The 142,636-nt window shown below is 46.5% G+C and overlaps 8 protein-coding genes and 1 pseudogene across 9 annotated transcripts in view; 4 read left to right on the top strand and 5 right to left on the bottom strand.

The window, feature by feature from the left end:
- Positions 1-12,548, bottom strand: part of LOC136933283 (short transient receptor potential channel 4-like) — a 24,503-nt pseudogene extending 11,955 nt beyond the window's left edge.
- A 19,572-nt stretch (positions 12,549-32,120) lies between these two features.
- Positions 32,121-33,262, top strand: LOC136933246 (snaclec rhodocytin subunit alpha-like). Its single transcript, XM_067228563.1, has 3 exons — positions 32,121-32,190; positions 32,387-32,743; positions 32,943-33,262. The coding sequence occupies exons 1-3, from the start codon at positions 32,121-32,123 to the stop codon at positions 32,948-32,950; spliced, it is 435 nt and encodes a 144-aa protein (XP_067084664.1). The 3' UTR covers positions 32,951-33,262.
- A 7,958-nt stretch (positions 33,263-41,220) lies between these two features.
- LOC136933245 (uncharacterized) lies at positions 41,221-43,236 on the bottom strand. Its single transcript, XM_067228561.1, has 2 exons — positions 42,556-43,236; positions 41,221-42,372 (listed from the first exon to the last, which is right to left on the bottom strand). Exons 1-2 carry the CDS (start codon positions 43,234-43,236, stop codon positions 41,221-41,223), a joined length of 1,833 nt encoding a protein of 610 aa, XP_067084662.1.
- Positions 43,237-50,064: 6,828 nt separating this feature from the next.
- Positions 50,065-53,265, bottom strand: ufm1 (ubiquitin-fold modifier 1). 2 transcript variants are annotated; one of them, XM_067229035.1, is made up of 6 exons: positions 53,202-53,265; positions 53,043-53,099; positions 52,565-52,622; positions 51,966-52,005; positions 51,148-51,180; positions 50,065-50,837 (listed from the first exon to the last, which is right to left on the bottom strand). In XM_067229035.1, coding segments are annotated over exons 1-6 (276 nt in total). In that variant the 5' UTR covers positions 53,204-53,265; the 3' UTR covers positions 50,065-50,751. The 2 variants fall into 2 exon arrangements, with proteins under 2 accessions (XP_067085136.1, XP_067085135.1); XM_067229034.1 differs by lacking the exon at positions 53,202-53,265 and having other exon boundaries at positions 53,043-53,116.
- Positions 53,266-53,898: 633 nt separating this feature from the next.
- LOC136933650 (nicotinamide N-methyltransferase-like) lies at positions 53,899-57,259 on the bottom strand. The gene is made up of 4 exons (XM_067229125.1): positions 57,184-57,259; positions 55,436-55,625; positions 55,048-55,255; positions 53,899-54,743 (listed from the first exon to the last, which is right to left on the bottom strand). Exons 2-4 carry the CDS (start codon positions 55,605-55,607, stop codon positions 54,317-54,319), a joined length of 807 nt encoding a protein of 268 aa, XP_067085226.1. The 5' UTR covers positions 55,608-55,625; positions 57,184-57,259; the 3' UTR covers positions 53,899-54,316.
- Positions 57,260-62,264: 5,005 nt separating this feature from the next.
- Positions 62,265-118,885, top strand: frem2a (FRAS1 related extracellular matrix 2a). The gene is made up of 23 exons (XM_067229057.1): positions 62,265-67,281; positions 71,791-71,880; positions 79,858-80,004; positions 96,077-96,307; positions 99,856-99,981; positions 100,340-100,591; positions 105,249-105,398; positions 105,711-105,920; positions 106,185-106,382; positions 106,500-106,664; positions 106,811-106,993; positions 107,322-107,611; positions 109,231-109,534; positions 109,813-109,944; positions 111,241-111,572; positions 114,427-114,619; positions 115,289-115,414; positions 115,628-115,755; positions 116,501-116,635; positions 116,735-116,861; positions 117,481-117,668; positions 117,940-118,086; positions 118,346-118,885. Exons 1-23 carry the CDS (start codon positions 62,265-62,267, stop codon positions 118,883-118,885), a joined length of 9,411 nt encoding a protein of 3,136 aa, XP_067085158.1.
- Positions 82,410-88,924, bottom strand: LOC136933605 (uncharacterized). The gene is made up of 12 exons (XM_067229069.1): positions 88,847-88,924; positions 87,925-87,960; positions 86,977-87,078; positions 85,843-85,967; positions 85,158-85,559; positions 84,990-85,075; positions 84,509-84,633; positions 84,316-84,375; positions 83,874-84,112; positions 83,609-83,756; positions 83,308-83,417; positions 82,410-82,992 (listed from the first exon to the last, which is right to left on the bottom strand). Exons 3-12 carry the CDS (start codon positions 87,014-87,016, stop codon positions 82,681-82,683), a joined length of 1,647 nt encoding a protein of 548 aa, XP_067085170.1. The 5' UTR covers positions 87,017-87,078; positions 87,925-87,960; positions 88,847-88,924; the 3' UTR covers positions 82,410-82,680.
- Positions 118,886-121,086: 2,201 nt separating the features above from the next.
- trim47 (tripartite motif containing 47) lies at positions 121,087-125,396 on the top strand. The gene is made up of 8 exons (XM_067229133.1): positions 121,087-121,272; positions 121,619-121,833; positions 122,833-122,878; positions 123,179-123,274; positions 123,911-124,135; positions 124,228-124,250; positions 124,366-124,481; positions 124,648-125,396. Exons 1-8 carry the CDS (start codon positions 121,090-121,092, stop codon positions 125,175-125,177), a joined length of 1,434 nt encoding a protein of 477 aa, XP_067085234.1. The 5' UTR covers positions 121,087-121,089; the 3' UTR covers positions 125,178-125,396.
- Positions 125,397-139,982: 14,586 nt separating this feature from the next.
- The window catches only part of tcf7 (transcription factor 7), an 8,958-nt gene continuing 6,304 nt past the window's right edge, over positions 139,983-142,636 (top strand). The window contains 3 exon segments of the mRNA XM_067229040.1: positions 139,983-140,287; positions 140,421-140,493; positions 141,519-141,628. Of these exon segments, the coding sequence (XP_067085141.1) occupies positions 140,105-140,287; positions 140,421-140,493; positions 141,519-141,628 (366 nt within the window). The 5' untranslated portion in view covers positions 139,983-140,104.

Below are 142,636 nucleotides of genomic sequence, written 5' to 3'. Positions count from 1 at the left end.
TTATACACCTGGGGTTATACACCTGGGGTTATACACCTGGGGTTATACACCTGGGGTTATACACCTGGGTTATACACCTGGGGTTATACACCTGGGGTTATACACCTGTGGTTATACACCTGGGGTTATACACCTGGGGTTATACACCTGGGTTATACACCAGGGTTATACACCAGGGGTTATACACCTGGGTTATATACACCAGGGGTTATACACCGGGTTATACACCTGGGGGTTATACACCTGGGGGTTATACACCTGGGGGTTATACACCTGGGGTTATACACCTGGGTTTATACACCTGGGGTTATACACCTGGGTTATACACCTGGGGTTATACACCTGGGGTTATACACCTGGGTTATACACCTGGGGTTATACACCTGGGGTTATACACCTGGGGTTAATACACCTGGGGTTATACACACCTGGGGTTATACACCAGGGTTTATACACCTGGGGTTATACACCAGGGGTTATACACCAGGGTTATACACCTGGGTTATACACCTGGGGTTATACACCTGGGGTTATACACCTGGGTTATACACCTGGGGTTATACACCTGGGGTTATACACCTGGGGTTATACACCTGGGGTTATACACCTGGGGTTATACACCAGGGGTTATACACCTGGGGTTATACACCTGGGGTTATACACCTGGGGTTATACACCAGGGTTATACACCTGGGGTTATACACCAGGGTTATACACCTGGGGTTATACACCTGGGTTATACACCTGGGGTTATACACCTGGGGTTATACACCTGGGTAATACACCTGGGGTTATACACCTGGGGTTAGTACACCTGGGGTTATACACCAGGGTTATACACCTGGGGTTATACACCTGGGGTTATACACCTGGGGTTATACACCTGGTTATACACCTGGGGTTATACACCAGGGGTTATACACCAGGGTTATACACCAGGGGTTATACACCTGGGTTATACACCTGGGGGTTATACACCAGGGGTTATACACCTGGGGTTATACACCTGGGGTTATACACCTGGGGTTATACACCTGGGGTTATACACCTGGGTTATACACCTGGGGTTATACACCAGGGGTTATACACCAGGGTTATACACCAGGGGTTAATAACCCTGTGTGCTGTGTTTAGTCTGGTACTCACAGCAATGTGCTGGTAGGAGTTGTTCATCATGGCTATCAACATGTTCAGGCAGCACCACCAGAGAGATGATGTTGTAGGTTCCGAACATGGTCGCACCCACAAACTCTGTGAACTGGTGGTCCGCGTTGACGTTGGTCACGTAGAGACTGATCAGTCCGAAGATGGACCAGAACAGAGACTGGAGGGTCTCAAACAACCTGCGGGAGATGTTGTTTGTCAATATTTCTCAGCAGATAAAACCATAATAATTCAGAGTACACACAACGCACGCACACAAACAAACACACACACACAGACACACTCACACGTACGTACGGTAGAGAAGGCATTGTTCTGCTTTTTCGCAGCGGATGCCTTTGCAGTGTTTGGGTTCGTCTTCGGCGTTGGTTTCGTAGTAAAAAGTAGAGCTGGTTGAGACCGTTGGCAAAGAGCCAGCAGGACCTGAGCCGAACAAGAAGCACAACACACCTGCTCACCTGGTCTGTGGATGTGTGTCGTAAGGCTTTGTGTATCGTGTGTACGTGTGTGTCTCAGACAGTAGATTACAAGAAAATCATAAGGATGTTCAGCAGCATGTGTGTGTGTGACTGTGTATCGTGTGCTGTGTGTGTGTGAGTGTGTACCAGACAGTAGATGAAGAGGAACTTGAGGATGTCCAAGCAGCATGCGCCCCCAGGGAGATCTGCAGGGGTCCCAGGTGAGAGTTGGCCGTGAACAGGGAGATGAGCCGCAGGGAGCTGAAGATGTTGGCGATGGCAAACACGGCCTCCGCCACCAGGGTGGGATGCCACATCTCCCAACTGCACCTGGGCTTCGTGTCGCTGTACTGGGGGAGGGATGGGGAGAGGTGGGGGAGGGATGAGAGAGAGGGTGGGGGGGGAGGGGAAGAATAAGAGAGGCAGATAGAGAGAGAGGGGGGGGGGGGGGAGAAGGTAAAGAAGTGGGAGATGTGGGAAAGGAAAGAGAGACAGAAAGAGCGAAAAGGAAACCAGAGGCAGACCTAACAACATTGGAGGCTTGGTAGCTGTCGTGTCGGGGTTTTCCAGAAGCTAAGATGGTTGAGCTGTGTGAGGTTGGTTCGTCGGTGTGTGGTTTGGTGGCTTGGTTTGCTTACCTTGGTGTAAGCAATGATCTTGAGGGAGATGGTTGCCAGGGTAGAGAGAGTTCATGACAAAGTCCATGAGGTTCCACCAGTCGTGGATGTAGTCCTGAAACCCCTCCATCCCACATCTGCTTGATCTCAGTCCAGATGAAGCCTGAACACACACACCACACACATACACACATACACACACATCAATACAGAATCCTGTATTCAACTCTTCCAGCGTCTGTTCTTCATCTTCAAGAAACACACATACACACACATACAGAATTCTGTATTCAACTCTTCCAGCGTCTGTTCTTCATCTTCACGAAACACACACACATACACACACTGCTGCGACATCCTCTTCATCTACCGCCTGTCACACACACACACACACACACCCCTCACCCAGCACCCAGGGCAGGATCATCCACTCCACTGCGGTGGGGGTGGGGCCCTGTCTCTCCGGTTCGGTTTTGACGATGTGCTGGGAGGCGAGGAGGAGGAGGAAGAGGAAGGTGAGGTAGGAGGCCGTGTGGCAGATGAACTTGATGAAGGGCTTGCGGACTGAACAGGCCCGAGCGGCTCTTGGGCACCAGGAGGTAGCAGAGGGAGAAGACGGGGGAACAGGAGGCCGATGAACACGCAGGTGAGGAACTTGCCCCACCAGTGGGCGCCTCCGCCAGCCGGGGGAACTCGTCGTACCAGCGGGAGGCCAGCAGCTGCTGACAGTTCGGCTGAGCGACAAAACTGGAGGAAGAGAGAGGAGGGGGGGAGAGGGGAGATAAAGAGGGGAAGATAATTAGAGTGGAGAAGCGAAGCAGAAGGGAGGGGAGCCGGGGGGGTTGACGGACACAGAGAGAGAGAGAGAGAGAGAGAGAGAGAGAGAGGAGAAGGAGAGAGAGAGAGAGAGAGAGAGGCAGAGAGAGAGAGAGAGAGAGAGAGAGACGACGTCTGAAAATGACAATCCGAGATCACAGTTTCGCATTCTTTCAAATATCCACCATATGAAGCTGATGACACTTCAGGCTTTGGACCATACCATTGGCTGAATAACACTTGGATCGTACCATTCGACCCTGGAGGCCATTTGAGAGCTTCATTTAACCATCCAGAAGAGGGGTCCCGGGCGGTTAAATCAATTTGATATCGTTACACATTATGGGGGGTGGAAGGAGGATTGAACTTGATGGGATTAGACTGGATCCAGCTGCAGATGATTCAGAGGCATCATGTGGAAAGCATCAAGTGTTCTCATCTCACTGCCAGTCTGGTACCTAGGGCACGTGGTTGTTGCGGTCGTAGATCAATAAAAACACTCTATTTGATGCTGACCAGACTGGACTAAGAAGCTCTGAGTACTTGTGTGTTCGGGTGGGGGGAGGAGAAAAGGCGAGTTTTTTCGTTATAGCTGAAAGACACGCGTTGCTTTTCCTTTCGTCGACACTCTCCGACGGAGTTTGTTTCGCAGCCAAACCTGGCGACCCTGCAGACAGACCTGGCAACCCTGTCGTCACAGAGCAACGCTTTAGAGAGGGGACGCAACACCAGGCGCCGGCACCGGGCAGTTACCATGGGAACCTGGCGGACGAGGGGATCACTGCGGATGGCAGCAGAGGGCAAACACCGACCCGCGTAGAACCTCCCGGGTTCTATTTGCGCACCTGACGACACGCGCTCCCGATATAGAACCCAGGCGGGCGTTTGTTAGACCCGCACGAGACGACTCCGCATAACGCGCTCCCCCGTCGGGAGTCAGGTGGCTGAGTGGTTAGGGAATCGGACTACTAATCAGAAGGTTGCCGGTTCGATTCCCGGATGTGCAAAATGACATTGTGTCCTTGGGCAAGGCACTTCACCCTACTTGCCTCGGGGGGAATGTCCCTGTACTTACTGTAAGTCGCTCTGGATAAGAGCGTCTGCTAAATGACTAAATGTAAATGTAAAACACATACAAGCGAACGGAGGCCGTCGTCAATCGAAAAAGAGCCACGCGCAAACGACAACAGCCCCTTTAAAGTATGACTGTCTCAGGAAGCGCATCAGCTGGGCCTCGACTCCTCCTGGATCTAAGCGGCGAGCGCTTTGTACGTTTGGCTCCGCCGACCCGGCCAGTCTTGAAACTTGCACACGCTGTAAACACACATGCATTAGAGAGAGAGACACACACACACAGTACAGTCTCTTATCTCAGTAAGGGCATAGCAGGCACACAAACAAACACAGACATCACACACACACATATATGTGTTTATACCACATTCCGGGGACCCTTGGTGGGGCACACACACACACACACACACAGGTTAGCAGAGATGGTCATTGTTTCAGATCAAGTGGGCTGTTAAATTAGTCCCCACTCTATAGGCAACCAGTGGGCGGGGATTGTGAAGGGTCAGCAGCCTCACAGGTGAATCGGTGGAACATCCGTGGAGCCCGTCGCTCATCCACAGCATTTATATTCCAGCCCTGTTTCTCAAGTATTTATCTGGTGGCTGTCTTCTTTGTTTTTTTCCCCTATCTCCCGCTGAAACCTCCGCATGAGACGGGAGCTGATACCATCAGCGACCAGAGAGAGAGAGAGAGGTAGAGAGAGAGACAAACGCTTTAAAATGACAATCCGAGACGAGAGCCGATACCATCAGCGACCAACAAACACAGCCAGAGCAGAAAAATCGCTCTGCCCCTTTTTTCAACAAAAACTATTGACCACTTTGTCCTTTTGGCGTCCCACGAGAGGGGCGACTCCACTCCCCCGCAACCCCCTCCAGCCTCCTCGCCCCCTCATCCACCCCCCCCCCTCCCCCACCCCCAACCCCCTTGAACACTTCCCGCTCCAAAGTTCCACCGGGAAGAACAAACAGGCGGTCTTCAGAACGCCTCGGCGTCTCTCCTGAGGGGGGAGGCTGGCTGGGGGGGGCCCTTCCTCCACTGCGGCAGAGCAGAGCAGAGCAGAGCGGCCCTGACAGGCTCACTCCCTCCCCGTACCCCCGCCTGCCCTCGCTCTCCCCCCGTGCCGCTAATCACAGTGCCTTTCACTGTGAAGTACACAGAGTTTCTCTCTTTGCAGGGGAGGAGAAAATGATGTGGATGGCAGAGAGAGAGAGAGAGAGAGAGAGAGAGAGAGAGAGAGAGACTTCTCTCACGCTGGCTGTATTGGAAAGTCAGACAGGTAGGCGAAGAGATAGACAGGCAGCTAGCCAGACACACACACACACACAGAGACAGACAGGCTAGTAGGGCCCTAGCAATAATTAGGAGTCTATATTATTCATCTCTCGATAGGGATGGCTGTGCGTGCTGCTTCCCTACCATGAGATAGTGCTTTTCAATCACAGGGACAGCAGGATCGATGGATGCTAACGACGGGCAGGCGGGGAAGGAACACATGCCTGTGGGATAATTCAATCCAGATAAAACCCCAGGGAAACAGCACTGGGAGAGAGACAGAGGGGAAGAGAGACAGAGAGAGAGAGAGAGAGAGAGAGAGAGAGAGAGAGTGAAAGGGACAGAGGGAGATGGGAGGAGGAGATGGAGGGAGGTACAAACACCTTCTAGTCTACCTCCGTGACCATCGCTCACCTGACTGTTCGTCAGCCTTACACCTCAGCAAGAAATCTGTCAGAGGCGACACAATCGCACACCCACACACGAACACACACATTCCCCTACGCACATGCGCCCAAAACCACACACACGCACACATGCACATAGACAAACACAAACAGCACGCAACACACACATTTAGTCATTTAGCAGACGCTCTTATCCAGACGCTGACTTACAGTAAGTACAGGGACATTCCCCCGAGGCAAGTAGGGTGAAGTGCCTTGCCCAAGGACACAGCGTCAGTTGGCATGACCGGGAATCGAACTGGCAACCTTCGGATTACTAGCCCGATTCCCTCACCGCTCAGCCACCTGACTCCCAACAAGGCGCCCACACGCCCCACACACACACCAGTCAGGGGCCTCGGAGCCCTACCTCCTTCTGGTGGTACTTGATGGCCAGTTTGAGGCGAGCCAAGTCGCTGGTGCTCTCGTCCTCCTCAGCAGGTTGGTGTCGTCGCGGAAGTTGAGGATCATCTCCAGCTCCCGGGAGCTCCTCGTCTGGTCCAGCAGGTCCTTGGCAAACTGCTTGCACTGCTGGGACAGCTCCTCGTACTCCGACTTGAACTCGTTCTCAACCTGGCCGAGGGGGAGGGGGGGGGGGGGGGGTCAGAGTGGGGATGTCCACCCTGTCACATGACACGACACTGAGGCGAGCGCTGGCTTGACCCCCCCCCCCCCCCCCCCGACGCCCTCTTCGACTTCAAATTCGGAGGGCCAATTTAAATTCAGAGCGACCTCTGAATGACCCCCTCTGACCTCTGACCTTGCTGAGCTCCTCCAGCTCCCAGCTGAGGCGGAAGGCGGTGAGGAAGGGGTCCTCGCTGGACAGGGCGATGAGCGAGGGGCTGGAGAGCGCCCGGTAGATGTTGAGGCGAGAGCGGGAGTGGCGGAGGCTGTCCACGTCTGAGTTGGACACACACTCCACGCAGTTACACCTCACCTGGAACACACACACACACCGGTCAGGAACACTCGATCCTTCACAACCCCTCTGGCACGGGGGGGGTCAACGGGTTCGTGGTCGTAAGATTTCGTCGCAAACAGCAACATGTCGTAATAACCACACCGCACAACACGATACTTGGGCAAGGAAATTAAGACAAAGCTATTTTTGGGTTCAAGGTATCAAGGTAGCTGCTATCAACTCAACTGCTAATGCTATTCTATATAAAGTCAACATATTGAGCTTCTAAAACTGAATGACCCTCCTGATTGGCCCTCCTGATTGACCCTCCAGAATGACCCTCCTGAATGACCCTCCTGATTGGCCCTCCAGAATGACCCTCCTTAATGACCCCCCAGAATGACCCTCCTGAATGACCCTCCTGAATGACCCTCCTGATTGACCCTCCAGAATGACCCTCCTGATTGACCCTCCAGAATGACCCTCCTGAACGACCCTCCTTAATGACCCTCCTGAATGACCCTCCTGAATGACCCTGCCTGAATGACCCTCCAGAATGACCCTCCTGAATGACCCTCCTGAATGACCCTCGTGGCGCTCACCTCGTGAGGTTGTGGCACGGACACGCCCTTCTGCACCAGCAGCTTGATGATCTCGTAGTTGTTGGTGTGGGCCGCCAGGATGATGGGCGTGATGTCCGGGGTGAAGTCGGAGAACTGCTTGTCCAATAGGAGGGGAGGAACCTGGAGGGAGGACCCTCACAGTCAGACACCTGTCTTCTACTGTTCATTGGCTGTTTTCGCTGTCACTCCAAGGTCTACGTTCCACTGGGATGTGTGTGTCCTGTGTAATCAGTTCAACTCAATCCTGTTCAATTAATTTCATTTCAGTTCTGTTCTATCTTTTCGATAGAAAATTAGATTTTTTGAAAGGGGGACTGATTCATCTGATAAAGCATTCACTGACCAAGGTCAATCGACACCATCTGCACCTCTGGCACAGAGGCAGGAAAGCAGTTTCTGATTGGCTCCCAGTAGGACCTGATTTTTGATTGGGTCCAGGGGGACCCCTGAACACTGAGCCGTCGAGCTGAGCTGCCTGGATGGGTTCATTAATTGAGAGGCCAGAGCAAACCAATCAAACAGAAGACAGATTTGACAGGCAGGGAGCATTCACCAATCATAACAGGCGGCGTGTCAAGATGTTTCTCCCTCTGTCACACTGACATACAAAGCCTGTCTCAATCACTGTGTTATCTTTAGTCATTCCAAGTCATTTCTTTTTCACAATTCCTTCTTCAGATACATCATCAACCCTTTCCATCTTCTCCTCCCTCCTCCCTCCTCCCTCCTCCCTCCTCCCTCTTCCTCCCCACTCCCCCCTCCTTTCTCCCTCCCCTTGACCACCCATTCAGTGGTCTGGTAAAAAAAAAATCTCTCTCTGCTCTCTCTACTTCTAATTAAAACTCCTCTTTATCTGATTATCTGAAGGGAAGGAGGAGCAAATGACACGGGGAAGGAGAGAAAAGGGCAGAGAAAGAGTGAGAGAAAAAGAGGAGGATGGAGAAGCGATTATCACCGCGCCATTAAAGGGCTGGCAGCGGAACCGAATGAGGGGTGTTCGTTGGGGGGGGGGGGGGGGGGGGGTGCGGGGGTAGGTAGACAGCTGCAACAGAGACTAAGAGCTTAGTTCGAAACTTATACCAGGAAAAAAACTATTCAAATGATTTTCTTTGTTTTCTGTGTCAACAGAAACATCTTGTGTACTGTGTATTATACACTGCGGTGTTGTGACATTGCATGGCAAACCACGTGACAACTGCCACCAGTCGCTACGACGCGACGATGAAAACACAGGCAAAAAGATAGTTGAGCGAGCTTGATTTGAATCCCCCAGTGTCAACTGGACCCACTGAATCACACTCTAGAGACCCTCGGGGGAGACTCAAATCAAAACGCAACCCGAACGATTTTCCATTCGGCTCGTTATAATCATAACACTTTCCACAGACGTTCCACCCACGGAGGCACACCGTCGCCGACCCCCCCCCCCCCCACCCCCCCCCCCCTACGTCTTATCTCGACTAGGGCGCGTGACTGCCTCCGCGTTCAGGTGCGTCCTCTAATCAGCCACATCCCGGCGTGCTTGTGGGAGGGATAGAGAGGAGGGGAGAGAGGGAGGGAGGGAGGGAGGGAGGGAGGGAGGGAGGGAGGGAGGGAGGGGAGGGGAGGGAGGGGAGGGAGGGAGGGAGGGAGGAGGGAGGGAGGGAGAGGGAGGGAGGGAGGGAGGGAGGGAGGGCACATCAAACGCCAGGGCCTCAAAGTGCCGTCGCTCTTGCACAGGCACGGATGCAGAGGAAGGCAGGATTGAAGACACGCGGCGTTGCCCGTGGAAAAAGCGGAGAAATGAAAATTGGGGCCCACTCGCCCATGTCATGTTTATTCATTGTGTTACTCATAGAGACAATGACACATAGTCACGCTCCGTACTTTGATTTTACACCGTACACTCCCTCTGCCTCTGCTGTGTCAGGGCCTGAATGTTGTTGTTTTTTGTAGAGTATAGAAGAAGAATTCAAAGCCACGCGGGGTGCTAGGTTCTGTATCTGTTCTGTAAAGACACGAGTTCAACAGGTTCCCTCTACGGTGGCGCTGTATCGTGTTCTCCAACCTTGCCGCTGAAGGTCTAGTCGATTTAGGATCCGAACGAAACTTAGCACATAACAGCTCCAGTAAATAGCTGTTTAAGGGATTAAACAGGTTAGTCCTCCCCAGGGTTTGGAGTAAAAAAAAAAAAAAACACTTTACATTTAGTCGACGCTCTTATCCAGAGCGACTTACAGTAAGTACAGGGACATTCTCCCTGAGGCAAGAAGGGTGAAGTGCCTTGCCCAAGGAAGGGACACAACGTAATTTGGTTGGCATAGCCGGGAATCGAACTAGCAACCTTCTGATTACCAGTCCGATTCCCTAACCACTCAGCCATCTAACTCCCATCTGACTTTGCAGATAGCCATCCTCGAATAGAACTCATCTGGTTTCATTCGCCTCTGGACTGACTAACGGGAGACGGGAAACCTCTCAAGACTTGTTTCTGCGAAACGACCCGGATGCAGCCTGCAGAAAACAAGACCGATCGACGCAATACCAGCAGGCCACCCTAAATGAATCTCTCAGCTAATACACCGCTCTCGGGGCCAAACGGTGAGCGATAGATGAGATGTGGTGTTTTCCCAGACGCGCTTTTACTTTAACAGACGAGCATTGGCTCTGAGAGACGAACGGGGCCACCATCTCCGTGATCTCTTTAGTGCCCCGGGACCCTGTGGCCTGGGGGGGGTCAACAAGGTGGATAGAAAATGTGGCTGTTGATAAATGCCTGCGTCTTTGAGGGGGCGCGGGAGAACTAGCGGAGAGAGCAGTCTAACCTGCGGAGTCTTCCTCGCGTCTAACCTGTTAAAAAACCCTATTTGCTCTTCTCTCTCCCCCCCCCCCTCACTTCTGTTTCTCTCTTCGCTCCCCACATCCCACCCCCCCCTGCACTCTCTCTATCTCTCTATACACAGTCAACATGTCTCTCCCTCCCTCTCTCTCTATACACAGTCAACATGTCTCTCTCTCCCTCTCTCTCTCCCTCTCTCTCTATACACAGTCCAACATGTCTCTCTCTCCCTCTCTCCCTATACACAGTCAACATGTCTCCCTCTCTTGCCCCGTCTCTCAAAGTGGGTTGGCCAGAAGAGGCCAGAGACGTAATCAGGACCGCACAAAAGCACGACTCTACTTATCATCCGAGGGGAAGAAAAAGGTTCCCAAATGAGTCACTGTTCCCTTTCTTCCTCTTAAACGAAAGGCTCTTTCTGAAGATCTCACAAAGTGCGAGGAGGCGCGCGTGACTGTCGCCGTGCGCGCGGCGCGTGCGTGCGGCAATAACGGTCGCACGTGTGCTCGCGTGCGTCTGCCCGTGTGTGCCCATGTGAGTGGCGTGCGTTCGCCTGCGTGTGTGTGCGCGACGTGTGCGCGTGTGCATCAGAGAGAGAGAAGAGAAAGACAGCAGCAACTGGAAACCAACACCTGTCCCCAGACAAGCAGACAGCCTGTCTTCCTCACCCTCCGGAGGGAATGAGCCAGCGCCTCATTTTGCATATCGTATGACTGGACTGCGTGAATTGGAAATTCATTAAACCCCTCAGAGGAACACAATCGGGCCGGAAGGTGGAACCCAACGTTGTGGTCTCGTACCAAACAAAGGGTTTCACCTGCCAGTGAATGGAAATCTGGTCTCAGATCTCGTGTGATACAAACAGTGCGGTGAGACTCAGCCGATCTCACGGGCTAATCCCTACAGGCGCCGCCTGCCAGGGTCATCCTGCAGACACTTGTTGCTGCGTCGCTTGGAGTAATGTCAGCTCGAAGCAGACCCTTGTGACTGCCTTCCAAAAAACTCAATTAGTCCGACCGGAAAGCAAGCTATTCTGCTGTGTTATGAGAATAACATAATCCTGTGATTGTGTTATTGTTGATCTTTTTGGTGAACTGCTGACGGCTCCTTGACCTAACCGCTGAAATTCTGTTGGATTTGATTATTATTATTTGCACGTTTCTTTGGATCAAAGTGTCTGCTAAATGAAGAAAACTGTCAATGTCAATTCTCAAATACAGGTGGCTGGTATTTCGTTTCAGGGGTGGCTCGTCACTGCTGACACGCCCACACGTGCCCCCGGACGGAGCCTTCTAGAAAAATCCCCGTCAGTGATCCAGCTCGTCTCGGGGACGCTCCGACACAGCGACGGCGGGGCCGACAACCCAAACCACCCTCTGACCCTCCACCCGTCTCCCCACGCCCCCCACGCCCCGGCGCCCCCCACGCCCCCCCACGCCCCCCACGCCCCCCACGCCCCGGCGCCCCCCACGCCCCCCACGCCCCGGCGCCCCGTACCTGCATCCCCCCGCTGGGCTTCTTGTGGTTGAGGAGCAGCTCCACGGCGCCCACCACCTCCTTGCGGATGGCGTGCAGCAGGGCGTCGCCCACATACACGTTAAAGCCGAGCAGCAGCTCGGATGATCTCCAGGTTCTCGTTCTCGATGGCGATCAGCAGGGCCGTGCGCCCCAGCGGGTCGATGCAGTTGATGTTGATCTTGAAGTAGATCTCAGCCTCCTGGGGAACAAGCCAGAGGACAAGCGGGGGGGGTGTTTTTTCGCTGCGTCGTCGTCAACCCCCCCCCCCCCCCCCCCCCCCCCCCCCGTACGCCCCACAACGCCGCCGCCGTCGCGGGCATTTGTCTGTTTTTCCATCCTTTCGTCCCATCTCCCTTCATGCATTGCAACCCCGGGCCGGCGGTGGTCTGAGAGTGCAGCGATTCCATTTAATCCCATTTCAGCCATCAACTCCACGATCATCTATCCACTCTGCCATCCGTCCATCGAGCCGTTCGTGTATCCATCCTGTGGCCCCCCCGATTTTCCGCAACCCGCCCACCCATCCATGCCCCTGTACCCCCAAGAGGGTTCTGGGAGCTACCCAGCACCAACGAATCCAGCTCATCCATCATCTCCATCCTCCACCGTCCACTCATCCTTTCAGTCCCGTCTAACCATCCACTCGTTCACCCCCATGCACCCGTGCCCCTTTACCTCCAGGGCCTGCTTGACGCTGGCGTAGTCCCCCTTCTCCACCCGCTCCCAGGTAGGTCTTCTCCAACCGGAGACAGCTCCGACTCTGACCGCACGATCCTCAGCCGGGATCCGGTCGCGGTACGAGGAGCTGTCGGTTCCGCCGGTAGTACAGCTGCGACATGGTTCCCTCTGCTTTCCTTCTGCTTCCTTCTGGTTACTGTTGCCGCCGCCGCCCTAGGCCATCTTACTCAGGCTGTGGGGAAGGTGGATACAGACAGGAAACAAGTACATGTAAAGAGGGGGTTTGAATAGGCTAAAAGGATCATAGCACGCATTAGGAGCAATTTACCTTGTCGGATAATTTGACGTAATCTGAGGACACAACCCACCCTTGTAACTCAATACCACGACTATGTGCTCGGATCCACTGGAGAATATCCGAATGCCAATTAAACTAACATGCATAATAGCACCCTATAGCCTACTGCGCAGCATTCATGTTTGCATGTTGAACAGTCCTCCTCCGGGACTATAGACTAACTTTAAAACCAGTTAAGTCATGGAATAGATCATAGATTGCACACATGAGAATGACAGATACCTGGGGCACACTAGGGAGAGCGAGATTTTGGAACCAACAACCCGGTTCCAGGGCTCAACCCCTTGCATGTAATCCTAAATGTAGGCTATAACCTGTAGGACTGCAGGAGGATTCGACTAGAAAAAAACTATTATTATCCTATTTAGGCTATATTTAGTTCAGAACAAGTGATGGGAAAAAAATGCTAACATTCTTGTTTTAAAGTAGGCTAATTATATGTTTTCTTTTAACCCGAATATGTAAACAATTCACAGAATCATGTAGGAAATGTATTACAAACCTTGTGATTGTGATTTGTCTGTTGGAAATTGGCAACATTGATTCTAAAGACGGTTGACTTTCCTTAAAATATCGTCGCGAGGAGAACTTAACAGATTCTCCAAAAGTAGGCTATTCCTAGAAGTAACGTATATGTCGACTAAAAACATTAAAAACACTGGGGGGAAAACTGCTATTTTTTCAAAATTTTACGGTTTAGTCTATATGTACAAATGGAAATCCAAAACGTGACTGTTCAAAAAGCAGCTCACATAATTTGATGTCAGTTAGTAAATACACCGAATACACTAACTGACTTTATCAGATGGAAACTCAATTATGAGCAGCTGTCTACGTCTTCATCATTTGGTAGAAGCAGAAGGCATTCCAAAAACTACGTATGACGGCAACTAAAAGGTTGACTCTTGAGCAGTGAAAATGCGGAGAGGTTGCAGCGGGAAAGGAACGCGTAGTAGCATATAGAGTGGTCAATAAAGATAAGTCCGTCTTTTCTTCGTCCAAGCTAGTCCACCTGTTGGGGAGATGAGAGGGAAGAGGAGCACCGAGTCATAAAGAATGAAGCACCACTCTCATGCGCTCTTGAGCGGTGCCTAGAAGCACTGCAAAGACGTCGTGCGCATTGAAATACGCGCACACAAAAACATAGGCTTCACCACACACGTTTGCAGGCTGAACAAGCAAAAGATAAGCTGTCATCCATTCGAAAAAGGACACAGTGAAGTTATTTGTGAGTCATTTACGATAATGTACAAGGCTACATGACTCGAAGGAAGTATTTTTATGTTTGTACTGGCCACTACTGCAAACCGGAATCAAATGAAAATTGATTAGCCTAAGCTGTCTTCCATAATTTAGAAACAATGTGTCTTAAATGTTGTGCTTGTGACATTGACAAGATGGACCTTGCACAGTGATTAATAACGATGTTGTTGTCAGATAATTACGCAATCAGCTCTAAATTGATTTACAAGGAACAGGTGCACTTCACCTCGAAATGTTTAATCATAAAGCTATTACATGAGATTCAAAGCGAAGTCATTAATCATAAACGCTAACAGTCTCTCTCTTCCACAGTCTCTCTCTCTCTCTCTTCCTGTCTGTCCATATCTTTATTTGTCAATTTCTCTTTCTTCATTTCGTTTTCTTTTCCCTGTCCAAAGCTCGCAGAGATGATGGAGTTAGAAAAGGCAGACGGGGGAGGGGGGTGACATTGCTGCAGAGGCGGGAGGGATGGATATTTCCGTCTCTTCCCTCCTCCTTTCTTACCTCTGCTGAGTAGCACTTGATGAAAATGCGCAGAAAAACTAATGGGGCTTTCTGACACAGACGCACGCGCACGCACACACGGACAGGTCCTTGTCTTGTAGCATCTATAATCTAAATTTGATGCAGTCGTGTTTGCCACCCACTCTATCTTAACAACCAACTGGTAGGCAAACAGACAGAAACACAAGGGCAGACACACACACACACACACAAGTACGACACACACACACTCACAGACACACACTCACACACACAGACACATGCACACACACACACACAGACACATGCACACACACACACAAACACACACTGTTCACACAGAATTCGCACAAACCATTTTCCATATCATTAAACATACAGATCCCTGCATTCCAGTGCTTATATTTGGTTTCAGATGTACTAAAGGTAATCTAATCTGGAACTGGTAACTTGCCAGTTATACCTCCCCAAGGAAATCAATAACACTGGTATTGCAATGTTAGTCACAGTCCTTGTAATGTATTCGTTACATGAGAGTTTAATCTCACTGACTACACGTGGGTGTGTGTGTGTGTGTGTGGGAGGGAGGGGAGGGGGGTGGGGGTGGAGGGGGGACTTGTGGAACGTTTATCTCCTGTCAAGGCCCTACCTCTGAGCTATACACATACCTTGTATGGCTTGACATCAACCAGTAATCCAAAAACTACAATATCTTTAACTGTATAAAGGTCTGCTCCTCTGGTCTGTATGACTGACATATTGGAAAATGGTGCCAGAAATACCCCAAGAAGGAAGGTTTTTCTGCCATACATGGGCTTTTAGGGGGAATGGCAATCAGCTGTTAAACTGCATACAGTGCCTTTGGGTTCTGAAGTGGAAGAGAATGTGGTTCCTTTAAATAAATACAGAACAACAAATAACAAATAAGTTGTACACAGTTAAAATAAACAGAGACATTCTGTGACACTTCTGCTATTCTTCCAAGTCCATTTTCGACCCCTAAATTCCAATTAGCAATAAACTTTATTTTTCATGAATTTTAATTGGTCAGTTGACTGGTCAGGTATTGATGCAGTAAATTGATCAGCAGCAATTTTATTTCTATTTGGCCCTTTGTGTTCCCTCTGTAATTAATTGAATTGCTTATTGCAAAAAAAATTCACTCACTTCACCCTGTCTGTTCAAAAGGAATAATCAAACTGATTTAATTCTGCAGCTGTTTCAGTCCTCACACACACAGAAGATACGAGACTCGACAAATCTCTGAATACTATACTGTTGACAGTTGCACTCTCTCCTCCCCTCATGCACACACACACACACACACACACACAATCTCACAGCCTCAGGTTAATCCAAGTCAGGCCCAATGCTCGACAGCCACATCCGTTTTTTCTCTGAAGAGACTACCTTCAGCCAGTACTCACCTCCCCAATTTCAGTCGCAGCTATATCTTTGGAAGCCCAGCACTTCAGCTCACCTTGCTTTCCCCCGGTCTCAAAGCGAGAGACATCTCACAGTCACCCCCCCCCCCCCCTCCCCAACCGTTCATGAGAAAGAGACTCAAATTCCTCCTCTCACACTCCCTCCACCAGCATCACAAACTCCAGTGTGCATTGCAGACCAATACGGAAAGCTGCAAATGCTCTACTGATTCAACATTCTGGATATCTGTGTTTCACCATCCCTTCACTTTTTTAACTTTCGTGTCTAGTCTCACTGAATTTATGTTCAGCCTATGATCTGCATCTCTCTGCTTAATCAACCGTCTCTGGAGGAAGGGATTCCTCACTGAACTGCCCCTCCCAATGTTTCCTCCATTTCCTGTCTCTGGGGGTTCCTGGGAGTTAAGACTCGTTTTCTGTGAGGATTTTGGTTTAGGTGCCGTTTTATAACCTCTAAAGCTCTGTAACATTTACTTATAAGAAGGGCTATGCAAGAAAGTGATTTGATTTGACATTACGTTTTGGAAGCATGCGTGTTGCACTTGTGGCATTGGCAAATTGGCCCTTGCACAGTGAGGAATGATTTTGTTGTTGACAGATGATAACTGTTTTAATACCCCTCTCTCTGACTATTGTCATCGGTGGGTGTTACGTTGTATTCTGCCCCCGCGGCTCCTGCTGTTCTTTAAGGTCAGTCTAAGTCGTTGGAAATGGCAGCCAATCTCCTACTGCGAGAGTTTGGGTAATTAGAATTGATCCCTCTCCATCCTCCTCTGTAAAACACAGAGAGGCAGAGAAGCAGACAGGCAGAGGCTGCTGCAGTGCCCGTCATCCAGTCAGATGTTTGACTTGCCGTGACAAATTCACGTTTGTCACAGAATCAAGATAGAAATGAATCCTTACCGTCATATTGTGTGAAACTGCAATAACATTGCAAAGAGCCTAGGGTTACCACTTGATTACCAGAGCTTGTTATGTTATTACCGGAATTCATTAATGAAACATTTATGTTTACAAAACTATTGTTTTCATGTATTTCAAGTTCTGTGAACCATAGAGATGTTTAGTAACCACGGCAATTGCAAAATGATTAGATCAAAACTCACTGGGCTTCACGTCACATCACCTGACTTCCGTGACCACCTCCAAAAAGATCTGCTTTTACCGAGTATGCCACAAAAAAGGTAGTAGTACAATAACGTGGGTGGGCGGTATTTCAGAAGAAGAAGAAAGAAGAAGAAGAAGAAGAAGAAGAAGAAGAAGAAGAAGAAGAAGAAGAAGAAGAAGAAGAAGAAGAAGAAGAAGAAGAAGGGATTTATTCGCCATGAAAGTTTGCACAGACAAGGAATTTGCTTTGGCAGGAAGGTGCATACAATAAACATATACCTAAAATTTAAATTAGTGGACTAACTATACTAAGGGTACATAAACTAGCAGTACTAAGTGGGATTAGAATAGAATTAAATATACAATAAAATATAAGTTGCCGTAAATTACAATATAAAAATATAAAAATACAAAAATACAAAAATACAAAAATACAAATATTACAAAAAATATTTCTGTTGAGAAATTAAATGAACCAATTCCACCCGGTTAGACATATCCATGTTTATTTCCTCGTACCGAATGACTCATCTTGATATGTCGTATCAGAGGATCACGATTGCAGGGAAACTTTGTTGTGCTTTTTAATAATGACACGCCGTAATGTTAGCTGGCAGCTATCTGGGAGATTAGTCATAAGTTAAAAATATCCAAAGGAATGTTCCTACACTGTTAATACAGACAAGATAGAACATACTAGCAACTACACATCAGTAAACACTTTAGTCCAGTGGTTCTCAACCCTGGTCCTCAAGTACCCCCTGTCCTGCACGTTTTAGATGTTTTCCCTGCTCCAACACACCTGATTCAAATGAATGGGTCGTTATCTAGCTCTACAGAAGCCTGCTAACGACCATTCATTTGAATCAGGTGTGTTGGAGCAGGAAAAACATCTCAAACGTGCAGGACAGGGGGTACTTGAGGACCAGGGTTGAGAACCACTTAGTCTGTCGACAGAGTCTCTGCTAAGACATTGCTTTGGCAAACTACAGACCTCAGAGTCTCCTTCAGTGATGTTTTCTTTCTCCCTGTGACATCAGTATGTTGTCCTGATCTCATCCCGCCTCCATGACACATCCCCAACAATGCAATCCCCCCCCCCCCCCCCCCCCCCCCCCCCCAGCTGGGCAGAATGTTGCCTGGAAACCCCAGACCTGTAAGCATCTCCTTCTTTTATATCATGATCTTGAAGGATAAATTCAAAACCGAGGTGAACACCGGTAGGAGAAATCTCCATCCTGGGTATTGGAGTCGTTGTGAAATGCCAATATGTAAAGAGTGTCAGGTACACATTAAGAGGTTCAAGGGAGAGGCGTTGAGATCAGTGTACAAATGTGCACAGAGAGGGTATGTGGGAGAGCAGGTGGAAGAAAAGAAAAGGGATGGAAATCAAAGAGCAAGGTTACAGGCAGGCTTCAGTCTCTGGGAGCTGTTAGAGCTGTCCTATCAGAAAAGAGAGAGAGAGAGAGAGAGAGAGAGAGAGAGAGAATTTGCCATGTTTGGTTGTTATAGTAATAGTTGTAATAGTATACCGATGTCCATAGTAATGATATGAATACTGTTTCTGTGGCTCCACCGTTGCTTTGGCAATATGAACATTTGTTCCTTAATGCTAATAAAGCCAATTGAATTGAATTGAGAGAGAGAGAGAGAGAGAGAGAGAGAGAGAGAGAGAGAGAGAGAGAGAGAGAGAGAGAGAGAGAGAGAGAGAGAGAGAGAGAGAGAACGAGTGAGTGAGAAGCTTATCGGGGAGGGGAAAAAAGGGGGGGAAAATAACTGTTGGGTCTGGCAACGCCTCTTGTTGCCAAGGCTACAGTTCCCTAGAAAGACAGCTTGGTGAGGGTGTGTGTGATGACAGACAGAGGTTCTGCTCAGTATAATAATGTGCTGGTGTCTGGCCTGCAGGGACGAGCTGGAGAACCAGGTGTTGCCCTAGATTGACCCCCTCCATCAGGGGGGACGGCCGGAATGATGTTGCCCAGCAGAGGAGCTCTTTTCCTGGGCATGCAGTCCCCGAACAATGCCCTGGAACCACTCCGACGTTCAAACAGATGTGACAATGTACGAAGGTGTTGACAGGTCGGGTGGATGTGTGCTGTGGATGTGTGTTGTGGATGTGTGTTGTGGATGTGTGCTGTGGGTGTGTGTTGTGGGTGTGTGTTGTGGGTGTGTGTTGTGGGTGTGTGTTGTGGATGTGTGTTGTGGATGTGTGTTTACGAGTGGAAATTACATTTGCCCCATAATTGTGTGGGTGTGGGTGAGGGGGTTGTGCTTATGTGTGCATCCACTCTAGTGGGGATGAGATCATTATGTCCTGGTCGTGTTTGATAGCTCATTAGGAAGTCTCTGAGGCACGGTTCAAGCAAAGGTCTCTACTTTCACTTTGAATGAGGCGTGCGCTCATTAAAGGGGCACTTAAAACACACAAAAACATCCATTTATTTATTTATTATTTGTTTCCCCCTGTGCCAGTGGATCCACTGTCATCCTCTTTCGCTTTAGGGTCCAATGCTGGTTCACACTGAAGTCTAGATGCTATCACACTAGTGCTTGTCTGTGTGATAGTGAGACTTCTCTGGTGTCCACTAAGAGGTGTCAACCAACTATGTGTTTGTGACAATCCAAGTGTCTCGATCAATCCCCTCCCCTCCTCGCTGAGATCTGAGCCTCAGGGTGGGATAACTCCGGCTGTGATTGTTATCGCTCCAGTCAGCCAGCAGGGTTCTGCATTTACACGCCCACCTCCGCCACAACAAGGACACACACACACACACACAGTGAGGATTCTGCCTGAAGGACCCCCCCCCCCCCTTACACCATGTCTGCCCCGCCTGATCTGACACACACTGGGAGGCCTGTAGTAATTATACCTATCGACCCCCCGGTGGAGGCCGAGGAACCTGGGTAGGGGGAGGGGGGGGCGATGGGAGAGGGGGTGGGAGGGAGACGGGGTGGGCATCATACTACACACAAGAGGAAACGTCCACAAAGCCGAGAGACACCACGCTCTCTTCTTCCTCCCCCCCCCCCAGCCCCCCCGCCCGCCCGCCCAAAAAAGGAGGGAATCCGATTGGATCATTCACATCTGATTAGATGTCCAGGCCTCTGGCTCGCGGTGACGTTCGACGGGTGGAGTTTGCACAGCCCCTCGCTGTGGGCTGCCATCAAGATGCCCGAGGAAACAAGCATCCTGCAAGGAGATTACCGTAGAGAGGTTTTTATTGATGAATTAAAGTGACATTCTGTGGCATCTTGGCCAACGATTTAGTGCCAACTCAATCAACCATTTATTACCAACTCCTACCAACAGGGGGAGGGGGAGGGGGGGGGGGGGGCAGGTGTATGTGTTCCAGGAGCTTCCCGTTGCAGCATGTGCAGATCCCAATCAGCCGGACACTCGTGTATTCTTTTGTCACAGATAAACAGGCTGAGCGGGGGAGAAAAGAGAAGCCAGGGGAAGACAGGATCACACAAAGTATGTCTGCAACAGTTGGGTTCATTTAACAAACAACATATTAGAAGGCCAATGACGAAAACAAACACAGTTAGAAACCAGAACGACAACACGGACCCCAGCGGAATGACACATTGCCATAGCTCCTAAAGGCCTGGCTGTAAACACACCCAGCATGCAAGTGCATGCGTCTCACTGCGAGCACTGCACTGTACGGTAATTGCCGAAACACAACAAAAGATTATTTCTTCTCTACCCAACTGCTCTGATCAAAATAAGTAAGCAGCAGAGCAAAGGAGCACTAATTCCTGCCTTGCCCAAGGAGGCAGCTGCAGTTGCCGGGTAATTAAATTCCGAGAGAGCAAAAAAACTAAGTAACATTTTGAAAATGCAATTATGCTAGGGAGGAGAACCTCGTTAGCATCTGTGAGAACATCATTGTGGTAAAAGCCTAGAACATAGTGGAAATCATAATGTTGTCACCCACAACCCTACTTTTTTGTTTGTATACCGTATACCCAGTATTCTCTCCATGTCATATAATAAACCAATAGAGATTTTCTTTAGCATATATTATTTACCAGCCCTTCTCGGTGAACCAATACAGAATGTGTAACTTTATTACATAAAGAATTTGAAACTTAGAAGTGTGTCCCTTTGTTCTGTATGTGTGTCGTTTTGTGAGTCCCCTTTAATCCTGTTTTACCAAGGAAGAACGAGATTCAGTGTGACTTCACTTAGCCTTAATAAATAAAGGTTAAATGAATAGTCTCACTCTGGTAGAAGCGTCGGTAATATTTAGAACTCACTCCTTAAAGCAAGTATCAGATTCAAGACCCTGGTATTGACCTTCCGAGCAGTGAACGGGACTGCACCCGTCTACATCAAGTCTCTCCTGCAGCCTTACACCCCCACCCGTCACCTACGGTCTTCTTCAGACAACCGCCTGGTGGTCCCACCGCTCAAGACCGCCCGGTCCCAACACAAGCTCTTCTCCTGTCTGGCCCCCCAGTGGTGGAATCAACTCCCCACCTCCATCAGAGATACTGACTGTCTCTCCACCTTCAAGAAAAGGCTCAAGACGCACTTGTTCCGGGAGTACAACGGTACTTAGGAATGGTTCGCTTGACCCGATGTTAGTTTCCTCAAGGATCACAATGACTCTTGCTTAGAGACTTGTTGCTCTTGTGGTTAGTGGTAACTGTTTTAAATTTTTGTACTCGCTGTGATATATTGTTTTATTACTGTTGCTTGCTTTTTTCCAAAGGTACACTTGCACTTATAGCGGTTCAGGTTGTTTAATTGTAACTTGTTTAACTACATGCTCTTATGGTTCTTCCCGTTGGCACTTACCTTGGTTGTTTTGGCTACTCGCGATCAGTGATCAGTGACCTATGCACTTTGTAAAGCTCTCTCTTGGAAGTCGCTTTGGATAAAAGCGTCTGCTAAATGAATAAATGTAAATGTAAATGTAAAGCTAGGAGTGCACAGTCCAGTGTGTCATTTTCTCTTACCCAATGTATTCATATTATATTTAGGCTATGGCTCTTAGTTCCGGCTATCACAGTTTCCGTGGGAACCAGTAATTGTTGTTCTTTCGTGTCCCTGCTCTGGTAAGCGGAAAAAGGTCACCTGACAACAAGAGCCAGTAACAGAGCATGTCACGGCAAGCCTGAAGGTCTTTCTTCGACGCATGTTCTAGGCTAAGCTCCTAGCCTCGATACAAGTGTTCTTCTCATGAGAAGGTCAATTCTGGTCGCGGTCTATCATCATCACAGGACGGCTTGAATGGAGGACAGACTGAGAGAGGCCTAATTGAAAATGAGGGCGCTGTTTACTGAGCGAATGCTTGGTCTTTCACGATGACAGAAAACACATGCTTTGCATTTATTTATGTGGTCATTTAAACCATGCCACGGGCACACAGTAAGAGCTCATTCTGCTGTGGTAACTCCAGTGGATGTAAGCATGAGTAGCAGTCACTCATGCAAAATGAATATTTGCCTAACCTAAATGACCTATCCTATATTTGTTTATTTGGAGTTGGACCGTGGACCGTGCAGTATTTTCATATTAGGGAAAACCTTTTAGGAGGACAACTGCAAAGTTTTCATTCCGCGGTAAATTATTTTGATGGAATTCATGTATTTGCTTGAAGGGGGTGCCGATTGGAGTGGGGAGGCGGGTCGGTCGTGTACAGGAAAAAGCTTGTGGGAAGATTGCCTAAGCTCCCATTACCTGCAGGTTAATGGGACTGCCCTTTGAGGTTCAGGGGGAGGAGAGCGATCGTGTGAGAGACGGCACTTGAGTGAGGTCGATGACGACTATTCTACATGAATCAAGGAGTGAGAAAAGAAAAGGGGCACAACTGCTGTCGGCTTTAACTTAGGTGAGGCTGAGAGAGAGAGCACGACACAAGACAAACACACCCCGGCTACCTGTCCTCAGAGAGAGACATGGGGACTGTCCTCAGAGAGACACATGGGGACTGTCCTCAGAGAGAGACACATGGGGACTGTCCTCAGAGAGAGACATGGGGACTGTCCTCAGAGAGACACATGGGGACTGTCCTCAGAGAGAGACACATGGGGACTGTCCTCAGAGAGAGACATGGGGACTGTCCTCAGAGAGAGACATGGGTACTGTCCTCAGAGAGAGACAGGGGGACTGTCCTCAGAGAGAGACATGGGAACTGTCCTCAGAGAGAGACATGGGTACTGTGACCCAGCTGAGGAGAGCAAACAGAGAGAGGGGGGAGAGAGAGGAGAGCAGAGAAGAAAGAGAGGGTGTCCTGCTGTGCCAGATGTCTGCCTCAATCGTGGCCTCGATCAGGGTTGGTTTTCTTCTCCCCTGCCAGAGACTGATGTCTGCCTTCTTTGTCTGCGTTGTGTTGTTCCTCCGTCACGTTAACCTGTGACGCTGGACCCAGTGGTACCTTTAGGCTTCTTTGATTAACCTTCATTTAAAGGGTCACTCCGGTCTTTCTTTTGTCATTTCTTACATGCAACCTAGGAATGACGCTAAAGTGTGTGTATCTTACGAGCTGAGGGCAATGTACAGTAAATGCAGTGATTGCGATGTGAGTCTGTCGGTAAAAGGTTCAAGCCGACCGAGTTAGCGACAAATCAGTGTGCATTGTGTGGGCCCTGAAGGCCTCGTCTCCTTGGGACCCACCACGTGTTCAAAAGGAAAAATGTTCAACATGTGTCAACGACGGAACGTTTTGTCTAGAGACACACCGATTGCTAAAGCAGGAATGGAGTAAAGAAATTGTTTTGAATTGTTTTGTTTTGTTTTTTGTGAGGCAAGCCCTTCTGCTTATCTCATCGATGGGTGAACAGGTAAAAGCAATTAGGAGACCACAGTGCAACATACAACCAACACAGTGAAGGAGAATCACTCCCAATCCCCATCGCTCCCATCACGTTTCTAACCTTGTTACACTCGAGTTTCCATTTCCTTTCACAGCACCAGCTATCCTTCCATTATTTGGGGGGCTTGTCTGCTCCACCGGGCCCACGCAGCCTTGGGCACGGCCCGCTGCTTTTACCCCGTGCTGCACCACAACGATGGGGTCTGCTTCTCAACAGAGCTGAGGGTTCACTCGGCCGCCTCATTGATCCATCTCTGACAGCTCTCAGGTCCGCAGCCGTCATCGTAACATGAATAGCTTGTCGGGGGGGGATGTGAAAGATGTATTTTAGACACAGGTTGTTGGTTTTGCGTTTCGGCAGTGTCAAATGCTCATACTACTGCTTGAAGAAGAAAAAATTGAATCCAAACCGGTGCTCGTTAAGGCTAGTATTTACAGATTTCAAAAGGAAAGAATCACAAAACCCGGAAATAAGTAACAGTTTGTAGAGAACGTGGCAACATACTTTTCGCCCCAGACGACCAACCCTCCTCTAGCCGTTTATATAATTATTTTTTAAGGCTCTTATCATCCACCAAGGAGTCAGGATTGCATGGGAGGAGATAGGAGATAGGAGATAGGAGATAGCAGTGGCTGCCAGTGGCTCCTCATCCAGAGGCTGTTACAGTGAAGATCCGGTCACCAGCCAAGGAGGTCACTGCCTCCACATAGTACCTTTACAGGAAGGCTGAACGGGTTGAGAAAGATGGAGGTATGAACATCCACAACTTCAGGCACTGGACACACAATAGGCTACATCACAGCCCAGTTGTGGGAAACTTGAAAGCCAATCAATCAATGCCATGCAAAGCTTCCAAAGTGGAATATGTTCCGATGAGTGTGTCTGTGTGAAGCTCTCAATGGGTTTCTGACGACCTAACAATTCCATCAGACTGATGATTAATCAACATGAATAATTAATCCAGATTACCATTAACGTTAGCTTGTTTTCTCTGGCCCTGGGCCAGCCAATTCCAAAGTTACAGTGATGTTACTTTGGCCATAATCTGCAGTGATTTAATTTCCAGTATGTCATTGTATTAATGAAACATTAATCTGATAATAAGTATATTACCATTTGTTGTTTTGCTCTGTTTATGACCGTGAAGTGTAGTGCTGGGTTTCCCAAATGAGTACCAATAACATTTTACCATCAAGCCAACTGCCACCTACAAGCATGTGGGACTCGAATTCTTTCCATTCAGAACAGGGCGCATCCATGGATAAATGGTTCTCCACCGGGTGCAAACGAGAGATATAGAGAAAGAGACATGTTTCCGCTCTGATGCTGCACCAACCAGTTAGTGGACTGCAAACATCATCAGGCGGAGCGCAGAAGCTGAAAGTGAGATGAAGAGATGGGGAGAGCAGGGAGAGCGTTGTTGGGAAGGAAACTGAACACAAGCAGAAGGCAAACGGCAGCAGAAGATCGCAAGGCACATGCTCTTTTCTCGAATATGTCATTAGCAATGTGTCATTAGAGGAGCAATGTTAATGACTAACTACGCAACCCGATCCCGGGGAAACCATCGCCTGTGGTCTGACAAAAATCTTCTTAGAGGAAGTGACGCTTTCCATCGCATTTGTCTCAATCCATCTGGCCACAGCATCTTTTAACACAAAACCTCAGACTCTCTCAAACGCACACAGGACCCGAGACCTCATCCTCTGCACTCCCAAACAGCCAGGAAATCGATGCAGTAAAAGATATTCCATTAAATTTACACAAGATCATTATCTACCCATTATGTGAGTGTTTGAGTGCATGAGTGATCATGTTTGTGTGTCTGAGTATGTGTGTGTGTGTTTGTGTGTGAGTGTTTGTGTCGGGTGGGGGGGAGGTGGTCCGCACAGTCCAAATGTCAGGGCAGTGTCATCAGTCAGTCTGATTTTTCTTGTTTTGTTCCACATGGTTCTATTCAATTTTCATTATGTTCCGCTCCATTGTATTAAACCAATATTACCCTGCCCTCCCTACAACCACCACCATACACACACACATACACATAATATTGCTACTTGTTAGCAATGGTGTATCATGGAACATTAGAGTATGATTTGACAGACATCTCAGACATCTAGTCATTAAATATAGGACATTCACACACACACACACACACTTGTCCTTGTTTTCATCACATTGTGAGCTCCCTCCTCCTCCTCCTCCCTCCTCCCTCCTCTTCCCTCCTCCCTCCTCCCTCCTCCTCCTCCGAAGAGCCTGGTTTTCCCTTCCTCAGAAGCCTGTCCTAAGACTCTGGTAGCCGTGTGTTGAAACGTCTGGTTGAAAAGTCTGGTTGAAACGTCTGGTTGAAACGTCTGGTTGAAACGTCTGGTTGAAACGTTGCTTGTGCTGGCTCGGCAGAAAGGAGAAAAAACCGCCTTGAGGATCGCCAGCTCTGGAGAGCGCAGCCAGCGTCCCCTGCCACCGACGAGGACGTAGACCCCTCAGTCTGACGGAGCAGGTGGGGTCGACACAGCGCAGATCAGACACAAGGCTGACGATGGTGTCAGGGACCGAACCAAATGCACTCCCCTTGAGACGGGCCGCTCCTCTGATGAAGAGTGACTCTGCACTTCCTTCTAGTGCCTCAGCCGAGGGTTTGTGCAGAAGCGGACAAGTCTGAATCATGCAGCAAAATGTCAGATAAGCACACAAAATAGAAATGGAAAATTCTGCCTGAAGCTACGCTCTGATTGAACTTCCTTGTGCCTAGTCAAACACTAAACAAAAGCATACCATTTTCAGTGATGACATGCCGAGAAAGTACATGAGGTAAAGTACCTGAGTCATTGCAGCTCTGTCCATAACTGCGGGATGAACAAAATATGCTGTTTTCCTGACGGAGCACATTTTTACAAAGGGCAAAGGTCAAAGTAAAGGTCAGGGGTTTTGCTTCTGCTCTTAATGAGAAAAAGTTGCAAATATTATTGATTTTACCACTTCTGTTTGGCTGATGAGATGCCTCACTTGTAGTTTTTCTGAAGGAGTCACATCTCCGCTGGGTAAACTAATGAATTCCATCGGTGACATTTAGACAATCCTTCCTTGCCATTATTCATGATTTGAGCCAGTCTATAAATTATGTTGAATACATTTGGAGAAACCTAGAGATTTTGATAGAGGGAGAATATTAAAAGACTGAATGTGAAGGTTAGAGCAATCTCTCAGGGGAGGATGCGTCTCTCCGTTTCAGCATACCGTAGCGTGGAGTTTTAAGATAACCTGAAAACAGCTGTTCCATCAATCCTGTGTGTCAGACTGATCGAAGGCTTGCCGACCTAGGCATAGACACATTTCACTTCTAATGTCTGCATTTGTTTTACTACAGTGGCGTAGAAATATCCCAGTCATGGAGGACCCATGGATGCCCCAGGGTCGTGATCACCTACCCAGGATCACCTACCCAGACCTGGGATGATAATTGGACAGGGGGCCCCAAAGTGGAGATGACATCTTGGGCAATGCATCATCAGGGATCTCACAGTCATTCAAAGCATCACTGAATCACTAAGATAAATGACCGACTGCCTGTCCATATAAGTGAGTGGTGCGGGCAAGGAGGCAGACTCGAAATTGCATTAACAGAAGTCATTATGAGATCAGATGGATGTTCAGGTCGAGCTGGAATGTTGCATCATCCCCGTATTGTCTACCATCTTCACAAGCTTAGACTGAAAACCAGCTGTTTCTGGTGTTTACACTTTTGTGTTTTATATTACCTTTCTTCCCCTTTCTCTGTTCCCCTCTTTCTCTCTCTTTCTAGTTCTCCCTCTCTCTCTCTCTCTCTCTCTCTCTCTCTCTCTCTCTCTCTCTCTCTCACACACACACATCACCCTGTTCTCCTGAAAGAACACTACCACATCCACAGACAACAATTTCCAGCTCCTTGTCATCATGGATACTGGGTGTGCAAATCAATTACATCATTGCTGGCGTCTCCTTTAACATATCTCACCTCACATCTAATCCATTTATCTTCAGTTTTAGCTAACTCTCTTTTTCCCCTCCCTCTGTACAACATTGTCTCTATGCAGTGATAACAATACCATCTACCTAACAAGTAGAAGAACAAATAGCATTACAATCCGATGCATAGGCAAAAAAGGTATTGCTGTTTCCACACAACGCATGCAACATAGTTTGGCTATGCAAATGCTTGTTCCCTTGTTGGTGTGTACAGTGGGCTGATAACCTGCTGAAAGTCTATCTTCGCATGAATAGCATTTGCATTAGGGGGACAAACCCCCATGTTTACTGTGGCTCAAGACCTCGCTAATTGCCACTGGGAAACAGTGGGGCATTACATCACTGCTCTTACTAACACTCCTACATCATCTGAGTATGTGTGGGTGAGAAGGTGTTAGAATGTAGACATGCGAGTCGGTAGGCAGATAGACATGCAGGCAGGCAGACAGACAGACAAAGAGACAGACAGGCGGACCAGTAAACATGCCGGGAGGAAGACAAGCAGGCTCTCTGGCAGACAGACAGGCAGGCTGACTGACATGGATGCAGTCAGACAGACAGGCAGGCAAGCAGGCAGTCAGGCAGGCAGCCGGACAGACATTGATTCAGGCAGATATGAAGGAAGCTAGACAGACATTGATGCAGACATACAGCTAGACAGACTGGCAGGCAGCAAGACAGACAGGCAGCTAGACAGACATGCAGGTAGGCAGGCAGACAGCTAGTGAGAAAGATACTATAGGTATTCACTGCAGATACCCAAATACACACTCTCTCTCTCTTTCTCTCTCTCTCTCTCTCTCTCTCTCTCTCTCTCTCTTCTCTCTTTAACTCTCTCACACATCGTGACTCACAGTCTAGGGGCTATACCTAAAATTAGGTTGCTGCTATTTCCACTGACAACAAAATCACCTTTTCTTGACATCTTTGCAGATTTCTATACCAGCAGGAGTGGTGAAGTAAAAAAAGAAAAACAATTCTACTTTCCTTGACAGACTTCGTATCTGTCATTTGTGGATGTATTTTTTTCACAGTAAAGTCACCTTTTGTTGCTGGAAATGTGTCCTAAAGCGGAACCTAATGTTTCATTGTAGGATTTTAGAAATTGATTATGAGGTGTTAATGCCTGTGGATGACAAAAAATGGCCACAAGCTAATGTAGCTGTTACTGCTACACTAAGCATTGTTTGTGCTTGAATGAGAGAGATAGAGAGACATAAACAGCATTTTTGCCTCAAAACAGGCTCCATGATGCAATAGTTTGAACTTGCATTCATTTAGTGCTTGCTTGTACTTTTTCATGCCTGTCAGGTGGCAAGTCGATAGCAAAATTAACATGAACATAAATTACCCTGTTAACAGCATCCCACAGAGATGCTCTTTACTCATGATGCAAATGACATAATCAGACATTCTGTAGAGGTATTAAACACTGTCCAGGGAGGTGGGGAGGAGACACTGACAGCAGGTCAGAGCTCACATCAGCAGCAGCCTCAGCATTCACTCATCCAACATCAGGTACGATTCATTCAAGATCGTTGGACACATGATTGTTCTTCTATTTTATAAATGAGATGTTTGTAGTGATTGAATTTCTGTTCTGACTCTGGACAGCAGATTAGAGAGTGAGTGAGTTGTATTTTGGCACCTGTCATTATTGCGACGGGTTCTCCCAAGAAAATAACACGTTTGGGAGAATAACTTCAGTGTTGTCGGGGCCAGAAGTTTCATGATCTCCTCTGATCTGAGCTTAGTTATGTAGATTGTTAACTCTGACAGCTACTTGTTACCTTATGTACTAGAAGTCACGCTGTCTTTGTAATACTGTAGTTGCTATTACTGACTCAACACAGTGTATTCTTTCATCTGATATTTTAATGGATTTTATATTTTACAGTGATGGACAAATCTGTGTTACTCATGTTGCTTGTCTTCTCAGGTATGTGCATGTGTGTGTGTATTTGTGTGTGTGTGTGTCTGCATCTCTGAGTGCCTGGGTCATTTTGTGCACTAGAGTTCAGTTATTTTGATTACCTTAATAAACCCCAGAAATTGTATGTAATTTTGTAACCAAGCCTAAATAAAAAATACAGGCATTCACAAGCATTTTACTTACTGTAGTTACAAGTAGCTGCAATGTGCTGGAAAAGATCAATCATGCACAGTTAAAAACACAAATATGTATTGAACAAGTCAGATCAAAGTGCAGGACGTTTGAGCTGTACAACAGTGATCTGTTTGATTGACAGTTGTGTTGTTGTGTGTTGTGTTTGTTCTCCATAGGGCTCAGCATCCTCCCCTCATGTCTCTCTTTCCATTATGAGTATGTGAATGAGAATAAGACCTGGGATGAAGCACAGAGTTACTGCAGAGAGAACTACACTGACCTGGCCACCTTGTATGACAATGCAACCAACCCTATAAAAGATCTTCCACAAGTCAGTGCGTGGATAGGGCTGTCAAACGGCCCTTGGATATGGTCCCTTGAAGGTCAAATGTTAAACCACAGTTACATTAACTTCGATCCAATGTCTGAAGCCAATTCAAATGCGGATGAAAATAACAACTGTGTGAAAATGCTAAATAACCATTGGAATACTATCTCATGTTCGGATAAAGTACCTTTCATCTGCTATGGTGAGCACATAACTATACAATATATTAACACTTTTTAGCTTTGTCATCCTCTTTAAAATAGCCTTAGACACAAAACAGATATACAAAGGCAGGTTTCGCTCCTTCCATTCGGTTATGTTAAAATGTAATCAATCACAGATGGTACACCCCCCCCCCCCAAAATAAAACATGTGCTCTCTTGTCTGAAGTTTTAATGATTTCAGTGTAAGTGTATTGCTTGTTTTTTGTGTTTTGGCCACTAGAGGTCCTCATGCCCTGCTTACTCAGCTCTGATTGTTGTTATTAGGTTCACCTGGGCCTCGTTCTGAATCAGAATCAGAATGGGATTCTGTTAGGTGTATTTAGGCAGTACCGGTCCTAGCACATCTGGCGCCCTAGGCGAAATATATCAACAGAACCATGCCCCCCCCCCCCCCCCCCCCCCCCCCCCCGGGAGCGCAAATCGTACTACCGCACCCCCCCCCCACCCCCCCACCCCGGGCCGCCCCCCCAAACGCGACACGGAGATATGACGTGGCGCGGTTGGCGCCCTCTGCTGGTTGTGCGGGAGGGTTAATAAATGGATGCACTTTGGAAAATGCCACCCCCCTCTTCATGCCTCCCTAGGCGGCTGCCTGTGTCGCCTGTAGGAAGGAGCGGCCCTGCATTTAGGGGACTCTGTCTCATGCCTACTTTGCTTGTAGTTTAGGTTTTTCTGATGCCGGTTGCCTATGCAAGTTCTGAGTTTTGTGTTGGTTGGAGTGCTACTTTTTGTTATTTTTACTTTTAAAACCTTCAGCCTCTCCAGTACCGTGTGAGTCTCCCTTTTGGGTTCTCCTCCAGTGGCTCAAGAACTGTGAGTGGAAGCCTCACGCTGGAAATCCAAGTTCGAGTTCCGGCGCTGACATTCAGTGTTACAGAAAGAACAATTTTGAGTTTTTAAGAGTTCTCTTTGGACTTCAAATTGATTATACGGTACCAGTCAAAAGTTTGGACACATTTTCCCATTGTGTCCAAACTTTTGACTGGTACTGTATTAAGGAACCTTCAAGGTGCAAACTACAAGCAGCTCAGCCGTAACACGTTCCCAAACCTTTCCCTCACGACCAGATGGAATCCTGCTGGGAGAAACACACTGACACACCAGACTGTGTCATATGTTTATCCTCTCAGCCACACAGTTTTAGTCAGGTGTCTTTCAATCACACTTACAGAGATGAATTCCTTTCCACAAGAATGTGTTCCAGTCAAGTCGTAACTCATTTCCATCTCTATATCTAAAAGAGAGATTTATTTCAGGCTAAAAGAGTCGATTCTTAATGTTTGTATTATTGATTGTATTTTAACAGACAGAAACGTTACCGGTAATTATATCTGCATCGGTGAGAATAAGACATGGGATGAATCTCGAAGCTACTGTCAGGCGAATCACACAGACCTGGCCAGTGTGAGAGACGAGACAGAGAACAGCGCAGTACGGGAGGCACTAAACTATGAGCCTTGTAAAATTGAATTCTGGATTGGCCTGAGTAGAGTGAAGTGGCAATGGTCTGACCAGAGTGTCTTTCACATCCAAAACTGGAAAGATAAAGAGCATGATGGAGGACACACAGAGAAGTGTGTGGAAATGTGCGTTGAAACTGGACAATGGGATGATGAATCATGTGACGAGACTCAACAGTTCATCTGCTATGATGGTAAGATGATGTAATTCAAACATATTCTTATTCATGACCTACGCTGTGTTTACATCAGCTCTTGCTGTTACATTTGTATGATGGTGTAAAACAGCTTGTAAATGTTGAGTCAGAAAAGAGAGGCAGATTTAGGCTGGGTAATCCTGGTATTGAGATTAATGAAGATATAATCATCTCTCCTCACCACCCGCTCCAGACGACCTGGTCTTGGTTCATGAGAACAAGACCTGGGTGGAAGCCCTGAACCACTGCAGACAGCAGGGGTGGGATCTGGTGTCCATCCACTCTGAGAGGATCCAGCACTGGGTGCAACGTCGGGCCAGAAAAGCCTCCACCCCCTATGTCTGGCTGGGCCTGAGGTACACCTGTGCACTGAAGGTCTGGTTCTGGGTGAGTGAACATGCCCTGTGCCACCAGAACTGGGCCCCGGGCCACGGGGGCAGCTGGGAGGAGTGTAAGAAGGCAGGTGCCATGCCGAGGGAGGGGCCACAGCAGTGGGAGGGCAAGAACCAGGCAGAGAAGCTCAACTTCATCTGCAACAAGAAACCTGATGGTGAGCTTGAAATGTGTGTTGTCTATGGAGTCACTTATACTGTATTAACCGTCTTTCAATGAGTGTCTCTCTCTCTCTCTCTCCCTCTCTCTCTCTCTCTCTCTCTCTCTCTCTCTCTATCTCTTTATGCTCGCTCACTTGCCCCCACCTCATCAGGTTGACATTGTAGGAGTGATTCCTCTCTTCTCTCTGTTTACAGATTACTAGGATTCAAACTACGTATGTCCAGTTCATCTTGTCATAATCACCTGCTTGAAACAAGAGACGGGAATGCAAACAGCTATTCTGTGTTTTTGCTATTTTTACCCTTTACAATTTCATAATTTGTCTCATTTACACTTAATTTCACATGTTAATGTTTTAGGGTTTTAGATTTGGGGATTTCATATGTCAGTGATTTAAGGTTATATTTAGGCACTTTGTTGTTTCTTTGTGAAGAAGTGAAAATTCAAAATTATAATATGCTGAATACGTTTTACACCTTTTTCAAATTCTGTCAATAAATATTCTGTGTGAAGTGATGGTTTGTGAAAGTGTCATTCTATTTTAGTTTACTGTGGGAATCAAGTATCCCTCATTTTAGGAAAAGATAAACAGACATCCAGTTTAACATTATGCTGTGTTAGCAGTTCACTGAGATAGAATGAACAGCCTTAGAAAAGATTAGTTTAAACCAGAAAGGATGCTTCAGCAACAACCGTTGTAGAGACTCAAACTGTCCAGCAGATGGAGATGGAGGTGTGACAGGGGGAATGTGTGATCACATCCCCAGACCAAGCTGCTTCCCCCTGGGATAATAACTGGACAGAGAGCCTCAGTGTGATAGCTCCTCCTCCTATTCTCTCTCTCTCTCTCTCTCTCTCTCTCTCTCTCTCTCTCTCTCTCTCTCTCTCTCTCTCTCTCTCTCTCTCTCTCTCTCTCCCTCTCTTTCTCTGTCTCTCTGTGTCACTCTCTCTCCCTGTCTCACACTCTCACTCTCCCTCACTATTCAGCAAGAATGTTCTTCCACCCATTCCCTTGATCAAGGAACATGTTTTAAAGGATCCAAGCACGCTCTCCACATAGTAGCTCAAGGTGTTTGGTGAAGGGCATTGTGGGAGATGGCGATGGGCCCTCTCCTGAGGTCAGGGAGGTCAGTTTGCTATGTAATACAATGCAAAGTAGTTGTTGGTGCCTTCAGGAAATTGTACAGTGGGCCTTTATATCACAATGTTACATATTGGTTATTTGTGTATGGAAGAAGGTGCACAGAAGTTGTAACGGATTTGAAGGCGACAACAGACTGTGCTCTTGGAGAGCCATCATAACCCCTGGGAGATGTTAAAATCTTTGAATAAATGACAGTTAATTTTGTGTTTAATTGAGGCTAAAATCGGTTGAAGTGGTTAGTGAAGATTGTTTAATAACATCGAGGCAGACATGTTACTGGCAGGGTTATGGACTTGTTTTGCCCTGATTGTTTGTTTCTTCATCTCTTCTGAGGTCATACTGTGTTCACCTGTGCCTTGCTTCCTGTCCCCTGCATGTGCATGTCAGTCATCATGTTTTTCAGTTTGTTTAGTGTTTCAAGTTCCAGGACTTATCTCAGTTAGTTGTTCTCTCAAAGCCGCCTCTGACGACAATCCTGTGTGTCTGGCCCACACCAAAGCCCTAGCCTCTAATTCTTGACAGTTACAAGGTTTATATTGTGCCAACTTTACCATTTTAACCATGCAGACTGAACATACACACACATGGCTGTCAGAATGACATCGGTTTAACCTACTTACACTGCCACTTATTTGCTTTTCACAATGAATGCCTTATGTTCTGGCTCCCCGCAATGTTTTGGGGCTATCTCGGTGTTCATGATCATTGACCTATGCACTTTTTGTAAAGCTCTTTCTTGTAAGTCGCTTTGGATAAAAGCGTCTGCCAAATGAATAAATGTAAAATGTAAATGTAATGTAAGTTTACATTAGTTTCATCAAGTTCTATCAAAAGGGACAAATTTGACACATCATTTACATTTAGCAGACGCTCTTATCCAGAGCGACTTACAGTAAGTACAGGGACATTCCCCTGAGGCAAGTAGGGTGAAGTGCCTTGCCCAAGGACACAACGTCAGTTGGCATGACTGAATCAGAATCAGAATCAGAATCAGAATCAGAATCAGAAAGGGATTTATTCGCCATGAAAGTTTGCACAGACAAGGAATTTGCTTTGGCAGGAAGGTGCATACAATAAACATATACCTAAAATTTAAATATGTGGACTAACTATACTAAGGGTACATAGACTAGCAGTACTAAGTGGAATAAATATAAGTTGCCGTAAATTACAATATAAAAATACAAATATTACAAAAAATACAAATGTACAAGATACCATGTTGTGGTGCAGTGCAAAAGCAGAGTGTTTTAAGCAATAAGTCATTTGAGTCAGTGTGGTCCCTTGGCCTTGTTGAAGAGGCCAACAGCAGAGGGGAAGAAACTGTTTTTGTGGCGTGAGGTATTGGTCCTGATAGACCGCAGCCTTCTGCCGGAGGGGAGTGACTGAAACAGGGAGTGTCCAGGGTGGGAGGAGTCGGCCACAATCTTCCTCGCTCGCCTCAGGGTCCTCGAGGTGTGCAGGTCCTCGAGGGTAGGCAGATTGCAGCCAATCACCTTCTCAGCAGTACGGATGATACGCTGCAGTCTGCTCTTGTCCTTGGCAGTGGCAGCAGCGTACCAGACGGTGATGGAGGAGGTGAGGATGGACTCAATGATGGCTGAGTAGAAGTGCACCATCATTGTCTTTGGCAGGTTGAACTTCTTCAGCTGCCGAAGGAAGTACATCCTCTGTTGTGCTTTCTTGATGAGGGAGCTGATGTTCAGTTCCCACTTGAGGTCCTGGGAGAGGATAGTGCCCAGGAAGCGGAAGGACTCCACAGTGTTGACTGGGGAGTCACACAGGGTGATGGGGGTGAGTGGGGCTGTGTTCCTCCTGAAGTCCACAACCATCTCCACTGTCTTAAGAGCATTGAGCTCTAAGTTGTTCTGGCTGCACCAGACTGGGAATCGAACTGGCAACCTTCGGATTACTAGCCCGACTCCCTCACCGCTCAACCAACTGACTAGATCATGATCTAGCCATTATAGTAACATAGATATGTAGATGGGCCTCTACATTTCATACATATGAAAATGTTAAGGTATTTGGGCTCATGTCAAACCATTCATAATAAGCGATGTTTCGCACAAACTCATGTTTTGCAGCCAGGCAGAGATCAAGCTTAACAGCGTGCATATGATTACTTGATGTTAAAGTGTAAATGCGAGAGGTGGGAGTGGGGTTCAGCTAAACGGGGCAAAAAAAGGCACTTTTTAACAAAGGTTTTTATCCCAGTGACACAAACGTGTAGTACAGATATCAAACAGAGAGCCAGACTGGGGAGGGACAGAAGGTAGGAAAGGACCATGTGAGCGCTGTGTCAGAGGAGACACAACAAGGCCCTGCGCATTCCTACACCTCTAACCTAGTACACACACACTCACACATATACACACACACACATATACACATACATACACACACACATACACACACATATACACACACACACACACATACACACACACACACACATATAGGACATACTATTTAAATAGTGTGCAAGTGTTTGTGTGTGTGCACATGTGTGCGTGTGTGTGTGTGTGCACATGTGTGCGTGTGTGTGTGCGTACACATTTATGTGTATCCTTTTATGGTAACTGCCCTCCACAGAGCCCACAGTGAAATATCCTCATGTCCCCATTGCCATCCTGGTCACAGCAATAATGCCTCAAAACAGGTTCCACCATACACATCATTCAAGAACTCTAATGCTTTGCATTCTCATGATTTGCATTTATTTATTTTTTCTTTTTCTTTTCATGCTTTGCTGATGGATAGTAGATAGAAAATAAACATGAACATACATTTACATTACATTTACATTTATTCATTTAGCAGACGCTTTTATCCAAAGCGACTTCCAAGAGAGAGCTTTACAAAGTGCATAGGTCACTGATCATAACAACAAGATAGCCAAAAAACATCGCGAGTAGCCAAAACATGAAGCACACATTGTGAACAACCAAAGTAAGTGCCAAAGGGAAGAACCATAAGAGCATGTAGTTAAACAAGTCACAACCAAACAACATGAACAGCTATAAGTGCAAGTGTACCTGTGGAAAAAAGCAAGCAACAGTAATAAAACAATATATCACAGCGAGAACCAAAAATTTAAATCAGTTACCATTAACCACAAGAGCAACTCTCTAAGCAAGAGTCATTGTGATCCTTGAGGAAACTTTCCACTGTGAACATCATCACACAGAGATGCTCTTTACCCATGATGCAAATTATGTTCTGGAAAGACCTTCTCTTTTGGGAGGACGAATCAGACATTGGGTGGAGGTATTAAACACTGTCCAGGGAGGTGGGGAGGAGACACTGACAGCAGGTCAGAGCTCACATCAGCAGCAGCCTCAGCATTCACTCACCCAACATCAGGTAAGATTCATTCAAGATCTTTGATATTATAGAAAAGATATTAGGTAAATAGTAATTGATATGACATTCAATGATGTTAATTGATAGTGATATAAGTTATTACAAACATGTAATAAGGAGGTGTGATGTAAGGGGTATGGATGTTGTAAAAGGGCAGTTGAAGTAGTTTTGTTACCAAAACAAGATCAATGTTAACATCCACTTACCCCTGGAATAGCCTGACCTCCCTCATACCAAGTTTAACTTGTACTGCTAAACAGAAGTGTAACTACATAGCTCCTATTTAATTGCATAATTCTTACCATTGATAATGCAAATTTGCTACACAGTACTTAATATAGCCTTGTACAATGTTACCATAAGCTATTCTTACTGACTTAAAACAATGTTATCTGTTATCTGATATTTTCATTTCTTCAAATCTACAGTGATGGAGAAATCTGTGTTACTCATGTTGCTTTTCTTATCAGGTACGTTCGCGCGTGTGTGTGTATTTTAACTGTGTGTGTGTGTGTGTGTGTGTGTATTTTAACTGTGTGTGTGTTTTGTTTATGTCTGTGAGAGCAGTCTGTGTGTCAGTATTCGCTCCAATGCATTCAAATGTTTTTTATATTAAATCGGACTTCAAACCAAAGGCTGAAACACAATAACAAATAAAATAATAAATTACCACAGAATGTTTTTGTCAGGTGGGAAGGATTTGCATTTATGTAAATCGCCTATTGGAACAGACAAGCATGCACAGTAAAATATCAAGCAGCTAAGATCAGAAATACATGTACAACAGTGATCTTTTTGATTGACAGTTGTGTTGTTGTGTTTGTTCTCCATAGGGCTCAGCATTCTCCCCTCATGTCTCTCTTTCCATTATGAGTATGTGAAGGAGAGTAAGAACTGGTATGAAGCACAGAGTTACTGCAGAGAGGAATACACTGACCTGGCCACCTTCTATGACAATGCATTCATACCTGAGCAAACTGGCAATGCATGGATTGGGTTGTATAATGGCCTTTGGACATGGTCTCTCAATGGTGAACTACTTCCTTGTCAGGGAGCGTCATATGGTTCTAACTACCCACCCTGGTCTGCTGGACAACCTGACAGATATTCTCACGAAAATAAGACATGTGTGAGACTGAATACTATGATTGGAACCTGGACAAATGCTTCATGTTCAGAAAAAAAATCTTTTGTCTGCTATGATGGTGAGTGGAGAAAAGTATCATGTTTTTTCTTCTTCCGTTTTATTTCAGTTTTAGTCAGTACACTAGTATGACAAATTGTTTCTCCTTCTACCTTCAATGATAAAGAAAATAAACTTACTGTATTTAACCAATGAAAATGTTCTAAGTTCCTGGATTTGACAGTGTAAAGACGTTTTGCAGGCTGCAAACACAACACAGATGTGGTTGGTTAAAAGTCCTTTCTGAAAACACATGCCTTTATATCCATTCATGTTCAGTTCACTGCTTATTTATTTGAGCTATATGTCTGTATTTTTGTCTATTCACACATTAGTCATTCAAGTGATCACATGGTCAGTCACACAGACAGACTGAGCAGGATGGAAATCTCTGTCCACAAAAGTCTATTTAAGTCCATTAATAACTAATATAATAATATCTACTTGTGTCATTCATCTTCATTTTTGGATATGGATTAAATCTTTTCATCTTCCACAGGCAGAAAAGATACCGATCGGTACATCCATGAGAAAAAGACATGGAAGGAATCTCAGAGCTACTGTCGGGCGAATCACACAGACCTGGCCAGTGTGAGAAATGCTAGAGAGAACAATGAGACAAGGAATCTGTGCTCAAATTGTGATGAAGTGTGGATTGGCCTCAGTATATTTAAGAGCTGGCAATGGTCTGACCAGAGTGTGTTTCACTTTAAAAAGTGGAGTAGCGGTGAGCCTAATGGAATAACGAACAGCACTGTACTAGAGACCGTGTGTGTGCAAAGGAAGCAAGATGGATTCTGGATCGATGCATCTTGTACAGATACTATACAATTTATCTGCTATGATGGTAAGATGATTACATTTAACCACATTCTCACTGATGACCAATTCTGTGTTAGCATCAGGTGTTACTCCTGCTTTTGCATGATGATGTAAAACAGCCTGTAAAGTTTGAGACAGAAAAGAGAGGCAGATTTAGGCTGGGTAATCCTGGTATTGAGATTAATGAAGATATAATCATCTCTCCTCACCTCCCCCTCCAGACGACCTGGTCCTGGTGCGTGAGAACAAGACCTGGGTGGAAGCCCTGAACCACTGCAGACAGCAGGGGTGGGATCTGGTGTCCATCCACTCTGAGAGGATCCAGCACTGGGTGCAACGTCGGGCCAGAAAAGCCTCCACCCCCTATGTCTGGCTGGGCCTGAGGTACACCTGTATACTGCAGGTCTGGTACTGGGTGAGTGAACAGGCCCTGTGCCACCAGAACTGGGCCCCGGGCCACGGGGGCAGCTGGGAGGAGTGTAAGAAGGCAGGTGCCATGCCGAGGGAGGGGCCACAGCAGTGGGAGGGCAAGAACCAGGCAGAGAAGCTCAACTTCATCTGCAACAAGAAACCTGATGGTGAGCTTGAAATGTGTGTTGTCTATGGAGTCACTTATACTGTATTAACCGTCTTTCAATGAGTCTCACCTTTCTGTCTCCAGAGTACTAGGATCCAGACTGTGTTCAGAGGTTCAACATCTTGTCGTCAGGATTGAAGGAATTCACTTTTTTCACCTTTTTTAATCTTTTGCTTTGTCCTATTTGACTTCTTAATACTTTATTCTTTTTTTATGCATTTAAATGTAACATGTTAATGTTTTAGGGTTTTTGATTTTAGGTTTTGTGTTAGTGATTGAAATGTTTTCTTCAAGCAATATGTTGATTCTTTGTAATGAACTTAATACTGAAATAAGTCAAATCTAAAGTCGAATCTTTTCTACACATCTCCCAAAATCTGTCAATAAACATTCTGCATAAAGTGATTGTCAAGGTGTCCCTCTATATTGGTTTACTGTAGGAATCCATCATCCCTGCGTTTAGAAAAAGATTGACAGCATCTCCACTTTAGCAGTGTCTTGTGTCAGCAGTCCCAGATAAAGAGAAAGGAAGGGACGAGAGAGAAAGATGGATTGTAAAGTATTCATTTAATTAGAAAATGCATAAAACATGATGTATTATTGATTATTTCATTGAAAAGTAAGACGTAATACAAGCTTAACATGATTAAAAGAAAGAATAGCAGTACAGTTGATAAAAAATCAAATTGTGAAAAAAAGAATGCTTACTCTTAACACATCTTATTCCCAGGATTTGAAGGAATTATGCAAGTCCTTTCATAAAAACACGTATAAATCATAACATTTGGAATCACAGAGGCTCAAAGATACAAATTAATGATGTGGCCACATACTGAGTAGTTTGACATTTCAGGTAAAGCATCAATTGTAATAGGAAATTGTAATTACTGGATTGTTACATATTAGTTATTAAAGTTATTATACAAGTTATTTATGTATTTTAATAACAAGTCATATTTTAAAAACTACTAATCAAATTTTATTTATAGACACACAGATGGTCTGGATTAACATTTTCAGTTCAATTAGTAATTTATTATCGGCCATTATAGTAGCAAAAATAGCAATGTACAGGCATAATCTCACACAAAAAGGTAATGAAATACAAAAGCTAAGAAAGTGTAAAGGTTATATTAGTTATTAAAACTTGTGTTGAATAGTTATAGATGTATTATTGTTGCTGCACAGCTGGTAGCTAAATTTGGTTACGTTGCACCTAAATCCAGATATTCCTTCTAAATACTAATTCTCTCTTTCAATGAAAGCGTCCGCTAATGATTGAAATGTAAAATTTCGGATATTGTTAAATATGACCAAACAAGCTGAAAACTATAGATTTTTTGAGGGGGGGTGAGCAAAGAGTTTGCTTTTAGCAGCTCTTTAAGAAAACTGATCGATGTCTGAATCCTCCTTGAATCCTTCAGTCACTGCATCTTTGATCTCCTTAAGCTCCTCTTGCTCTTCCTTGGATGGTGGAGGCAAAACAGCATTTAGATCATTTTCAATTTTCAGGAGCCTTGCTTTGGTTTTTAAATCGTACTGTTTTTTGTTTTTCAGGACAAGATCTCGAATACATTCTCCTGCCTCGTCACAAGATGCAGCCAGCGCCCGTCGTTCTACTTCAAACTGACTGTCCTTGGGATCCAAGGCCATGAGTCTACCCAGGCTGCCGACTCGATCCATCAAGTACTTGTTGGAGATCTCAGTGTAGGTTCCAGAGATCATGTTAACCAGGTTGGCAATGTTGGATGCTTGGAAAGCCTGTTTGTATAGCACATCTTGCAAAAACATTTTGGATGAATACTTCATGTTTTTGGGATATGGCTTTTTAGCGGTATCAACAAAGTCTTTTAGAGATGACTTCAGGGAAGTGTCAATGATGTTTGAGATCATCTGGAAGAACTGCACCATTTTACGCCACTTCTCCTGCATACTTCCCATGGCTTGGAGTCCAATGGCCAAAAGCTTGATTGTGGTCTCAAAGTCAATCTTCTTGACCTCACAGGATCTCAACTTGATCAGGGTCTCTGTTAGTTCTCTTTTCTTTTGTTCCATTTTGTCCAAAGATTTTTCATATTGCTGCCTGGCCTGATCAAGTTGAATTCTCATCTGCTCAATGCGAAAACGGGCATTTTGTGTTGCTGTTTCAGCTGCAGATGATGACTTGCTGCTTTGGGCTTTTGCCATCTGAGGAGGTTGGACTGGGAAAGAGGAAGTATTGGATTCTTTTTTCCCCATAGAATCAAATTGCTGTGCAGATTTCATAAGCTCTTTGATTCGCTGGACCAGTGCTTTGTTCTTGTTGTCATCATCATGCTTCCCCTCAGGGGTCATTTGCGTCAGGTCAGAGCAGATAGAAAGAGCTTGTTGACGATTTTTTTCAGCCAGGAGTTTTGCAGGACTTTTGTTCACATCTGAAAAGTTGACGTTTTCAACTTGCCCCTGTATCCAGTCACACTTAGACTTTCCAGTTGACCGGTCAACAATATTTGTCCACTGGATTTGATCTGCCTGAATGAAGCTGCTCAAAGACTGGACAGCAGGCAGAAGGAGGCATGACTTACTAAAAATGTCACTTGCCTTGTTTCTAGGGTGTCCTACTGCGGCTGGTCCCCCTTGTGGGTTTTCATTGTTTATGAGACTTGTAATTCCATCAGTAACGAAACCGAGAGGATTTGTCCACTTACTGATGCCGGCTCCAAGAATAGTATTCACAGAATTTGACAATCCTTCAACAAAGTTCATCCCAATTATCTCCCATCCTGAGGGCAATGAATCCATTGCCTTTTGGAACATTCGATTAGCCTCTTCTATCAGCTTACTCTGTTTCTTAAACTCTTCCTGAGCTCGCTTTTCATCCTCTTCAAACATTTTCTTTTTTTGTTTTTCTTCATCCAGAGTTCTTCGAACATCCTCCAAATGTTTGCCATAGCTCTGTTTGGCACTTGTGCAAGTCTCTAGAAGCTCAGAGATCAACTCAGTGACATCAGTGAACCTCTTTTCAGAGGATTTGGCCAATGTCACACACTCCTGTGATATGGTGGCAATGTTTTCCAATACATCAGGAAGAAGGTTTTCAATGAGGACATCATCTTCTTGAATAAGTATTTGCACTGCCCTCTTCATGTATGCAGGCACATTTCTAGTGTGCAAGCATATCTTGTCCATGTTCTTGTGGGCTTCATTGAATGCTCGCCAACCAGAATTGCACACTTGCATGAGGCAGGCACGGAATGAGTCTGGATATTTGATGAACTTGAAGCCCTGAACTGGTCCACCATCTTTGATAGAGAAGTCTTGGTTGGCAGAAATGAAGACAAGCTCTCCGAGAAAAGCAATTGACATTGGGGCAGGAGTCAAGTACTCCTCCCAGTTAGCATTAGCTTTAGTTAGCATAGCAGTGTCTTCCCTGCAGTCAGATGCTTTTACTAAGCTATTGGTAGCTTTGACAAGATCTTTGGATGACATTGTTCCTAAGGAAAGGGAAAGAAAAAATCTTACTTATCTGTCTAACTTCTTTGCTTCCTTTTAGCACAATGTTGTACAAGCTTACATGAAACTGTTGCCACATTTACATATTTTAACTGAATTGTATTTATTTTATTTAAGAAAACTACTTTCCTTAGTAGCCAAAAGGTGAATTGAGATTGTCTACTAAATGCATGCATGCTATGTTACATTGTCTAAACTGTACACACAAGCTTTACCAATAATACCCTATTCATATCTTACATCTATTGTTATTGTCAAACTTTATTACTACATTGACTTATATTGATTATTCTAAGTATTTTTTCCAAATGTATTTTCTTCATGTCCTCTGCTTAAACAAGGAAGAAAGCTGTCATGTCTATATTTGGCTATAATATAATATACAGCCTTTAAAGACTGTGTTTTGTAGTTTTCTTATGAGCTGTTTCATCTCTGTTTTATTTGTGTTCACTATTAAAAATGAGCTGATACGTGCGTATAAACTTAATAACATAGACAGAAGTTAGAAAGTGGAAGGCAGCTTTTTAAAAACAAATAAAATTAAGGTCATGATTTACATACATCCATCCATACAGGATGTGTGTAAGCCCAACTAAAAGTAAGTTGTTTCATGAATTGGAATATAATGATGTTAGTCCAACACATGTCGCACATCACTTAGTTTTGACATAAACAGGATATTTCATCCACTTGGATTTTACTCCAGAAAGAACCAAACTGTCATACAATAAATAAAAAGTAAATGTCTTGAATTTCTCGGCTATGACAAAATTAATCATTTCAAACTTCTGTTTCTTAATTCAAGGTAAGCGGGAAAATTAAAAGAATTAACATATTGAATATGTAAGAAAAAGGCTAAAAATGGCTAGATGACTTAAAAAGATGTTTGCTCTTTCCTTTCAATACTGTCATATAATCAGTTAGCTTCTAGTCAATAAGATAGAAGACAGTTTATGATCCCCAAAGAGACTTTGCACAGCAGCATTTAACTGAAGTAAGACTTAAAATATTGATACAAGTCTTATCATACTGCATGGTTAGATGAAAAGGTGTAATGCTAGTAAGTAGTAAAATCCACATACCCCTTAAAATGAATGTGTCTTACCTGATGGTGGTTCACAATCTCTTTGGCTTGCTCTTGAGGTTTTGAGGATCTCTCTCTTGATGAGGTGTGGTTTAAACAGTTCTGTGTCCCTTTCTTTTATGTGTGTGCCTGTAACACGTGACGTAATTATGCAATGATCGTTACTTCTTTAAAGCCTTTGCAACTATCAACTATTGGAAAATATTTGTGCACTATGTCAGCAAATTCACAGATTGTGATACAACCTACAACAGGAAAGTATAAAACTTTGTTTTGCCCTTGGCAGTAAGCCATACATCCCAAGACTTGGAGAGAGAGAGAGAGAGAGAGAGAGAGAGAGAGAGAGAGAGAGAGAGAGAGAGAGAGAAGCTTTCAGTCTGTATACGGTGAGTGTCTTTATACATACATTGTAAAATATCACTCTGTTAACAGGGTTCTCAAGTTTTATCAAAAGTTTTGTGTGAGATACAAAAGTTCCGGGGCGACGGGGTAGAAAGGCACTGTAATATGATGGAATTGTAAATGGGTATTAGTAACATTCGTATTAACATTAATGCAGTCAATTGAAACTCTATTTGTATGATTTTTACTTACAGAATGATGCTGTCAGACGAGGACTTTGTTAAAGGGGTCGTCCCACACCTTCAAAATGGATTGTACCATTTTAGTGCTGTGTGTGATACCTTACTCAATTTTGACAATTCAAATAAATCAACTTTCAAGGAAGGCATTCAGAAAGCTGTGACAAGTTTGAACGAATCAGAAACAGTTGCTAAATCCCATCTAGACAGAGTAGACGAGTACACTGAGGAGTTGACACTGAGGAAAGGAAAACTGGAGTCAGAACGTCAGTCCCTGCAGACAAATGTAGCTAATTTACAAACTCAGTGTAAAGCTATTGAGGAAAACATGTCTAATTACAAATACGCTCTTGAGAAAGCTAAGAATGAGAAAGAGTCTGCTGAGCGTCACCTGCAACACTGCAGGAACAAAGCAAGAGAAAGCCAAAAGATAAGAGATGCTGGGATTGGTCTGATGTTTATTCCTATCATTGGGACCATTATAGGTAAAATGTTTGAATCCTTCAACACAACCAGTGTGATACACATACTATTAAACGACTAATGATTACTAAAGAAAGGAGTTCAGGAATATCTTTGTCACATATTATATCACACAAACCCTAAAGAGATACAACATGTAATTGACTTTTTTGGTCTTGTTCATACATGCAAAACTGCCAATGCCAAAGCTTGACTAATGTCATTCTCTCTAACAGGAGCTACAATGGTGGGTGTTGGTCAGGTCGATATGGATCAAGCTAAATCGAGCGCCGAACAATCCCGAAAAAATGTTAACAATTTTGCTTCATTGGTGAAATCCAATGAGAATGAGTTAGCCCTCAAAAGGCAAAAAAAGTGGCAGAATAAAAGCATGATTGAACGTTATCAGGATAAAATTCAGAAAAACCTCATCAGTCTGAGAGAAGTCAAAATTAAACGACCCAAAGTTGCGGGTTTTCAGAGTAAGTTGAGAGCAGCAGTCCACTTTCTCAGTGTCCTGTCTGGCAGGGCTGATGTTGCTCTGACTGTAACCTCTCAGCGAGTTATTCTCCTGGAGTCACTGATTAATGTGATGACAGAAGTTGTGGGCCACTGTGTTCAAGCTGCAGGTGATGGAAAAATGAAATTACTGATGCAAGGGTCTGACATGTACTCTACCATTGAAAGTTTGAAAAATGTCCAAAAGAAATTTTCAAGCATCACTGGCAAGCAGAGTGCTCTGTCTGAACAGTTTTATTAACCTGTAGTGTATTTAACAACTAGAGTTGTTACAATAGTGCAGAATTATTGTTATGATAATGAGATTTTACAAAAAAGAGTGTGCTTCCCTTTGCATTGTAATTCACAGAATGCATCATAACTCAATTGTAAGTAAAACAATTACATTGTATTGTATTTGAAGATTGACTAATTCTGTTAAATAATAAATAAACATTTGGTATCTTATTTGTGTTCTTCATTTTATATTAATCTACCAGACAAATAGTACTACTCTATAATAACTACTGTACAACAATAACATTTCAGTTAGAACAGCACAAATACAAATATAATTTTCTCAACTATCTAAAGCAAAAGAGTGATGTATTGGTCATGAGAGCTGTATCTGACATCCTACTATTTGATAGCCAGTGCAAATAAAAAGCATAATAAATTCAGGAATAAATTCAGCATTTTTAAGGATAAAACAATTATTTAAAGTATGAGACTAATTTCGTTATGTTAATATGTTTTTCTAAAATCATTAAATAAGTTAGTCACATGTAACAGAAGCCATTAACTTTATGCTAAGTTTGACATCTTAACATTCTAAACATTAACCTTAATTGAACTGTACCGCTAACCCTTGAAACCATATAGGAGTCAGGTGGCTGAGCGGTGAGGGAATCGGGCTGGTAATCCAAAGGTTGCCAGTTCGATTCCCGGTCATGCCAACTGACGTTGTGTCCTTGGGCAAGGCACTTCACCCTTCTTGCCTCGGGGGAATGTCCCTGTACTTACTGTAAGTCGCTCTGGATAAGAGCGTCTGCTAAATGACTAAATGTAAATGTAATATATTACGTACTGTACACAATACACAGAATATTACTATAGGTATTGCTAGGCAGTTACATGGTAATTAATCAAAACTTAACGTAACGTGTTACCCCACATGACTACTGTTGATTGTAGTTATACATGATTACTGTTGAATCTGACTGAATCTAAATTACCAGGAATGTAGATGTAGATCTTTTTCTGCTTTTATAAAAGCTGTTCAGTGTACTATACATCATTGAACTTCTTGATTTAGGAGCAATATTAAGGCCAGCTCAAAGTTGACACAAACATTTAGGGCCCTCTTGATCTACATCTCCTGATATTTATCTCACTAACATCCGTCAATTTCTTTGAGATTTGTGCATAGGGGCATTGAGTCGTACCAGGGGCACACCAAAACACCCAATGCTGCTAAAAAAAGATCTTGAGTAAGGGATAATATCAGAATCAGAATCAGAATGGGATTTATTCGCCATGAAAGTTTGCACAGACAAGGAATTTGCTTTGGCAAGAAGGTGCATACAATAAACATATAGGGACCTCAAATTTAAATATGTGGACTATCTATACTAAGGGTACATAAACTAGCAGTACTAAGTGGGATTAGAATTGAATTAAATATACAATAAAATAAAATATAAATTGCCGTAAATTACAATATAAAAATACAAAAATACAAAAATACAAATATTACAAAAAATACAAATGTACAAGATACAATTTTGTAATGCAATGCAAAAAGCAGTGTGTTTTAAGCAGGAAGTCATTAGAGTCAGTGTGGTCCCTTGGTGTGTGTGTGTGTGACCAACCAGATGACTTTCACACCTTGCTAAGAGGTGAAGAACTGCCTGATGCAGAGCCACATCCCAGTACAAAACAAACTGTCAGCTCATCTTTCCGGGGGCCATTCTCTAAGGTCAGCTACAGTTCAGCAACGGACTAGTAGGCCTATATGGTCTATTTAAGCTTCTCTTCAAAGAAACACAATACAGTGCATAAGCATAGTGACACTAATTTGGGGCATTTGAATGTAATTGACTAGAACCCAGTCTTTGCTCCTAAGTAATCTGGGACAGTAATACTTATTGCAAAAGTATTGTAAGTATAATCCATTAAAAGAGAGTGCTTGGGTAATGCATAAGGGTCTCTCACTGTAGACAAGACAGTCAATGCATTTTAAGGATATGCAACCAAATACAAAATAGGATTCCTTTATTGTATATGGAGTTGTACAAAACTAACCAATTACTTTTAGACTGCTGTGAATTAAATAGTGTATAATAGTATAATAGTGATTCCCACATGGTTTACTGTTTATAAATGTGATTTATTGACTGCTGCCCTTTAACCTGTGCCATTGTGTAATTGTGCTGGTACGAATAATAAACAGAAACATAACTTATGTACCTAAGAACTCAATTGACAAACACAGACAACAATTTAGTTGTTGCCTTAGATCAAAAATAACTTGAACCTCCCTTTCTGAGTTTGAGAGATAGTAACAGTTTGTGAATAAAGAAAGGCGGTTTGACCATTAGCTACATTCAGCCATTCATCGCACTACACACTTTAATCATCGTATATCAAAAGTTGTGTTGTCAACTGTCAGGAAAATAAAACTTGCATTAACCAATTTATCAGTTATCAATCTTTTGCTGACCGCCTTGTTTGCAAACAATTTTCAACTGACAGATTGCTTAAACGACAGAATGCTGACAAACTGAATTGTTGATGTTTGCAACATTCAAGTAAATGCAGACAACTTTGACAGGTTCTGTTAATAAAGTGTAAACCTTTAAAATGTGTCACAGTGTCAGCAGTGTGATTACCATTGTTGTGAACTACATAAGCAACTTAGGAATGATAAAGGATGATTAACATGCTGACAAAGCATATTCTCTTGTTTTTTTTTTTTACTATTTGGATCAAAATGAGGCTCAGATCAGGACAGTTAGTACTTAAATATCTGTCTGAACAAAGCGCAAAGAAAGGTTTATGCTTGATGCATGACGGAGTCATGGTCTTTAAGAGAAAAACAAGGTTACTTCCCTCAGTCTATATGCCATTAAACTTAAAACAGTAGGCTACAAAATGTAATTAGCTAAAAACATCGCAGAACAGCCTGTTACAAAATATTTCAACCTGGAACCTTTTTTATTTTGTATATTATTGTTAATAAAAAGGTAAAGGGCTAGGGTTAGAACAAGAATGCAAGTCACACAGGTCATGAAGGTCATCTTCAAGCTTTTGCTTTGCATCAAAACTGTCAGCAAACAATGTGCAATGTCCCTGACCACAATAACCCCAGTGTGAAAGACTAAGTGTTTAAGCGGACTCGCCCTTTTCCATCTTACGGAAAGCACATAATTTGCCAAATTGCTAAAACAGAAAGAAAAAAAAGATTACTGATGATTTCAGCAAGACTAATAGGAAAATACAATCATATAACTAGCCATTAAATTGAATAGTGGAATGATTAACACAATTTGATAATACACCTTGTCACACAATCACCCAATGTGTGTCTCGAGACACTTTGATCCTTGAAAGGTAGGAACGAGGAGACAAAGGCAGGTGAAGTGCAGACTTATACTTGTAATCCGTAGGACATTTACAACATACATTAGTTGCCTAGAATAGCGATAGCATAGTACAAAGACAATTACACACAACTGTGCCTGGTCTGAATAGGGTTTATATACTGTGTGTAATTGATAATGAGGTGCAGGTGTGTGCAATAATGAGGTGTGAGTCGGTCCGTGTTCCTCCCGTCCTCAGTATTCTGGGGAACAAGACCGTCTGAGGGGTGCAAGAGGAGGATCCGTGACAATGTGGGTTTGTTTTGTTAAAAACTGTTATATTTTACTGTGCCTTTAATGCTGTTTTCTTTAATTCCATAAATATTTGTCTTTTGTTTTAGTATATTTGTTCTTGTCCACTTCTCACTTATTTGTTCTGTATGTTGTTGAATTTTGGAAGATTATACTAAATCTTACAAACAATAAACTAAAACAACTAAAACCACTGAGAAAGTTCATCACAATGCAGTGTTTACCATTTATTCATAATTTCTGATCCTCAAATCCAAAGTATTTGCAGACCAACAACAAGCAGACCATTTTCTAGTAAGAATCAATTCATAGTTTTTTTATCTGTCCTCAAATACATCTTGAAATGACAGCACATAAAACGCTCTCAGCAATGAGTAAAACTGTTTTGTTGAAAATAAAGAATGATATTAGGTCAGTTTCACAGACACAGATTAACCCAATCCTGGAACACAGACGGCTGTTTCAACTGTTCTGATGAAAACAAACAGCCTTCATCAAAGTTGAACAAAAGCTGATCTTTGTGCACTAAAGATACGCAGGCAACTAATGACTGTTACAGGTACAAAGCACAATATGTAAAAGTCCAATTGAATGTTTCACGGTTAGATTAATTTGTTTACAAATTTGTTCCAACTTAAATATGCAATAAAAAGAACTGTTAACTTGAAGTACTCCTGTCTTCCATGAGTCTGTCCAGGTACTTATTTGAAACTAAATCAATGTGTGTGTTTGTGTGTTTCCATAGTCGAGGACGGCCCTGTGATCTCCTGGTAAATACAGACACAGCTGAAAAGCTTACATGGGACGATGTCTCAAACACACACATGCACACACATACACACACATTTGTTTCCCAGGTAAACGTTGACATTGTTTTCTGGTTGGTGAGTCACTAGGATATTCAAGGGGAAAGGTAGAGTCCTCTTCCTCCAACTCTGTCTCTTGGAATGATGCGCAATTCAGAGCCATGCTTCAAGAAGACATTTCCTAAAATAAAAAAATTACAATTAAAACACATTTCAACACTAGATCACAAGATCTGAAGATGATCATTGTGCAATCTTGGTTCCTCTGTACAGTATAATAATGTCCTAGACATGAGAATCATGATTTAAACAAGATTGACATACAATCAAACAGACATTCACTGTGCTCAATCTCTCATTAAGAGAGTGAATATCGTCATGACGCCCTAGTGAACGGACACACCAGCCTGCTCACGTCGTGACCCCCACGTGAACGGACACACCAGCCTGCTTACGTCTCAGCCAAGGGGAACCCACAGGACAACACTCACCTGCCGTCTGTGCAGGATTGATCCCTATCCCATCTGCAAACCGACAGGAAACACAAAAACAGGAAGCATTAACACCAGCATTCATCATTTAGTCAATAAATCATGAAGAAGAAAATCATAGAAAATCCAGCACTCAGTTCAACCAAAGAACGTATATTATATTGTATAGTGCTTCTATACTCTTTGGTTCAACTTCAACCATGATCTGAGTGGCTATGACGCGGGTTAACAGATTATTTAGTAGAGAACCATATTGATAACACCTTACCATTCACTGGTATAAATGAGTATGTCCTAACATAACAGTATGTGACGTGTTACTATACATGTTGTGTGTAATTGCTGTGTAGATATTGTTATGGGTTGAAGCTGTAGGACAAGGTAGGAGAGGAAGATCTCCATAGGTTAGACTGTAATATCAGCCTTTGGTTTTGGCGACTCAGCCCTCAGCCACAACCTATTCGATTAAACTCTTAACATTTACATTTAGTCATTTAGCAGACGCTCTTATCCAGAGAGACTTACAGTAAGTACAGGGACATTCCCCCGAGGCAAGTAGGGTGAAGTGCCTTGCCCAAGGACACAACGTCATTTGGCACAGCCGGGAATCGAACCAGCGACCTTCGGATTACTAGCCCGATTCCCTAACCGCTCAGCCACCTGACTCCACCTGACCATGCCACTACACTGTGGTTCATAATATATTTTGTACCTGTATTGTTATAGAGTTATATTTACTCATTGTTAATGCACCACAAGTCCAAACACCCTCAGGTACAGACAGTGTGAGTTAAGACGTGACCACCATTTGGTCTCACCGTTTGTGATGATGGCACTGGTCGCAGCTGGCACTTTGAACTATGGTTAGAAAAAAACAGAGCCTCGATTTAAAATGTAGATCTCACGCTTTGTCCAAGCACAGGCGTAGCATACTTCATTCACTCACACATCAACACATATACTGACACACGCAAAACATTGAGGGGAAGAGGATTGAGGGCAACAGTCCTGTAGATTTTCACTCCAACCTTTATTTAATACACAAGTTAGATGGTTGATAAGCTGAATCAGTTTACAGTCCTTACAAGCTCTCCAGAAAAAAGGTTGGAGGGCCCTGCTCTAGAATAACCCTGTTCTTGAAGGACCATGTTCTAGAAGGACCCTGTTCTAGAAGGACCCTGTTCTAGAAGGACCATGTTCTAGAATGACCCTGTTCTAGAAGGACCATGTTCTAGAAGGACCCTGTTCTAGAATGACCCTGTTCTAGAAGGACCCTATTCTAGAATGACCCTGTTCTAGAAGGACCATGTTCTAGAAGGACCCTGTTCTAGAATGACCCTGTTCTAGAAGGACCATGTTCTAGAAGGACCCTGTTCTAGAATGACCCATTCCTGAGAGATATTTAAAGGTGTCTTACTTCCTCTGCTGCAAACTTCAACACTGCTGTGAACGGTGTGCTCTCTGGAACACTAAGTCTGAAATATAAATAAGACAGAACATATCAACATCTATGCAATTATTAAGACATTTCTCTTTCGGTCCTTCATTACAAGTCAATGCTGACTTTAAGCCAACTTCTTAAACATTTCCTGTTAATTCATTAAAAGAAAAAACTAGAAATATGAACATTACTTGTAAAAGTTGCTATATAGAGGCTGATGTCTTGAAACATTGTTTTGTTAACGTTGACTTATGTATTCGGCTGATGCATTCAAGACCGTGCTTCCAGCAAAACAGCTGGCACCTGTGTTGCATGGCTACTGTATAGCTAATATCGCGAATATTTGTGTAGCTGGCCACGCCTAAAGAGCTTGCTCTTTAACTGACTGTATTCTTGTTATAAGGAAAGCAAAATCCGAAAAGATTTATGTTTTTATCGCTTATCTGTCACTTACACTTTGTATGGTAGCCGGGGATCCGACGTCAACGTGATTTTAAACGTAACCTTAGACCTGGTGAAGAAAATCATACACACGGTTATTACATAACTGCTTTTCGCTAATGAATGTTACTATTTCAAACAAAAACATAAACCAAAAAAGGTAAAAACCCACATCTTTCATGTGAAATTTATTTGCTTAGCACACTGTTTACACGGACCCGGAAGTCAAAAGGAGCTTGCGAATGTACACGTCACTTGTTAGATTCGGCTTTTGCTTTTTTGGGGGGCGTATTTATTTTTTAGATATACACTTTTGTAATTATTGATATCAGTTAAAAATAAGAATACGATTAGACATTTTTATATTTAATGTGAGGCACGCAATAAATTCGTGTGACGTTACTGTAAATTACCTCATAATGCGCATCGTCCTTAACATCCGGATATTGCGACGTCCACAAATCTGTAGTCCACTACATTTTCAACAGTAATCCATCACGCCTGCGTAATTACATGAAGCTGTCAATGACTGACGAGCATCCGATTGATTGAGGAAACTACGAGGTGTATTCCTATACGTTTTTGTAATGATTTACCTCACCTAACCATCACACTGCAGTATTTTGTAAGTAATAAACTGTGCACCTTATTGCTTATGAAAGGTCCTTATGTAACCATTTTACACTTACAAATCACTAGGCTTTTAGCTGCATTGTTTACCTTGTTCAAAGCTCTTTGCAGCTCTTCCCCAAATACAAATTTGATTACAGTTCTGACACTGTGGTTTTTGTTGGCTGTCTTGATTCTTTGTTTTTATTTGAGAATGTGTCAAATATTCCGTAGACAAAACACAAAACAAATGACTGAGATGTGGACACTGAATGACCTTATGCCATGCAAAGACAAAAAGTATATGGAGCTGGAAAAAAATACACAGAAAATCATAGGCAAAAAATTATTTTACACTAATAGTAAAACGTTTAATACATTTGGATGACATGAAGGACATCAGTAATAGTGTGCCAGTCGACTGTAAAAAAACAAAACATCAACCTCACAATCATAAACGCATGTCCTAATATGTTGCTAATCAAAGAAGGTACTACTCCCTCACTGCAGTCATTTAACTAAAGGAATAAAAAAACGATTATGTCTTGACAGTAGTTCTCAAAAGGTACAAAGTTAACATATACATATAATTTCATTAAATAGAGAAATTGTCTTACAAGAGCCCCAGACTGTCAAGAAACTACAGTTTACAGTAGGTACAAATTGTATCATTGCCGTTCACACGTTCTTCCGGGCGATGAGGTGGAAGGAGGCCTCGTAGTCACACTTGTGGTTCTGGTTCCGGTCCTGCGCCGGCTGCAGGGTGAACTCCAGCACGGTGAGCCCCAGCTCTGACAGGGTCTCCTGGATGAACTCCTGGCTGAGACTCACGCACAGGAACTTCTGCTCCCCCACCGTGTAGAAGGTCTCATCCAGGTCCCCGATCAGCACCAGGACCCCGCGGGGCCCCATCAGGCCCACCATGGCCCTCAAAGAGCGCCGGTAGGAGTCCCGGTCCTTGCAGGCGGCCTCCAAGCACAGGGACGACACCACGCAATCAGCCGGCTCCACTGTCACCGGAGCAAACGGATTCTCCAGACAGATGTCACATTTCAGGACCTGTTTGACCCTCTGTCGAATGGTCTCCGACACGACAGCAGGCGTCCTGGGGGGGGAGGGTGGAGCGTGTGGTAAGCAGAGGAGACTTGAACAGTTTGAAGATTTGTAGAATAATGGATCGTACACTACAGCTATTGGAGAGACAGACTTGACTCATTAGGCTTTTTATGCTGCTACCACAATGTATATTGTCTTTGGTATTGTCTTTGCATTTGTACAGTAATCTGCTTCCGGGGTGAACCAAGGCATAAGTCGATTCTTTTCCAAGATGGTTTGAGTGATTGGTATGTTTGTTATCCTTTTCTGCAATGAGTTCTGTGAACACATCTGGCGAGAGGGATGCGCCCTACCGTTTCCCCTCCAGGTCGCAAACAAACTGGATGTGTGCGTTCCAGTCAAAACAGCCGTCCTTGGCTGTCAGCCACCTCTCAATCTCCTCCCGGTTGCTGTCCACGTAGTCGGACACCACGATCTCCTCAAAGTACTCACACGCACTGATCAGAGTGTGGATGGTCGGTCCCGTGCCGACCTCGATCAGACGTTGACCCCTGAACTTCCCTGAAAACCAGCCATCGAAGACAGAGACGAGGAGAACAGGGTGAGAGAAGGATCCAGAAGTCATATCATTCACAGGGGTTTTTGCATGGAAGCGTTATATTTCGTCTGTTGTTTCATTTTCTACAGTTCTATACAGCAGGCGGTTTGTCTGTGATACAACTGATACAACTGATCAATTACCGGTTGAAAAGGTCTTGCTAAGCTGACACAGCACGAATGTCACAAACCGGCTGTTGTCCTTTTGCCCTGAGGTCTCAGCGAACTGGTAACAGTACCCCAGGTAGGTTTTGGGGTCAAATTTAGTCTGGTACAGTTCCAGGTCAGATTCACTGTTGGGTATGGACTCCCCCATACTGCTGGAACAGTCAGACTGGGGTTTCACAAAGAAGCAAGTTAAGAGATACATTGACTATTTGATTGCTAACATAAAAAACAGTGTGCAGTATGTGTGCATGTATGTGTTAGAGAGAGAGAGAGAGAGAGAGAGAGAGAGAGAGAGAGAGAGAGAGAGAGAGAGAGAGAGAGAGAGAGAGAGAGAGAGAGAGAGATTGCATATTCACAGCACAGCCTAGAATAGACCACTGTAACTTGATTGACAGGTTGGATGGGCGGCAAGTAGTTGGCTTTCTTCCCATGTCAGAAAGCCAATCTAAAATAAGATCTAAGGGGGATCCCATAGAGACTGGTCAGATAAGACTCCTGAGGTTAGAGGCCAGTGGGCTAGAGGACGGAACAGCAGAGACTGGTTGCCCATGAATGCATGAAAAGAGATAACCCAACTGAGCCCATTTATATTCTGTGTTCCTTTGAATGAATAGAATTCGACCATTAATTTGTATTCAACGGGTAACATAGGCTAGGGCGGGTATCAAATACTGAATGTCTGGGTGAGAGATCCTAACCCACTGTGCCACACAGGAGTGGTTGAAGCCAGGTGTGGCAAGAGACGGAGGAGTCAGGTGGCTGAGCGGTGAGGGAGTCGGACTAGTAATCCGAAGGTTGCCAGTTCGATTCCCGGTCATGCCAATTGACGTTGTGTCCTTGGGCAAGGCACTTCACCCTACTTGCCTCGGGGGAATGTCCCTGTACTTACTGTAAGTCGCTCTGGATAAGAGCGTCTGCTAAATGACTCAATGAAATGAATGAAATAAATGAGACAAGGTTCCAAACCATGAGGAGGCTTCAAGACTGAGCACTGAACACAAGTAAAGCATGTCTGATATACACATATAGACTGAGGTGGAACATGTTGGCAATATGTGTAATCAATCAAGTCAGTGAGGAAATTCCCAGCATTTGAGTCCCAAAGTATATTGCCATCTGGTGGGTAGTGCAGGCAAGTGCGGACGGCTCACTCTAAAGCAGTGTTTCTCAACTGGTGGGTCGCAACCCGGTTGGGCTCCGTCAAAATATCAAAATTTACCTAACTTCCGATGGTGCGTTATTATTTTGAAAGTTGCGTAGGCTTACCACCCGAATTATAGAACACAATGTCAAAGTATGCAGGGCTCTCAAGTCTCACGCATTCACCGTAAGACTCACGCATTCACCGTAAGACTCACGCATTCACCGTAAGACTCACGCATTCACCGTAAGACTCACGCATTTTAACCAGTTCACACGCTCACACGCCACACCTTGTATTTCTCACGCTGAGAAGTAAGAGACCCGCTTTATAGAATGAATGGACGAGACGCAGGCATACGGAGGTACGTTTTCTGCCGAGTTGATAGGCCGACAGTGTAGTCGACCTATAAAATGGTCTATAGAAATTAGGCTACATTTAATGTCAGTGCCTTTATAGTATTTCTTCACTTTCAACCTCTGGTGGCCCTCGTCAGAGCAAATGTTCACAACAGCTCGGACTACTGTACTACACGGACTAGAGAAAAACAGTTTGACAACTCCAATCAAGACTAATTACTCACGTGAAAACACACAGGATGCTCAGTTGATATCGGAACAGACCAGTTGAGTGTAACTGCCACTCTGCGTTAGACCGCTGTGTACACAGACAGTTTGGAAAGGGCAGATGGTAGAGCAGGGGTGTGTATTTTGGATATAGATAGCCATTAGCCACACAGATACAGTCTATTTTAGTCACCAGCAGCATTAGAGATATGGCTCAAGTAAGAATATTAAAAAATATTAACTAACATGCAAAATAATGTCTCACCAATCTGTGTCCTGACCAGGTTTTTCTTTGTATGTGTCTGACAACCTGTCTTAGTGCTGGCGCAGTGATAATCCTGTCTATGTTCGCATGCGTAGTCAGGGTAAAAGCAGACCCTTTCAGTGTGTACTGTTAATATGGTTTTCTGGTTTGTCAGACATGTTGACAATACAAACACATGTGAGTTGGGTTCCACTTTGTGTGAGTTTGTGAGGGAGTAAATAGTGTAAAAGCAGTACGATCCAGTTTAATGTACTATGTTACCATAAACAGTGTTCTAGAGTTGGGGTTGTGTGTACCTGTGTCGTAGGCCGAAAACTGTATATAAGACACCTCAGGTTAAAGCTGAATGGAAAACACCACGATATAAGGTTGTCTTGACATTTCTGCCTCTCAGTAGAAAACTGAGAGAACATCACATATTTACCGCTTACAAGAGATAACGAGAGCTCAGACCTTGTACGAAGAACAGAGGGCAGGGAAAACTGACATTTTAGGGGTTTAGAAGATAATCACACCAGAACGACTTACAGTAAGTACAGGGACATTCCCCCCAAGGCAAGTAGGGTGAAATGCTTCGCCCAAGGACACAACGTCATTTTGCACAGCCGGGAATTGAACCAGTAACCTTCAGATTACTAGCCCGACTCCCTAACCACTCAGCCACCTGACTTCCTTGACACCTTCCCAGCATCTCCCCTGTCTGTTGTGATCAGATGTCCAGGCCTGCTGGGGAGGACACCACCTTAGTCATTACCAACACTGGCCTCCTCTCATGTAGCCAGCGTCTGCATCCACATGATGGCTTCTCAGAGCTCCTGGCTGTGTGTAGAGGATCAGACGGAATGCAACAGGGTCCCCCTTACTGAAAATCAATCTGCCTAAGAAAAGATTTCTGAACAGTTCATCATTGACAGGGAGTCTTTTAAAAATGAATTCTCATAAATATTATGAAATGTAAAAAAAAAAAAAATGGTCATCTTTTCCAGCATTCCCCTCCTGGTCCAGCATTACCTGTGTGCTATAGCTGCTCTTGACCACTAGGTGGCATTCGTGTTACCCTAATTCATTTGTCACAGTTATCTCCTTTCTTATTGAGCTTTAGTGGAGCGTTTCTCGTGATTAAACAGAGCCTTTATAGAAACATGACACCACTGTGTTTTCCTCGGCTTCGCTGTCTGCCCATCCACGTTTCTATAGTTACGGAGGCGCCGTGGATGGGCTGTGTAACACATCTACACACGTCTGAGAGAAAGAAAGAAAGATGGCTGTCACCCGTCATTGTGTTTTCGTTCTTTTGATGTAAGACAAAGGATGAGAAGGAACTCTGACGGGAGAGCCTCCGTCTGTACTGTGTGGTGTCGCAGTCTGCGCGACTCCAATTAGGCTGCTCTCTGCTACGAAGCCTTAGCTACACAACAAAGGGGAATGAAGGTCTTTGGGATGGATCTTAACAAGACAAAGTTCCACAAGTTTCACACCACTAGTAAACAACTCTGGGGGGTTTAAGTGTTTAAGGGCGAATTGTGTTTTCTGAGTAACCGACAAAAAGATTGATGCCTTCGAAGTGTTTGTGTGTCTGCAAAGAAGAGAACGACACAAAACAAATGTTTTCGATAAATTAAACTAATTTCACAATCCACCGACCAAATAAAACACAGTTCCACTCACAAAACTAAACTCTAAGATAAAAGAACAGAAAACAAGTTAACTAATACAAATCTCAACAGGACACAACCGACCAAAACACAACACCTCTCTCATCAAAGTGTATGGGACCTAGGTAATAGTGTGCCATGTCAGCTTATTACTCATGCCTCCTAACATGTCTGATAAAGAGTGTGACCCAGGAGAACAGGGATAAGGTCAGAAGGTCAAGGGGTCAAGAGTTTAGAGCTGATGGTGTTGTTGGTTTTGGTGTGTGTTTGTGTGTGTTGGGGGTTGGGGATGCACTTGGGAGTCTCAAGTACGTTCCATCTCTATGGTAACAGAGATTCTAAGGAAAAGTGAGGTTGATGTGTGTGTGTGAGAACTTTGATCACAACTTTGAAACCATCGACTTTGGAGTCAGTAACAGCCTAGACCAGCGTTGGCCTGAGGAGAAGATACAAGCACACAAAAATCAAAGTGGAAATGTATCAATCCGAGACTCTTTTGTCTCAGATTTTGCACTGGTAAGTCAAGGAAAGACAGACTTCACCAACACCATTATGCCTTTACTGTAATTCATAACAGCTATGTATGTTCAACCCAAATTACAGGCAAAACCTATACATATTATTGTCACCTGCCACATGATTTAATAGGTAAAACCCCCAGTTGCAGTTGCCTATTGTAAAAACCAAAAAGAACTCAAAGAGTTTCACCAGACTGCAAATGTTTGCGTTTAAACGACGCTTGTCGTAAACTCAGGCAGTCATTGTGTTTGATTACAGAGCAAGAGGGCCTCAGACATGTTTGTGTTAGGAGGGGTGGACACTTCCTGTTTCTGAACGGCAGTTTTCTGGGGCTGCTAGCATGGGAACGGGGACAAAACAGATGTGAGAGAAAGAGTACCTGTAGTCAAGGGGGGTTCCCGGCGACAGCTCTCTTTCCCAGTAATTGCTAGTTGGGACTAACACCGGTCCACATTTTGCATAGTCAGCCAGCTGCTGACATGTCCAGAGCTCCCCGCACACAGTCAGTTGAATTGTATTATTAATTTCGCTGACTCTTTTATCCAAAGCAATGTTCGACACTGTGTCCTGCTAATAGTAGGAGAACGGGGCTTCTGAGAGCGAGAGAATGAAAGAACACCAAGTGATAAGCTTCCGTTTTTTGTTCACTGACACAAACGTCCACATATGCACATGCGTCACGTACATATTTACCCTACATATGTACCCTACACTTGTAACATACCTACTGTATTTAACATACACATGTAACGTACATGTGTTTCCTGGACGTTTAACATGCTTGAGTCCCCCTGTGAATCAGGGGTTTGGAACATCAAGACGTGTTTGCCTCTAGATTCCAAACACCCAACAGGATGACTATACAATTCTGTAGTTAAAGAATACAACATTGTTTACTGAGCATCCAGGAGTGAGAAAGGCATGGGTTCTTCCAGAGATCACTCTTAAGGTATTCCTAAACTAGGAAAACATTAGCTTATTTACCATCACTAAAGGCTTGGTGATGTGTGGGAGTAAGACCAGGCAGGATATAGGTCTTTACATCTGGGTGAACAGTGTTAGACATTAACAAAACTGGAAAAACGTTTGCCTCCCCAGTATGATCGTGTATGTGGATCGCTGAGGGCAGGACTTGGTGGGAAACCAACAAGGGGAGTGAGGGATGAGGCTTAAGAACACAGGTGAAAATGTGCTCTGGTCTCTCATTGAGTAATGAGGGCTCTGGTGCCTCTCTCCTTTCTTCCCTGCTCTCTCCTTCCACAACTCTGACTCAGTCTCCCTGCAAGCCACCGCACATCCGACATCTAACCCTCCTCGACCTCTGACTGGATCTGGGTCCAAGTAAATCATTACAACTGCGCGGCCAGACGTTGTAATGTCCACCCGTGTCAATCAATAGGAATATTTGCATTTCTCAGTCAAACAAAATGTGAACTCAAGCATGAACAGCAAGACACTATATAATGTGAAGGAGAGAGCAGCTGGAACTCAGTGTTCCCATGTCTGGGGCGATGACAGGGCAGGAAGACCCCTTTAATCACAGCACAGGCTGGAGCCGGGGCCTGTCAGGGGGGAGGGAGGCCTCTGAAACTCTCACACGCTGTCCAGCCAGACACAGGGGTCCCCCTCTCCTCTCCCCCTTGTCCTGTCCTCTCTTCTCCTCTCCTTTTTTCGTGTCTCTTCTCCCCCTTTATTCTCTCTTTTCCTCGGCTCTCTCTTTTCCTCTCCTCTATTCTCTCTCCTTCTAATCTCCTCTATTCTCTCTTCTCCTCTCCTCATCTCTCACTCTTGTCACTCGTCCTATCCCTCTCACTTTGTCTTTTGGTCTTTCTCAACCTGTGTCATTTTCTCTTTCTCCCTCTCTCTCTTTCTCTCTCACCTTTACCTGTCTACTTTCAATAGAGCAGAGGAAGATCATCAGTGTTTCTAAGAACATCACTGATCTATCTCTGAGTAATGTATTTCATTAGGTGTCTGTGTATCACTGGTTCATAGAACAGGTAACACTGGAGGGAGCCAGACACCACGTGACAATGATCAATCGTCATTCTGTAAAACTGTATATTGGCTTTGGGTGATATGATTAACTCAATGGCAGGTGGCTGCTGATGCCTATTTGAAATCCAGATTTTCATCCGTTCTTTTCCCGTATTTAATGGTTAGGCTGTTTAAATGTTATTGGAGGCTGTGTATAGTTTTCTGTGATAAATAGCAGGCAATGAAATTGACCAATCGCAAACAACACCAGCACATGATTAAGGGAAATGGCACATTTAATGAGGATTCATTTTAAAATCGAAGAACTAAACCACTGCATCTTGGAGTCTCCGCCCTTAGAAGGACTGCTATCTCATCTGTCCAATCACAATCTTCCCGGAGCGTATAGACTGCTGTAACGTCCAATCGGCTGTCAAAGTGGGCGGGCATGCTTTCCACACCCCACGCAGGTCCTCAAGTGCCCCAAGTTAAAACTCCGCTCGCGCAAATGTCGCTTTGAGAATGTCGCCCACCCGTGCAGTTTCATGCACGGGACTTTCCATTTCTCTCTCGCTCACCTGATATCACTTCTTCTCAGGATTCTACCTGTATGACAAATAGACCAGACACTTCTCCAATATTTGGATAACACCGACTTTCCTGGATTACATTCGGTGTCACAATGTTTTTCTCTAGACTTTTCATCCTGGTTGTCTCTCTAACGAGAACCGTTTCAGCACAGCTACAGGATAGTTATGGATTATCTTATGCGCTGAGGCCAGAACTATTGGAAGACGAAATATTGGTGGCTAACAACGGAATACGAGTGCCTATAGGAAGGTCTGTTTTCATCGATCCTATCAATGATCTGGTTATTCAACAGCAGCCCGGCGACCGATGCAGCGTCACCGTTCTGGATAATGATCCTTTATCTCAGAGACCGGGTCATCTCTCTCCCAAAAAGTTTCCCTGCGATTTCGGACCCAACGATGTGACATACACACACTTCGGCTCAAGAAGCCCTGCCAAGGACAGAGTGAGACTACAGCTCAGGTATGACACCCAGGCTGATACCGTTATCATCCCTTTCATGATGGAGGTAGAGGTCGTCTTTACGCAACTTGAATTGTTAACAAAAAACATGCCTCTTCAAGTTGATAAACTCAATGGAGTTAGTAACCCTATAGATAAAAAGACATTGGAATTTACTTATGACAGAGACTCGCACAAATGCCAGGTGACATCGCTGGCTAGCGGCAGCGCGCTCCCTAGATACGGAAGACTTATTGACGAAAGCAAACTTGCCAATATGATGGACTGTGATGAATTCACTGAAGCGAACATCCGCTATGAGCACACGTTTAAGCACAAGTCTCCAAACAGGGACCATGTTCCCATGATTGTCGAATTACGTGACAAAGAAGGCAATTTGCTCAAACAGGAATATTTCAATCTGATGGTGCGGATTAAAGAGGGACAGGAAAACACGGCACCCAAGCCAAGCTTTGTGGCTATGATGATGATGGAGGTCAGTCAGTTTGTCATGACAGCTCTCACCCCGGATATGCTAGCTGCAGAGGACACAGAGTCAGACCCAAATGATCTCATATTCAACATCACCTCTCCTTTGTCCTACGAAGAGGGCTACATAGTCAGCACAGATGACAGAAACCTCCCCATCACGTCATTCTATCAAAGAGACCTACGGGACCTGAAGATAGCCTACAAGCCCCCTTCTCTTGACTCAGACACAGAGAGGATTTTCCAGATAGAATTTGTGGTGGTGGACACAGAGGATGCGGTCTCGGATCCCTTTGCGTTCATGATCGTGGTGAAGCCAATGAACACCTTGGCCCCCGTGGTCACGCGCAACACCGGCCAACTCCTCTACGAAGGCCAGTACCGCCCGCTCTTCAGCGCCCACAACCTCGAGATTAGCGACGAGGACAACCTGGAGAGCGTCACGGTAACGGTGGTCGACGGGCTCCGCCACGGCCACCTCACCATCCTGGGCTCCCACAGGAAGTTCTTCACGTCGGCCGACCTGGCGTCCGGGGTCGTCGTGTACCAGCACGACGGGAGCGACACCTACAGCGACAACATCATCTTCAGGATGACGGACGGGAAGCACGACGTCGAGTTCCTGTTCCCCATCACGGTCGTTCCGACGGACGACGAACCGCCGATCGTCAACGCCAACACCGGGCTGGTGCTGTTCAAGAACCAGATGATGCCCATCTCCCCTCTCACGCTCAGCGCGGCCGACATCGACTCTGAGGACTCGACCATCAAGTTCACAATCGTCCCTCCTCTGTCCACCATTGGGGTCTTGCTACTACGACAGTCCGATGCCCCTGAAGACCCCTCATCGTGGAAGTTCAACGCTGTGCACGAGGTGTACGAGAAGGAAGTGACAGAGTGGCTTCAGAAAGACATCACCGACGGCAACCTGTTTTACAGACACACAGGCCCCCATAACACCGACACGGTGATGGACCAGTTTGTCTTCACGGTTCAGGACGACAACGACCCTCCTAACGTGTCGGAGAAGAGCACCTTCGTCGCCCGGATCCTACCCATCGACGACGTTCCTCCGGTGCTGTTCCCCGGCACCACCCTGCAGATGACGGTTCACGAGTACCAGCTCACTCATTTTAGCAAGGACGTCCTCCGCTACACTGACCTGGACTCGGAAGACCGCGATCTGAAGTACACAGTCGTCCTGCCTCCCACCGACACGGACGAAAACAGCCCGGTTGTGTTCGGGTCGCTGGTTCTGACGGAGAGGCCCGACACGGAGGTCACCGAGTTCACCCAGGCTCAGGTCAACCATCACAAGATCTCCTACAGCCCTCCCGACCTGGAGTTGGGCATCACGGCCCACGTGGTGCAGTTCCGCTACTCCGTCGAAGACACGTCCGGGAACAGTGTGGAAGGGGCGTTCGTCGTCTTCCTGCAGCCGGTTAACAACAAGCCGCCACAGATCACCAACACCGGCTTCACCGTGTTTGAGCGTGGCATGCACGTGATCTCCCGTGCCGAGATGGACACCACTGATCCAGACACAGACAATAAGCAGATATCTTTCACTCTCAGCCAGACCCCTCTCCACGGGCACGTCCAGGTGGCCTTCGCCAACCTGCCCAAAAGAGGCGTCTTCACGTTAGAGGACATCTCGGACGGCAACGTCGTCTACGTCCACAACGGGGACGAGGCGGCCAACGACGCGTTCCAGTTGGACGTCAGCGACGGCATCCACGTCGTCACGGTTACCGTCAAGGTCACGGTGAAGCCGGTGGACGACGAGACGCCCACGGTCAGCTTGCCGCCCGGCACCGTGGGCTCCCACGTGGACGTCCTGGAGAACGGAGCCACGGAGATCACGACCAGCGTCATTCAGGGGCGCGACGAGGACACTGACGACCTGCAGCTTACGTTCATCGTGGAGGACGCGCCTTCGTCGGGGGAGATCCTGGTCAAAGGGGTACCCGCCGGTAGGTTCACTCAGGCTGACATCATCAACGGAGTGGTGGTGTACGCGCACACCGGCGGAGAGATAGGCCAGGCTTCCAAGGAGGACGGCTTCAACCTGACCCTGACAGACATGTCTGATGAGTGGACCGTAGGCGGGAACAAGGTCAACGGCGTTCGTGTCCATGTCACCATCCTCCCCGTTGACAGTCAAGCCCCTGAGGTGATCCTTGGGAATCAGTTCAGCGTGCTAGAGGGCGACAAATACCCCGTAGGCCTCCATCACCTGGATGCTGAAGACAAGGACACGCCCAGTGAAGATATACTCTGCACCATCATCGTTCAGCCCACGTCTGGCTACTTGGAGAACATCTCTCCAGCTCCAGGTTCGGAGAAGTCCAGGTCCGGCACAGCAATCAGTGCCTTCACCATCAGGGACGTCGGGGAAAGCAACATTTATTACGTTCAGAGTATCCACAAAGGCGTGGAGCCACTGGAGGACAGATTCACGTTCAGGTGTTCTGATGGAACCAACTTCTCCGAGAAGCACTTCTTCCCAATCGTTATCATTCCCACCAACGATGAGAAACCGGAGATTTACATGAGGGAGATCGTTGTGATGGAAGGGATGAACATAGTCATCGACACTCCGATCCTGAACGGGGGCGATGCGGACATTCCGTCAGAGGAGCTGACCTTCATCATCTCCAAACAGCCCAAACATGGCGCCGTTCTCAACCAGCTAGCCACGGGTTCAGTCTTAGTCACCAACTTCACTTTAGAGCAGATAAGAGAATCCTCCAGTATCATCTATGAGCACGACGACTCAGAGACCACGGAGGACAGCTTCGACGTCATCCTCACAGATGGGAAATACTATGTGGAGAAAACGGCCGTTGTCATGATCATCCCTGTGGATGACGAGACCCCGAGAATGCAGATCAACGACGGTCTGGAGATCGAGGTAGGGGAGACCAAGGCCATCACCAACGACATCTTGAAAGCCACCGATTTAGATTCCGAGGATAGCACCCTCGCATACGTCATTAGCTTTGGACCTGGTCAGGGCGTTCTGCAGAGGCAAGTAAGAGGTGATGGTAGAACATCTCGTTCCTCGGGCCTTGGTGGAACATCTGCACGGAACATCACAGTGGGCATGAACTTCACACAGGCCGAAGTGGACCAAGGGTTGATCTTTTACATCCACAACGGTCAGGAGGGCATTCGTGACCTCGTCAAGTTCGACGTCACAGACGGTTTGAACCCGTTGATCGACCGCTACTTCTACATCACGGTGGGCAGCATCGACATGGTGTTCCCGGACGTAGTCAGCAAAGGCGTGTCGCTGAAAGAGGGTGGTAGAGTGACCTTGACCACCGACCTGCTCAGCACCACCGACCTCAACAGTCCAGACGAGCACCTGATCTTCACGATAACCAGGGCCCCCGTCAGGGGACACTTGGAGTGCACGGACACCCCAGGGATGCCCATCGCTTCCTTCACCCAGCTGCAGCTAGCAGGAAGCAAGGTCTACTACATCCACACCTCGGACGACGAGGTCAAGATGGACAGCTTTGAGTTCGAAGTGACCGACGGCTACAACCCGGTGTTCCGCACCTTCAGGGTCTCCATCGTGGACGTAGACAACAAGAAGCCGGTCTTGACCATCCACCAACTGCTCGTCACCGAGGGTCAGAGTAAGCTGATCACGCCGTTTGAGCTCACGGCTGAAGACCAGGACACGGCGGAACGGCTGCTCAAGTTCACGGTCACCCAGCTGCCGGTGCACGGGAAACTGCTCTACAACCAGTCCACGCCGGTGACCACCTTCACCAAACAGGACCTGAACGAAAACCTCATCAGCTACAAACACGACGGCACCGAGTCGTCCGAGGACTCCTTCTCCTTCACCATCACCGACGGCACGCACACCGACTTTTACGTGTTTCCCGACACGGTGTTCGAGACCCACCGTCCTCAAACCATGAGGATCACCGTGGTGGCCATCGATAACGGCGTCCCGCAGATTGTTGTGAACAAGGGGGCCCCCACGTTGAAGATCCTGTCCACTGGTCACCTCGGCTTCCCCATCAGCTCCAAGGTGTTGAGGGCAGAGGACAGAGACAGCCGACCCATCTCCCTGGTGTTCCACATCACAACCGTGCCGAAGCATGGCTACATCGTTGACCTGGGAAGAGGGAACGACTCTGTCGACACATTCACTCAAGGTAAGCTCCGGAACAAGACCGGTTCACTCTCAAACATCGGCATGTGACTCAAACATCGGCATGTAACTCGGTGTGCATTTACATTACATTTACATTTAGTCATTTAGCAGACGCTCTTATCCAGAGCGACTTACAGTAAGTACAGGGACATTCCCCCGAGGCAAGTAGGGTGAAGTGCCTTGCCCAAGGACACAACATCAGTTGGCATGACCGGGAATCGAACTGGCAACCTTCGGATTACTAGCCCGCTTCCCTCACCGCTCAGCCACCTGACTCCCTATTGAAATGTTTCGAATGAGATGTGGTTGGTGAGTTAGATGTCTGTTGGAGCGTTAGAGCGGAAACGTGTCTGTCCTCTGAATAGTTAATGGATACCATTCACATATCTCCTAGGCCTAGGCTACAATTATTTAATCACACAATGCATAGTGCAGATTTAATCTACAATGTATAATTATTACTCTCTCTGGCAACTATGGGCATGGGAATCAAGCAGTTACTGCTTTATCTGCAGGGCTAATTTAGATATGCCTTCCTCATCCAACTGTAATTAGCCTGGTGAAGAAGGGGCTTGACGTTTCACGCAAAGGTCTCTTGGACGGTTACGGATGAATAATTGAATGCCTTTAGTCTCTAGGGAGATGTTCTCTTCAGATGTTCAGAACAGTGGTTTGTTAAAAGAGGCAGTGCATGAAGTCACAGATCACTGGAAACAGGGTCAGGGCCGGCGTAGACCTTTCAGAGATTGGATGACATTTGAGTTGCCATTCCGAGGTGGCTTTGTTTACATTGTGTGTTCAAGATTCATTGCGTCTTTTGAGAAGCAATCAATTAAATGGCGGTGATTAATTCGAATCTTTACAAATGTAGAAGACGTCCTGTTCTGTATGCTGTGCTCGTTGTTAACAAGTCTCTCTCACCTAATGCCTGGAGAGGGTCTTGGGGCAGCCAATAAGGCGAAAGAGGCTGCGAATATTAACGAGAGGAGCGTCTGGAGAAGAGAAACACTTCTGACAGCTACCAGAGAGTCTTCTGTCTTGGGAAAAGGGCACAGATGAGGAAACAGTGTTTGTGCGTGTGTGCGTGATAGAGCGAGCCAAGGAGAGAGAGAGAGAGAGAGAGAGAGAGAGAGAGAGAGAGAGAGAGAGAGAGAGAGAGAGAGCGAAAAAGAGATTGTGATGGGAATAGATGAGAGGGGTAGGAAAGCAGGTAGAAAGGGAGCGAGGGAAAGGAGGGAAAAAGAGAAGGATAGAAAGGGAAGAGGGGGGGGGGGGGCTGAGCAAACATTCTCATCAGAGGAGGCAGTGGGGCGAAAGAGACAATCCTTCCTTCTTTATTTACTCTTCCCATTTCCAAGGGCACATCCCACGAGGGAACCTCTTTAAATATTTGATTATCAGAGTACCACTGGTTCACAGTGTTGACTTTGTATGAGCCGGGATTCACTGCCTGGCAGAGGGCTGCATCTCCCAAACTGTGTAGCTCCCTCATCCTTTCTCCTGTTTTCTTATCACCTGCCCTCTGACATTAATTTGTACCAGACTGACGTGGAAAGGAAGAGACTGAATGAAAATGGAGGTTGTATGGTACCATATCAGTGTAGGCGAAGGAGCCAGTGTAAGGTGAGGAAGCTGTTGGAGATGTTTGAGATGCACCCCTCACAGTGTTAGTGAAGGAGCCAGTGTAAGGTGAGGAAGCTGTTGGAGATGTTTGAGATGCACCCCTCACAGTGTTAGTGAAGGAGCCAGTGTAAGGGGAGGAAGCGGGTCGAGATGTTTGAGATGCACCCCTCACAGTGTTAGTGAAGGAGCCAGTGTAAGGTGAGGAAGCTGTTGGAGATGTTTGAGATGCACCCCTCACAGTGTTAGTGAAGGAGCCAGTGTAAGGTGAGGAAGCTGTTGGAGATGTTTGAGATGCACCCCTCGCAGTGTTAGTGAAGGAGCCAGTGTAAGGTGAGGAAGCTGTTGGAGATGTTTGAGATGCACCCCTCACAGTGTTAGTGAAGGAGCCCGTGTAAGGTGAGGAAGCGGGTCGAGATGTTTGAGATGCACCCCTCACAGTGTTAGTGAAGGAGCCAGTGTAAGGTGAGGAAGCTGTTGGAGATGTTTGAGATGCACCCCTCACAGTGTTAGTGAAGGAGCCAGTGTAAGGTGAGGAAGCTGTTGGAGATGTTTGAGATGCACCCCTCACAGTGTTAGTGAAGGAGCCAGTGTAAGGTGAGGAAGCTGTTGGAGATGTTTGAGATGCACCCCTCACAGTGTTAGTGAAGGAGCCAGTGTAAGGTGAGGAAGCTGTTGGAGATGTTTGAGATGCACCCCTCACAGTGTTAGTGAAGGAGCCAGTGTAAGGTGAGGAAGCTGTTGGAGATGTTTGAGATGCACCCCTCACAGTGTTAGTGAAGGAGCCAGTGTAAGGTGAGGAAGCTGTTGGAGATGTTTGAGATGCACCCCTCACAGTGTTAGTGAAGGAGCCAGTGTAAGGTGAGGAAGCTGTTGGAGATGTTTGAGATGCACCCCTCACAGTGTTAGTGAAGGAGCCAGTGTAAGGTGAGGAAGCTGTTGGAGATGTTTGAGATGCACCCCTCACAGTGTTAGTGAAGGAGCCAGTGTAAGGCGAGGAAGCTGTTGGAGATGTTTGAGATGCACCCCTCACAGTGTTAGTGAAGGAGCCAGTGTAAGGTGAGGAAGCTGTTGGAGATGTTTGAGATGCACCCCTCACAGTGTTAGTGAAGGAGCCAGTGTAAGGTGAGGAAGCTGTTGGAGATGCACCCCTCACAGTGTTAGTGAAGGAGCCAGTGTAAGGTGAGGAAGCTGTTGGAGATGTTTGAGATGCACCCCTCACAGTGTTAGTGAAGGAGCCAGTGTAAGGTGAGGAAGCTGTTGGAGATGTTTGAGATGCACCCCTCACAGTGTTAGTGAAGGAGCCAGTGTAAGGGGAGGAAGCGGGTCGAGATGTTTGAGATGCACCCCTCACAGTGTTAGTGAAGGAGCCAGTGTAAGGTGAGGAAGCTGTTGGAGATGTTTGAGATGCACCCCTCACAGTGTTAGTGAAGGAGCCAGTGTAAGGTGAGGAAGCTGTTGGAGATGTTTGAGATGCACCCCTCACAGTGTTAGTGAAGGAGCCAGTGTAAGGTGAGGAAGCTGTTGGAGATGTTTGAGATGCACCCCTCACAGTGTTAGTGAAGGAGCCAGTGTAAGATGAGGAAGCTGTTGGAGATGTTTGAGATGCACCCCTCACAGTGTTAGTGAAGGAGCCAGTGTAAGGTGAGGAAGCTGTTGGAGATGTTTGAGATGCACCCCTCACAGTGTTAGTGAAGGAGCCAGTGTAAGGTGAGGAAGCTGTTGGAGATGTTTGAGATGCACCCCTCACAGTGTTAGTGAAGGAGCCAGTGTAAGGTGAGGAAGCTGTTGGAGATGTTTGAGATGCACCCCTCACAGTGTTAGTGAAGGAGCCAGTGTAAGGCGAGGAAGCTGTTGGAGATGTTTGAGATGCACCCCTCACAGTGTTAGTGAAGGAGCCAGTGTAAGGTGAGGAAGCTGTTGGAGATGTTTGAGATGCACCCCTCACAGTGTTAGTGAAGGAGCCAGTGTAAGGTGAGGAAGCTGTTGGAGATGCACCCCTCACAGTGTTAGTGAAGGAGCCAGTGTAAGGTGAGGAAGCTGTTGGAGATGTTTGAGATGCACCCCTCACAGTGTTAGTGAAGGAGCCAGTGTAAGGTGAGGAAGCTGTTGGAGATGTTTGAGATGCACCCCTCACAGTGTTAGTGAAGGAGCTGGGCTGCATCGCAGCAGTGAGAGGTTTTACACTTTAATGACCTTCCCCTCTTTTTACATCTATTATTGAAGGTAATGGTTCAGATGGGCCGAGGATGAATGGTGTCAATGATTTTTCTACACTCCGCAAAACACACCTTTCTGGGGTATCGTGGAAACATGCGCCAGAGAAACCCTGTAATTCAGAAGGGTTTGAGGAAAACAGGTGTGAGGGAACGAGATCTCTTCCCTGCTCTCTCCGGATTCCTGTTCTTAACATTCTTCTCCCCGTCTGTCATTAAAGGTTCGGCTGTCACCTGGTTTGACGCAACAGACACTTAGTTTACCTGACAAGATTTTCTTTTTACTGGGGCGGGAGTCGTGTCTTTTGATGGTTTTACGGTTAAGTACAGACAGTTGAGGATGCAATAAAAACAAATCCCTGTCTTTTTTAAATGCTGCATGCTTTCGAATGACTCACTCTGAGCCCAGAAAGGAATTAGAGTCTTTGTAAAAACGAAGGCCCTGCTGTTAGAGGAAAACCGATGTAGGACAGCTTCCCTCTGTGAGGCGACAGTACGGCAGAGAGGGTCAGTAAGCCTTAATGCCAAACTTCAAAGTGCATTCAAGAATTTTTATCGTACCGATATGAAATTGCACATGAAAGCTTTCAACATCTCTTTAATACAACAGCTCCCAATAAACATATACGTTGTTCCTCATCAAAATCTTCCCCTGCCTTGTGCTTCTGCCGTAGCTGACGTAGACGACTTGAAGATCTGCTACGTGCTGAGGAGCGACGAGAACGCCACGACGGACCTCTTCCACTTCTCCGTGGAAGACAGCGGTGAGTCATCGCCCTCTATAACCCCTCGTGCTCCATCATCTCTTAACCTTACGCTCCACTTCACCTTCTCCTCAGAAGGTTTCCCCAGCTCCACGGCTTGATATTCAGTTCGGCCTTTGTGGACTGACACAGTCTAATTTCTCTTATCGTCAATAATGTAACGTGTAAATGTAACATAAATGTAACATTTTGCAGACTCTTATACCAAGTGACATACAAGGGGGGGGATTCGACCCTGGGACAAACTTAATCTGCACTCAATGCTGAATCACTGAGCTATATACATCCGTCTTCTAGGGGCCTTGTAGGAAGTTTACAGAGGCTCTGCAGTTCAACACGCTTTTTAAAAGAGCTATCAGAACAAAAGCAAGTACAAAAGAACATTTTCTGTTTAGAGGTTATACCACAGCTACAGTGGATCACTTAGCATTGCTAATTACCATCTACTGTGACAGCGTCAATGGCCGAGGTATATTTTTAGTTCTTTTGAGGTAGTGAAAAGAAGAAATTGATTGCCGATGACCCTCAGGCTTTTTCAGAGGGCCTGATAATGCTGGATGGTGTAAGCTGTTGTTTGAATAGGCTGAGGTATTCTCGACTGCGGTTTGTTGTGCTTTGTAGCGCTGGACGTGGTTGGAGGTACTGCCACAGCCCTAGGGGGTGCGACACGTCGTTGGATCGATCCCAGAAACGTGTAAGATAAAAGGTGCTAACAGATGAATGAAAATGAACGATAGCTGGTCGCGCGCACACGCGTGTGGTGTGTGTGTGTGTGTGTGCGTGCGTGCGTGTGTGTGTGTGTGACAGAGAGAGAGAGACTCGCAAACTCCCTTAAAAGAAAGGAAACAATTAACCTTCTGTCAGGAAGTTGTTGTTTCTTACTAGGAAGGGAACATTAGTCTGACACACACACACACACATACACACACGCACACACACACACACAGAGGGCTTGCCGTGGGGCTAAGGGCTGGCCAGACCTCTGGCACAAAGCAACGTTTGATATTTAAGAGGCCAGCCAGAACTCCTGATAATGAGAGCCTAGGGGTGCATCACTGAACCTAGCTGGGAGACACAGCCTGGTAATTATGTGCCACATTACAGGCTCCTCCATAGAGGAAGAGCAGGGGGAAGACTACCTTTCTGTAGACCAGCTGGGGCTCAGCATGGTGAAGGTGAAGGGCCAGGACCAAAGAGTTTTGTTTTTTTCTCCCATGCTTCTAAAAGTAGGAATCTGGCGTCTGCAAATCTGTTTGTTGCCACGTTGCAGTGTCTGGATGACGTGAAATGACGTCAGAGTGCAAGACTGAATTGAACAAGTCGATATATTTTTCTCCGCAGTGAGCTGGGTCTTACACTTGATGTCACTTGGGTTGTCAGTTGGTTTTCAGTAAAGCTGTCACATAAAACACTGGTATGTAACTAGAACCATGTCAACCTCGTAGAAATGGTGTTTGTGTGTTTGGGTATGTATGTGTGGGCATGTAGTATGTATGTGTGTGTGTGTGTGTGTGTGTATGTCTTTGCTGCCCTTGCTGGTTTAAGAGGACAGCCCCTGCAGTGTGAAACTCCCTCTTCTCTTTCTCTCTCTCCTTTCATTCACTCCCCTTCCTTTTCTGGCTCTTGTCTTCATCCTGGGGCCTGGGTTAACACAAAGGCCCCTACCCCCCTCCTGCCCCTCCCTGCGTCCAACCACCCCTCTGACATACCAGTACTTTATCTAGACTTAAACACACTTCAAGCCCCCCCCCCCCCCCCACCGGCTTTCCTTACCCCCCAGCCTTCTCTCCCAATCCCCAGCCTCTAGGCCCAGCCTCTAGCCCCAGCCTTCACCCCATCCCCCAATCTCTACCTCCCAGCCTTCTCCCCCCAGCCTCTAGGCCCAGCCTCTAGCTCCAGCCTTCACCCCCATCCCCCAATCTCTACCTCCCAGCCTTCTCCCCCCAGCCTCTAGCCCCAGCCTCTAGCCCCGGCCTCTAGCCCCAGCCTCTACCTCCCAGCCTTCTCCCCCCAGCCTCTAGGCCCAGCCTCTAGCTCCAGCCTTCACCCCCAATCTCTACCTCCCAGCCTTCTTCCCCCGGCCTCTAGCCCCGGCCTCTAGCCCCGGCCTCTAGCCCCGGCCTCTAGCCCCGGCCTCTAGCCCCGGCCTCTACCTCCCAGCCTTCTCTGCAGACGCGCCAGTAGTAAACAAAGCACAGAGAAACGCCTTTTAACAAAGAGAGAGAGGAGGCTGTAGGTTCATCCAGCCCAGCGAATGTGAGGCCACATTCTGCTCATTCTCCATGAGTCAGACTCCAGGATAACAGCTCCACTCCAAGTCTTTAGCCCTTCACCCTATAAGCATACTGTACCAACTGCATGCTATACAGGGTACTTGACATCAGTGTGTGTGTGTGTGTGTGTGTGTGTAAGGTGAGGAAGGGTCTTGCACGTCAATGTGTTTGTGTGTGATTCAGTCCAAATCTTTCAGGGCTTTTACACACACACACACTTGAATTTCCCATCCGTGGTGCTGGAACGTGTTGTCCTTCATACCTGAGTCCTGTCCGTCACCTGCCACCCAGGCCGAGGCCCCTAACGCGGGTTCTGACACGTCTCTGGAGATGCACATCCAGCGAGGTGACCCCCTGACCTCTCTTTGTCAACATCCGTCCAGCTATACGTTGACCCAGGAGAGCATTGGTGCTATAGAGACTTATATATAGAGCACGCTCTCTGTCGCACACACACACACACCGTTTGGAGAGATTAGTTGATCTGCAGACTGCGATCTGCTGTCAGTCAAAACTCCCCAGGCCCTCTCCCCTTATATCTGTTTATCTTTCTCCTTCTTTCCTAACCCTCTATCCCCCTCTCCTGCTGTCAGTCTGTGTATCTGATTTCACCGCCTCCTCCATCTTTCTGTCGCTCCTTTTTCTTTCTTTTTTTTTTTCTTCCTGTGTTTGTGTCTCAGTATTCGTGTGTGAGATGTAGGTTCTTGTAGCGGCGAAGGCCAGAAGAAGATTATACACTGCCGGTTAAGATGGAGATATGTAGGAGGTGGATGGACGGATGGACGGATGGATAGGGGAGGAATTGGAGAGTATTGAGGGAAGAAATTATTTCAGGGCTTTTTCCATCTTTCTCTTTCTCGGTCTGGTAGGGCGTAATACCGCAGTCTCACCTTTCATCTGCCAAGAATAACGACAAGCCATCAAGCCAAAAGGCTCTAAAAGAAGTCTTTTATTAATATTTTTTTACGAGATTTCGATTTTTTTCTCCTGAGAGCCATGCTGCTTCCCTCGGCTCCCAGTTCGCCTGGTTCAGACAAAGTTTGTTTGAGGAGGAAATAGGTTTTCAAACCGTGGATTTTCAGTCGTTTGGCAGCTCGGCTCTGTCTGCAGGTTCATATACACGTAAAGTACAGAACTGAATAATGCAGCGATGTCAATAGGAGATCTTTTTCGCTCTCGCTCACTTCCTGTCTGAAGAAACCTCCATGCCTCTCTGTGAACACATGAATCATTCACGCCCTGCAGCTCTAGGATGGAACCCTTCTGGGAAGCCATATATTACACACACAACCCCACACACACACACACGCAAGCACACACACACTCACCATGTCCTCCAGCCTCTTCCTAGAGCATGGCCTGAGGAGTGGAGCGATGATCACCGTTGATCAGCATAGCGGAGAAACATCAAAGTGATGCAGATACACCCGCCTTAGAAGTTTCCGTCGAGTCGACAGTGTTTTTCGATATAGTAGCGGTGCTAAAGGTGTTCTGGAGCAACAGCTGGATCTCTCTCCCCACACACACACACACACACACACACACACACACACAACTCAGGCACATGTGCACGCATGCAAGTGCACCCACAGACAACCTGCGCAGGCACTCGCACAGGTGCGTACACACGCACACGTTTCCTTCTCTGTCAGGAAATTAACATCGATTCAAAGCATTGTTAACGAGCTGTGTGTGCCAGGGGCCATCAACCATGACACCCAAGCCTCTGGCTCACGATAAAGACTAGGAATTCCAACACACACACACCCACTCCCAGCCCCCCCCCCCCTTACACACACCACTTTATTACAAAAGATTTCCAGTTGGCCGGCAATCCTGGCTGACCCTGGAATGACCTTTCAACCCAACAGAATTGGACGCGGCGAGGTACCGTAAACTAAAACGAATGACATCTTCTGATTCTGGTGCCCTTAGAAGGCCATAAAGCAGAGCAAAACCTTCCAGTACATTGTCAGCACTCTGTAATCCCCTCTCTCTCTCTCTCTCTCTCTCTCTCTCTCTCTCTCTCTGTCTCACCCAACCTCCCTTCTCTCTTACTGTCTCCCCCCCCCCCTCTTTCCCGCTATCACCCTCAACTTCCCACCACCACAGTCACACAGTCACACACACACACACACACCCAGAGACAAACACACACCTCAGCATGTCTGTCGGTAAGAGCGGCGCTGGCTTTAACGGGAGAACAGACACATCCCAACGTCTGTTTGAGATGTTTCAAACGGTCTGAACAGGCGCTTTACCTCAGTCCAGCATTCATCCCGTCGCCCTGAAACACAACCATCCTCTCACAAAGGAAGAGGCCCTGGGTTAGGGTCAAGGCATAGAGGACCTCTGTGTGTGTGTGTGTGTGTGTGTGTGTGTGTGTGTGTGTGTGTGTGTGTGTGTGTGTGTGTGTGTGTGTGTGTGTGTGTGTGTGTGTGTGTGTGTGTGTGTGTGTGTGAATTGAGGGTTAAAGGGAGGGCACAGGGCTGTACCCCTCACTACCCCTCAGTTCCTCTCCCTACTCCCCCCTCAGGACCTCCCGCGCCTGGCCCACTTGAAGTGAAGCATCATGGTAGTTTGAGTCTTTCGAGTTTCTTTCCCTAAACGAAGGGAGAAGGTTTTTTTTTTTTTTTTAAACAGGATATAACGATCTCTGTGCCTCTGTAATGATGTTTGCCGGGACTATTAGCTTGAATCACGTGATGGAACTCGCCTTATTAGTGTTTGATACAAAAGGTAATCTGTAAAAAAAAAAAAAAAAACATCTATATTTTCAAAGAATACTTGGTAGAGCCTGGAAGTCGGGTAAATACATGTGTGCATGGCTTGTGCTCGGAAGCCGTCTCTTTGGAGCGTTTTTTTTTCCGGGCACGTCTTCAGATCTCTGCTTTGGCGTGAGCTTGTGAAGTGGACTCAGCTTTATTGAGGGGGATTTCAAAAGACGCGACGGTGGCTGGTCAGCATATGAAAGACCTTTTATCATCTGTTCTGGGCCGGAGGAAAGGAAAGGGCTGGAGACAGGCTCACTGATACAGCGTCATGTCTCTGCATAGCTCCACTGTATTAGACTGCGTGTGTGTGTGGCGTACACACACACACACACACAGTGATCCATACTAACATGGACACGTTCACATATATACTTCCACACAGGCTCACACGCAAGCATGCAAATACACCCTGATACACACACATACATCTCCACTGACACACAGGCTATAAAGTACCGACGCGCGTGCGCACACACAAATGCATAAACAAATACGCCTTCGCGCACGCAATCACGCACGCATGCACGCATATGCACTGGGTTCATATGAAGCTCACATTGCAGTCAACTTCAAGCACTTGAGATGAAAGCCAAGCTTGTCAAAGACGAGGTTCATGTGTGTGTGCATGTGAGGTGTGCAAATGTATGCGCGCGTGTGATTGTGTGACTACATGTGTGTGTGTGACGGTGTGGGTTGGGCAGCTGAGGGACTGTTGATTTATTCATCAGGAGTCTCTCGGTAACTCGGTTGCACTGAGGCATACAGAAGGAGCCTAAACTCTTAGTCCGACTGGCAGAAGCCGAATTTCACACTGAACTTTTCACCTCTGACAGAGTGGTGTGTTTTAGCACTTGTATAGTCTGGTGCTTTGAGGTTCAGCCAGCCAGCAGCAGCAGCAGTGTGTGTGTGTCAGTGTGTGTGTGTGTGTGTCAGTGTGTGTGTGTGTGTGTGTGTGTGTGTGTGTGTGTGTGTGTGTGTGTCAGTGTGTGTGGTTGTGTGTGTGTTTTTGTGTGAGTTTATGATCCTGTTCTACCTTCAGGGGTGTGTAGGTGTGAGACAGTTATCCAGGGCGTTGCGGGTGTCACAATGATTCCCCCCCCCCAGTCTCTCTCTCTCTCTCTCTCTCTCTCTCTCTCTCTCTCTCTCTCTCTCTCTCTCTCACGCTCTCTCTCTCTCTCTCTCTCTCTCTCTCTCTCTCTCTCTCTCTCTCTCTCTCTCTCTCTCTCTCTCTCTCTCTCTCTCTCTCTCTCACGCTCTCTCTCTCTCTCTCTCTCTCTCTCTCTCACGCTCTCTCTCACGCTCTCTCTCACAAACCCCAACCACACACACGCATTCCCGACATAGCCTGGCATTGTTCACGCGAACAAAAGAGACGATCCTCTCCTTTTCCCCTTGTATCTCCTTTATTCTGGAGTTGTCTTGTTTTCGCCCTCCCACCATCTTTATCTCCCCTCCGCCTCGCCTCCTTCTCTCCAGCATTTGTGTTCTCGCCCTCGCTCGCTGTGTTTCCTCCCCTCCTCTGCTCCCTCATTCCATCTTTCGTCTCCTACATCTCTCTCTCTCTCTCTCTCTCTCGCTCTCTCGCTCTCCCTCGCTCTCTCTATTTATACTTGCTCTCTCCCTGTGCTCTCCCACCTTCTCTCTCTCTTGTCTTCCTCTTTCTCTCTTTCTCTTCATACGTCCATACAGTAGGTACTATATCTCTCTCTCTGTGCTCTCCCCAACCTTGTTTCTCTCTCTCTCCATCTCCCTCTCTCCCTCCCTCTCTCTTCCTTTTCCTCTCATCCCTCTCTATGTCTCTCTCCAGCCTGGGAGGGTTGTGCTCGGAGCAGCATGTCTCCCTGCTGGGCAGATAACAGTGAGTCATGTGAGTCCTCCGCACGCAACCTCTCGCACGTCGAATCCTCTGGATGAACTGTCATCATATAGATTATAGGCTGTAGCCTAGCAAAGCAGGGCACTCGCTCCACACAGAGCTCAAGAAAACTGCCATGACTACGATGGCATGTCCTTCACAGGATAAAACCGTTTTTTGAAACACTAAACGGGTCACGTCTTGACATGGTGGCGAGGGTGAGGTTGTGTGAACTTCAGCTGTCCGACTTGCGTGTTCTTTCCACTGTGGATGATATTCGAGGTGTTCAAACTGTAGGAAGAGAACCTATGTACCTCTTGTCAAGGCGTGTTGTCTTTCTTTCATCTCCGCTCGTTTGGAAAGACCAGCTGTTCCACCCCGAAAAATTTGCTTTCTTTCCATCTGTATATTATGCTTTTGTATTTAATTGTCCTTGCAGAAACATTCAGACGGCGGTGAAAACACAAAATGTACACACAAACTGTACACGCTGCACATGGTTCACACACACACACACGCATACTCGTGAGTTGTGGGCGTAGCAGGGAGGGAGAGGATCTGCCGTCATAGTAACTGTTGTTTGGTCACTTGGAAAAAAAATTCGGCCTCGCATGACTGGCTTGGCTTTTAGTGATATTAAACACACGCACGCACACAAATGTGCACACACACACACGCACAAGCATTGCACACACGTTTGTAACACACTAAGCCTATTTGATACAGGGAAGGGATTCGACCCAATATCCATAAGTCACTTGTGGGATCCCCATCTTGATCGCAAGGGATGTGCACGAGGCCTAACCCAAACACCAGGTCAGTGCTGCTTTAGAGACAGAGCTCTTCTATAGACAGACAGGCAGACAGGCAGACAGGCAGACAGACAGACAGGCAGACAGACAGGCAGACAGGCAGGCAGGCAGGCAGGCAGGCAGGCAGGCAGGCAGACAGGCAGACATGAACAGACCAATACACAGACGACGATAGAGAAAAAAACTGACAGAAGCACAAACGCACACCCACTTTAACATTTATCTGCTATAATGTCTGCCGTGTGTGTGTGTCCTGCGTTCAGGGGGAAACAAGCTGAAGGAGCAGCAGTTCCGCCTGGACTGGGCCTGGATCTCCCTGGAGAAGGAGTACCTGGTGGTGGATGAGCAGGACAAGGTCCTGGAGGTGGTCCTCAGACGCAGGGGCTACCTGGGAGAGACCTCCTTCGTGGGTGAGTCTGTCTGTCTGGCTCTCTCTCTGTCTGTGTGTCTGCCTGTCTGTCTCTCTCTGTGTGTCTGCCTGTCTGTCTGTCTCTCTCTGTGTGTCTGTCTGGCTGTCTGTCTCTCTCTGTCTGTGTGTCTGCCTGTCTGTCTGTCTCTCTCTGTGTGTCTGTCTGTCTGGCTGTCTGTCTCTCTCTGTCTGTGTGTCTGCCTGTCTGTCTGTCTGTCTCTCTCTGTCTGTGTGTCTGACTGTCTGTCTCTCTCTGTCTGTGTGTCTGCCTGTCTCTCTGTGTGTGTGTTTGTCTGCCTGGCTGGGTCTCTGTCTGTGTGTGTGTGTCTGTCGGCCTTTCCATTTGTCCATCTGCCTGTCTGTCTGTCTGTATGTGTCTGTCTGTTCGGCTTGCATGCATGGATGGGTCAGTGAGAAGGAGATAGGGAGAGAGGGAGAGAGGGAGAGAGAAAAAGAGAGAGGGAGCTGAGGACTATAAGCAGGCGTGTGTTCTGTCACCTCCAGTCATTAGTATTCTGATCCTTGTGAATCATAGCTGGAGTGTTAGCGACATAGCAGTTTCAGCTGCTAGCTCCTAGCCTTATCTCGAACGGCCGTTCTACTCGCAGGAGCTTTGTGTGTGTGTGTGCTTGTGTGTGTGTTTCCTGTGAGGAGGTTTTTGCAGTAGAGAGTATCTCTGGGGCATACATGAAAGCCTATGCCCGACTCTCATCTCTCAGCACAGCCGGTGTGTGAACACCTGGTTATCATCTCAGACCACACACACACTCACCCACACACAACCATTTGTATTCACTAACCCCCCACGCATACTCATACTCATGTCACATAGGCAAGCTTTTAATTGTTTATTTGTCTGTTTGTCAGAAGTGTGTGTGTGTGTGTGTGTGCGTGTGTGTGTGTGTGTGTGTGTGTGTGTGTGTGTGTGTGTGTGTGTGTGTGTGTGTGTGTGTGTGTGTGTGGAGGATGTAAGTCTGAACAGAGGCAATGCCAAACTGCACAGCATGTTTTGTTCTCTGCTATATCTCTATTGGCTACAATGATGAAACAACATTTGTGTGTGTGTGTGTGTGAGTGTGTGTGCATGTGTGTGTGTGTGTGTGTGTGACCATCACCACTGGGTTCTAATGATGTAACGTGCCCCACTGAAGGGTAACTAGGATAAAAGAAACCCAACAGCCCCCGTCAGTCACCCTGGTGCTCAGACACCGCACAGCACGGGAGAGGAAGCACTTATGCACCCCATCTGCACACACACGCTCACACACACACACACACACACTCATGCACACACACATACACGTACACACACACACTCATGCACACACACTCACACACACACACACTCATGCACACACACTAACACACACACACACACACTCATGCACACACACATACACATACACACACACACACACTCATGCACACACACATACACACACGCGCACACACACACACATGCAAACACACATACACACACGCGCGCACACACACACATTCACACACACGCGTGTGCGCACACACACGCAAACACACACATAGACACACACACACACGAGCTTGACTCCCCCTCCCTCCCCAAAACACGCTGAAAGGGAGCAAAAGACATGGGGTGAGAGAAAAGAACAGGTAGAGAGACAGAGAGACAGAGAGACAGAGAGACAGAGAGATAGAGAGAGAGAGAGATAGATAGATGGGGGAACGACCCTAGAGGAGGACTGATGAGGAGGAGGAGTGCATGTTGCAGCCAGAGTGCAGCTACGCGTCTCAACACACTGCAAAAAATGCCATTCCAAAAATAAGTTTAAAAAAAATTAAAACAAGATATTTTTGGCTTGTAGTAAGTAAAAAAAATCTGCCAATGGAACAAGTCAAAATTAGCTTGATAAGATTCTTGAAATAAGACAATATTTTCAATATAAGAGACCGCTTAAAATTAGCTTGAAAAACTAATTCTTAGATATATTTTGCTAGTATTGTGAAGTTTTGTGTCTCATAACAAGCTCATGATGCTCAAAAATAGTATTTAAATTAGCTTGAAAAACTCATTCTTGGACATATTTTGCTAGTATTGTGAAGTTTTGTGTCTCATAACAAGCTTATGATGCTCAAAAATACTATTTAAATTAGCTTGAAAAACTTACTCTTGGATATATATTGCTAGTATTGTTAAGATTTGTGTCTCATAATAAGCATATGATGCTCAAAAATACTATTTTCCCCCCAAAAGCTAAGTTCTAGTGCAAGCATTTTGAGACTTCCTGACTAGTATAGAGCTTTTTGTGCCATAATAAAATTCTAATTTCAAGCATATTTACTTATTTATCGTAAGCGCTTCTACTGTAATACTGTACTAGATTTAAGACATTCACCTACTGCTTAAAATACAGAAAAAACAAAAAATAGTTTTGCATCCAACCAACAGATTTATTTAGACAGCAAAATGTCTCAACAAAATGCAGGAATTCGTTTTGCTCACAATGTTTATGGAAAAAATAGCAAATGTGTGTGATAATGATACAACTAAACATCTTACCAATGTGTTCCTCTAAACACAAAATATACCTGCAAAATCAAAATCCAAATAAAAAGCATACAAGGCAAAATGGTTGTTATTATTATAACATTTAGGTACAGGTTTTGTTTGAACCCTAACATGTACATTTGACCACTCCTTTTATTGGCCAGTAAAAGATTTCCACTCAGCCATGCTCTTCTTGTAAGATGGTGTGAGATCTCTGTCATGGATTTTGTCCAAGAGGACCTCTGTCTGTATGACTGAAAGCACAGTAGCTACACATTTTGGGTATGTAAGGTGGAGGGTATAATAGTAGGCCATAAGGTATAAAGCACCCTCAGTAACCTTGTCCTTTGGAAATGTAGTTATTGGCACATCTCCTACCGCTAGGAGGTAGTTGGATGGACCCACAATCAGGACTGGACAGGAGAGAGGGCGCTTCTTCAAGTAGACATCAGGGTCTTCTTTTTCCTTTAACAAAGCAAAGACATCGTTTTTTTAGGATCATCCTTAATTTTTTGATTTCAAAGTAGTATTTTGGAACCTCAGCCAGAGAGGTAAGAGGTTTGTTTACATAGCCTACACATTATTTTTTTGACACAAGTTTTAACCATCTCTAATGCATTTTGTGTTCACATATATCTAGCTTTTGGTGTCTTTGAACACTTAAAACATACAGTAAGAAAAAAAAAAAAAAAAAACTACATTGGGAGCCATGAGAGCACCTTCAATTATATTTTTAAGTACTGCAGTCAAAATAATCCTGCAACATTTTACACAGCTCACCTCAAGGACATGCATCAGGGCTTCGCTCGCATCTTTTAGCCTCTTTGGGGGAGCAGAGGTGGAGGGGAACAATGATGGCAGCACATGTAGGATCTCAAGAGCCTGTTCAGCTGTATAGGAATGTATATTCACAGCCATTACTGTCAATGGTCAAATCTGATGAAAGATATGTAATACATAGAATGGTCCAAAAAGAAGAAAAAAAAGACGACAAGACATAGCACAGGTACTTTTCAGAAAAAGGTCTGAAAGGTCCACACTAAACCCTAATCACCAATAACACCAGAACAATATTGCTTACCTTTGTCCATTCCCATTGGGGGTTTCAGCATCTTTTTCCATACACCAAAAAACTGCACTTTCTGGCAAAATTCATGCCATCTTCCCTTCAGTTCACCAATGAAGTTGTCATTTTCCTTGTCCAAAATGCGTTGAAGCTCCTCCATCACCTTTGGAATATTCAATATAACGAATACAGACATTTAAATGCATCACTTAGGAGGACATTTATATATCTAACATTGTGTGTGATGTTTTTTTATCATGCATAGCCAATTATGACTTACATGTCCTATGTCCTTAAAACAAGGATATGCTTCGAGAATTTTCTTGTGTCTGTCTTCCTCGTGAAAAGAATCAGAGTCAATGAAAGCTCTCCTGCCTACAAGTTCCAAATCCAGGACATGAGACACATCCCGGTGGTTTGGATTCTTTCTTTTGTACAAAGATTGTAGGGTCTTGTAGTGCTTGGCCAAGGTTGCTGGACTGTAGGTGTCTGGACTTTCCAAACCTGCAGGCTTGTTAGCTGTAAGACACAAATATACAGTACCAGTCAAAAGTTTTGAGCATTTTACCTTGCACATGTGAACAAGAACTACTTGCCCTAATATTGATAGTCGTGAAATCAACTACTATAAGATGAATGTAGGTACACATGTTCACCCCTTAAAAGATGCAAACACCCTTATCTCACATACACACAGCCTTGAGGCAGTTGGACAAACTCACAATCAGAACTGGGCCCAGGAGAGGGCTCTTCTTCAGGTAGGCTTTGGGGTCCTCTATTTCCTGAAACACATAACAGACATTCTTCTGTTAAAATAATGCAATTAAAAGATCATTACAATCAATAATGTGAGTGTATAAGTTCATTTGAAATATAACATTTCTCACAAGGGCAGAATGCTAAGTTGAAACTCACCCGTCACTTCACTAGCCAAGTCTGGGCTGCTGCTCCCCTCAATGGACAGATCCAGAATAAGTGTTGAGTCACTTGATTGAACTTCATCTGTGTCACTTGGCAGCTCAAGACGCCTCTTTATAGAGCTGCAAAGATTAGTTGGTAATCAATCACCTAGTACATTGACAGGATTGCTCATTTAGAATAGTGTACACATGACAATAATGGATTTCAGCTTCTCAAATGTTAATATTTTCTAGCTTTTAGTGTTCAGTGTTTCCGCTATGTTGATTTTGTCGTGGCGGCCCGCCACGGTATCAGAAATAGGGCTGTACAAAAGGCCGTCTATTAGATTGTGAAAAAAGAAATTGGATGTCAGCCTGGGCTGTGAGAACTGTTCAATGTTGTCCTGACATTTTATTGACCAAAAAACTGAGTGCTTAATATGGAAAATAATTAAAACATTAGTTGTGATGGATATAACAATTTGTTATAACATTACCTCTTCGAATGTCTGCCATCTGGAGTCTTTTTTTGTGGTGATTTTACATTTCGCAGTCTTTTGTTGAGCTGTGTGTAAACAGTGACCTGTACAAAACATAACAATTTAAATTACCACAAATGTTGAACATGAAATACTTCCCTCATCAACTGGATGCAATTCACTCACCCATGTATTCTTCATGCATTTGTCTTGGAGCATGGGATAGTAAAGTACGATTCTCTTCGCCATTGCTGTCATTTCTGGCTGTGATGGGTATTGTGATTCTCCATCTTCTTTTGCCCTCAAGATGGCAATCATACTGGTAATAGTGTTACGGATGAGCCGGCATCTGAGGTCCTTTGACATTTGGCAGTTGTATTCTTCACCTGTCTTTGATAACTCGAAGTAATGTTGTCGGACATGCTCAAGCTCGGAATCACTGTATAATACATACTCTGGAAAAGATATCTTAATAATCTTTCCTGGAGTTGTGTACTCAGCAGTGAAATTCATTGGAGTGGATGTCTGTGGCATGGGTGACTCTTTACTGGAGAAACCCAATGACTTAGAGTCTTCTTGGCCAGACTCCTGTAAAATAAAAGATAAAAATACTTTATTTACTTTAATCTGTGTTGACATAAACTGCAATGCTGCATTGACGGCTCCGCACAAGTATAAGTAAGCAATCGATTCAATTTTAGGCCATTATTATATTATAATTATATTATCGGTTCCAGCAGGCCAGTTTTATTAGCATAATAAATCAATAAAGGTCGATTTGGTGACTGCCTAATGGTATTGCAACATAAAAAATAATTAGTGCAAAAGAAACAACAAAAGAATAAACTTAACAGACAGCCATGTCACTTACCGGTACCTCAACATGGCAGACCCGCCACACAGCTTTTCTCCTTAAGAAATTCTCAGGCCCTGGGAAAAGATCACGCAAGTCTTCACGGGACAAGGTGCCCATCATTTCATCACTGATGTTTGCAGCTGTAAAAACATTGGAAGACACAGCAAGATGAAACAGTGCTGTCCAATTCACTTAGATGTTTTTTTGAAAACCTCAAACAAGAATTTAAACTAATTATTCAACCTAAAATCATTGAACTGAACAAAATCTTCAGCTTACTGAATTTATTTTCCCAATTTTAGTTAACTTAACCCAATTGGTTTCAAAACTAATTAAGACATAAAATATTCAAAACCATTTGATGGAATTGTCATTCTAAAACAAAATATTCACACATAAAATTAAGAGAACTTCTAAAATACAAGTGTAAGAGATGCTAGAGCTGCTAGGCCATGGTATTTGGCATATGGTTAACTGATAACTAGTTAACTTTAAAATGTTGACAAAACCCTTAACTATTTTTATAACGTTCAGCTTTTTGATATCTATCCAACTTTTTTAAATATCACTGATTATGGTTCATGACTTGTTCAAGCCGTTTCTGAGATTTATATCCTTATTTTTTGGATTGGACGTATAGTTTTGCGTCTCGGTTAACTTATTTGAGATGTGGTGCTAGGTAAATGAATGTTATTCTCTCTGCCCAGTTCGACAGCAATCACAGCTGCACCATTACCGTGGCAACCAAACCGACACGCACCAGGAAAGCAGAAGAACACGTTTTCAAACTGCCTGTAGTCTTATTTTTGACCGCACAGACGTATAAACGATATATATGGTTTCGGCAAAGTCCTGGGTCTCGGAAAATATCCTTACTGTTTGGATTGGACGTATAGTTTTGCGTCTAGGTTAACTTGTTTGAGATGTGGTGCTAGGTAAATGAATGTTATTCTCTCTGCCCAGCTCGTTAACGATAACGGCCACAGCTGCGCCATAGCAACCACACAGACATGCAGTTCAGCTTCCACACTCTTTAGTGTGACTCAAATTTTTGAAATTTATTTCAGCTTTTGGGTATTTTCAGCAATTAAAAAATATATAATTTACCTTTCAGCATTCCCACTTTCTAGTTTCATAACGTTACATTACCCTTCAAAATCGACACTGCCACATCATCCAATTCCTCCATGCTAGCTAGCTAGCTCGGTCCGTTGACGTTAGCTTGCCTGTGGTCCAGCCGTATCCGTTTAACTGAAACGTTACACACCAAATTTACATTAAAATATTGACAACATTTGAATGATATATGATGTGAAGCACAATAAATTAACACCGGATATACCGTTTTTAACTTGCGATAAAACGCGGAGTTAAATCATTCACTTCTAGATGACCGTATGAAGGACGTAGTAAGCACGGTGGGTTTTTGCAAATTGTCTGTTGGAGCATGCGCACCGGGGATATCAGAGTTATTGGCGGGTGTAACTATAGTGATGCTGAGTTTAAAAAAAATAACAATTACAGCAGTTAGTGGGCATTCCGGCTCTTTTTTGTGAGCCGGCTCATTTGACTCAGCAACTTATATCTTATATACTCTGCCTGTAACATCACTGCTTCCAGTATGATTTGGCGTTGTTTCCTATGTTATGTATTTGTATCATTGACTCTGAAACAGCTTTTGAGTCATATTAATACAATGCATAGTCGCAGCCCTGATTTTCGCGTGGTGTGCGGAATTGATGGCTGTCCAAGTGAGTACCGAGTGTATAACTCCTTCTACTACCACGTAAAGCGGACGCACGCGCATCATCTTGTCCAAGTTGAACCGGCCGCGGAAGAAGAATCAACTGACCACGATTTGAGAGGAGCAGGTGAAAGGACCACCAACGAACTTACCAATGCCAGCCCAGTGGATGAGGCCATACCAATGCATTTTTCAATGACTGACGAGGGCCTGAACGTCGTCAATCAAAGAGTAAGTTGTGCACTAAATGTGTTGTCTAAGTTGCCAATGGGCTGCAGTCGTAATTTTAAAAGAAGATAAAACCAGAATTGGAAGTAATATGTAACTGCAATTCCACTAGTTAATCAACTCACCTGCACAAGCAGAGGGCAGAGATATTTCCAGTCCTCCTGTTTGGTAAAAAAGAAATTGTGATCCACTGTTGAAATAGCTACACCTCGAAATCAGCAGGGTAAAAAAGCCAGTCAGCTCAGGGAACTTGGTGCCATAGGGTCACAATATGATGTGTTCAAGGGTGGCTTGGTAAAATGACTCAAGGTAAATGAAATGTAATGTTGCAAATGTAAGGTTAAAAAAAGTACTAACTATGTATATACTTATTACTAAGAGATTCAAAGCAAGTAAAGTAGCCTAATCCTAGTTACAAGTTACATTTCTGAGTAAATGATAAATCAAGATATTTTCAGACTAGCAATAGTAGCAAATCGCAGTAAAGGTTGTTTTGTGCATGTTGTTTTGTGGATGTTTTTATATTGGCCTGTGGTTCCCTAATACTGTATCTGAAGTATCTTTCCTGAAATTCAGCCTTGGTGCATAATTACAGCAACTATGAGCAACGCTGTTTCTGTGTCTGTAGCTTTAAATGCTAATGAGGAGGATAGAGGCAGCAACTATGCGCTAATGGGTACAATGTATCGCAATGGCTCGTAGGCCCGTTGCTGTAAGATGCGTCGAATTTGCCCATTCTCATCTGACCACCCTGGTTTGCAAAGATGCACACTAAGTCATTTCAATGAGGGGAAAGGCGGATATCGCGTGCGCCATAACACCAACAGAAGAACGGTTATCCAGATAACAAAGAAGTGTACAACACTTCCATTTCCATTTGAATAAAGAGTCTAATAAACTTCCATACACACTTGATGCTATCTACTTTTACATTAGCAACAGTAACTCAGCTGTTAGTTGCTAATGTTACAGCCACATTCTAAGGGTAACAAGCTAGGTAACCATATACAGTAAAGCAACACAATTATATAGCGTTAGTTGACTTACTTGTCCGAGGTTTGTTGCTGTACCAATGGGAGTTGGTAATGATCCAGTCTTCAATATCAGACGGTCAGCAAGGCCAGCTTATATTGCCCCGAGTTGTGGAAACAATCGTCGCTGAAATGTTTGGCGCAGACATGCAAAACTTTGGGAAGTTTCTTTAGTGGTGCTATCAATGACAAAATTTTCCCTGTTATAATATGTTTGCTGTTAATCTGTTTCAGTGTGGATTTCAAGAAGCTGAGGAGGGGCGCATGAATGTTGATGTTTCTAAACACGCAACTGCATTTATGCTTCAAGCCAGAGAAACCCATCGCCTGACACAGGTAATATGCCATTAATTTTCCAACTGTATTTCACTGTTTCTAGCGAACATAAAAACAGCGACTTAAAAGATGCCCATACTACTTTTTTCAATAATATCATCACTGCAAATAAACAGTCCTCGGTTTCTTTTTAAAATTACTGACCGCCTATTAAGTAATCCAGATAAAGTTTTCTGCTAGCAGTCAGGTCAGAAGGCTCATTCGAGTGTTTTAAAAGGTGCTACATAAATAAAATACACCTAAAATTAAACTTAAGTAATTGTATCCTGGCTGATGTGATCTCAAGTAGATGGCTTTTAGGTCAAACATCCAACTGAATATAATTTGGGGGGGGAATGTTTCTCATGCATCTTGAGTGACCACTTGTGATTTATCACATCTGACAGACACACTTTGCATACACAATCTGCCCATCCACTAAATCCCATTGGTCAAAACGCATTAAACAGGTATACTTAGTCTTAAAGTCTTAAAGTTGCAGAGGGCAGTATGATTTTTTAAATGTATTATAGTTTTGGTGGAAATAACTTATTTTGATCATTGCATTTCACTAACAGAAGTGTTTATCTTAGTGTGTTTGTGAGTTTCCATGTTGACATTTTTTGTATGAGGTTTATAATATTTTTTTTCCTTCTCCCCAGAGAACTGTTAACCAGTTGGTGAGTGAAGTCCAGCAATATCAGGCGGTATTATTGGAGCATCTAAAACTGAAAATGAGCAACATAATTGAAAGACATTCTGGGGACATGGATCAACTAAAGAGTGATGCAATGGGGGTATTTGACCAGTTTGTTGACCCTTTCAGTCAGATTGCTTCCACCCATTTGCAGGATAAGACCATCAGAGAGCTGTTACAACCTGTTGAACCAGAGATTGTTGTCGCAAAACAAACAGTATCTTATGTTAAAAGTGGAGACTCCAGAGTTCTTACGATTAAGGACCACTATTTTCATTATGTACCGTTGGTAAAGAGTTTGGAGCAGCTCCTATCACATCCTAGAATTTTTGCAATGATTGATGAGGGGCCACAGCCATGCAAAGATGGTTTTTTTCATGATTTCATTGATGGAGACATTTTTAAGTCACACCCACTGTTTTTGAAATTTCCCACAGCATTGCAGTTGATTTTATACACAGATGAAATTGAGCTATGCAATCCTCTTGGATCTCGGGCAAAGAAAAACAAATTATTATTGATTTATTACACATTAGGTAACATCAACCCCAAATACAGATCAAGACTTGCTGCTATTCGTCTGCTTGCCATGGTAAAATCAAAAGATATATCCCATTGTGGTATTGATGAGATATTTCAGAGGATAAACCGCAACTTAACTGAGCTGTGTGATGGTGTTCAGGTTTCCACTGCAAATGGTGCGAAGACCATTTATGGGGCGCTTATGTCTGTGTGCGGAGACACTCTAGCACAGCATGAAGTGGCTGGATTTAAGGTAGGAGTAGGGTTTGCCTACAGTAAATGCAGGCACTGTGAATGCAACTTTGAGGACATGCAGGAACAATTTAATGAAGATTTGTTTGTTAAAAGAACAATTGCAAGTTATAACAGACAATGTAATGACATTGAAAAGGCGAGTACTGACTTTCTAAAAGACAATCTTAAGACGACATATGGTATAAACAGGAGAAGCAAATTAACAGAATTTCCTCACTTTGATATAATCAATCAAACCCCACAAGACATCATGCATGTTATTCTTGAAGGTGTAGCCCCTTATGAAATCAAATGTGTTTTAAAGCATCTTGTGCTTTCAGGGCATATTGACTTGGACACATTCAACAGTGCAATTACTGGTTTTCCTTATTCTTCTGTGGATGTAAGGGACAAGCCTTGCCCCATATCTATCAATACACTGTCATCAAATGACAATAAATTGAAACAGTCTGCTGGGCAGATGCTGGTTTTGTTAAAGATCCTTCCATTTCTCATTGACAAAATTGGAGAAAATGATTACACACAAATGCTACGTAAGTTGTTAGAGATCATCAAAATTTTGTTTTCATCTATTATTGCTCTCTCAACTCTTTCAAAACTGAAGCTTTTAATTGAACAACATTTAAATAATTTCAAGCAACTGTTTCCAGATGCAAATATTATACCTAAACAGCATTATCTGCTGCATCTGCCTTCTCAGATTAAGGCACTTGGTCCTGCAGTGAGGCATATGTGTATGCGCTTTGAGTCAAAGCATTGCTTTTTTAAGCAGTGGGCTTTGAAAAGTAGTTTTAAGAATATTTGTAAATCTCTTGTGAAGCACAACCAACTTTATGAATGTAGTCAGAATGTGCATGAGAAACATCCAATTTTCTCAGCTGAATTTGACATGGGCCCAGCCTCTGAAGTAAAAACATTTGACTATGTAAAAGCTAAGGTTAAAGACTTTTTGGGAATAGCGCAAGTTGAACATATCATTTCTGTACAGTGGATTATACAACATGGAAATAAGCATACATGTGGAAAATCTTTGGTTTGTTCTAATGTCATCAATGATACTCCAGAGTTTGCACTTGTGAAAAACATCTATATTGTAAATGCATCAGTGTATTGCTTTGAATGCCAGCCTCTCACTACAGTTGGGTGGAATGATTATTATTTGGCTTATGAGGTGGAAATTCCTCACCTAGCTCAAGCCAATATTTTCATGGATATTGAAAATCTTGTTGATTATACTCCATACTACTATGTAAATGTCAACAACAGAAAGTACATTCCAGTGAAGTATGACCTCACAGACATCACTAGTCATCATTCTAGGTTTTGAGTTTTATAATAATTAATATTTCTATCAGCTAAATAGGGGGAAAATTGGGTGGTCCAGATCAAGCTTAGATTGACTTAAAAATAGATTTGGCTTTGATGTAGCAGGCTTTCTGTCAGCAGTATTTGTTATATGTTTACCATGTCACATGGTCATTGTTTTATATAAATGGAAGAAATAGTCACACTGTATTAAATGTATTATAAGAGTCATAATGCAATGTGTCAGCAGTTTTCAATAAATTGATGTCTTGAAGTCTTTGTCTTGAAACAAGAAGACTAACGTTTTCCAACACAGCATGCTTCAAAATGGTATGACATGTCAAAAAAGCTTGTTTCATATGAGATATGACTTCAAACAAGATATTTTCAAGACTATTTCACTTAACAAGATATTCAAGATGCATTGTCTAAAAACAAGTTCTTTATAACTAAATGAAATCTTACTCTTTAGGCGATTGTGTCTTATATTAAGTGTGATGATACATTTTGACAAGAAATGAGCAAAATACGCTTGGTAAGATTTTGAGTTTTTGCAGTGCAGGCCTGCATGGAGAGAGGTGGATGGTTGGGGAAGGGGGGGGGGGGGGAGATGTGTGGAAGGCATGTGCCATGCAGAGCACACATGGGAACAAAATAACAACACCTGCCTCCGTCTCCAGCCTCAATTTTGGATTCACAAAAATATGTTGTTGTTTATTTTGATCTGGCAAAAGAAAATCATTCGCTTTTTTTGTTTTTGGAGTGGAATCTCGTCTCTTCGGAACGTTGTCTGAAACAACATGAATCAAGAAGTTACGACAGTTATGTCAAATTAACACGACAACTGTCAAATACTTGGAAAGACAATCTACAAATACTGACTCTTCTACCTGAGACTCAAAACAGATAGCAGCAGCAAGTAGACAACCATGTTCCTGTAATACAGAACTTACTGGTTATAGGCAACCTTTAAATGTACTTTAAATGTAGCATGAGTATAGTATAAAACCATGAAACAAGTAAGATGTAGAAGTTTTTTTTATTTAATAGGTTATCGAGCACGTACTGTAGAAGAGTAAACATATTAAGAGAGTTTGTTATATTATATGAAAACTACAAACTCATTTGTTAATATTTTTCAAATGGGAGACATGATTGCATCATCTGGACTTGATCATGTTCAGCCTTCCTTTTTTCTCACCCCACCCCCCTGCCTTCCTCGCCCCTGGTCTTACCCCCCCCCCCCCCCCTCACCCGCTGTTCCTCTCTCATCCCCCTTTTCTCCTATTCCACTTTCTTCTCTTCCCCTGGCTCCCTGCCTCCTTCCTTCTTTCTCCTGTCTCTTTTTCTGACCTCTCTCTCCCCCCCCCCCCCCCTCCTGCCCTGTCTTTCATTTACGGCTTTTCTGTCTCTTCCATTTGCTCTTTCTTTCACTCTCCCTACGCATCCTCTCCCCTGTCTTCGTTGTCTCCCGTGGTGTCTCTCTCCTGTCCTCTTCCACCATCTCTCCTCCACTCCTTTGTTCAAAGACTTTGGCTGCATGGGGCCTCGGCGCTGCTCTCTCTCTTACTCTCTCTCTCTCTCTCTCTGCCCTGTAGGCCACGCTCCCCGTCCTGTGGTTTCGGTTGCTTTCCCAGCATGCTCTCCTCCTTTCCCGCTTTCCCGCGTTCTCTCCACCTCTTCCCCTCTCATCTGGTCTCGCTCCCCTGCCGCTCCTCTCCCGTCTTCCAACGTGGTGTCATCTCCTGCACTCCTCGTCCTCCGTCCTCCCCTCTCCCTTTTTCTTCCTTCCTCTCACCCGTCTGTCTCCACGGTCTGCCTCTGAAGCTGGCCCTCCTTAAAACATCCTCTCCTCGTTCTTGTCCTCTCCTCGTTCTTCTCCTCTCCTCGTTCTTCACCTCTCCTCTCTTCGTTCTTCACCTCTCCTCTCCTCGTTCTTCTCCTCTCCTCTCCTCGTTCTTCACCTCTCCTCGTTCATCACCTCTCCTCTCCTCGTTCTTCACCTCTCCTCGTTCTTCACCTCTCCTCTCTTCGTTCTTCACCTCTCCTCTCCTCGTTCTTCACCTCTCCTCTCCTCGTTCTTCACCTCTCCTCTCCTCGTTCTTCACCTCTCCTCTCCTCGTTCTTCTCCTCTCCTCGTTCCTCTCCTCGTTCTTCTCCTCTCCTCGTTCTTTTCCTCTCCTGTCCTCGTTTCTCTCCTCTCCTCGTTCTTCTCCTCTCCTCGTACTTCTCCTCTCCTCGTTCTTCACCTCTCCTCTCCTCGTTCCTCTCCTCTCCTCGTTCTTCTCCTCTCCTGTCCTCGTTTCTCTCCTCTCCTCGTTCTTCACCTCTTCTCCTCGTTCTTCACCTCTCCTCTCCTCGTTCCTCTCCTCGTTCTTCACCTCTCCTCTCCTCGTTCTTCTCCTCGTTCTTCACCTCTCCTCTCCTCGTTCTTCACCTCTCCTCGTTCTTCACCTCTCCTTCCTCTGCTCTCCCATGCTCCCCGCTGCTCAATAAGCTGTAGCAGTGGGCTGCCGTCGGCCCATCGTTTGAATCCATCCATGTATGGAAAAGAATCTAAGAGAGTCTACGCCCTGACATTTGAGTCCGTATATGCGTATTCGTGCTGTATAATTGTGCGTGCGCGTCCGTGTGCGTGTATTCTTTTGAGTGAAGATCTAGTTAGGTGTGTGTGTGTGTGTGTGTGTGTAAAGGCAGCATGTGTTGGGCGTGGATTGAGCGGGTGTGTCTCGCTCGCCGAGCACCCAACCGGCGGTCGTGCTTGAAGTCTCCCAGATCAGACGCTTTGTAACAGGTGTACCTCCACACCCCCCCCAACACCCCGCCCCCACCCCCCAGACCCCCTGATGAGAAGGCACTCTCTCCACAACCCATCTAACTAATCACATCCTCTCTGATGGCTGTTTGTGTGTGTGTGTGTGTGTGTTTGTCTCTATGCTTTTCTATGTTCTTTCGGTGTTCTTTTTGTGTTGTTTTTCTGTGTGTGTGTTTTATGTGCTTGTCTATGTGTGTGCGCTTTTACATGTGTGTGTTTGTTGGTGTGTGTTAGAGTGATACCAGTGTGCGTCTGTGTTCTTCTACATGTTCTTTGTGTATGTGCCTACACTCCTATATATGATGTGTTATGCTATATGCTTTGTGTGTGTGTGTGTGTGTGTGTGTCTGTGGGGACGGGGGACGCATGCTTATGTTCTTCTCCAAAGAGCATCCATATACACACCCTTACACACACACACACACACGCTCACCCCCAGGAATCCCACTCTCAAGGTCTTACACACACCATGATCGGCCCCAAAGACGTGCCTCGCACACGGCTTAGGAAAGACCCGGAGGAGACTGTCCTCCGGCTGACGCCGTCACAGCAGTGGTCCCCTCATCCTCTTACCTCATCCATTATGCTCTCTCACGCGCTCAGACAATGATATAGAAAAATATAGAAACCAAACATTGTTTGTTCAAATATTGTTTCTGGGGATTCACATGATTAAGATCAGATGGGAGGAGGATGTTGCGGGAAGTGCGCCCACACACACACACACACACACACACACACGGACAACTGCCACCGCAGGGAAATGGCTCGCTTTTTCCTTCCCAGTAAGGTGGAAGTTATTCCGATACTTCAGAAAGGGATTATTCCCGCTCGTCCCTGTGGCCCTGGAAGCGTCCAGAAAAGAAAAATGGATGTAATTCTCTTTTTCTCTCCGCTATAAAGTGCTTTAAAGAGTGTGAATATATCTCTGTCATCGCCTCGCTCGTTCCGTTTCCTCTCCCTCTCGTTCCTGTTACCTCTCTCTCTCTCTCTCTCTCTCTCTCTCTCTCTCTGTCTCTCTCTCGCTCTCCTTCCCTGCTCGACTCTTTCTTGCACCGTTTGTCTTCCTTTATCTCTACCTCACTTCATCTCTCTTTGTCTCTCTTATCACTCTCTCTCTGTAACTTGGTGTCTTTCTCTCTTGTGCTTTGTATACTTTTATTTCCCCCCCCGCTCTCCTTCTCATTCTGTCTCTTTATTGCTCTCCTTCTTTCTCTTTATCTCTCTTTGCCCTTCTTGTTATCACTTTCCCTTCATCTCGTTGACTTTTTGTTCACTTTTTTATCTTTACTCTCCACCCCCACACCCCCACCCCCCTCACCCCCACCTCCCCCCAGGTATTGGAACCCAGGATGGCAGTGCCGAGAAGGACCAGGACTTCCGGGGTAAGTCCCAGCGCCAGGTCCAGTTTAACCCAGGTCAGACCCGGGCCACCTGGCGGGTCAAGATTCTGCCGGACGGCAAGTATGAAGAGTCAGAGACCTTCCAGATCCTTCTGTCAGAGCCCGTCATGGCGGCGCTGGAGTTCCCCTCGTCTGCCAACGTGGAAATACTAGATCCTGGTGATGGTGGGTACTGGACACATTCCACTACAGACAACACACACTCTACACACACACACACTGTACAGACAACACACACTCTCAACACACCCACTACCCAAACTTTTTCCCTCGCTAGAATGGAGTCTACCCAACTTTGCGTCTCCAAATTAATTAGTTTTCCTTCAGTCAGCAGTGAGAAACTGTGATCTGCTGCAGTCGCTGTTCTTTGTGTGTTTGTTTTTGTTTCTTAGACTCCCTGGTGGAACCTTCCATAATTATAGATATGGAAGAATAATGGTTTCAATCAGAGGCACACAGCGCTGGTCTCTACAGTCGGTCTCTCTTTCTCTCAGTCCTCCTGACGTTCTTTCTTTCGCTCAATCATTTCATCCGTCTCTGCTCATCTCTCTCGTCCTCTCTCCCTTTTCTCTCTCTTCCTTCCCTCTCGTTCTCTCTGTAACTTGGTGTCTCTCTCTCTCTCTTTCCACCTCTCTCTTTCTCTCTCTTCATTCCCTCTCTCCTCTCCTCTCCTGTCCTCCTCTCTTCCCCTGTGGCTTCATTAGGGTGTGTGTGTGGAGGGCAGGGCCCGGTTTGTTGGCTGGAGTTCTCAGGGGAGAGTCTAATGTGACAGAGAGACTCGGCTCGTTCTTCTAATGGGCCATAGAGGCTTTAGCATCACGCTGCGCTACTTTCTCTAATGATCAAAACTAGCTAGTGTGTGTGTGTGTGTGTGTGTGTGTGCGCGAGAACGTGCTTGTGTGTATACTTGCCTCCCTGTGTGTGTGTATGTGCATACCTACTGCACCTGTCTGCCTTGCTTGTCAGCCGACATTCGTGTGTGTGTGTCTGTGTGTGTGTCTCTGTGTGTGTGTGTGCATTAGCCTGTAGCTGCTCTCGTCCCCCTGATAGACAGAACCAGACCACGGTTATTCCCTCTCCTCTCCTTAATTGTGACGACGACGCATGTGCTGCCCCGCGTTAGCCTCCCGCTAACTCCCTCTAATGAGAACGATTGGGGCTGTCTGGCTACGCATTAGCCTGCCTCGGCCTCTCTCCACGGACCGCTGCCTTTATTCCACAGCAGTTCTGAACCCTTTCATTACGTGGAGACTTTGTAAGACGGGCCAGACTAGCTCCTTCTCATGTTAAGGATGTACTGAGAAGCACAGTGCGCCTGTAACTATGATGAAGGAGGACTTGTTTTCTGTCAAGCTTTGCTAGCCTGCAGCTAGCCTCCCTTGTGAGTGAGCCTGCTGATGGCATCGTAGTATAGCGGTTTTCCTTGTTATTTTGAGGAAATGTGCAAGGTTCTGGCCCTCAAGTTTTGGTTGAAGTTTTGGGCTGAAAACTTTTTTTTTCCCAGCCATCAAGGCTTCAGCTTTCTCTAATGGTATCTGCTAGCTTTAGGGTCGTAAGTACACCTATTATTGCTAAAGTTGGATGGTGGATAGTGGTTCTGAGTGTTCTGAGCCCAGGCCAGCTGCTTATTGAGCCATGGAGCACTGCAGGCAGCCGATGACAGCCCATAATAACCACTCGCTCGTGGATCTCTCAAGCTGGAATCAATACTTCGCTTCAAAGTGTTTCAACACCAAAATGCATGAGTATTTCTACATTACATTACATTTTACATTTAGTCATTTAGCAGACGCTCTTATCCAGAGCGACTTACAGTAAGTACAGGGACATTCCCCCGAGGCAAGTAGGGTGAAGTGCCTTGCCCAAGGACACAAAGTCAGTTGGCATGACCGGGAATCGAACTGGCAACCTTCGGATTACTAGCCCGATTCCCTCACCGCTCAGCCACCTGACTCCCTATATTTCTCTGGCGAGTCTCTCCGTGTCGGGTGAACCCAACCTGTCAGTGTGCGCGTCGCGAGCGGACGGCAGACCTCTGCTCGACAGCGGTCGAGGAGAGACACGGACAGGGAGGAGGGGAGAAGGGGGCCGAGGGGGCGAGCCGAGAGAGGGAGAGGGGGGAGGATTAGCGGGTAGAAAACCTGTCGGCGGACAGGTCGATGGGACGGGAATCGAGTCTGGACGGATGAGAAAAGGGAGAAGCGAAGGAGGAGGATGGAGAGAGAGTTGGGAGGAGGACATGTATCGCGCACACCCCCCCCTCCACACCATGACCCCCCGCCCCCCCTGGATGACGTCCCCTGCTGTGCGTCCCCGAGGACCCCCTGCGGGGAAGAAGATTGTAGCTAGTGAAGGTATGGAGCGAGGGAGCTGAGGGAGAAGAATATGCGGGGGGGGGGGGGGGTGGTGGCGGGGTTAAGAACGGACAAGTGAACACGAGTCGACTTCCCGGAGAGAACGGTAAATTGTCTCTCGCTGATGACCTCATAGGCGTTGCGGCGGGGCGTTCCGCGGCCCCCCTTGCTGTTCGCCTGGAGGACCTTCTAATTACCTTTTCGCTTCGCTCCCGGCTCTTCGCGCTCTCAGCCTTTCGCTCTGCCTTCGGCGGCTCAGGCGCACAATCTTGTTGACGCTTGTCTCTCATACCCTGTCTTTTCTATCTCTATCTCTTTCTCTATTACACTCACACACACAGTCTCTCCCTAACACACACACACACATACTGGATCTGGGACAGGCTTGATACCACTGTATTCTGCCAGTGTTTTTTAATGGTTCCTGAGCGACTGTTGGGAAGAATCTGGTACATTTGTTTCCTTGTTTCGCCTCAAACAGACACCAGTTCTCTCAGATTTTTTGCCCTTGATAGATGGCGCTTTCACTGGCTCCGACTCTCTGCTTCAATCACTGCCTGCTCTGATACTGAGAGAGGGAGAGAGGGGAGAGAAGGAGAGGGGGAGAGAGAGAGAGTGTGATGACTCTTTCTCTGACCTTTTAATATTTTCCAAAAATGTAGGAGTAAAACTCCTACTCCCTCTTAGAGACGAGCTGGGATGGAGGCTTGCATCTGTAATTGCCTACTCGCGCACACACACACACTCGCGCACACATGCACGCACACACACACGCGCGCACACACACACATATGAGACACACAAACAGACACACCTACCTCTCATTTAGTTGTTGCACATTGTTGTATTCTTAGATTGATTAGTTCTTAGAAATAGTTAAACTTTTGTACTTTTACTTAATTTAATATTCGTATATTGTTTTGCACCTCCCTGCCACAGTAAATTCCGTGTTTGTATAACATACATGGCGAATAAACCAAATTCTGATTCTGATTTTGATTTAACAGCAGTACAAGGATATTTCTACATTGGTTGATTTGTGTTTCAGGTACTCCAGTGTTTACTGTGTCCCTCTAATTGAACATTACTCCTCCTGTCCTCCTTCTCTCTGCTCCTGTCTTTTTTGCACTTATCTTCCTACTCTCCTCCACTTCACTTCTTTCCTCCCCTATTGTCTAACTACCTCTCCACCCCTCCCTTCCCCTCCCTAATCCTTCCCTTTCTGCTATCCACCTCCTCTCCTAACATCCTCCCATCCCGACTCCTACCCTCCTCTGCTCTCTCACCCTTCTAATCTTCCTCTCCTAACCCCTCTCCTCCTCCTCTCTCCTCCCTCCCTTCTCCCCTCCTCCCCTCCAGAGTCGACGGTGTTCTTCCCCCAGCAGGTCATCTCCGTGGAGGAGGACGTGGGGGAGAAGATGATCCCCGTCCACAGGAGTGGAGACACCAGCCAGGAGCTGATGGTGGTCTGCTACACCCAGCAAGGTGCCCCCTGCCTCCCCACCTCTCTCCTCGACCACACCTCCCTCGCCACACCTTCCCCGCTCTCTCACCTCTCTCCTCGACCACACCTCCCTCGCCACACCTTCCCCGCTCTCTCACCTCTCTCCTCGAACCACACCTCCCTCGCCACACCTTCCCCGCTCTCTCACCTCTCTCCTAGCCAGCATACATTTGCCTTCACCTATGCACGGTGGTTTCAAACAAAAGTGTCTGTCAAATGAAGTTATTACAAGTAAATAAAGTTTTATCTCAGTGACACTTCAACAGTATTCTAAGGCGTGGGTCCTGTTCACAAAACTACATTTCCCACCTTTACCTCTGTTCTCCCCTTCTCCTATAGGCTCAGCCACAGGGACCATCCCCACCACCGTCCTATCGTACTCGGACTACATCTCTCGCCCCGAGGAGCACGGCAGCATCCTGCGCTTCGACAAGGGCGAGACGGAGAAGGCATGCCGCGTGGTCGTCATCGACGACTCGCTGTACGAGGAAGAGGAGAGCTTCAACGTCACGCTCTCCCTGCCCATCGGAGGGCGGCTGGGAGCTCGCCACCCCAGCGCCCGGGTCAACATCCTGCCAGACCTGGACGATGGTAAGACCGCGGGACTGTGGGACAGACAGACAGGCGGGCAGACAGACAGGCGGGCAGACAGACAGGCGGGCAGACAGACAGGTAGACAGGTAGACAGACAGGCAGGCAGGCAGACACAAAGACAGACAGGCAGACACACAGACAGACATACAGACAGACATACACACAGACAGACAGACACAAAGAGAGACAGACAGACAGGCAGACCTGTTTCCTATTCTGTGTGGATCATCTGATTGCCAGCTTGCTCCAAGGCCTCGAGATAAAGGCTTTGTGGCCTTTGATTGTTAGTACACGAGAGCACACTCTTCAAAACTGTAAGCAGTACAAGACTCCAATAATAAGGCACTTAATTAATAATGTGTTTATTATAATATATATATATATATATGTGTGTGTGTGTGTATATATGTATATCTTCTTAATGCACCCATGTACCGACATTAAAAGCCAGCGAGGAATCTCACAGTGGCCTTTATTGGGAGGAAATTAATTACTTTGGAGTTCAAAGGGTTTGTTGTTGAAACTGTGTGAGTGTGTGTATGTGAGTGTGTGTGAGTGTGTGTGAGTGTGTGTGAGTGTGTGTGAGTGTGTGTGAGTGTGTGTGTGAGTGTGTGGAGAGGGAGGGAGACAGTTCTGTCTCGCGGTCCCGGAAAACGCACGCACACATACACACACCAACGCCTAAAGACGCTCGTTTACGAGGCCTTGTCGACGCAGGCAAGCTGTCACAACGATCTGGCTTTCATGTTGCCTCACAGCTCAGCACTCGTTGATTTACTCGATCGACTGCACAAATAAATCCGCTCCTCTGAGACAACAATACCTTATTAAATGTCAACCTGCTCGTTTGCTGGTTCTTATGAAAGCGTGTCTCGCCATCACCTGCTCGTGGTTGAAGCGTCCGAAAAGCGAAGGTAGCGGTAAACAAACTGATGATAAGGATCACGCTGAGCGTGGGAAAACATTTGAGACACCGGAGACCCATCTTTGATGAGACTTTTTTCATAAACCTGTCAAGCGTTTGATAGATGTGATCCCTGTGTATGATAAATCACTAGCATCTAGATGAATTGCAGGTAAGGCAGGGTGTGTGTTCTGGTATCCAGTAAATGTGAAGGCATGCATTGTGGATGTCGAGCTATATATTGATGCGGAAAGAGTGTGTGTGATGATCCTAGGTGTGATGAATCCACCTAGGATCATGGGTAAACTGTCCTCGCCGACAGACCAAGGTTCAAAGACGGGAGAAAAACCTGACTCACGCGGCGCTAGTTGGAACGACGTGTCATTTTTAGCTCCCTCGCTGATTTAATCCCGTCTGACAGAAAACTAATACCTGCTCGGTGGCAACAATAAACGCAGTGCCTCCTCGGCCTCATTCGCTCAGCTAAGCCAGACTCTGACGAGCACAACCCAAACATGCTAATACATTAAGAAAGAGCTCAAGCGTTTTAGCGTCAAACTGCTTTTCCATCCTTCTCTGGAAATGTGAATTAGCCGACAGACACTACAGGCTCTTTCCGTCTCGGCTTATATTTCTGTGTTGTTTTCAGTGTGTGTGTGTGTGTGTGTGTGTGTGTGTGTGTGTTTGTTCAAAAGTAGAAGGTAAGCTAAACATCTGTGATAGCTCTGTTCTAAGAACATTGCCTGAGGCTACAGACTAAAAGTGGTCAGAGCTTCTCTCTCTCTCTCTCTCTCTCTCTCTCTCTGCCACCCTACCTCTCTCTCTGCCACCCTCTCTCTATCTCCCTCTCTCTCTCTCTTTCGTGTCTCTCTCCATCCTCCTCTGTTTATCTCAACACTCTCTTCATCTTTACCCACACAGGAGCATACGCACTCTCGACCCAAGTCTTAATATAAACCGTGCATGCTCCCCAAACTCAGTTCAAAACTCGAAGCCACATGCTCAGCTTTGTTTACGGGATATTTCGAAGTGCTTTCTGTCCATCTAAGTCCTAAAGTAGGACGGGAGAGGTGGGTGGTGGTCGACCGGGGTCATTTCCGCTGCAGGGAGTTGGGAGGGGGTGGATGGGGTGGGTGGGTGTTGAGTGATTAAGGGTCTGGGACTGTTTGATTTCACCTGCTGTCTCCGATCAGGGGTCGCTGACACGCTCTCGCAGGGTGGGCTTGTTATGGCCAGCTGGGAATGGGCATCTGTCTCCACCCCCGGGCGGATGAACACCAACCAAGTCACACGTCCATCTTTAATTGACCCCCCCACACACACACAAACACAAACACACACCCCGTTGTGTTTTCCCCCATGCCGCTCCTACGCGTGGCAGAACCTCATCCCTGGGGGGGGGGGGGGGGGAGGAAGTGCTGCTCATCCATCCATCATCCCCCGCTCTCACCTCCCCTCCTCCCCCCCGGGCTCTCTGTCGGGGCACGCAGGGCATGTTTATGGGGATGTTGACACAGACACGGATCACGGCCTACATCGTGCTGCTGTCTCTCTCTCTGTCTCTCTGTCTGTCTCTCTCTCTCTCTCTCTCTCTCTCTCTGTCTCTCTGTCTGTCTCTCTCTCTCTCTCTCTCTCTCTCTCTCTCTCTGTCTCTCTCTCTCTCTCTCATCTCTCTCTCTCTGTCTCTGTCTCTCTCTCTCTCTCTGTCTCTCTGTCTCTCTCTCTCTCTCTCTCTCTCTCTCTCTCTCTCTGTCTCTCTGTCTGTCTCTCTCTCTCTCTCTCTCTCTCTCTCTGTCTCTCTCTCTCTCTCTCTGTCTCTCTCTCTCTCTGTCTCTCTCTCTCTCTCTCTCCTCTCTGTCTCTCTCTGTCTCTCTCTCTCTCTCTCTCTCTCTCTCTCTCTCTCTCTCTCTCTCTCGGAGGCGCCCCACCTGTCAGCCTCCCCTCTGGTGAACCTGTCGAGTTGTGCGGGGGACGTCGGCGCTCTCTCTCCCTCCACCCCCTCCCCCCTCACCTCGCTGCCGGGGCCTGTCTGGATGTAAAGGAACGTGTTCGGAAGACGGAAGAGAGGGGGGGGGGGGGGGGGAGGGAGGATAATAGTCAAAAGGGGAAGGCGGCGGGGGAGGCCTTTTTTTCGGGGGAGGAGGGGGGGGGGTGAGTTTGTTTCTTCCACTTGCAGACATAATGACTGTTTTAGTATCGGCCTTTATGCCTGTGGCTGTTTCTCAAGATTGGTGTGTGTGTGTGGAGGAGGGGGGGGGGGGTGGGGGTCCTGGCTGGCTGCGTTTCTATGACACTTTCCAGCACTGAAAAAGGCACCATTAGTCTGACAAGTTCAAAGTCAGTCTGTGAGCACACTTCTTTCATGCAAGCAATTTTCTTTTTGAAATAAAACATCAATGCCGATACCACATATATCAGATTCTAAATTACTTTGACTATGAAATCATTCCTCTCAAGTCTCATTTATTGACTTACCTTAAAAACCCTGAACGTGAAAGTGAGATCTGTGAAGTAAGTAAAAACGATGATCAAAATCACTCTATTTCTGGATCAGGACCAGTGAAGCAGACTTGAAGAGGCTGTAGGCAGTGACAATGATGAGGCTTAAAGTTTATTCTTGTCTGCTATGCTGGTAGAGAGATGTTCTATGAAGTTGTCAAAGAGACATATGAATGACAGCATGTTTGCCTCTACAAACAATGTGCTAGTTCCAGCAAGCTTTGAGGAACAGAGGGGGTCCTCACTGTGTCTTTGGATTTCTCTCTCTCTCTCTCCTCTCTCTCTTCTCTCTCTCTCCTCTCTCCTCTCTCCTCTCTCTCTCTCTCTCTCCTCTCTCTGTGTCTTTGGATCTCTCTCTCTCTCTCTCTCTCTCTCTCTCTCTCTCTCTGTGTCTTTGGATCTCTCTCTCTCTCTCTCTCTGTGTCTTTGGATCTCTCTTTCTCTCTCTCTCCTCTCTCTCTGTTACTCACTCTCTCTCACATACACACACATCACTCACGCGCTAATTTGCGAAACCCAAACAGGATCCTGTTTTTGAGTTTCCGTGGTGACCCCTGGGGGGTGGAGTCAGAGGCCACGCAAGGTCGAAAGCTCCCGACCCCCCTGCAGGTTGAACTCTTGGCTAATAGCCCAGGGCTCTTTGAAGCCCACTGATCTCCTCTTGCAAAATGAACCATATCAGATCATGAGGGCTCGCTGACAGGTTACCCCACACACACACACACACTTTCACACACACACACGTACACACCTTGTTTCTGTAGAGATTAAACTGGAGGTGCACTAATATTGATGACATGTAGAATAAAGTTGTTGGTTTTTTTTCAGTCCCTGCCATGCCGTTAATGAGGTGTAAGAAATCCCTTCCGACTCTGCTTTAGTCTGTCGTACCTCATTATCTTCAACTTTAAGTGATATCATTCTAACTGGACGCCTCCTTAATGACTGAAATCAGTGCAGGCGCCGGAGTCACTTAAGATAATGACTCCACTTCTCTCCTCTCCCTTCCTCTCCTTTCCTTTCTCCCCTCCCTTCCTCTCCTCCTCTCCCCTCCCTTCCTCCCTTCCACTCCTCCTCTCTTCCTCTTCTCTCCTCTCCTCTCACTTCCTCTCCTCCCCTCCCTCCCCTCTCCTCTCCACTCCTCTCTTCTCCTCCCTCTCCCCTCCCCTCTCCCTCCTCTCCTCTCCTCTCTCCCCTCCTCCCTCTCCCCTCCCCTCATCTCCTCTCTCCCTTCCTCCCCTCCTCTCCCAGCTCCGGTCTTCTACTTCGGCGAGGCGGAGTACCGCGTGGACGAGAGTGACGGCCAGGTGGAGGTGAGGGTGTGGAGGACGGGGACCGACCTCTCCAAGCCCGCCTCCGTCACCGTGCGCTCCCGCAAGACGGAGCCCGTCTCCGCAGAGGGTAGGATCACGCCTCGCCGGCTGGCCGGAGGGTTACCGTGGGGTTGTGTGTGTGTGTGGGGCTTACCCTGTGTGGGTTAGGTTCAGGGAATTTAGGCAACGTTATGTAAACATGCTGTTCTGATTCCCATCCTTCTCTCTCTCTCTGTCTCTCTCGGTTTCTCTCTTGGTCTCTCTCTCTCTTGGTCTCTTTCTCTTTTGGTCTCTCTCTCTCTCGGTCTCTCTCTCTCTTGGTCTCTTTCTCTCTTGGTCTCTCTTTCTCTTGGTCTCTCTCCCTCGGTCTCTCTCCCTTGCTCTCTCTCTCGGTCTCCAGCTGGTCTTGACTACGTGGGGATCAGCGCTAACCTGGACTTTGCCCCGGGCGTCAGCATGCAGACCTTCAAGGTCACCATCTTGGACGACCTGGGCAAGCCACAGCTGGAGGGCAGCGAGGCGTTCGAGCTGGTCCTCCGCATGCCCATGAACGGCATCCTGGGAGAGCCCGGGAAGGCCACGGTCTTCATCAACGACTCCGTGTCCGACTGTGAGTGTGGCTGTGGGTCGCTAGCCTTCGCTGGCGTCGGTCTAGAGCAAAGGGGGTCTCCAACCCTGTTCCTGGAGAGCTAATCTAGCACACCTGATTCGAATTATTGGCTGGTTGATCAGGTAACTAGTGTTGAGTCAGGTCAAAGGAGTGTGGTTGGAACAGGCAGGTAGCTCTCCAGGAACAAGGTTGCAAACCCCCCCCTACCCCCCCCCCCCAAACATCCTCCTGCCTTCTGATTGGTCCGTTCCCCCTCCGTGCCAGTGCCCAAGGTGCAGTTCGGCGAGGCGCTCTACACCGGCGAGGAGAGCGACGGGCGCATCGTAGCGTCCGTCCGCCGTAGCGGCGACGTGGCCCAGCAGTCGACCGTGCGCTGCTACACCCGCCAGGGCTCCGCCGAGGTCGCCCGCGACTTCATCGAACGCCCCAACACCGACGCCTCGCTCATCACCTTCCTACCCGGTAACACACACACACACACACACAACCCAACACACACACTCACAACACGGGCCGCAGACGACCCCGTCCGGCTTCGGACGGCCCCGTCATGGCGTGCGTTGGTGCGTGTTTCCCCAGGGGAGGTGGAGCAGCGGTGCGTGGTGTCGCTGGTGGACGACTCCCTCTACGAGGAGGAGGAGGAGCTGAGGCTGGTGCTGGGGGCCCCCCGGGGCCCGACGCCGTACGGGGCGTCCGTCGGGGGCCTGAACGAGACCCTCGTCAAGATCAAGGACACGGCGGACAGTAAGTGGGGGAGGGGGGGGGGGGGGGGGTAGCAGGGTTTGGAGAGTCGACGTGGAGGATCTCCCTGTAGGTGTCTCTTACGAATCGAGTTTTTGGGGTTTCCTCTCTCCTCCATCGCCGACCCTCTCTCTCCCCCCTTCCCTCAGAGTCCATCATCCGCTTCGCCGAGATCAAGTTCAGCGTGAGCGAGCCCGGGCAGGCAGGCGGCGTGTCGGTGGTCCGCGTGCCCGTGCTGCGCCTGGGGGACACGTCCAAGGTGTCGCTGGTCAGGGTCCACACCAAGGACGGCTCGGCCACCTCGGGGGAAGACTACCACCCCATATCCCAGGGTAGGTCTCGCCCCCCACTCCCGGAGATACACACCTCAGAGAGGTGGCTGAGCGCTTAGGGAATCGGGCTGGTAATCTGAAGGTTGCCGGTCCGATTCCCGGCCGTGCGAAATGACGTTGTGTCCTTTGGGCAAGGCACTTCACCCTGCTTGCCTCGGGGGGGGGGGGGAATGTCCCTGTACTTACTGTAAGTCGCTCTGGATAAGAGCGTCTGCTAAATGACACCTGGAGACACACTGGGAGAGACAGGATGGATGTGCCTCATTGTTGCTCAGCGGTGATGTGTGTCAGTACTATGTACTGTGTGTGTGTGTGTGTGTGTGTGTAGATGTGGAGTTCAAGCAGGGGGACCAGGAGCACGTGGTGGAGGTGGAGGTGCTCTTCGACGGCGTCCGGGAGATGAGGGAGGCCTTCACCGTCCACCTGAAGCCGGACGAGCACATGGTGGCGGAGACGCAGGCGGCCAAGGCCATCGTGTACATCGAGGAGGCCGACAGCGTGGCCGACGTCACCTTCCCGTCCCCACCCCGCGTGGCGTCGCTGCTGCGCTACGACGACGCGGGGCGCTCCGCCGACGGCCTCCACCCCCCCGCCGGGTACCCCGTCATCTGTGTCACCGTGAGTGGGGGGGGGGGGGGTGTGGGGGTGTAGGGGGGTGTGTGAGGGGGCGGGGGGGGGGGGGGTAAGGGGGGTGAAGGTGTGTGTGATGGGGTGAGGGGGGGTAAGGGGGGTGAAGGTGTGTGTGTGGGGGGGGGGGGTGAAGGTGTGTGTGGGGGAAGGTGTTCGAGGGTGTAGATGGAAAGAGAAGTGTTCCACTGGGCCGAACCAGATTAGATTGAAAGAGTGAAATGTAAAAGAATGGAATAGGATAGAACAGAGTGGACTTGAACAGAATAGAGTAGAACAGAAATGAACAGAAGAGGGGGAAAAAACGAATAGATGGGAACAGACCAAAATACAACTGAAAGTTTCCTTGCCTTGCAACACAAAACCTTCAATCACATCAACGTCACCTCCATAGATTTTTATCAGGATCACGGTAACCATGGATACTTCCGACAATGGTGGATTACGAAGGCGCCAACTGTTTCTAGTGGTGGGCAGCTTGAAGTCCTGTTTGCTCTGTGGGAGGTTCTGTAACAAACTGCTCGCCTCCTCACCTCACCTCAGTCATTGCTTGCCAGAGAACAAAATCTAAAATGTAGAAACACTTTAGTCTAAAAACAGTTTCTTTGGTTTGTCAGCCAGGGAAATTGTAAATATAATGTAAAAACCAGAAATAGGGTTGTTTAAGTGCTGAATGTTCCAGAGATCCACAACGCTTGTCGGATCTGAATGTTCCAGTTTCCACACAATGCCTGGTACAGCAAAAGACCCAAGTGTTCCACGAGGCCCGAACAAGCAGAACGTTCTCATGTTCCGCAAGACCAGGGAGAGCAGAACGTTGTAATGTTCCACAAGGCGTGAAAGAGTCGAATCTTCTCGCGTTCCGCAAGGTCTGGACGAACCGAGGTATTCTTCCACGCAAATCAGACCCTTCAGGACTCTTTGTGCTGGACCACCCTGATGTGTGTGTGTGTGTGTGTGTGTGTTCATTCAGGCCCCGGGCCCCAGATTAACAGGTGAACAGGTTTGAGTGTCACCTCTCTCATGCCTCCCTTCCTCTACTAAAGAGATCTCATCCCTGACTGGGGGAGACAGGTAAATGGATTTCCCTGATGTGTTAAGTCCTTGGTTTCTCAGTTGAATGGTTTTGAGCCCCATCCGTGTGTGTGTGTGTGTGTCCACTGTGTGTGTGTGTTTCCGCTGAGAGCCCTAGTGCCAGACGAGATGAGGAAGTCTTGTCAGAGTTTAGGTGCTGAGTGCAGCGGCAGGCAGAGAGGACAGAAGTGTTTGCCAAGATATCGACAGCAACGCTTCGGTGCCTTTCCCACCGCTCGGTGTACGCGCGAGCGCGCGCCATTAGAAATTCACCCTTCATCTCTGTGCCTGACCCAAGCCGGCGCTGTTTCCTTTTGCAAATTGTGTTTATCGTTCTCCTCGCCGTTCTCTCTCTCCCTTCCCTCCTTTCGTTCTCTCTCTCTTTTTTTTCCTTTCTTCTCAACCCTTTTTTTTCTCCCCTTCTCTCTCCCTCTCCCCTCCACCCTCTTTCTTCCATATCCCACACTCTCTCTGCCCTCCCTCCATCTCTCACCCTCTCGAAAACATTAACACCCATCCCCCCCCCCCCCCACCAGGCCTGTAACTCCAAGTATCCTGACTACTCCAAGACGGGCTCCATCTGCGCGAGCGAGCACATCAACGACACGCTGACGCGCTACCGCTGGCTCGTCAGCGCCCCCGCCGGCCCCGACGGCGTCACCAGCCCCATGAGAGAGGTGGACTTCGACACCTTCTTCTCCTCCTCCAAGATGATCACCCTGGACTCGGTGTACTTCCAGGCGGGCTCCCGGGTCCAGTGCGCCGCCCGGGCCGTCAACGCCGACGGGAACGAGGGCCTGGAGCTCAGCAGCCCCATAGCCACCGTTAGCCTGGAGGAAGGTGAGCTCAGGCAGGGATTAGCAGGTTTGGGTGCGTTTGATTCGATTGACCACCGCAGTTGAACTGCGGGGTCGAGCTCGAAAATGTTTGGTTTTGAGGCAAATCCAACCTATAGTATGTCGACACGCTTTTGTGTAGTTGATCTCTACGTGACCCGGGTCTAGTTAGACGCCCCAACGTCAAACAACGAGACACTAAGCCGTCACAATCCAGTTCTCAGCAGAGTCTCGTGTCGAATCAAACACCCCCTAAGCCCCTGTCCCCTGGGCCCCCTGCAGGGATGTGCCAACCTCGGAAGGCGGGCACGGTCGGAGCCGAGCCCTTCTCTGCCAAGCTGCGCTACACGGGCGCTGACGACTCCCCGCACTCCAACCTCATCAAGCTCACCGTCACCATGCCACACATTGACGGTAAGACTCGCTAGAAAACCGAGCCTAGCTTAGCTCCCAGAAACACTAATCGTCATGTCGTGTTTATCTAGTAGGCTTACTTACGGAAGCTACACGCTGTATTTGTATTTAGGGCTTCTTTCCAAAATGCGAAATATCCCTACGACTAGCTTCACTCTTGGAACCGGTTTGCTGTAGGACAATACTGAGTTGTGTTTTATTCCTAAATCCATGAATCCATTTTGGACTATAAGGATATACAGACCTTGTTCGCCTTGTCAGCTGTCCAACCATCTACTAGAAGATGACAGGTGTCTGAGGGCCTGGTGTCCAAAATCTATAACATTTTCCGTGCCTTGAAATAGAATGATTCACATAGAATGGAGTTGCACTTGCGTAGCTAAAGAGACATTGATTGTGTTTATTCTACCGGGTGCACACATGCAACGGGAAACAGGCATGCCATATATGGCGTGACACGTCTCCTAGGAAACCCTTGAGCTCAGCAACTACTCAGCATTCTGTACTTAGGACATACTTAGTCTTTAATCAGCTTCCTTCTGCCTGACTGGTCTTTCTCTCTCCGTCTCTCTCTCCCCCCCACACACTCCCCCGGATGTCTCTCGCCCCCCGCTTTCTGGTCCCCACCCCCCACACCTGCCCCACCCCCTCTTTCTTTCTCTCTCTCTTTCTCACTCTCTTTCCTTCCCTGTCATCTGCACTTTCCCTCACTTGATCGCCACAGTCCCTCCACTCTCTCCTCCGCCTTCTCCTGTTCCCTTATTCTTTCTCTCTCCTTCACTCTCTCTTCCACCAACCCCCCCCCCCCAATTTCTATCACCCCCCTTTGTTTACTCGCAAGTCTCACTCTCTCTCTTCTCTTAGTCTCACTCTCCTCCATCCTCTCTCTCCACCCTGTCTTCACCCTCTCTCCTTTTTTTTGCCTCCCAACCTCTCCTTCGACCTCTTCCCTTCTCTCTCTCTACCCCCTTCACTCTCTCCTCCATCCACTGCCCCTCCTCATCCTCTCATCACTCGGAATGATCCTAGCGCTGAACAACAGAGGGCCGTAACTCTATCTGTCTATCCTAACCCGCCCCCGTATCCTAGCCCAGACCGCAATTACGGCTTACCTCACCTCAACAGGCTTTGTCTAGGGAAGTACAGAAGTACAAAACAAACACACTGACCCCCCCCCCCCCAGAAACCCGTCTTAAGCTAGCTACGGCTCTAAGAAAAATAATAATAAAAGAAAAGTCAGTCGTGTGTGTGGTCGGCCGACATTCCCCTCCTAACTCCTGTTCCTTTCCCCCGCAGGAATGCTGCCCGTCATCTCCACCCGTCCTCTCTCCAACTTCGACCTGACCCTCAGCCCGGACGGCACGCGCGTGGGCAACCACCGCTGCTCCAACCTCCTGGACTACAACGAGGTCACCACGGGCCACGGCTTCATCACGGCGGCCACGCGCAACCCTGACAGCGTGGGCGACGCCTCGCCCTACCAGCACAGCGCCCCCTTGAGGGGCAACAGCACGCTGCGCTTCTACAGGAACCTGAACCTGGAGGCCTGCCTGTGGGAGTTCACCAGCTACTACGACATGTCCGAGCTGCTCACGGACTGTGGAGGCACCATCGGCACGGACGGACAGGTGAGCGTGTGTGTGTCGGTCTGAGTGTGTGTGTGCGTACCTGAGTGTGTGTGGTGCATTTTGTATTGGTGTTTGTGTGTGTCGGTGAGAGTGCGTACCTGAGTGTGTGTGTGTTGGTGTTTGTGTGTCGGTGTGAGTGCGTACCTGAGTGTGTGTGTGTTGGTGTTTGTGTGTGTCGGTGAGAGTGCGTACCTGAGTGTGTGTGTGTTGGTGTTTGTGTGTCGGTGTGAGTGCGTACCTGAGTGTGTGTGTGTCGGTGTGAGTGCCTGTGTGCGTGTGTGTGACCTCCTTGTGTGTGTGTCTCTGGCAGTGTTTACGTGTGTATTTGTCCTCCTGTGGATATTTGGTTGTTTTACATTACATTACATTTAGTCATTTAGCAGACGCTCTTATCCAGAGCGACTTACAGTAAGTACAGGGACATTCCCCCGAGGCAAGTAGTGTGAAGTGCCTTGCCCAAGGACACGTCATTTGACACGGCTGGGAATCGAACTGGCAACCTTCATATTACTAGCCCGCTTCCCTCACCGCTCAGCCACCTGACAACCCTTTCAGCGTTGCCCTAAACCCGACAGACTTTGTGGAGTCTGGTCTTGTTTGTCCATTCTATGTCACAGTATGACCATGGGTTTACGTGTGTGTGTGTCTCTGAGTTCCTGAATGGCTCGGTGTGCTTGTGTGTGTGTGTGTGTCTCTGTTTGCCCGTGTCTTTGTGTTAGTGTTTGCTCTCTCCTCATCCCAGCATGTCACAGCGATGACACCCACCAGCCCGTAAAAAACAACAGGCTGGCCAGCTGTCAATCACTCAGCAGCTATCAGTCATCACCGCGGCGAGCGTCACCGTGGCGATGATACACATTATCCCCGTCCCTTTTAAAGGTCTGGCGCGGCTGCCAGCTGTGAAGGCGGCTCTCAAGGGCTATAAAACTGGCCGACACAGACCGAATGTTCAGCTTGCGCTAGCCCCAGAAACATCGACGCGCGTTCTTTTCCGAAACATTAGCGTCTTACAGGCTGAGAGCGTTGTGGTGTGCGGCGCGCATTCCGATTTTCGTGAGACGCGCGTCGAAACGTGTCCGCCTCTTCCCCCGGAGAAGTGTCGGTGCGGATACATTTAGTCATTTAGCAGGCGCTCTTATCCAGAGCCACTTACAGTAAGTACAGGGACATTCTCCCCGAGGCAAGCAGGGTGAAGTGCCTTGCCCAAGGACACAACGTCATTTGGCACAGCCAGGAATCGAACTGGCAACCTTCTGATTAATAGCCCGACTCCCTAACCGCTCAGCCATCTGACCCCTGAGATACGAGGTGTTTTTGACGGTGTGGTGCGGACACCCGACCACGCAGCCGTCTGTGTCACGCTGGGATGAGGCTGGAAGGTTTCAAGGCCCCTGGGCACAGCCGGCACAGACCGCCACTGGCCAGAACAGCAGGAGAACATCCGTAGCTGGATGCTGTTGTTATGCTATTGTGTGAAGGCTAGAGTGCCTCCACACACACACACACACACACACACACACACAGCGGGCACTTAGATGAAAGGCAGAGAGAACACAAAACAGCAGCTGGACAGAAGCAGAGGTCTGTCTCTAACCCCCCGATTACCCACAACCAATTGAACACAGACACTGAGGGTGTGTGTGTGTGTGGTTTTCTCTCCCAGTGTGTGTTTTGGGTGTGTTTGTATGTGGGTATATGTGTGTCTGTGTGTGTGGGGGGGGGGGGGGGGGGGGTGAGGGGGATCCTTTTCTTCCCCCCCGTTGAGCTAGCACAGTTAGCGATGACCACAGTCAACCCCCCCCCCTCTTCCTCCTTGTCAAGTCAGGAGTTCATTAAAGCAGATCACTGTCACTAGTTCACCATGGAGATGTCCTCCACACAGACTTTTCTCCATGCAGGAGACACGTGAAGAAAGAGGTTTCATGTACGTCACACATGACAGTACAGTTCCAGCGAATCTGAATTCCAGCTTCGTTTTTTTGGTCACCGAGTGTAAAAGCATTTTCTGGTTGACTTTGAATGACATACTTATTTAAAGATGTTCAGGGATTTACTTGGGTTGCTTTTCTAAAGCTTTATCTTTCTCTGTTTCTGTTTCTCATGTTTAGCCTGTCATGTCACAAGGCTGTCATTCTCTGCGTGATGTACACCACCATCTTAATTTTTTTTACTCATTTACTCATTATAAAAAGTTCATTAAAAAAAGTAAAGAGTTCCTTCAGGCACAATAAACAAAATTGTCCAACACGAACATGGCGTACGAGACGATCTGTGATGTGAAACCCAGGCTAGAGGAGATATTACAGTCACACACTTTAGCTCTGAATAATTTTCTGCTTCCTTAAAAAAAAAAAAAAAAACTATTTTCGTTTTCTCAGTTTTTTTTTTGTTTTTTTTATCCCAAGTTTGATAATTGACTATGCAAATTACCAAATGTTTTATTCAAGTCAGATGGCGCACAGCTGACACAGTTTTGATTTCTAATCAGTTCCTTTCGCAGAGCTGGCCTTCCCTCCTGCCAAACTTTGTCTTGGCCAAACGCCTGAGTCATTCTTGAGAAGAACGCCGTGGTAACGAACCTTAGACAAACAGAGACCCCTAGTGGACATACCTAACCCGGGCTATGACTGAGGGGGGTCATAAAATAAAAGTCAATAAAAGTCATACATAAAATAAAAGTCATACAAAATTCATGTATACAAAAGTATACATGAATACTCCACTACACAGTGAAAGGGCAAACATTTGTCTTGACCATTTCAACACTGCCCTCCATCACCCCTGTGTCTCCACTGCACTTCCTCTTCCTTGGTCCCGCCTCCTCACTCCTCTCTCTCCTCTGATTGGCTGATAGGTGCTGAACCTGGTCCAGTCGTACGTGACGCTGCGCGTGCCGCTACACGTGTCGTACGTGTTCCACTCCCCCGTGGGCGCCGGGGGCTGGCAGCACTTCGACCTGCAGTCGGAGCTCCGCCTCACGTTCGTCTACGACACGGCCATCCTCTGGAGGGACGGCATCGGCAGCCCGCCGCAAGCTGAGCTGCAGGGTGGGTCACACACACACACTCACACACACACACACTCACAAACACTCACACATTCACACGTTCACATTCACACATTCACATTCACACATTCAAACTCGCACATTCACACACACACACACACACACTCATACACACACACACACACATTCACACATTCAAATTCTCACATTCACAAATTCACACTCACACACACACACACTGAGGGACACACACAAACATACAGTTACACACAGCCACACTTACAAACACAGTATACCCACTTACAAAAAGCAGGTCACACACACATGTACACACAGAAGCAGAGAACAGGAATGGTGTATGTACAAGGTACTTAGGAAAGATTTGTTGGATCAGATGTGACTACACAGCTCTCTCTGACTGAACCAGACCACTCATTATTCAAGTACTGATTTAGTTTCAGGTCATTAATAACGGTTCCAGAAACATCATGACATAAATATTCATGTATGACAATGTATGCTTCATGTTTTGGCTACCCGCATTGTTTTGGGGGGCTATCTCGCTGTTTATGATCACAGACCTATGCACTTTTTGCTCTTTCTTGTAAGTCACTTTGGATAAAAGCGTCTGCTAAATGACTAAATGTATGTGTGTGTGTGTGTCCCTGTGCGTGCGTGTGTGTGCGTCCATGCGTACCGGTGCTCCCAGGTGCCCTGTACCCGACCAGCATGCGGATTAACGAGCAAGGCCGCCTGGTGGTCAACTTCCGCACCAAGGCTCGCTTCAGGGGCATGTTCGTGGAGGCCCACTCTGGAGGCAGGGTCGAGAAGGCGGGTGAGCCAACCCACTGTTCCCCCTACTTACCTGTCTGCTTGGATAGACGATAAATACCTGCAGACTTACACTGCCCAGCGGGTTAGCACAGCGAGCGAATGAACTAATGGTCAAATATGCCACCAATAGTCTCTATCAAGCTTACATGGCTTATGTTGTTGAGTTTCATCCGTCGAAAGTCCTGTCGTCACCGCTCCGAACTCTTTCTCCCAGCATCCTCGATGGCGTCCATGGTGATGTGCGCCGAACACCCGGGGTTGACCTTTAACCTGAGCCTGGTGAGGAGCGAGCCGACCTACAACCAGCCGGTCCAACAGTGGACCTTCACCTCGGACTTTGCCGTGAGTTCCCCCCACCTTCCCCCCGCTCTTCTGGAGCGCGGCGTGGTGTTCAGCTCTGTGTTTGGGGTGATGTGTGGTTCGTTGTTCTAACTACTTCTTCTCTGTTGTGTATGTACCCTCTCGTGTCACCCCCTCCCTTCTCTATCACCCCTCCCCTCTCTATCACCTCTCCCCTCTCTCTCTATCACCTCTCCCCTCTCTCTCTATCACCCCTCCCCTCTCTATCACCTCTCCCCTCTCTCTCTATCACCTCTCCCCTCTCTCTCTATCACCGCTCCCCTCTCTCTCTATCACCTCTCCCTCTCTCTCTATCACCCCTCCCCTCTCTATCACCTCTCCCCTCTCTATCACCTCTCCCCTCTCTCTCTATCACCTCTCCCTCTCTCTCTATCACCTCTCCCTCTCTCTCTATCACTCCTCCCCTCTCTATCACCTCTCCCCTCTCTCTCTATCACCTCTCCCTCTCTCTCTATCACCCCTCCCCTCTCTATCACCTCTCCCCTATCTCTCTATCACCTCTCCCTCTCTCTCTATCACCTCTCCCCTCTCTCTCTATCACCTCTCCCTCTCTCTCTATCACCTCTCCCTCTCTCTCTATAACCTCTCCTCTCTCTCTCTATCACCTCTCCCCTCTCTCTCTATCACCTCTCCCTCTCTCTCTATCACCTCTCCCTCTCTCTCTATAACCTCTCCTCTCTCTCTCTATCACCTCTCCCTCTCTCTCTACCCCCTCCACCCCCCCCAGGTGAGGGACTACTCAGGGACGTACACGGTGAAGCTGATCCCCTGCACCACGGCCCAGAGCGTGGAGTACGCCCTGCCCCCTGTCTGCAGCCCCAGGGAGCCTGTGACCTTTGACCTGGACATACGCTTCCAGCAGGTACGGTAGGACCCGAGAGGAACGCCCCCACTCCCGCCCCGGTCGCTCTCATGCCTACTCTCTCCCCTCTCACCCCCCCCCCCCCCCCCCCCCGCCCAGGTGAGTGACCCCGTAGCGGTGGAGTTCAGTCTGAACACACAGATGTTCCTGCTCTCTAAGAAGAGCCTGTGGCTGTCGGACGGCTCTATGGGCTTCGGTCAGGAGAGCGACGTGGCCTTCTCAGAAGGTGAGGCTCCACAGACATCTGTATCTGAATCAGAATCAGAATTCGTTTTATTCGCCATGTATGTTACACAAACACAGAATTTACTGTGGCAGGAAGGTGCACACAATAAACATATATGGATCTTAAATTTGGTAAAAGTACAATAGTTTAACTCATTCTAAGAACTAAAGATTAACTAAGAACATCTCCCTCACTCACTGTAAACTGCTACTGTGTTGATGAGGTTGGGTTATGGCAGATGGATATTTAGTTGAATATACTGTATGCTGTCTGTTATGTATGTGAGCTATGTTGTAACAATCTAAAGGATCTACTGAGAATCAAATGATCTACAGTTATCAGAAACTAGACCTATGGTCAAAAGTTCTTTGGGTCCTTCTCTGGATCTCACTGAATTCCTGCAGCTATTCAAACTGTTCAAACCAAATTTCTAAATACTTTCTCAAGCAGATTAGATATAGTATGTAGTTATATGATAATCCATTTTAATCCGTATCCTACCCAGTGCGATGAAACAGTCCCTTAAGACGCCACCGTGAGGCGAATCAAATGCACCCCAATTACCTTCACACTGATGCAATTTACCCAGACTTAATTCACTCCCCCTTTCGCTCTGCAGGGGATACCATCTATGGCCGTGTGCTTGTCGACCCCGTGCAAAACCTGGGAGACTCGTTCTTCTGCAACATCGAGAAGGTGTACCTCTGCACCGGCGCGGATGGATACGTGCCAAAGTACAGCCCGACCAAGTTTGAGTTTGGCTGCCTGGCAGATTCGCCCTCTCTTCTCTACCGGTTTAAGATTATCGTAAGTGCCGCAGAACGACCCTTTACTGAGCACAACGTGACATAAATAATGGTACAGCATTTCGTATGAGACAAAATCACCTGGCAGCCATTATGTGGTTATGTGTTTTCAGCAAATTCACTTGTCTGACCAAAAAAGTAGGTCGATTAGGATGAAATTGCAGACTTTCTGCAGGTTATAAAGGCCAACGGTTCCTCCTGATGTGCTTCATGGAAGGCGAAGCTTCGACCAAACACTAAGAAGACTTCTCTCCCCTCCCTCCTCTCTGCAGGACAAGTCCCAGCCGGAGACCCAGGCGCAGGTGTTTGGGGACGTTGGATTTAACGCTCGGCTGGCGGTGGACGACCCCTCCGCCCTCTACCTGGTCAGGCAGCCGGGGTCGGACGGATTCAGACTGGACTCCACCCCCATGTTCCAGGTACGGGAGTTAGAAGAAGAAATGCTCATTCATCTCACAGTAGTGACACGCATGCAGGATTGTCCAGCTAACAAAGGGTATATGGACTTGCTGACTAGCTAATCTGTGTTTAATGGACTTGTTTTACTGACTTGCTAACCAATGTTTAATGGACTAGTTTAACTGACTTGCTAACCAATGTTTAATGGACTAGTTTTCCTGACTAACCAACCAATGCTAACTGGACTAGGTTTTAACTGACTAAATGGTTGCTTCTCAGGTTGCCGCGGGGCGAGAGTGGTACATCCACACCATCTACACGGTGCGCTCCAAGGACAACGCCAACCGCGGCATCGGCAAGAGGAGCCTGGAGTACCACTCCATGGTTTCCGCCGGCAACCACCTCGCCGAGGCCAAAGGTCACAGGCGCCCGAGGTCGGCCGGCGAGGACACCCCCGAAGCGGCGGAGGACATCGGGGCGGACAACAACCGCGGCACCAACATCATGCACATCGCCCTGGACCGTACCAAGAGGCGGGCGGGGGGGGAGGGCGAGCTGTTCGCCGACGGGCTGGAACCACGTGAGCTGAACGCGGGGGCGGCCGGGGAGGGGATGGTGACGGTGGTGGGGGCGCTGGTGGGCATGCTGCTCACCTTCCTCCTCATCCTCATCCTCGGGCTGGTGCTGAGGTCCAGACAGAAGGGCGGAGGGAAAGAGGGGCGGAGGGAGGAGAGGAAGGGGGCGGTGAGGGGGTCGACCAGCACCGAGCCCATGCTGGTGGCCCGGATGGCGGACTGCAGCGACAGCTCCGAAGTCTGAACGCCGGACGGGGACGAGCGATGATGATGGATAGATGGACTAATGAAAACAAAAAAGAAATAAACATAGTCAGAGGGGTATGATAGGACTTAGGATTTTGTAACGTTTTTTGCATTATGTTTTTCTACACTGGTATTAGACTACCTTTCAACACCAAAACCTTCGACCGCAACATTTCTAGTGAGAGGATCTAGGTGTGTTGTGTGTAATAAGTGTGTTTTGGGGGGGGGATTGTCCTGGTCCATGTAACTGAAAACACATACATTTACACCTTCTCCGGCCGTCACCAACATACTGTAGTCCAGATGGGCTGCCATCAGTGTTGTCCGTATGATTTTGTACCCTTTTCTTTGATTTAATAAGTGCCTGAAGCTATTCCACATAGATTGGCCTCAAACAATCATCAAATAATCTAATTATACAAACCATAACAAAGTATGAATAGTGCATATGGGCAGTTTATTAAAGTGGAGGGAAAGAGAAAGATTTACAGAAGGAAGGAAGTCAGAGGCAATGAAAGTGAGGGGAAAAGTGGATGTGAGGAGGTGTAGGAGAGTCACTGATCAGAAGGGGACATTTCAATGCAACATCAGGTCGTCACTAAGGATACGCCTACTAGAGATGGGCACGGCACAGGGGTAGAGCATTGGACCTGCAGATCAAGACGTGCAAACCACCCTACAACGACCCCTGCTGAATTGAAACATGATTATAGATATCCCTTTTTCTCAGTTGCTGTTGCAGCCGGTCATTTAGATCGGTTTTGTATTTGTGAACGACTACTGTTTTGGTGTTTACAGCACTGTGTGAACAACAGTCTGCTGAGTTCTGTGCCATTGTAGCCGTGTTATGTCCCTCACTGCCTGTCTCTGTTGGTTGTCATAGTAATTATACACTGGATATTTGAACACTGGAGATGATGTAGACCAACTACCATGGAGCCCGTTGGAGAGAAGATGTGGAGAGAGACCTTCACCTCAGGAGTCCGACGACACCTACAGGCTCATGGACTCGTTCTGTAACTCACACACTATTTCTTGTTTTTTAGATTCACCAATTTTTGTTATTCTTTTTTTCATTTCGAGAACATAAGACGTAGAGAATTAACTCTGAACTGTACGTGTAGCGCCACCTGTTGATGTACGCTATGGAGCCTGTTGGATGTTCACTCGTACTACTGTGAACATTTACGTATATTGCAATTAATCCAAATGTAACTATTTTGTCACTGTTTCACTGCATATGTTGATTGTTACATGGTATTTATCAATTTTTATATATTCGTATTGGTATGATTGGTGTGATTGTTAGAGGGCATCTACAACTGAGTGGGAAACGTGCAACCAATGATGTCAGAAAACCAAACTTATTATTACAGATCCACTCTTGAAATATGATAAGATTATGCTGTTGACATAAAAATTGTTTAATTTGATTGGTTGCCAAAACCAAAGCCATTAGAAGTGGCTAATAACAATCAGTAGAATAGATTTCTCAGTATTCTACTACGGATCCTCTCAAGAATGGTTCATTGTGATTCTGAATCGTAAAAATGTCCTGGCAAATCACTTTTCATGGCTTAATGACCACTGGATTTATGATTAGATTACTTTTGAATGACCTACAGTCTATTCTTATGACTAGTCTGTTTCTCTGACACACAACTGAACCAAATGCACTTTTTGATAAGAGACCAGTATCCTTCACATGTCCATCAAAGCTATGCAATGTAGCCTGATCTATAATTGTAGGCCTGCAAGGAATGATTATCCAAGGCAGTGAATATTCCTGGTTATTTCTAGTGCTTATGACAGTTTCAGCACCCCACAATGTAAACTTTTTATGAATGGGTTTGTATATGTATTTATGAATAAATATGTGCTGGGGAATTTTGTGTCACCTGTACTCTGTGAGTCCTATAAGGGCATACATTTGTTATAGGGTTTGTTATAGTAACCCTATAGCTAAAACCATGTGGTTTAGATGACCACCAAACAGACCAGCATGTACAACAAACATGAACCTACATATTAGGCCTAGCTGCATGTTTGTTCGCATACACTTTAGTTCCTGATCACCTTTTTGTGTCACACCTTTTGCTTGATTTTGATTGGACCACATGCACATGCGCAAACCACCCACATTCCTCTACTTCCGTCTTCTCCACCCCCTCGCTAACATACTAGAAGCTTGTTGTGGTAAGCATGGCTACTGCAAGTCCCACTGCAGATTTGCAGAAAGAGCTGATCTGTGCAATCTGCCTGGACTACTTTGACGACCCTGTCATTTTGAAATGTGGACACAATTTCTGCCGCTTTTGTATTCTTATGCATTGGGAGGAAAATGGCGGGGAAGACATCGGTTATCAGTGTCCAGAGTGCCGAATGGTTTGTAAGCTAACTATTGTTGTTGCTAGCAAACCAGCTAGCTAAACCACCTTTGGTGGTTTGCCATTTTCTTTTGTCATCACCGACGTAAGCCAGCATACAGATATGTTTGTCATGTTTATATTATTACTTATTGCTACGGGGTAATGTTTTTTGTTAGCCTACTAGATAAGTAGATTGCCTGCTCTTGGCCAGTGTCAGTAGCTGTATGCTGTTGCAATACGTCTGTGTCGCTAGATAACAAGGAAGGATGTAGCTAATGGCGTAATTGTTGAGGATGTCAAGACCATTTGATACATTCAAACACAATGGGTGACTTGACAATGCGTTTCCTTGTCCTTAAAAGGTATTCAACAAGATCAGTTTCACCAAAAACTACCTGGTGAAGAACCTGGTGGATAAGTTGAATCAGCTGGAATGTTTGAAGTCCTTCAAACCCGCACAGCCCAAGCCAGTGAAGCTCGACGGTAAATGCGACCGACATGGGGAAGAGCTGAAACTCTACTGCCACACAGACCGCAAACCCATCTGTGTGGTCTGCAGAGAGTCCAGAGCACACAGGTAAGCGTCGCAGACTGTCCTTCCTTGCAGTCTATGCATTTACACTGTTGTTACAGCAGAGCTGGGAAATGCAGTCTTTCATTTTTGACCTGCGACAAAAATGAATGCCTAGCATCAGTTTGAAGTCGAATAGCTTGTTCTGGCTTCTATGTAGACATAATTTAACACTGTCCACAGTCATTGGTTCATAAACAGGCATGCAACTGTCACATGGGTCTTTCATTGGCTCCCTTGCATCGATCTTGCGCACATGTGTGCGTGCATGTATGCTCTATTCCAATATGTAATGATGGTATTCAATGACACAAGTCTGTGGTCTAGAGTCGCAGAGGTCCGGTAATATCAGCTTTAATACAGCAGTTGGAAATCAACAAGGACAGAGCTCTGGGGTTGTCTACGTTTCCCTACCCGCAACAGAGATTGGGTTGGTTCATGAAGTACAACTGGCTATCTGTCCCTGCCCCAGCATATATTATACAGTGCAATTAAAACAGAAAGATGAAAAGAGGGTTGAGCTTGTTCTCTTGTGCATCAGGGAGTTGTTCCTGCTGATGCGTCCCACCTGCTCGGGTGCCGTCTCCACCCGGTTTCAAGGTTGTTTCTGAAAATGAAGAGATAGAGACACAAAATACAGCCTTTTTCCCACACTGTGGTCGAGACTCGTCTGGATTGTTCCTCTTTCTCTGCCCCCACCCCTGACTCCCCCGCCCTGTGTGAGACGCAATGTTTAAGCCTGGGCACACTTCTAAGTTCATAAGACAGAACTTTAATAAGCACAGTACATTCTTTACAGCCCAGGTCACCTTGTTTACGTAAGACCAGTGTTACCATTTGTAACAGAGTTCACATTTGGGAATTGGCTTCTCTTTGCACACAAAGAATGCTGAACACAGTATCATTCTTATACAGGATAAAAGGATACATTTTCAACTTTTCTGACACAAGACTAACTCTGAACTTCACCCCGCAAACTTTTCTCTTTTCTCCCTGCCTTTACAGACATCATGAGGTAGCACCCGTCCCAGAGGTTCTGGAGGACATGAGGGTAAGGGTCAATGTGTAACGCTGTTGTGTAACACCGTGTTACACCAACCCAAGGCCTACCTGATCAAGCTACAGCTGACCTAAGTAACACAGGCTCTTTGTGTCTCTAGGTCAGTCCAAAAACATAACTTAAAAGTAGTCGAGGTGTCTTAGATTCGCCTCACGGTTGACGCTCATTACTTGGCTTTTTCCTGACTTACCGGTGTCAGTGCTGGGGGGGGGGGGGGGTGGAGCGACACGAATCAAGCGCGCCCAAACATGTGCGAATAGCCGCTGAGCGAATGTGTGTTGTTCCTGTCAGGGGGAGCTGAGGATGAGGCTGGTGAAGCTGGAGTGGCAGCAGAGCGTGTGTTCCCGGGTGAAGGCCGAAGACGAGCACACCAAGAACGACGCCAAGGTACTTCCATGTTCAAGTCTTGTATTGTCAGGTACACAGACCAACACAGGGTCAGACTGGGACAAGACAACGCAAAGCAACCTGGCATAACATAACAAATAAATACTCAGAACAAGTTAAAATTTATTATTACATTTAGTCATTTAGCAGACGCTCTTATCCAGAACTTACAGTGGTACAGGGACATTCCCCCGAGGCAAGTAGGGTGAAGTGCCTTGCCCAAGGACACAACGTCATTTGGCAGAGCCGGGAATCAAACCGGTAACCTTTAGATTACTAGCCCGACTCCCTAACCGCTCAGCCACCTGACTCCCAATGTATTTATGTTAATAAATACATTTATTGTGAACATATAATACAATAAACCTCCTAAATATACCAAATAATAAGCAATAAAGTATACTAAACCTATAATAAACATAATATCCTATACTAATCTTATACCTCAGCGGACCCTCGTTTCATTGGAGGGCAGACCCTCCTCTCCCCAGGGCTCAGAGGCCAAACCAGTCCGATCCGGATCCCTCAACTGTGTTTCATCCGTTTGTCCCAGAGACGGTGGCGAACCACGGCTTGATCGAATCGAGTACACAATGGGGAAACTGTGCGTGTTTGTGTTGCGTTTTGGGTGTCCAGCTGAAGAAGCAGAGGTTGAAGGAGAAGATCGAGGAGGATGTGGGCGCCCTGGTGCAGTTCCTGCTGGACGAGAAGGACACGCTGCTGGACAGCCTGGACGCCGAGCTGGTGGCCACCACGGCCGTCATCGACGAGAACCTGAAGAAGGTGGACACGGAGGCGGTCGCCGTGGACGAGGCCATCGCCGAGATCCGGAAGCACTTTGGCGGGAAGCCGAGCTTTGAGGTCAGTTTGGGGGAAACGGGCACGCGCACGTTTGTGTACGCGCGGTGGAAATGCGTTTGTGTACTCAAAGTTGTGTTTGCGTTTCCTCACAGAGCATGACCCAGATAATCGGCAAGTAAGCTCAACTTTTTACGTTTTCTCCTCGCATTTGAGCGCTGTAAATATTTGATGGGATTCAAGATTTTGTAGCATGTAAAGAAACGTAAATATTTGATGTCCGTCTCATCCAGGCCCCTGCAGGTGAACCCCTCCGTCTCCTCCTGTAACTGCCCTGTGGACTGGACCGATTTCTCAGGACCCTTCCAGCTCATCCTGTGGAAGAAGATGATGCATGTGCTGTACACCAGTGAGTTCACAACTCTCTCTCGCTCTCTGGCACATTGCCTCAGAACCTGACTGTGCTGTACACCAGTGAGTTCACAACACACACACACAGAGAGACACACAGAGAGACACGTTAAGATAAAAAAATCACAGTTTCTCACGAATGATTTTCTCTCTCTCTCGCACAGTGCCTCAGAACCTGACCCTCGACCCCGACACGGCCCACCCCAACCTGGCCATCACCGACTTCGACACCAAAGTGGAGGAGGGCCGCGCCCGCAGCCAGGACCCCGACCTCCCCCAGCGCTTCACGCGCTTCTGCGGGGTCCTGGCCACGGCGCAGTATGCCAGCGGCCAGCACTACTGGGAGGTGGACGTGAAAGACAAGGGCGTGTGGTACCTGGGCGTGACCACCGAGTACAGCAACAGGAAGGGCTTCGTCAACCTCAGCCCCTCCTCCGGGTACTGGAGCCTGTGCCTGCAGGACCGCCTCTACGCCAACGAGGAGGACGCCCGCGTCCTGGTGGCCGACTACTGGAACTCGCCGCGGGTGGGCGTGTACCTGGACTACGACAACGGGCGCGTGTCCTTCTACGACGCCGTCACCATGAAGAGGCTGTACATGTTCGACGCCTACTTCGACGAGCCCGTGTCGCCCTTCTTCAGCCCCGGGAAGAACGATCCGGGGAGCAGGCTGCAGATATGCCACTACTACTAAAAAGGGAGCGCGACGCGAGGCCCCGGGGGGGGGGGTCCGGCCCCCGCAGCCCCCCAACCTCCTCCTGGGTCGGAGAGGCTAACGATATTCGGAGGAGAACAACCGAGGAGGGACGCCCGAGACCCAGTTGAGACGAGAGTCAAAGACGGAAGATCTGTTCACTTTTTTGTCACAGACATAGCTAGGTGCCCCACCGCACAGGCGTGCCCCCCCCCCCCCCCCCCCCCCCCCCATCGTTAGCTCTGCTTTGCCCCTCCAGCGGTGCGTGGGGGGGCGGCAATCGTTTCACTCCATCTGTGTTCGCTCCAGGTCATGTGACTCTGTGACCCTGCTCATGCAAGGTCACCTTGTGTGTGTGTATGTTTGGGTCACCCGGAGGGGTTTCTCCTGATAAGGTTTCTGCCGAACCAACCAGGCATTCGACCAGCCACCTTTCTCCACTAGGGAGGGTAGGATTTCAGTGTGTGTCGTTTGATGATAGACTCTAGGCAGTTTTAACCGCAGACAGTGTTTTTTTTCCTTCTTCTGCGTAGGTTTGTGTGAAATTCAGGATTCTGGAGTCGGTAACGGACTACAGTTGTAGTTTTTTTTCCCCCTGGCCTCCCTCAGAACATTCAGGTAAAGCAGTGCAGAGGGGCAAAGCCTCGGTAGGTGCTCTGGTCTTGATACCCACCTCCCCCCCTCCCTCCCTGTGTGGTGGTCTTGTGTGCCCCCCCTCAGAAGGGGGCGCCAGGTCACACCACACACACACACGTCACGGCACAGAGGAGGGAGGTTCGACTTCCAGCGTAGCAGTGTCGACGGCGTCCCTGGCGGCTCCTTCTGTCTTTGTGGCCCCGCGAGGGGAAGTGAGGTCGTGCAGAAGTCTCATTACTGTGTCGTCAGTTTGGAAACGCAAACCTCCCAAGAAATCAGTGCGTCCGTGGTTGCAACCTTTTCGCACAGTCACGGCAAGATGTCACCGATCAGTTTGTACAGAGGTCGACCACTTGTCCTTGCTCAGCCTCTTTTGGGCCAGGCGTTTTGTTGTGACTTCCATGGTTGCTTTTTTTTAATAGGTCGTCCATTTTGGAAACGTTTACGTGCAAGTTGTTTGGCGCATTGATATGTATGTGTGTCTGCCTTTACGCAGCAAAGTCTGACTGAAGTGCAGGGCACTGGCGTCATTTCTATTGTTACACATGTCGAGACCTTTTCTCTTAAGCATTTGCTTTTATTAAGGCAACATCACATTTAAAAGTGTTCATGTATTAAAATAAGAAGAGTCAATCTAAATTACTGTTCTGTCAGTCTTCTTGACTGACTTTACATGGACAGGCAATGCAGAGTTTGATGTTTCTTCGGTTGGTGATTGGTCGTTGTTGGTGTGGTCGTCCTGACCGTCTGAGGTCTGATGAGGAACCGGACCAAAGTTTTACACGAGTGATTTTAAGGCGTTTTTGGTCTTTTCTTTTATGAGTTCTCACTCTTTTTAAAAACAGGATTTTACATTCTAAACTTGTATCCGTTTTGTCCACATTTGGTTATCTTTTATCTTTTAAGTTCTTTTTTTAAACATTTTTTAAGAATTAAATGAAATACTTAAATACTCCTTAACACTCCTTAACACTTAAGGGGTATTTATGATAACCTTAATTTGGTTGATGTCCATGATTTGTGTGCTTTAAATTCAAATGTATGCCATTCTTGTCAGCATTTTGAAAATTAAAACTTAATACAGATATGTTGTTTCTGGTTTACTATAGACTAGGATGAGCAACTGTCCACTAAAGTTAGCCTACATGACTTAAAACATAAAAACAAAGTGGTCGTTATCAATCAACAAACATATTGTTCGAGATGGTGTTCACATTTGTTGAACTTGTTGGGTGATGTTCCATAGTTTCACACCTTATAACAATAAATCAATAAAGTCTTCGTTTCGTATGCCAGTTCTTCACCTCCAGGACTGTACAGATAAACCTGGCCTGGTAAAATTATTATTTTATATTTCTGTGTGTAGACGTTGTCGTGAAACAAGGTCAAGTAAATTGAGAAATTCTACAGCCAGTATATAGATGTATGGCAGTTACTAGATATGGCCACTAGATGGCACTGTTTAGTCTAGTATGTTGTAATGCTACATTAGCCTTGACGTGGGTTCAAAAGGTCGCAGTTAGGGTTAGTTTACCTTGAATGAATGTGAACTATGAAAAGGTTGCTGCTCTTAAATTCATTCATCATCTTTGGAAATACCAGTCATCTTTTATTAAATTGTATATCGAATGATAAAATAAACCTACTGTATGCAAAAATAATAATAAATGACAATGTATATTCGTTCTATAAACTTGTCTCGTCTTTAGGTCGTTTAGGCAGTGTTATTTGAGTGATGTAGGCTAATGTTAAAATGCCGTATCTAACGCTAATAATGTTATTCAACGAGCTCAACATTAGTATTGCCTGAAAAGATGTTCACACAGTATTTGTTAGAACTAATTTCTTCATTTCCTTTTAATAACATTAAGTTGGAATTCCAACTAAGAGGCCTCGTCTATCATTCTTCTATTAACACCGCAGACAGAGGTCGTGGGCTACCTCAGTCCTTGATGGGGAAATGGATTTCGAAACACCGGTAAGGAGATTTTTCAGGAATCAACATAGCTCTACTAATGTTGAATATTAGTATAACTATTAAGACTTTTTTTCGACTGTAGGCTAACTATGATATTTCCTTTAGTCCTGTAACTTTAATACATGAAACAAACGAACGCATGAAACACATTTTACGATTCTCCATGCTTAGCACACACCTTTTGTTTTAGCTACACCTTCTATTTAAAAACATTTATAATTGTATAATTGGGTTTGAAATGCTATCATCACATTTATTTGAGTTTTCCAAGTGACCAAAGTATTTGATGTTATTTCCGGTTTGTTTTTTAAATAGACTAGGCTACATTTTTTTTAAGATTTAGGGAGGAGGAAAATACACAAAACCACGGTTTAAGTGAAGAGGATGATTATTTATGAATATAGTGTCTGTAGCCTACTGTCAACACATCCTCTGTACTTTTATTTCGTAATGAACTCCCGCTGCTTGTTATGAATTACAATAGGCCTATTTCCTGAAGTCATTTTTTCTGTCATTATATCACTTTCACTACAATAAACATTTAGTTTACAAGTTCATGTTTGTCGCCCATGAGTCGCCTTCAGAAACAGACAAATTCATTTTTAGCTTATCCTCAAGTAGTAGGCCTATGTGCATGATTTCTTTCATCCAGATCTTCAAAGACAGCCAACTCTCACTTCAAACACCCGCCACCAACTGCCAATCACGTTCTCTTCCCGAAGACGACAAACACAACAGAAATGCTAATCAAGCTGGATCCCGCATCTACAAAGTAAATAAAGAAATGATAAACAGATGCCATAATTTGTAACATATGGATCACTACGGCACTATGTCATCTCTTTTCTAAACAGCGGTTTGAAAGGACGTCCAAAACCCCTCCCATCCATCCGTCCAACCAGGCTTTGCCGCTTTGCTCGTGAGTCAATGACTTCACTCGTCTGAGTCTGGATGGGGACGCTTTTTCCACCCAGCAACGAATAGGAAGTCCACAAAGCGAGCTTCGAGGGTTATGGTCGTATAAATCATAAGTCTACCCCTTGTATCCGTGCAACCCAGCCCATTCAGAGGCCTTCACCTTCCACGAGACTCCTCAGGGCCCACGATGATGCGGTCGTGTGATCAAAGATCTCGTGGACGTGAGTTTTGGTTTTCTATTCTTCTAAATGTAGCTGAATTATTAGCATGGTTTTGGGATATGATGGTGGTATAAAACGATGACATAAGACAGGACCAACTTGGACTGGAGTTCAGTCAATAACTCAGAAGTATCAAAGAGTAAAAACTAAACTAAATGGTGACCCCCTCCTAGAATACGACCTTATAAATGAGCATAGCAGAAGCTCAGAAAAGATTGATGTTAGTTCTAAGATACTCTCTCTCTTTCTCTCTCTGCCTGTCTCCCTACACCCCCCCCCTCTCTCTCTCTCTCTCTCTCTCTCTCTCTCTCTCTCTCTCTCTCTCTCTCTCTCTCTGTCTCTTCATTTGTTTGATTGGCTGATACAGGCAAGGTGTGAGAAAATCTCATGACTCGAGTCAGGTTAGCTTTTGAATGTACAGGCCAACTTGTGAGTCACTCCCCCCATCTCCTTCCCCTGCCCCTCCCTCCCTCCCTGCCCCTCCCTCCCCCTCCCTCTCCCCCTCCCCCACCCCCTCCCCCTCCCCCTCCCTCTCCCTGCCTCTGAGCGTTCGTTGTTGCATGTAGCGTGGGACTCAGATCAGATATGTAAGGAAACGTAGTGGCTGCTTAACAGATCAACAGTTTATTCTTCTTAACGCACGAGAGATCTGAACAGACAACCACCTATAGGCTCGTCTAACCACCTGCCACCTTCTGTGTATGTGTGTCAAGAAGCATCACTGCAATCCTATATTGCCCAATACCTCTCTCGGTCACCTGTGGGGTGAGATATGTTCACTCAGGTTCCAGCGTTGTGAGGGGTTTTGATGATGGATAGTTTACTAAACTCTGACCATCCCTGAGAAACAAGCTGCCCAGGATCAGGCAACCCGATGGGGTTTCAAGACTCGCTCACAGCCTGTATGTGTGCTGAACTCTCTCCGAGGTATGCTAAATCAAATACAAAACGGGTTCGAGCTACTACATTTGAGTTTTATTGATCTCGTTTCTAGCACGGAGACAGCTGTAGCCGCACGAGCACAGAACTGTGTTGTGCTGAAGTGACAAGCAGGCTGGAGGTACGGTCATCCTTGACTGGCCACCCAAACGGCGTTAGAAGGACGCACTTCTGATCCTTGATCTCCTGCTGCGCTGTTGACGCACCGTTTACCTTGTTTTGGACAAAAATCGCCTGAGGAGGAATTAGTAAAACATCAAAGTAAACTTTTATATCTGCGATCACCACAACTCCAACAGTGTCTCTCTCCACCCCCCCCCCCCCCCACCCCCCCCTCCGACCACCACTGTTGAGCAAAGACCCCTAACACGCGCCTGCGTCTCTTTCGTACAACGGAACAACTGGGAGACGAAAAAAAGACGTTGTCTACTCGGAGTCTCAACCGGCAGGCGAGGATGAGTGGGTGGTAACAGGAAGCCCTGAAATGCCAGGCTCGCATGTCTCAACCCTGCAGTCGAAAAACAAAAAACGCACAAATACTCGTACCTGGCCCCGAGCCCACTCCCTCGGCGCCCAGAAACACCTCGCGCAGCCTGCACGAGTCTCTCTTACACAATAGACGCAGCGGTATCTGTGGTGGTGGTTCATCTCCATCTCTGGAGGAAGCAGGTCATTATCTGCAGGATCGTAGTTAATGACTTCACACGCTTGTCTTTCTTTTTTTTCTTTTTTTTTTAGAAAAAAAAGATGAGCTTGTTGGATCAAAGAAGGCGAGGTCGGGGATTGTTGTGCTACTCCACTACAATGCCCACAAACCTCCTTGAAAGGACAACATGGTCTTGAACTCCGGAACTGTTTTTATTCACATAGAATGGAACCAGTGATGACAATGATAGCTGTGAGATAAGAGTGTTGTGGCGGGGTCCTCTGTTTGTCCCTCAACCTCAGCCTGGGTTTGTCCTGAGGTTGGTGAATATGTGTTTCACCACTGTGAGAACAACACCAATGTTCTGTACACACCCTCCAAACCCTAATTACCCCGACAGACAGAAATAGGCTGTCAATCCAAACAAAGTAAACGTCCGTAGAGCAAAAAAATAATGAAGTTGTGTGACTGTCGGTATTTCAGTCAACCCGTGACACCAAAACCGGTCGTTTCTACGCGGAGGGAAGATAAGGCATCGATGGAACACACAGATGCAATTTTTCACAATGTTTCTCCTGTGCGTAAAAGCGTCGCCCGCGGTGACGCGTTAGCTCCCCTCCCCATCAGCCCCCCCCCCTCAACCCCCCTCTGTGATCACCTCCTCTCCTCCGCGCGACACAGCCCTCGCTGCCTCGTTCCGTTTCCATGGCGCAATCGCCATCAGCTCAGCTCCACGAGGCCCCTGTGAGAATCCGGAACGTTCCCAAGGTTGATCCACAAGTGTCGGATGATATATTGTGAGAAGCAGGAGTTGCCTCCCAAACCTGGTTCTCACACGGTCTCAGACGAACTCCGGTTAGGGGACGGTCGGGTTAGGGTTGGGCTTTAGTGTTAGGGTTGGGTTAGGCTTTTCTACAGTAGTGATTACAGTAGCAGGAAGACATGTGGAGTGAACCACCCTCCCTGAGAGGAATTGTTTACTGTGTGAGAGGATTCAACTAACAAACAATCACACGCTTCCAGTGTTGCCGCTGTCTGCAGTCACACACTCCTCTAACAATGCCCTATTGTCTTCCTTGTACACGTAGGATGAAACGGTATCGTTTCCAGATGCCATGCACAGGCATCAAAATCAAACGCGCCATATTCTCGATTTCTTCCTTTTTATTCGCCCTCCTCATAAGCGAGGACTCAGTTTAATAGTGAGCTTGGACATCCTTAATCCTCCTCCTCTCGTCGAGACGGAGGGAGGAATAGCGCTCCGCGCAGGGCAGGAAATCCAATCTGTGTCAGAGTGAAGGCTTAACCATCAAAGCTTGAGGTTTCGGGACGCCAAAGTTGGTTCAATCTCCGAGTGTTTCCCTCGCCCTTTCAAGGCTTGCCAGACGTTTGTTTTGTTTTGAATTAATGTAATCAACCACGCCTTTTCCCTGTGTCACTCACTCACACACACACACAAACACACTATCTCGCTCATACGCACGCACATACACACGCACGTACGCACACACACACACACACTATCTCACACAAACACAACCATGTACAAACACACACAGGGGTACAGAAGAGCGATGCAAAGTGTCAGTGGAAAGTTTACAAGGGCCTGGCTGTTCTAAATCCCAGCCCAGTGTCTCCACTGTACTCAGGCTCTGGAGGGAGACGAGGAGATCTCACCCAGACAGTTCCCATGAGCACATCCTAACCCTTGGCTTCGCTGGGATGGAGAACCCATGTTCCCTGCTGGATTGGGATAGAGAACCCATGGGAATGCATGTTCCCTGCTGGACTGGGAGTTAGAACCCATGTTCCCTGCTGGACTTGGGTAGAGGACCCATGACAACCCATGTTCCCTGCTGGACTGGGAGTTAGAACCCATGTTCCCTGCTGGACTGGGATAGAGAACCCATGAGAACCCATGTTCCCTGCTGGACTGGGATAGAGAACCCATGTTCCCTGCTGGACTGGGATAGAGAACCCATGAGAACCCATGTTCCCTGCTGGACTGGGATAGAGATCCCATGAGAACCCATGTTCCCTGCTGGACTGGGATAGAGAACCCATGAGAACCCATGTTCCCTGCTGGACTGGGATAGAGAACCCATGAGAACCCATGTTCCCTGCTGGACTGGGAGTTAGAACCTATGTTGTTTTCTGAGTGGGCATGTGATGGTCGCAGGTTCAAATATCCTGCCTGCATATCCGTGTCTCTCATAGACATCGATGTATACTTTTGTTTTCAAAGAAACCAAGATAATGTAAACAAAGATACTATAAATGAAAAGCAATTAACAAAAGATGCTATTAAAGCAGAAATAAAGATATTATTAACAAAGAAAAAGAATAAATGAACTATAATACAATACATATCTTTAGTTTAAATACCACAAATACTACATATGTAAATTTAGTAAATAAATACTTTATCGGTTATTTCTACGTGGGAACGACATGGAGCTAATTATTCTTTTTCTCGATAATAGAGTGTTAATGTCAGACCACAAAATGTTGTTATTGTGTTGATGTTTTGGAATGCAGTTATCCCATCCAGTGAAGGGGGGGGGTTATGGGCAAACGAACAAAAGTAGACTTGACGACTGCTCATGTTGGTGATCTCCAGAGACATAACTCTTCTGGCGTCAATGTGTTCTCCCCTGACAGAAGTCATGATAAAAATGATGTGTGAGTATGTCATATATTAGTGTTCCAACTGTAGTATAATGTCTCGTAAATCCTCGAGGTTTACGTTTCATACGCTGCGTCCCAGAAGAACCAAATGGGTCTCAGGGAGCGAAGAATTGAACCCAGATGGGACAGGAAAATCATTTTTCCACAAAGTTTTGATCCATTGAATCGTGTAACTTCGGATGTAACACACGATGGATATGAAACGTATTTTCGACTAACCCAGGTTGAAGCGTATTTAGGTTGGTTCAGACTTAACCGTTTGAAATGAGCGCATCTCTTCAGTGTGGGTTCGAATAGTGCTTGGTGCCAAGTTGGATCATTCCCTTGTCCTCTAGGGGGCAGTCTGGTACACTTTAGAGCAAGGCTGAGATTGACCCACTGACCATTTCAGCACTGAATGTGTGTGTGTTTGTGTTTAAGCGTGCAAAAATGTGTGTGTGTACACTAAACAAGTATTCAAGTCTTTATATCCACTACTTTCACCACTCTCAAGAGACCAATTAGTTTCTCTCCTTCTCTCTCTCTCTCTCTCTCTCTCTCTCTCTCTCTCTCTCTCTCTCTCTCCTTCTCTCCCTCTCCATCTCTCTTTCTCTCTCCCTCTCATTCTCTCTCTCTCTCTCTCTCTCTCTCTCCTTCTCTCCCTCTCCATCTCTCTCTCTCTCTCTCTCTCTCCCTCTTCTCCGCTCTCGTCCTCCCCTCAGTTTCTGAGACCTCTGCCAGCTTGTTAAAGAAGTTGTGGTGTTTTCCTTCCCTGGTGTGACACTCCCTACACTTGACCTTGGCAAGGCAGCCCAGAGTCCAAGGACTTTTATAATTCTCCCAAACGCTGTGTTTTAGCCCGATATTTCTGTGTTTCTAGTAATCTCACCACTGATTCCTTTTCCACCCATTCTCTTGTAAAATACTCTGTTCACGCCAGGATAAGGAGCTGACAACCTCATCCCCACCAAAGGGAAACACTATTAATCTGTCTGGAGACTTTTGTTGTTCTATGAATGGATTCTCATTCTTTTATCCTTTGTTTTCTCTTAAGGCAAAAGCTTCTTATGTTGTTTTTTTTGTCTCGTTCCTAGACCCTCTTTCTCTCCCTCTCTTTCTGTTTCTCTCTCTTTCTGACCTCCCTCGCTCTCTCTCTCTCTCATTCTCTCTCACTCAAAAACCCGCGACACACGCATCTCACCATGCATGTGTGCGAATGCGTGGCTGTGCGTGAGAGGATTGCACCCCCCCCCCCCAACACACACCCTCACACATATACACACACACACTCCAAACCCCTAAACAATGATCCATCACGAGTATCCACATCCTTGGTGGAGCCACATCAGTCCCCGGCTCCGCGGAAAAACTGATCCGAGACCCGAGCTGCTAACTGTGGTCTGTGAAGCTCACAGCGCGACCGCATGCCACTTGAAAGCGACCGCTGTGGACCCGCACGGTTAATAGCTTAGCTGGGAGACTGGCTGGAGGCTTGGCCCCCCCGGCCAGTCCCCCCCCCCCCCTCCCCAGGGGGGGGGGACTGGCCCCCCTCGGATCTTTTTCTAGATATGTGGGACGGACGCCTGTTTGTTTTAGTCCCTGTTTGTGTTAGGCGGTTGGCTTTCTGGCAAGGAGTAAGGGATGGTGTCGAGGGAGATAGCGAGGGAGAGGGAGAGGGAGAGGGAGAGGGAGAGGGAGAGGGAGAGGGAGAGGGAGAGGGAGAGGGAGAGGGAGAGGGAGAGGGAGAGGGAGAGGGAGAGGGAGAGAGAGAGGGAGGGAGAGGGAGTAAGAGAGAAGCATGTCTGCTGTCGTATCCATTCTGTGTATCTGTTTTGCTGTGATCTCCACTGCGGAGAGAGCAGACTGTTCTAACCTCCTTGGCCTCCGTGGAAGGACTCTCCTTTCAAGTAGATCTACAGCATGTGACCAAACAGACCTTTACCTGCGAGGGGAGAGTGGGAAGAGGATAGGAAGGAGAGAGAGGGGAGAGGGAGGGGGAGGGAGAGAGAGAGGAGGGAGGGAGGAGAGGGGGGAACTGAGTGTGTGTGTGTAAGGGGTGAGGAAGAAGAGGAGGAGAAGGGAGGAGTGAGCAAGGGGCCTTGAGCTGACCGCCGCCGTGGTCATAAAATCGGCCGGTGCCCCACAGCGGTTACCATGCCAACCCCGGGAGATCTGGCCACACAGGCCGTGGAGACCCTCTGAGTCTGGCTCGGCAACCATGTGACTTTGAAGATTAAACAGCTCTCCAATTATGCTCATCTTGAGTCAATGACACCTTGTTAAACTAATATGTGGAGAGTTTATTAACATACTGAGACAAGCTCTGAGTGGTGCTTGGGTGTACTTCATGTCAGTCTGAGAGCCTAGGATTGATGTTTGGGTTGAGTCCATATCAGTATGAAAACGTGGGAGTGGATTAGAACAAGGGAGCTAACCACTGCAGAAACATCTAGTCAATCGCACTCCATTTCTATATATCTTAATTCTATTGTGTTCCATTCTATTATATCCAGCTCTACAGCAGTGTATTTTTTATTATTTGTATTCTTCTTCACCTTTGTTCTGTTCAACTCTAAACCATTTGAGAGTATTAGGAAACCTCCTAGGTTGCCGTACTTTGGTACACGGTTCCACGGTGAACCCTGTGGTTCTGTCTAACCCGCACCGGGTCGGGGATCTGGAGAACCACAGCTAGATCCCAGTTATGATCTCAGCCCTCATCTGTCCGTTACCACGGGGACACGCGTTCAGATAGGAGCTTATCTCCTCCCACATGTGTGTTTATGAAACAGGCTTCTGGTTAGGTGAGGCCACGCTGCTCCCCAGCCCCCTTGCCATGACTGAATTCTCGTTCCTCTCGATGTGCTGAAACATTTGCAGAGTGCGTTTTTTGGAGGGGTTGCAGGGGGCGGGGGTGTGGGGGGGGGCGGTGGAGTGTGGGGGGGGGGGCGGGGCGGGGGTGTGTGTGTGTGGGGGGGGGTTTGTGGGGGTTCTTTCCACTGAAACAACCTGCTGCCCTGAAAAAAAAGAGAGATGACACTTTGTCTCTGTTCTCCTGTGAACGTGCGTGTGTTCTGTGCTCTCTCTTAGCTTGTGGGTGTGTGTGTGTGAGACGGAGAGAGAGAGAGAGAGAGAGAGAGAGAGAGAGAGAGAGAGAGAGAGAGAGAGAGAGAGAGAGGGAGGGAGGGAGGGAGGGAGGGAGGGAGGGAGGGAGGGAGGGAGGGAGGGAGGGAGGGAGGGAGGGAGGGAGGGAGGGAGGGAGGGAGGGAGGGAGGGAGGGAGGGAGGGAGGGAGGGAGAGAGGGAGAGAGAGAGAGAGAGAGGGAGGGAGAGAGAGAGAGAGAGAGAGAGAGAGAGAGGAGAGGAGAGAGAGAGTAGCAAGGAGTGAATAGCTTGGCTCCACATCAAAGGGCCCTGCAAGTCTCTGCATTAACGAGATCTTTTGTTTCCTGCCAGATCACAACAGGTCTCTGTCGAGACCCCAGACCCAAGCCCAGGCCCAGACCCCAGAACCCAGACCCAGGCCCAGACCCCAGAACCCAGACCCAGGCCCAGACCCCAGAACCCAGACCCAAGCCCAGGCCCAGACCCAGGCCCAGACCCCAGACCCCAGACCCAAGACCCCAGGCCCAGGCCCAGACCAAGGATGTGCATTGTCCTCATGTGGTAATATGTGCTGCGGTGTTTCGGTGTAGTATGCGTGGTGGGTGGATATGACCTCATCCTATATAGAATCCCCCTTCAAAGCATCTGTCAATGACCCATTACACATTTATTCATTCAAAACCTTTCAAAGAACACACACGTTTAGCTTCAGAAGAAGTCCCTGCAAACAGCTAGCCACTCTGCTCCGCTAAAACTGTTTTATCCTGCATCAGATAATGTACGACACTCGGTGTAATTCAATTGGACTCAACGTGATCATAATTTGACAATCGACATGCAGTTGAGCATACAAAGGATATCCTTTCATGCCCGTCGACAATGATATGACACCCACCGGTGGTCCCTAAACTTAGCGTAGGGCTTAATTCAGACGACAAATAGCCGTAGTCACTTTCACTTATAGGCTCTTCGTCTGAGAGATCGCTTGATACGAGGGTTCTGCCGGCCAGCGTTTCCCAGGAAAAACCTACATGAAATTAGACTGTCGAAAAGATTTGTTAAGGTTCGGTATTGAGAGTTTGGAAAGTTAGTTGGATGCTTGGAAGAATATGTTTCTGGTTGGAGGAGGGGAACTACCAATATAAAGCACAAGTGGTTCCATTTACAGCTCTCTTCGATGTGGTTCTACCCCAAAGAAAGGATATGATTTAATTAGTTTGCTGCTTTAATGGGCCTGAAGTTTATTTAGAAAGCAGAGTATGTAATCTTAGTTAGTTGATGTTGCAAATGATTAAGAAATGGAAATAGGAATGGTTTTGACATAAGCTTTTGCTTGAACTTATTAAAGGAGTTTCGTGTGCTGAAGTCCGAGAACAGTTAGGTTTGAAATTCTTATTTTTGCTTTGTTTTTGGAACCTTACATATCACTCTTTAATGTTCTTTTGACGGTACATGTGTGTATGTCAATCGAAGCTGAACATTTGGCACTGTGAATAAAATGTTTGATTCCATATATTTGAGAAGCTTGAAAGATCAAAAACTCCTATTAAGTCTTAAATGCACATAGCATGCGATGACTAGTGTAATGAAGGATAAGCGTTATAACAACAGTCCTCCAGGCAGAATTAAGTGTTGCTGCTTTGATCAGTGTATTTTAATGTTTATCTGTTTAATAACAACATTCTGATATGTTGGAATTTGAATTAATAACTAGTTTTTACTCCCAGAAACTAAAAATAAAAATAGAAACTTCTAACAAGATTTGTCAGACACAACATATTTGTTTTAGACTTGAAAACCTTAAAATGTTCAAAATGTTGAGACTTGGTGTTCAGCCTCTGGGTGTTGAACTCCTGCTTGCAGGAATTACACTAATAGTATATATTTTTCTCTCAACATGAATAGCTTCTGGTTGGCAACCAGTGATCTTCTGCTGTCTATTGTCTGCCCTTATATGGTCTTTCCTGACCCTGGGGGCAAAACAGAGAGTATAATTTACTAAGATATGACGTCATCTCTGCCATCACCATAAGAGATAAGGAGAGAGGATGTGGAGGATGACTGACTGCCTTGCTGACTGACTGACTGACTGGCTGGCTGGTTGGCTGGTTGGCATACTGGCTGGTTGACTGACTGACTGGTTTGCTGGCTGGCGTCATGCACACAACGCTGATCCGACAGATAAAGCCTGACATAGAGCCTTCAACAAATGTTTCAGTTCACTAAACACACACAAACACACTCATATATATTTAAACATGTATATAAATATACACTATAGTCTTAGGCACCCAAGAGTTTTTTTACATTATTTGCTAACATTTAGTCATTTAGCAGACGCTCTTATCCAGAGCGACTTACAGTAAGTACAGGGACATAGCTAACGCTATTTTTTGTTGTTGTCTTCTGTATTTGTGAGGCATTAAAAAACATTTTAGTTTGTCTTTTTCTATCATCATTTCTTCAAGCTATTTTAATCGTGCCCAAGACTTTTGCACAGTTCTATATGTGTATATGCACAGTCAGTATGGATGTATATAAATATACAGTCTGAAGCTTGAGAATCCAGCCCAGAGAAGTGTTGAGACTACAGGAAGGAGGTGGGAACAGGAGAAAACTGCTGCTGAGGAGGGAAAGAGAGAAAAAAAAACAGCTGTCTATATTTAATCAAGGCGAATAAACAAGGAGTTTAAACAACTCATTTATAATTTAGATTTGCATACATTAAACTGCTCATTTTAATCTTTTTATTAATATGCATGGCGATATTGTATAAATATGCAGTTTTATGCAAATACTGGGCACATTTTCTCTTGGTATTTAATTCTATTTCCCAGCTGTGTGTGATAATTTTCATTCAAGGCAACAGATTAAGTCAAATATTAAGCCACAGCATGGAAGTGTATAAATATTTCTCAATTAAAACTCTGAAGACCAGATGAGATACTGTATCAGCATTAAAAATGCATCAGCATGTTAGGGACAGAAATACGAAAGTAAGTTTACTTGTTTGACAAGAATCGACAATCTTAGTTTACAGCTTTGAACTAAAATCTTTTTTCATTTCTGTATCAAAATCTGTAGACAAGTCAAGGCATTCCAGACTTCATTAATTGATGAGCCTGGTTGATTTCTAATATTTTACAGTGAATTTTCTTACATTTGACTGTCTGGAAGGCTGTGTCTGGCATGCACAACACGTGTAGACTGTGTGTGTGTGTGTGTGTGTGTGTGTGTGTGTGTGTGTGTGAGAGAGAGAGAGAGTCAATATAAAAGTAATTTGCTAACCTTTCAAAAAGTATTAGCTTGTTCTCACTTTGTATTCATGTTTTTTTGATATACTATCGACAATAAACTTTCAGATTCTATACGATTGCAGTCAGTTGAACAAAAACAAGACAATAGAATGAAATAAAACAATTCAAACTTTTAAATCCCAGACTAAGTGTTAAACGTCATGAATAATGCCAACACGCTCGGAGCTGTTGTCTCTTTAAGAGAAACAGAACCTTCGGCTCAAACAATCGTACAACCCCCAACAAGTCATTGAATCTGTCAATCACGGCTTGGCGGCTCTTTGATGTCGGGAGTCCTCGCCTTGTCTTCAGCTCAAATGCGCTATTTGTTACTGCCTGGCTGCATTACGTTCAACTTGCGGAGCCGTAGCTACTATAGCGTTGACCAACTTCACTTTTGTTGTGAACCTTGTCCGTTTTTTTTTGAGTGTACCAAACCAGGACAGATTGATAGGAAGTTTCCTGAATACCCCAAAGAGCGACGCTTGTTACTGGTTTTTTGTTTTGTTTTTCAAAGCAGTTATGCCTCAGCTTAGTAGCGGCGGCGGAGACGATCTAGGAGCGAACGATGAAATGATATCTTTCAAGGATGAAGGCGAACAAGATGAGAAAATACAAGAAAACGCTTTCACAGAAAGAGACTTGGCTGACCTTAAATCGTCTCTGGTGAATGAATCGGAAATTAATCAAAGTCCGAACGCAGCGGTAGGTAGCTTACAAAAAAGTGGTTTCCTTCCTTCCATAAGGCTAGAGGACTCGAGCAAAGATTCTGAAACTTTTGTTGGTAATATACATTAACTCATGTTTACGTGTTTCCATGTCCGTTTACTGTTTGCAGGCGGTCAGAAGGGGACAGCAGCAAAACGAACAGAGAGGTTATCCCGAGAAACACCGGGAGCATCACGACTGTGGTAAGCACGAGCTCCTCCGGTTCTTAAGTCCTTTGATCGCGCCGCTTGAATGGCGCTCCTTATAGTCGGGATTTGTCGGGCTTTTCCAAATAGTTAAAATGCTCAACCTTAGAAGTTTATATCCACTAAAACGTCGTTTTGATTTTAGGCAATAGCACAGATTTGTTAGGCTATTTATTATGTTATCAGAAACCAGAACTGTTCCAAAGTGTTCAAAAAGTGTCAAAACAAATAATGGTAACTCTTATTTTAAAAATGGTCACATTTGACAAACGTCATAATGGCCGTATTAAGGGACCGTAGGAAGCGGACCCAACAAGCTATGTAGGTGTTTATCACCGGGGGGTGTATCACGTTGTCGGTGTTTCTGTCCGTTATCACACCTGGGTAATTAGGGACTGACTGAAGTGGATAAACACCGAGCAGAGATAGCGGTGAAACTTTCATAAATTTTCCCACTGAGTCATAACTTTGCTGCACTTCTTATTTAAAATGTTTCTATAAACTGGTAATTAAGAGCCTGTCCGGGAATCAAAACGTTTTAACAAACTTTTTGGATGATAAAAAAAAAAAGAATTCTAAATTTGACAATGGTAGAAAATACCCTTTTGCTAACAAAAACATTCTAATACATGGAAATAACTGAACGTGTATCCTAAGTGTCATATCTATATTTAGTAGTATAAAAAACTGATCAAAGTATAACTGTGTGTGTGTAAAAAAATATGCGTGTGTGTGTTTATAATTAAGGAATAACTTTCCGTGCATGTGTGCTGTGCGTGCTTACATACATACAAATAAATATCTGTGTGCGGATGTGTTCTCGTAATTTAATTTGACTTTGTTTGTGAATATGTGTGTGTGTGTGTGAATGTGTGTGACTGTATCAGTGCGTGTTTGGTACTTTTTAATGTATCTCACTTTGTGGATGAATGAATGTGTGTATCCGCGTATCTCACTGTTTGTGTGTGGACGTATGTATGTGGTGGTTTTAAACGTATCTCACTGTGCATGTGTGTGCTCAGTGTTGAAGCAGCCGGATGGAGGGATGTATAAAACGACAGCAGCCTACCCAGGATACCCGTTCCTCATGCTCCCTGACCCCTACCTCCCCAACGGCTCCGGCTCGCCTTCGGTGAGTCCTTTTCCTCCCCTCTCTTGTCCTCCCTTCTCTTCTCCTCCTCCTCCTCACTCTCCTTCCCCTTCCTCCTTTCCTCTCATTTCCTCTCCTCCCCTCCCCTCTCTTCTCCTCCTCTCCTCTCCTCCTTCTCACCCTCCTCCTCACTCTCCTCTCTCCTCCTCCACTCCTCACCCTCCTCTCTCACTCTCCTCTCCTCCTCTCCTCACCCTCCTCTCCTCCTCACTCTCCTCCTCCTCTCCTCACCCTCCTCTCCTCCTCACTCTCCTCCTCTCCTCACCCTCCTCCTCCTCTCTTCTCCTCTCCTCCTCCTCACTCTCTTCTCCTCCTCTCCTCACCCTCCTCCTCACTCTCCTCCTCCTCACTCCTCCTCTCCTCACTCTCCTCCTCCTCCTCTCCTCACCCTCCTCACTCTCCTCCTCCTCCTCCTCTTCTCCTCCTCCTCCTCACTCTCCTCTCCTCCTCCTCCTCACCAGTGCTGTGTAACCAGAGCGTGCATCGTGTCCACATGTGCTGCCTACACATTCAGAGCAGCCGCCCCTTCGGTCGCTCAAACGTGTGAAGCGCTCGGGTGCGTTCAGGACACCCAACCTGTCGCTCCGCGTCGCTCACCGTGTTTCCCCCCTCGCTACACCCTGAAACCCCGGGTGTCTCGGGCAGAGACGGTAGCCGGCGGAAGGACACGTTGACCTTCTCCGTGGATGTTTGACGACAAGGCAGAGACGGGCAGAGGAGGGTAGAGAGCGGGAAGCGTGCTTATCTGCCTGATCTGCAGCTTTCTCGTAGGAGAGCGATGTCTCGTGGGGTCAACGTGACAAAGGTTTTCTGGCTGGCTCTTGCTGTCTGTAGCTATCAGTTGGTGGGTTAGTCGACACACAGTGTGTGTGTGTAGACCAACAATGTTGTGTGTGTTTGCGACCAGCACTGTTGTGACCGGGTGGTTCTCCTGCTTTTTGAGGTTCCAGAGCTAGAACGTTTTGGTGCTGTGGTCTTCGGTCCTGGTCG

This window comes from Osmerus mordax, chromosome 25, assembly GCF_038355195.1.
Source record: "Osmerus mordax isolate fOsmMor3 chromosome 25, fOsmMor3.pri, whole genome shotgun sequence".
Taxonomy (NCBI): Eukaryota; Metazoa; Chordata; class Actinopteri; order Osmeriformes; family Osmeridae; genus Osmerus; species Osmerus mordax.
This window is presented reverse-complemented; position numbering and strand designations above follow the sequence as displayed.

Bases quoted from the DNA above. Each gene is read 5' to 3' on its own strand.
- LOC136933246 (XM_067228563.1), top strand. From the start codon at position 32,121: ATGTGCGTTGAAACTGGACAATGGGATGATGAATCATGTGACGAGACT. The intron at 32,191-32,386 runs GTAAGATGATGT...CACCCGCTCCAG, and splicing joins ACAGTTCATCTGCTATGATG to ACGACCTGGTCTTGGTTCAT.
- LOC136933245 (XM_067228561.1), bottom strand. From the start codon at position 43,236: ATGCTAACTAAAGCTAATGCTAACTGGGAGGAGTACTTGACTCCTGCC. The intron at 42,373-42,555 runs GTGAATACTATT...CCTGCTGTCCAG, and splicing joins TTGAAGGATTGTCAAATTCT to TCTTTGAGCAGCTTCATTCA.
- LOC136933650 (XM_067229125.1), bottom strand. From the start codon at position 55,607: ATGGGGGAGTCCATACCCAACAGTGAATCTGACCTGGAACTGTACCAG. The intron at 55,256-55,435 runs GTAATTGATCAG...GCTGGTTTTCAG, and splicing joins TAGCAAGACCTTTTCAACCG to GGAAGTTCAGGGGTCAACGT. The intron at 54,744-55,047 runs GTAGGGCGCATC...CTCCCCCCCCAG, and splicing joins TGCGACCTGGAGGGGAAACG to GACGCCTGCTGTCGTGTCGG.
- trim47 (XM_067229133.1), top strand. From the start codon at position 121,090: ATGGCTACTGCAAGTCCCACTGCAGATTTGCAGAAAGAGCTGATCTGT. The intron at 121,834-122,832 runs GTAAGCGTCGCA...CTGCCTTTACAG, and splicing joins AGAGAGTCCAGAGCACACAG to ACATCATGAGGTAGCACCCG. The intron at 122,879-123,178 runs GTAAGGGTCAAT...TGTTCCTGTCAG, and splicing joins AGGTTCTGGAGGACATGAGG to GGGGAGCTGAGGATGAGGCT.
- LOC136933605 (XM_067229069.1), bottom strand. From the start codon at position 87,016: ATGGAGGAATTGGATGATGTGGCAGTGTCGATTTTGAAGG. The intron at 84,113-84,315 runs GTGAGTTTGTCC...TGTGTCTTACAG, and splicing joins TCCTGGGCCCAGTTCTGATT to CTAACAAGCCTGCAGGTTTG. The intron at 83,757-83,873 runs GTAAGTCATAAT...AATATTCCAAAG, and splicing joins GTTTTAAGGACATAGGACAT to GTGATGGAGGAGCTTCAACG.
- ufm1 (XM_067229034.1), bottom strand. From the start codon at position 53,116: ATGATTTTCTTCACCAGGTCTAAGGTTACGTTTAAAATCACGTTGACG. The intron at 52,623-53,042 runs GTAAGTGACAGA...TTTATATTTCAG, and splicing joins CCCCGGCTACCATACAAAGT to ACTTAGTGTTCCAGAGAGCA. The intron at 50,838-51,147 runs GTGAGTGTTGTC...TTTTTATTTTAG, and splicing joins CAATCCTGCACAGACGGCAG to GAAATGTCTTCTTGAAGCAT.
- frem2a (XM_067229057.1), top strand. From the start codon at position 62,265: ATGTTTTTCTCTAGACTTTTCATCCTGGTTGTCTCTCTAACGAGAACC. The intron at 96,308-99,855 runs GTGGGTACTGGA...CCTCCCCTCCAG, and splicing joins AATACTAGATCCTGGTGATG to AGTCGACGGTGTTCTTCCCC. The intron at 107,612-109,230 runs GTGAGTGGGGGG...CCCCCCCACCAG, and splicing joins ACCCCGTCATCTGTGTCACC to GCCTGTAACTCCAAGTATCC.